This window comes from Pezoporus flaviventris, unplaced genomic scaffold, assembly GCF_033815535.1.
Source record: "Pezoporus flaviventris isolate CSIRO_AGI_PZ_B2104156 unplaced genomic scaffold, CSIRO_AGI_Pfla_v1 ptg000001l, whole genome shotgun sequence".
In the NCBI taxonomy this organism is placed as follows: Eukaryota; Metazoa; Chordata; class Aves; order Psittaciformes; family Psittacidae; genus Pezoporus; species Pezoporus flaviventris.
In genome coordinates, this window is record NW_026892549.1 from 62,510,526 (window position 1) to 62,634,575 (window position 124,050).

The 124,050-nt window shown below is 42.4% G+C and overlaps 5 protein-coding genes and 1 long non-coding RNA gene across 11 annotated transcripts; 2 read left to right on the forward strand and 4 right to left on the reverse strand.

Moving 5' to 3' along the window:
- Nucleotides 1-256: 256 nt before the first annotated feature.
- On the reverse strand, nt 257-9,725 carry RWDD3 (RWD domain containing 3). 2 transcript variants are annotated; one of them, XM_061461835.1, is made up of 4 exons: nt 9,600-9,725; nt 2,076-2,560; nt 1,244-1,359; nt 257-1,144 (listed from the first exon to the last, which is right to left on the reverse strand). In XM_061461835.1, the coding sequence occupies exons 1-4, from the start codon at nt 9,634-9,636 to the stop codon at nt 1,030-1,032; spliced, it is 753 nt and encodes a 250-aa protein (XP_061317819.1). In that variant the 5' UTR covers nt 9,637-9,725; the 3' UTR covers nt 257-1,029. The 2 variants fall into 2 exon arrangements, with proteins under 2 accessions (XP_061317819.1, XP_061317813.1); XM_061461829.1 differs by lacking the exon at nt 9,600-9,725 and adding an exon at nt 8,052-8,155.
- A 4,537-nt stretch (nt 9,726-14,262) lies between these two features.
- LOC133273578 (holocytochrome c-type synthase) lies at nt 14,263-20,560 on the reverse strand. The gene is made up of 6 exons (XM_061461914.1): nt 20,418-20,560; nt 19,281-19,423; nt 18,556-18,704; nt 17,384-17,503; nt 16,776-16,862; nt 14,263-16,533 (listed from the first exon to the last, which is right to left on the reverse strand). The coding sequence occupies exons 1-6, from the start codon at nt 20,530-20,532 to the stop codon at nt 16,335-16,337; spliced, it is 813 nt and encodes a 270-aa protein (XP_061317898.1). The 5' UTR covers nt 20,533-20,560; the 3' UTR covers nt 14,263-16,334.
- Nucleotides 20,561-29,173: 8,613 nt separating this feature from the next.
- On the reverse strand, nt 29,174-50,729 carry TLCD4 (TLC domain containing 4). Of its 4 annotated transcripts, none has more exons than XM_061461853.1 (7): nt 50,591-50,729; nt 45,200-45,365; nt 41,222-41,311; nt 37,173-37,231; nt 35,285-35,379; nt 33,156-33,229; nt 29,174-29,863 (listed from the first exon to the last, which is right to left on the reverse strand). In XM_061461853.1, the coding sequence occupies exons 2-7, from the start codon at nt 45,352-45,354 to the stop codon at nt 29,548-29,550; spliced, it is 789 nt and encodes a 262-aa protein (XP_061317837.1). In that variant the 5' UTR covers nt 45,355-45,365; nt 50,591-50,729; the 3' UTR covers nt 29,174-29,547. The 4 variants fall into 4 exon arrangements, with proteins under 4 accessions (XP_061317837.1, XP_061317844.1, XP_061317855.1 ...); XM_061461860.1 differs by lacking the exon at nt 50,591-50,729 and adding an exon at nt 50,376-50,488; XM_061461871.1 differs by lacking the exon at nt 50,591-50,729 and adding an exon at nt 49,564-50,067.
- A 131-nt stretch (nt 50,730-50,860) lies between these two features.
- On the forward strand, nt 50,861-87,742 carry ALG14 (ALG14 UDP-N-acetylglucosaminyltransferase subunit). 2 transcript variants are annotated; one of them, XM_061461904.1, is made up of 4 exons: nt 50,861-51,022; nt 70,054-70,205; nt 74,036-74,158; nt 87,362-87,742. In XM_061461904.1, the coding sequence occupies exons 1-4, from the start codon at nt 51,010-51,012 to the stop codon at nt 87,590-87,592; spliced, it is 519 nt and encodes a 172-aa protein (XP_061317888.1). In that variant the 5' UTR covers nt 50,861-51,009; the 3' UTR covers nt 87,593-87,742. The 2 variants fall into 2 exon arrangements, with proteins under 2 accessions (XP_061317888.1, XP_061317877.1); XM_061461893.1 differs by lacking the exon at nt 50,861-51,022 and adding an exon at nt 67,623-67,787.
- Nucleotides 72,060-82,909, reverse strand: LOC133273586 (uncharacterized). Its single transcript, XR_009744893.1, has 4 exons — nt 82,745-82,909; nt 82,007-82,081; nt 73,258-73,362; nt 72,060-73,011 (listed from the first exon to the last, which is right to left on the reverse strand). It is a non-coding gene; the product is annotated as an uncharacterized LOC133273586 (long non-coding RNA).
- Nucleotides 87,743-100,363: 12,621 nt separating the features above from the next.
- CNN3 (calponin 3) lies at nt 100,364-121,575 on the forward strand. Its single transcript, XM_061461841.1, has 7 exons — nt 100,364-100,523; nt 116,443-116,564; nt 116,991-117,057; nt 118,263-118,400; nt 118,966-119,082; nt 119,790-119,936; nt 120,460-121,575. Exons 1-7 carry the CDS (start codon nt 100,467-100,469, stop codon nt 120,805-120,807), a joined length of 996 nt encoding a protein of 331 aa, XP_061317825.1. The 5' UTR covers nt 100,364-100,466; the 3' UTR covers nt 120,808-121,575.
- Nucleotides 121,576-124,050: the final 2,475 nt, after the last annotated feature.

Sequence of the window (124,050 nt, forward strand, 5' to 3'; positions counted from 1 at the left end):
CTAGTTACTGACAAAGTGCCTACTACTGGACAATTTATCTAGCCTTGCTAGAGAATGGTATCAGGTAAAACAGAAACCAAAGGACATTAATTAGAAGTAAGTATCCAATTTTCCCATGGCAAACTTGATCTTGCATGACTTAATTTGTACAAAAGCTAAAGGTGAGGAAATTGTAAGAGGCTATAGAACTTACCAGCTTCTCAAATGACAGAAACTTGACAGAAGTCTTGAGAGGCACAAGACTGAAGTCTGTATATAGACTGCTCTGACATTTTAATTCCATCAAGTTATCTGCAGATGCACAGACAGTAAAACCAGATCAAGCGCAAAAAGGAATCTGTCAACTATCAAAGAAAATACTACAATTGCCTTTACCTTAGGTTTTTAATCAATTTCAATTCTCCACTTAGGTGTTTTTGTGCATTTTAGAACAAGAACTAACATTCAAAATGACACTTGAAGTGTTTTCAGGCCACAAGTGACATGAGTTTTTCCTTTACATCAACCGTCTAGCATTTATAATCAAATAAATGGAGAAGGGAAAGTTAGCCCATGAACTCCTAAGCGATATTAAGAATATGTTGTCCTCATATTAAAATCTGTGTTTGATTCTCTTTTTATAGAAATATCCTCATGTAAGTTTTCAAAGCAAAACTAATCATGCTTTCCAGCAGGCCATTATGAAAAACCACCACCGTGAGACAAAACTCAAAACACTGAAAAACAGGGCTTGCAAACTGATTCTAACTAAAAGACTATTATTTTAACATGATTTCTTCCCCATTCTCTCACACTTAACCATGCAGTTATCACAATTAATTTCACATTCCTTGGAATAAGTTATCAGTACATAAAGGTCAAGAAATTATCTGTTCTTAATGTATGAATTCTCCTTGCAAGAGGATGGCTACTTCCGGCATCTTTTGCAGAAAAGCTTTAATGTTGTTTGCCAAATTAGACATTTTATCTTCCATCAGCACCTGCAGTTTACTACTGGTTTGCTCAACGGTCCAGTGCTTTCTTTTAATTCTATTTCAAGAGAGGAGGCACAAACTCCAAGAAAAGAGTTGTAAGTCCTGAGTTCTCAAATTCCTTTCGCAGCTCATCCAGTGTTGAATATTCTTTGACTTCAAACGTCTGAAACCTGAAATTGTAAAACGGTAACTCATGAAGATGCCCAGATTTGTCAGAATGTAATTCTCAACTCGGTTACTTTTCTATCCACAACACTACTACATTATACCTTTTCTGCTGTGCCTGTAATTTTGTCTCACACAGTACACTAATCATTTTCTCTTTGCACTTCTTTCCGCTTGAGTCCACATCTACCTTAGAAGTTTTCTGAAGAATCAAGTACTCCTAAGTGAAAAAAAAAAAAAAGAGTAAAATATAAATGTCACCTTAGTAACTCTGAGGTTGAGTAAAATGCAAAAATCTACACAAAACATACAGGGTTTTTTTCAGCACATAGCAACCAAATTTTCAAAGTGCCCATCCCATAAAGTGCATGACAATTCCTAGTCATCAGCTTGAAGTTACATACAGTCTTCAGTGATGTAGAGAACATGAGTTTGAAAAGACTAAACATTCTCCTTTAATACCACCACAAAAAGCAGCCTAATGCAGTGGGAGTTCTTAAATACAGACAGAAGTTCAAAGCCCAGGTGTGCACCAGGAGCACCATGTGGTCTAGGGCAAGAAAAGAAACAGTAATGAGCTAGAAATATATCTGCTATTTGTTTCTAATCACAAATTTTTTGTTTTCTGAGGCATTTGGGAAATTCAGGAGACTGAACCTAGGCATATTACAATCAGGATACGCAGGGAATATAGAGGCCTAACTACAGTGGGAAGCAAAGCAATACAGGTCACAGGTCTACAGGTATCACTGGTTTCTTTCTCACAGAATACCTTTTTTTCCTTAAATACAGAATGAAGTTGCTGTGCCCTCCTATTCTCCTAATGATCAATTTGCTTCCAAATTGTTAATCTTAGAAAAACACACACAAAATATTCAGATGCATAGGTTTCGGTGGTAAATCAATAGAACTAGTCAACATTCATTGTTCCTGCACCTTAATGTTGCTCCTGTCACCCTGAAGAAGAATCAATATTATCTTGCCCATGAACATCAGTCTTCCAGTCAGCCTTAGATCCAAAGCCCATTTTTCCACAGTTCTGACGTATTTTGCCTTGGCTCTCATGTGATCTAAATGCAAAAGGAGCATCCAGATACCGTCCTCTGTACTCTTCTCTTTTGACAAAGTAGTTTTTTCATGGCAAACTGTTGCTGATTGCTTAATGACATATTTAAGATGCTGCTGTATCCAAAGAATCAGATCATGTACCATGGGTTCAGAAAGATGCTTCTTTGCTTGTTCAAGTAATTTCTCTTTCACATCCATACATTGGGCCCTTGTAAGCTGGGCTGAGCTAACAGAAATATCTGGTAGAGTCGATGGATAACTGACTGGTAAATGAAATAACAGCTTTAAGAGTACATCTGTATCCAGTAGTTCTTTCACACTGATTTGAATCTGAAATGTGATTCCATGCGTCTCTAGAAAGAATAAGAAAAATCAACATGAACAGACTGCTTTTAGTTGAAATACATATGTATTATTAATCCATGGCATTTTCTTTAACAGTTCAACTCAAGTGACTGCCAGTCTATATAAAATAAGGGGTGTGGGGGTTATTTTGCAGGGTGGGAGGTTGCTGCCAATGGCTCAAGCTAGACTTGCAGGAAATCCTGAAATGAAACACTTCCATATCATACTAGAAGGAAAGTTATTAACACATTCTGAAAAGCATTCACACCTTTTGGCTCTTTCAAAGTCTAGACAAACCAGTAATAAAGAACTGCTTCTCTCAGAAACACGTAAGTCAGCTTCTACAGCTCAACAGCAGCAGTGAGGACAACTGAAAATAGAGACTCTTCTGGATGGACTCAGCACTGCCCTAACTTTGCTCCTAGAAAAATCTGTAAAACTTCTAACACCAGTATGAGTGCAAAGCATATAGACTTGTACTGGGTATTTTTTAAGACAACTGCTCAGAAGCAGTTCCACACTAAAGAGAGACTTGGAATATAAAAAAATGAAGATTCTTTGTTGCCTAATATATAATAAAATGTGGATAAAATCCACTTAATTCTGTTCTGCCAACTTCTCTACATGTGCAACAGTTGAACTGACATAATAACATCTCTGTTGTACATCTGATCTGAGATGCTACATACATGCATATATATGCACATACTTACATACACATATGTGTATACACCCATGTATCTACTCAAAACCTGTTGTTGGTCTACTTTAGACTAGAATTATTTTCAGAGTGAAAGAGATACATACAGTATATAGCAGGAAGGGCAGAAGGCATCCTCCTGATAAATCATATATCAAAGATGCTGAATATGAAAGTTATGTATGGTAATTCCTGCCATAAAACCTTCTTGACTAAAACACGATTCATAGAAAAACAATACAAAACCTCATCAAGTGAAAAGTGGGCACAAAGATCTAACCTACTTTTGGTCCTCTGACATGAAGAAACAGGGTATCAGATAAAAGAGGATCTTCTTCAGATGTTCTCTGCTTCACCCCTTTCCTTTAAAGAAACAGCTAAAATGTCTGGTTGATTCATTCTATGAGGGCAGGAGAAGCCAGATCTGAAAGGCAGATTAGAGTAGAGCTGAGTTTCAGAGGAGCTCTTTTGAAGTGAGTTGCCTTCTTCTCCCTCTACCTTATCTTACCTTCCTTTACATGACAGTCATTTGAATTATGTTTTAGTATTGCTGATGCTGCTAACCAACCTCGGTGCTCTCGCTGATTTTCTATTTGAACCCCACTAAATAAGTGAAAGAAGCTAAAAGTGACTTGAACAGACAGAAGCACTTTAGAGAGCTTAACCAAGGGCCTGTTTCCAAACCGCCTTCCAGGGTCCTAGGAAGAACTTTTTCTAGGTCAGCGCAGTCACCAAATGAAATAAGCAAACCCTCAAAACCCAATAACCAAACTCTAATGTTACCATGAAGCAAACACCTGCAAACCATTGCTACCTAAACAGAGTCAAACCCAGTGAACTAAATTAAATTACACCCAACCATACCCATACCTACAGGCACTACACATCAAAGCCTCATTCGCTGCCATCAGGAGGTGGTTTCCAGCCTTCTAAGATGCTATGAAAGGTTCCAGATTATTTTTAAGGCATGTTTATTCCCCAAAAATGCACCTGCCTTAGAAGAGACTCCAGTTTCCACAGCATCTGGCAGCAAGCAGCCCTTGCTCCCCTGGGAGTAACTATGCACGAGGACCTTAAGCCTTCCTGTTCCAGTCTGTGTCTTCTGCTGCCCTGACAAACGTTTCTTAGTGGGCAGCAGCAATGCTCTGTAATAGTGCAGTTCCTCTGTCACTAGGGTAGGCTCGGTACACATAACCTCACACGCAAGAAGAAAAGCCTGCACTGCACCTTCTGGGACCCCCAGCACCCTCCTGACCACCATGGAGGGTCTCTAAACACACAGAGTGCCTGTTACCCACCCCCTTGAGCTGCCCCTTGCATAGGGCAGCCACACCACGTACACAGCCAAGCTGCCTTTGGCTGAACAATATGATTATATCCCTGCCTGTGAATCACTTCATTTTAAACCATGTTGCCAAGAATTGTAAAACTGCACAGCCTATAAATGAGCTGAAGAACACTACTGCCAGCTTAATTACAGTGACAGAAAAACACCTGATAATCTGATAATCCTCCTCGGGTTTTTTCACTAGTTTGTCGTACCAGATCACACCAACTCTGAAGTAACTAAGGGATAAACAGACAGGCCAGCCTTGCCCCTTTGGCAAGGGCCTCCTGTTGCAGCGATCTTATCTTTAAGCCTGCAACAATCTCACACCTTTCTCTCCCTGTGATGATGAACTAACCCGAAGGAAGCAGCGCGGCCTTGAATCCCAAGGCGTGTGTATCACCCTGAGCCATGCTCATTTACATCTGCTTCGGACTTACTTCTGACAAGGAGAATTGGTTTGAAACGTCTGTGGGGCTACAGCACCTAAAGCTTATGTCACCACAGTATCTAAAGTTTATGTCACCACCCCAGCGTCCATCCCATTTTCTGCACCAGCACTGCAGGCGCCTGGCAGAACAAAGAGCAGAGCACCCCGCATAATGAGGCTCTGGAGCAGTACCTCCTTTGTTTGCACAAGCTACCAGGTTTGAGTTGTCTTCCCAGCGAAAGGGTGATGATTTCTGAAGTAAAAGCTTGGGTATGACCATTCTGCTGGCATTTAATGTGCTAGTAAGACTGAACTCCATGAATTTTAACTCATTTTCCCCATGGCTGCATGCTTATTAGTATATTTAGCTCTAGCATCCTTGAGATTTTTTCTTATGTTCCATGTCAAGCAGACAGATATCCCCCTCCTCTCCTGCCCAAAGGCATTTTATGCAACACATGCAGTCTATTTTTACATTCAGAAAATGGCACCTTCTAACGTACACGCTTCGAATATATATTTTTATAGGAAGCTTGGTGAGCAAAGCAGAAGAGAACAGATTAACAAGTACATTATGGATTTCCATCTGTAACACTGATCTTTGTAAATAGATATGGAAGGTAAAGAAGATATGCTGTAATTAGTTTATTTAAATGCAGCAACACACTGTTTTTGATAAAAACACATTTTACATTCTGAATACTTTAATTATTCAATTTCAGAAAACCAAAGTTTTTAGCTTACCAAGAGACACACAAAAGCATTTTCCTACATTCCTCAAACCTGTAAGTCCCCAACAGCCTCCTTTTTGATGCTGTGGGTCTACACACAAATTACTCTTAATGTATTAGAGACAGCATAATGTAACAGTCTTACTGGAAGTTGCTTCTGTGTACTGTTTGTCAATGACAATTTGTATGGTTTGAAGACATAAAGCAAAGGTGAGTTAGCAGTATACAAACTAAAGGATCATGCAGCTCCAATGCAAACAAGAAGTAAATTCCCGAAGTAAGAAAACTACCCATAATCATTCTTGTAAATAATCTTTGCTATTCCAGCAGAAAACAATGGAAAACAACCAAATATACATGATCCTAACATATCATGAGCACAGCCTGGCTAAAGGCCTTGCAAGGTCACATACTATCAATATAAATACAACAGCCTGTTCCTGCTGTGCCCTTGTGGCACTTCCTTTTACGTTCCAGGAAGGTTTCTAAGCCTTTTACATCCCAGTAACTTAAGCACAAGCCCATTTTCCTGCATATGAAGCAGAGAGAAGGATGCACACATACTTCTGTAACAGCTTTAGAGGAACAGACGTGCATATGCAATGCTCAGATATGTTCACGTTTTAAAGTAAAACGTCTGTTAGGCCTGGATGTTGTATTTTCAAATGACGCCTGAAATAACAGCCCTGAACTTCTTGACTTTTAAGAAAATAAAACTCCCTTGAAACATTTCATCAGTTGGGTTTTAAAAATACAACTCTAAAATAACCCCAATCTCCAACTAAAATGGCAGAATTACAAGCCGACACTGGAGCAAGAGGTGTGTCATGGAAAGCTAGACACAAAGCAATCCTGCTTTTAGATTATGCCAGTTACTTGTGCTCCATGCAGACACTCATGCCTTCATCCCTCTCAGGCTGTCTGTGCACAAAGCCCTCTTTTCAAATCACCACTTTGTTCTGTGCAAATCTAGTTCAACTGTTTTTAAACACAAGTTTGAGGTTTATTCAGTTAATGTCCTAGTGATTTTTTTGTTCAAGTGAGTCAAAAGCAGCCACGTTATTTTATACCACAGTGACTTTTACAGCATCACAGAATGGTTGAGGTTGGCAGGGATCTCTGGAGATCATCTAGTCCAACCCCCCTGCTCAAGCAGGGCCACCCAGAGCAGGGCACACAGAAACATGTCCAGGTGGGTTTGGGATGGCTCCAGAGCGGCAGACTCCACAACCCCCTGGGCAGCCTGTGCCAGGGCCCTGACACCCTCATGTAAAGCAGCTCTTCCTCATGTTGAGGTGACACCTGTTGTGTGTTAGTTTATGGCTATATGGTATATAACCATAAGCTAAATGTTAATGCAGTATCACAGAGAATCACATCTATCACAGAAAATATATGGTCATAGCATGTTCTCTGCAATAGCACATGCACATTATCTGTGTGTATCTACAACAAATATAGATGAGAGTTCCCATCTACTTATGCTCTTTATCTGAACAGACCCACAACACTCACATATCCCACCTGATGCTTCCTTAAGGCTGACAGTAACTGCTGTTGGAACTATTGAGATTTACTGTCCCTCGATGGAGGACCATCTTTGCAGCACTGTTGAAAGTCATCTCCTTCACCCTATGTAACCAGCAGGCAGCAGCGGATGGGAGCAAACACTGCACACCTCAGGCTCCCAACCTCAGCAAACATGACGGATGAGCCTCAGTACCCTGTAAACCCATAGCCATACCACACCGCTGAAGCTGAAGAATCTGGTACATGGTAAGAGACAGATTACCACCTTACCCCCAGAAAGGTAGAGATCACCCAAAGCTTCTCACACACTGCAGCAGCTGCACCCCTACGATACACTACAGGATAAATACCCACTCTTGTTACATGCAGGAGATGCTTGTTCTCTGACCATGGCAGGGGGGTTGGAACCGGATGATTTTTAAGGTCCTTTCCAATTTAAACCATTCTATGATTCACCTCAATAGGCTCCAGCCCATTCCCACCGCTGCCCTTCACCTACTCCAAGTTCCAGCGTGCACCGCAAACAGCTGCGATTAAGAAGCTCGCTAATTACAAACGAGCAGGATCCAATGGGATTTGTCCCCTACAAAGAGTGAGGACGCAGGGACGGGAGGGAAGGGACCCATCCTTGGCGCTGCCATTAACAGCAGGCGCCTATGCCGGCGCTGCCCCGCTGGGCAGCTCCCCGTGAGCCGCTTCCCCTCGGGGCCGGTGTGGGGCAGCGGGCGGATCACCCCCGGCTGAGACCCGGCCAAGCAGGACGACCCGCGGCCGCCTTCACCTGAGACCGCCAGCACCTCGCAGGCGTCCGGCTCGCAGTAGATGGCGGCGAGAGCCGAGAGCTCCTCCAGCGCCAGCTCCGACATGGCGGCGGGGCGGAGCCTCCTGCCGGGCCGGGCCTCGGGGACGCTGCAGCTGGCAGCCGGGCCCTTCCAGACCTGCGGCGGCCTCGTCGCACTTTGCCGCTCGGCTCCGGCAGCCTCCGGGGCACCGAGCGGCAACGGGCAGCAGCAGAGGCGGCGGCGGGGAGAGGCTCTTTCCCTCAGCGCCGAACAGAAACATGGCGGCCGTGTAAGGCGGCGCCGCGCTCCCCGCTCCGGGTGTACGGCTCCTCATGGCTGCTCTAACACACCGAGGGGAATAACCCGCCCGTCCTCGGCGTGTGGAAGTCAACGCGCGTACATACAGCTTTACCAAAACATAGGTTTACGTTGGTTATAGTCAACTGTTGTGGCTCCATAGTTCTGTTGGCTGACAGGTGTCCTCAACTCAGGTACAATCACCTCCAAAGCAATAGTCGACATCTCCGTATTACAGATAGCTTTTAAAAGGTAGGGAGGGTGGTTTACCTTTATTAGACAGTACATCGTGCTAGTTTTAGTCCCCTAAATTCTGTTCAAATAACAAGAAACATCGAAGTGCTGAGCTGGGGAATGAAGGACGTAACAGAGGGGAAGAAGACGGGAGCTACCAGCAGTGCTGCCAGGTAGGAGTCCATGCTGCCGACTGTCAGAGGAGGCTCTGCTGGAAATTAGCTTTAAAAGTGCCTCATTCTATTATTAAGAACTTCCTTGGCCTTGGTCTTCCACCCCCACCCCACCCACTTTGCATATTCCATTTTACACGTTTAAATAAAAGAAGTCGATGTAAATGTCTTTTAAATTGACACTATCACAAGACATTGAGGTCCCCATGAATAAGTTACTGCACTCTGACATTTGGAAGTCATCAAAGGAGACAGTATAATGTCAGCCTGATATTTTTCATGCTAGGAAAATATCAGCTTCATGTCAAAGATCTAAATTCCATCTTAATGTAATAAATTTCCTTGTATTCGCAGACTGCTGAAAATGCTAAATATTTAAATTGGAAATGAACTTCTACAGTTACAGCCTGGCCTTCATATTCCACCATTATTAAATTGGAGTTCAAGATCTTATTCTCCCCCTCTTTCTTTTTCCTATGGCTTCTTCAAACATTGCAGTGTTTGATAGAATAACATCAGCCGTATTCAGTGCTCTAAAAGGATGCTTTCCTATCAACGTGGCAAATACAAGTTAAGAAGAACATCATGCTTTTTAGAGTCAGCCTGTATTAAAGCAGCTCCAGCGTCCCGTCATAAATCAATACACCACTGATACCACCATTTTCCACTTTGCCTGATAAGACAAACAGAAAGCAACCTTTCATCACAGATAAGATTCATCTTCCCAGTGTTATTTGCAAAAGTAGTATCCTTTGCTTTCCACTCACTATAGCTATGGCCCAAATCAATTAGGTGCTGTGCCGACAACCACTGATGATTTTATAGAAAACTATCTGTTTGTACCTGTTTTTCTGAGTGGTAAATAAGAGGAGGCAGACATTTTGGGGACAAAATGTAAATTTGGAACGTCTATCTACATTTTTTAACCATCATTTCCATGCCAGCCACTCTCCCATCTCAGCAACCATTACTCTAGAAGGCGTTAAAGAACTAGGAAGAGTCTAAAAACCACTGCAGTTGCCCATTTTGGGGTCACAAGACAAAGACTAATAAGGAACCCATAACCTCACCTCTGCAACACAAGTCACATCCTCCTTTTGGCACTATTGCAGGTCCTGTGTTTTCTGCTCCAACAACGCTGACAGCTCTAATGCAACCAGAAGGGTATTCTTGCCACCTAAACCTGTTTTAAACAGAGCTAAACAGCACTGATTTTTTTCAGATACCAAAGAAAGAAGCTATTATTTCTGCAATAACAGCTCTCGAGTGTTGCCGCAATAGCAGAAGTTTTCCCAAAAGTGGCTTGTACCTAAAATGGCAAAGAGAAAACCTCTAAAAATCACTCCAAATAAGCTAAAGGGCAAAAGTTTAAAGGCAACAGGAGGAGAAGCAACCCCTGTAATTGTGAGAGATTGCGGTAAAACAGAGATGATTCTCCTCAGTATTCTCAAGCACAGGTAGTAAAAAAGTTTGCAGCATCTTTTTCTTTTGCCCCAAAGCATGTTTTTTTTAAAGTTGGAATAAATACATTTAGCAAAGAAATGATGCTGCAAATTAAAAGCTGCCAATGTTTGTATGGCTTGTTCTGAGGTTAAATTCACCATTTGCATGAAGTTCTGCTCTTTGGTTCTTGAAAGCAAGCTAACGAATTCACAAAAAAAAAATCTCTATTGATAGAATATATACATAAAAATATATGTTTTTTACGTAAAAAACCCTTCTCTAATTTGAGGGAAAAAATACAAATTGGAGGAAAAATCTTTTCTATTGCTTTTCCTTTTAAGTATTTTAGAAGCAGGCTTTTCAAGGATTTGTGCTGTAGCAATGCTTTTTAAAGGCACTTGCATTTATCCTCCAAGCATAAAACTGCTCTAAGTCAGTTCCCCAAGACATTTAATCTTTTGGCAGATGGAAACTCATTTTGAAAGTCTGCTAATGATCAATTAAAGCATTAGCTGTCTCTATAGACAGGAGGTTTATGGGGTCACAGGCTTCAGAAGCTGGAGGCAAGAGCAGCAGCATGGTATAAAAACAGCTAAAACTTTCTACAGTTACCTCAAAACTGGCAAAACATCAGAAAACAAAAAACATCACTTGTTTTTTTTGGTCATCATATGTTGAAAACAAATGTGATGTTTTCTATTTCATAAGAGAGGCCATGGTTCAAACTAAGCATCAGCAAAGGCAACTGTTCTTTTAATTATTTTTCTTTTTTAATGAGGCCTAATAATCCCAATACTTCCAATGAATTTCCATTATCCTTTGAAAATTGGGTTCGCTCAGACTCCAGTCATAAAAACATGTACCCAAGCTGCAAATATGCAGCCGCGTCTTGTGAGTCGTTTGGGATGAGTGGTTCACTCGTAAGCACCTCCCATATGGAGACAGGCTGAGAACATTGGGGCTGTTCAGCCTGGGGAAGAGAGGAGACCTCAGAGCAGCTTCCAGTGTCGGAAGGGGGCTACAAGGATGCTGGAGAGGGACTCTCCATCAGGGACTGCAGTGACAAGGGGTGATGGGTTCACACTGAAATGGGAAGTTCAGGTTAGATCTAAGGCAGAAGTTCTTCCCTGTGAGGGTGCTGAGATGCTGGCACAGGGTGCCCAGAGAAGCTGTGGCTGCCCCATCCCTGGCAGTGTTCAAGGCCACGTTGGACACAGGGGCTTGGAGCAACCTGCTCTAGCATGAGGTGTCCCTGCCCATGGCCAGGGTTGGAACTGGATGATCTTAAGATCCTTTCCAACCCAAACCATTCTATGATTCCATGTAAATAATGCATCTTTTCACACACGCTCAAGGCCACACGTTTAGGTTTGGAGTCAAGGCTAGTACTCTGCCCACAAGCTTCTATAGAATTCAATGTACAAGTAGTAAGTCCAAATCGATGCATCTGTCACATTCATAAAAGAATTTAAGATTCTTTCTCTAAGAGTTTGGCAAGCCATTTGTTTTTCTTGAAGGAGATGCAGATAGAAGTCATTAACCATCTAATGCAAACGAAAAATGATCCTTCTTACAAAATGGACATAGCTGGTATGCCCATATGTACCTGTTATTACTAACACTGCCAAAAGAGTCAATACTTACTTGATTCACTGCATGTAGAGCTTTGCCTACAATTTACCTTGTACAAAGTAAGACAGAATAACAAACAGAACACACTTCTTTTTTCAGCAAGAGTAAAAATACATGAAGTTGCCTACTAAAACTTTGTAGAAAACTAACAATGCTATCGATTTTTAAAGAGGGCATAGGTAAAGATACTTGTGGGTAGGGAAAGGTATGATACTGAACACATAAGCACAGCTTACGAACAGTATATTCTACCCTCACAGTAAGTTCAGCTTCCACATCAAGTACATCTGCTTGTGGAACATCACTACATGGATTTGCCTCCAGGTGTAAGCAAAGAGAGACAAAGAATTAAAGTGTAATTTAACTTAGTAAATGTTGGGGACTCTTTAAAAAAGTAAAGGAATGGTGTTTCTGACAGGGGCATTTCTGCCCTCTAGGAAGAAACACAGCACTAGGAAGAGCAGTGCTCCTTAGTTTTCCAGTTCCTGCAAGTTTAGCTGCTGAGCGTCAGTAACCTTAGGATCTGCACCTCCATCTTTTGAACCTGGGCACATTAGGTATTATTCCCCACACTTTTGACACTAGAGTGAACAAACAAAATGGGAGTGCGTAAGATGACAGACTATTCATGGTGGTTTTCAGAGCACCCAGAGATCCTTTACCACTCTCACACCTTTTGGAAGCAGAACAATATTCATCATCATATTTTAGACTTTAACTAATTATTTACAGAACACATTAAAGTCCTTATAATGAATACATTATGTAAGCACCAGACTGCATTATTACCCCATTTCACACTAAACTAGCATCCCTCTTTCACACCAGAATCCAAAAACGTTAGTCTAGAACACTTTGCTTTGGCAGTAAAAAACAGTAATAATCAACAAGGGGCACAAATACCTTCTTCTCAGCAAGACAGTTTCTTCTGTAGCAAAGCAAGGCAGAAACTGTAGAGCTTAACTGAAAAGTTAGCCAAGATTGAAGCTAGCACTACTGGCATAGTATGAAAGGAAGGAGTAAAGCTGTTTCTAGGGGAGAGGGAGATTAGATAGATAGATAGGTAGATAGATAGATAGATAGATAGATAGATAGAGACAGAAGAGCCCCCCTTTTCAAACTGCCTGCTAGTGCAATGCAAGGGGAAAATATCATAGGATGACTAAACATAAGCAGGAACTCCAGGCATTCCAGCATGACAAACCTGTGAACTACTCTGTAGTTACAAGGCACTTGTGTTGGCCAGAGGCATACTGTGGAAGAGCAGAGTTGGGTCAATGTTACTGAGTAGGGAGGGTGTTGTGAGCACAGCCATGCTGTGTTGGGTGCCTCTCTAGACTGGCATCACCCTAACTGCAGGGTAGTCACTATCTGCGTGCAGCAATGCAACAGCAAGAGGTCAAACCCAGGTATTTGAATGCAGAGGTGCCTCCTGCTCCAGGGAGTAAAGATCAGTACTACTCTTGTCTATGTATGTATGACCCAAGACCTGATTATGGTTGGAGTGTTAATGCAGGAGTCCTTCTCCATCAATCAGCAACAGATTTGCAGTTCCTGAGCACCAAAATATCCTTGAAGGACACATCTTCAGCTGCAGGCCTGGAGAGCAATAACTTGTTTCAACTGCAAGAGTCAAACACAATAGGTCAAGTGGGGCTTTGGCACATTATAGCAGAGCTTAGGTGAACTGTGTAAATGCACAACTGATTTAGTGACAGTGACCATATTTTCCCTTTTGAACATGCACAAGGTTAACCTGGTTTGAGATCCTGGGTTCTAAATTTCTGTTTCAGCCTGACTGGGAACCTGCTGCTGCTGCAAAATTCCCTGAAAGGGCCTGATAAGGATATATCTTCACTTGTTTGAGCTTCATGAACTCCCCACACCTGTCCATACTTACAAAGAAAGGATATAAGTTACATTAACTTGAATGTAGCCTAGACAATAGTTTTACTGCTCAAACATCCCCCAAAGGGTAAAACCACATCAACTTATATCAGTTTTTCAAGTTGACATTAGAATTCTGATCACTCCAACACCCATCTTCTAAGAAACAGTGAACTGCCAACATCAGGCATAAAGTAACTCAAAACAAAAAGGGAAAACTCCATGTTTGCTTCCTTCAGTCTTACTGCTTGTAGATATTACATTAATTTCTACTTCAAGGACTGTTAAAAAACCTTGTAATTCCTTGCATTCCTCTCTTCAGAAGCTACCCAGAATCAGGATGAATATATTTGCTGTCATATGCTCTTCTGTTGAGTGCTGCTGCACATGAATTTAGTCCTTGGCTCTTCTGTATTGACCTAAATAGATGAGTAGTATATATAAGGATATGATTAGTTCTAACAGAATACAGTCTCGTATGACACATGCAAGAGCTCATCTCAATGATTCTTACAGATAAAAATACAGTCACCAAATACCAAAGTTAAGAAAAGTATATTTATTTGTCATCAAACAAAAAGGAGACTCCAAGTGGTACATTTCATTAAGAGCAGCACAGAAAAGAGCCGTTTTCAATCCAGGCATGTGGCATGAGACACCTTTCACCAGAGTTAGCAGCTATCACAATTTCAGCATCACACTTCCCAGATCATCCAAACTCATTCTCTGGAAGCTCCTGAAGCACTCCCTCCACTGGTGTGCTTTTTCCCTCTTTAGTTGTGAGAAATACACAGTTCTGTGTGTGCCAAGTTACTGATGCATAATCCTACAACAAAAACAACGCACCTCAAAAAGAACGAGCCTCAGTCTTCACTGTTACAAGAGAGAGAAGCAGCTCTTTCACTATCAGATACACTTCATCCAAGCTCACACACTTCTCAAATCTCATGCATGCATTGCTTACTCAGATGATTTTTATTTCCCCAAAACTATTTCTCATTTTTATATATACATATATATATGTATGTATGTATGAATCACTGAAAAACAATTAAGGAGTGGATAAGGGTAAAAGTGTGTTTTTCTCTTAAGATTTGGACTTCTGGGTAGTATTTATTCCTACCATGCAGGACAGCTGGTTCTGAAGTGGGAACCATTCATCTCAACCAGTACCCTTAAACTACAGAAGCTTTCCTGCACAATTTTTTCCTAAACGGCAAGTTACTTGACTGGAACATTGAGGAGCTTTCCCCTCAGTTAAAAATAGCCACTTTCCAAATATGAAAGTACAGCTGGTTCCCTGTTAAGGTTGGGAAGTTTCACGTAGCTTCTCCCATTTGAGAAGCTACAATGTGAAACTCTCTTCCATCTTCCATTCCCAAGTGTTTTGTGTGGAAGACTCATTCTCAGGAGCAATCTATGCTGAAAGGAAGGAATCATTTAAATTTAGCGGCATGTGGCACCTGAAATTTAGCAAGCCATGCAAATTTAAAGCTATTACAGTGGAAGTCTTATAAAAAGTTAAGTTTCCCTTATTAAGCATGAACATTAATCAAATCTTTAAGCCACACAGCATTAACACGGATCACTCTTAGGAAACCCTCAAATCAACCTTATTCCTTGGCTTTCTCAATACCCTTTTAGCCAAGTTATGCACACATCTGTAAAATCCCTCACTGCAACCACTATGCAGAAATATATAGGACTGTGTAGTCATACACCTTTGTGCAATTCTGTAGTATAGAAAAACCCCACACTATGGTTCAGTTGATGAAGGCAAGATGCAAAATAAAGATGCATCACACAACAGGTTATTTAAATAAGGCTTAATTCTGCCCTGAACTTATTACATGAGACACACATTAAAGACATGAAAATATTAAGAATACTCTTTTCTTACATCAGAAACCAAATCTTTTAAATACTCAGAATAAATAGCCATTAAATATTAATTTTATCTCCTTTTAGAATAACTGACACTTTCTGCTTCTAACAAATGTTCTCTTGTTCAAAGACAGATTGCAGATTAAGGCATGAGTATACCCTCCTTATCAATTTAGCATACCTTCAAAAATACTCCTACTATACTTCTTTTAACACAATAAACTGGACTAAAGTTTTCTGAGGAAGCACATATTTGAATAGGTAAAGTGCCCATGTGAAACAAATAAATGGTTTTATACAGGTAATAAAACATGCAGTTTGGAACAGTCCCTTTATTCATCATGTCAGTATCCAAGTACTGAACTATGTTAAATTGGTTTTGACATTTCCAGTTTTCACTATGTAATACTCAGAACTCCAGTCAGGCTCAGGTAGTTAATGGATGTGGTGCAGCACTGGAGTCAGGAAATGAAGGCAAGCTTTCTGAGCACCTGTGACAAAGTAAGAATACCTTCCCCAGCTCTTAAGAAAATTAAGATACAAGTTTTTGCTACTATCACTTTATTCTTTCAAAACAACGCATTTCCCCACCCTCCCTTCCCACCACCCAAAGAACAGTGGTGATGACAAAAACATCAACAGTTGCATTGAACTCCTATATCAAGTCCTAATATTCACTCATCCTTACTCTAGGAGAGTGGTTCACATTTTGATTACACACCACAGGAGTAGTTAGGAAGTCCACCGCCACCAAGCTACCTTCATTCTGTCCCATACAGCTGAGAGGGAGTCAAAGGCAGGGCGAACATCCAGGATAGTGAACTGGTAGTTCTTGTCTACTGCTCCACCATCATAGTAATCAATAACGTATCGCACTTCCTTTCCACATCGGTCAACAATCCAATCATGCCTGTCGAAGGGAAGTTCGTATCTGGAAAGACAGAGAATGGACCATGCAGATATATTAATGGATATTATGAAGCAGGGAGATGGAGTGGAAATCCTGTTTGAGAAGTTTTACTTATCCAGATACTGGCATAAGATCCCCACTAGTACTTCTGGTAATTAGAACTTGCAATTCCAGTTCTGAAACAGCTTAATTCTACACCATGTTTTCAGACACATCTCCCAGCACTCCCACCTCAACAGAAGACCTGCCTCCTGCCCACGTACCCCATCCATGAACGTATTCTGGCTCTTGGTGAATACTCCTTTGCTTTGCCTCCAAACCGCACCAGTGATGGTCCACATGGACATTCCCTGTGTAGACAGTTCATAAAGAAAGTGTTTAAACCACTACGGCAGTTTGGTTTAGTAACAGAAAAACCATATAGGAGAAAAAGCAACAGTAAAAAATTAATTACAAGTGATCTAAACCACCATCTTAACATTGGAAAAGCTCCCCAATTTCTGACAGCACTTACTGCTGGTATGATACAGAACCTTTAACATGCTCCACACCATCATTCTGATTTACCTACAGAGCACTTCTCAACAAATCTAATCCACAGATTCAGTAGATGAAAGAACAGAAAACCACAATCCAAACCAGTGTAACACAGATCATGGAATTCCAGAGAACAATTTCTACATACGGAATGCTTAACTAGTCTGTCTCTTCTAGGAAGAAGGCCTGTCCTGACCTAAAAAGTGACTGGTTTACAAACTTTTAATCAAAATTTACATCTCATACCTTTTTGATAACATAAAGTCTATTCTCCAAAACTTACAAGACCAAGAGCTAAACCAAAGGATTTGCTTTTCATCCCCTATGTACATACATAGCATGGAGAGCTTCCCATTTCAGAATCTCCTTCCAGGCTTGCTCATTATTTTGGTTGTGAATCTTAATAATGTTGGTCATGTCTTCACCTGTTATGTCATCATCTTTCCACCTCCATCTGAGAGAGAAGCATTTGAGAACAGCTTACAAACATTACAGTGTAACTACTCCACCTTCCTCCCTTTATCTAGAGGGCTTTTGAATCAAGAGGTTTAAGGTTTTATGCAAAGACACAAAGCAAGTAGGGGAACTTCTGGCTCATCTGCTTAAGCATCTTGAGAATCACTATCAAAGTTACCCCCATCAAGATCCACAGATTCTAGGGAGATAAATTAACATCTTAACGGGATCAGAAACTTATCAGAGTGTGCAAACATCAGCACATCCATGGTATTTGTAAAAATGAGTTGGAAAAATCCCACTTGCATTCCTAATGCACACAAATCCTGTATCAATACATTTTGCATACACTTAGAAATGCCTTTCATCTCTCCAACCCTGCACTATTAACTACAGGCGCATTTGCTTTTCAACAGGCGTAACACTAAAGACATTTAAGTGTTTACAGAATTGAAACTTGGGTGTTCCATACAGACTGCTATATTGTCTTAAGAACACCACCGATACGCAGAACAAATTACTACTGTTTTAACCATAACCATCTTTAAAGTTGATCTGTTTGAGAATGACAAACAATTACAAAAGAGTAAGAAAACAGCAGCACAGAAGGCTTTCCAAACCACAGGAGACATTTATCATTCAGATCTTGCCTACACTGAGGTTTGTTTACTGACTGAAAACCTCTACTTGTCAAACCATTTCCACACTTTTAGCATCTCTGCAAAGTCAGATTAGATGTTCTCACAATCTTTACTGTGGGTTCAAAGGATTAGCATGAAGCCAACTGAGTCTGAAAGCTGGCAATCACACAGATTCTCTACACCTGTGCACTGAGTTGTGGCAGTTGCCTGGAATGCTCCATCATCTTGCTGCTCACTGGAGGACCCGTGGCCTTTGAGACCAGCTCACCCTTTAAAATAAAGCTGTGTATAAAAACAGTCATTTAAGAGTTCACAAACTCTTCAATAATACTGATTAATAATAACTAATGATATTCCTTCATGAATTTCAGACTCTCACATTCCATCTGGTAACTCAGAGTGTATTTACCCTTTTCTTAGCATAGCATTCCAGAACATTTGCTCTGAAGGGTAGACCCATTTCTTGTCAGAATGTGCTCTAGGAATGGAAGATTCTTCTCTAACAGTTGACAATGGAAAGGGTTGACCTGGGGATGGCTGCTGATTAGGAGGAGGCATCTAGAAAACAAAGAGAATCAACAACAACCTTCAGTATGAACATGTTCTTATGTTACGGTGTTTGAAAAGAAAAAACAGAATTAAAAGCACAATTCATCAGCTGCTAAAAAGATTAAGTTCAGCCTTTATTTAAGTCTACCAGAATTACCTTTCTCTTCTGCAGGAGAACTCTTTGGATGAGTTCATCACCTGAAAACCTAAAGGAACCCTTCAAGTTCCAAAAGAGTAGTGCTTTCTATAAATCACAGAAAATCTTGGAGAGACCTGAACGAGAGCTTACCCATACTGCTAGCACACAGAACTCACTGATGCAGCACAACAACCATGCATATAACTAGCAGATAGAAAACAGACAGCAAAAGGTATTCACAAACTGGAAAAAGATGTTAATTTGAAGAAGAGGATGTTAAAGAAGGTCTAACGTGGTCTGATTGAAGTATTTGCATACAAAATGAGAAAAAAGCAGTGTTTAAAAAGTAACATTATTTACCTTGGACAGTATCACCATTAACATTTTGGGGAGGGTATTTCAGAACAAACAAGACAAAGAAAAGAGTTGAAGCAATCAGAAGTTACCATATTGCTAGGATCTATGTCATTGTTCATCTGAGATGCACCAGTCACTGGACATGCTACATATTCATATGCTCTTTCTTGATGTGCAGGAACATCTGCGTTCTCAGTTCTATGATCAGGAGTCTTCATGTGCATTGGACACCCTGAAATACAGGAAAAAACAGGATGTATTTTGCTACAAAGGAAACTAAGACATGACAAGGAAGTGGAAAACAGTTCATTGAACGCTCATGTTAATGCAAATCGGTATTTCACTTTTCTTATGAGCTTTGCAACAGTTTAAACTGTTCTTTCCTGTGTTTTAGGACCTATCACCATGGTAAGATCTAGGCTTCTTCTGCAGTCCTTGAATACTCGATCCCCACCCCATGGTGGCCCCTATACTGAACTGTTTGTAGCTAACATTTCCACGGCAGTGCTGAATGTGCCAGTGAAAGAGCTGATGTGCTCCTTCTCCATCCACCTCACTGCACCCTTCTGCTGCCCCTTCCCAGGTAGTGACAACTGCCTGCTGCCAGTTACCATCTCTGCACAACCCTGGCCCTTTCTGGGTGTGTGGCTAGATGGGAACAGACTGCAGGACCCCTGTGAAACGAGACAGTTGCTGTGAAACCCAGAGGTTATACAGCAAGCACCTCTGGAGATCACCCAGTCCAACCCCTGCCACAGGACACTGTGTGCAGGGCACACAGGAATGTGTCCATAGTGGGTTTGGGATGTCTCCAGAGAGGGAGACTCCACAACCCCCTGGGCAGCCTGTGCCAGGGCTCTGACATCCTCACGTAAAGCAGCTCTTCCTCATGTTGAGATGAAACTTGCCCTGTGTTAGTTTTTGGCCATTTGCTCCTCACCCTGTCGCTGGGCACCACTGGAAAGAGTCTGGCACCATCCTCCTGGCACCCGCCTTTGAGCTACTGATCTGCATTGATGAGATCCCCTCTCAGGCTGCTCTTCTCCAGGCTAACCAGTCCCAGCTCCTGCAATCCCTGCTCACAAGAGAGATGCTCCAGACCCCTGAGCATCCTTGTTGGCTCTGCTGGACCCTCTCCAGTAGCTCCTTGTCTCTCGTAAGGAGGAGCGCAGCACTGGGCACAGTGCTCCCCGCTAAGAGTTTACTTAAGTCTCAACAGTAATTACCAGTCATCTTTTCCTGATGCATCGGACATTCTGAAGGCAGCGATGCCGTGTGATGTTGCTTGGATGCACTTGGTGCCTGAGCCACCGCAGCCGGGGAGGATGCAGACAAACCCATGGCTTCTGCACACTGGGTCTTCTCAGACCGGTTCTCTCAAGGACAGAAAACACATCCACGTTACAAACTGCACCGGTGCGGCTCTGCATCACCAATTACACAGCGCTTTCAGTAACGAACACCCAGCGTTAATAAAGCCCCACACCGCCTACCAGGGCTGACAGCGAACGGCACCGGGCCCCTGCAGGGGACACCCACGGCTGCGGCCTCCCCTCACGGCCCTGCCCACACCTGAACCCCAACCCCGCCAGGCCCAAGGGGCTAGCACGCACCGCACCCGCCCGCGGGAAGCGCCTCAGGTAAGGCCGCGGCCGAGGCCGCCGCACCGATCCACCCGGCGGCCGCCGGCAAGGTCAGGCCCGCCCCCTGTCTCAGCGCGCCCTGCCCAGCGCCCTCCTTCAGCGCCCGCCTCCCCAGGAGGCCGCTCCGCTCCACCTCACCTCAGGTCACCCCGGTCCGGTCCGGTGCGGTCCGGTCCCCCCTGGCCGGCCCCGCTCGCTGCACGACACCCTCGCGACAGCCGGGCGCCCGCTCCGCGCCTGCGCCTGCGGGGAGGGGCTGAGCCGAGCCGAGCCGGGAGCGGGGCGGCCCCGCTGCGGTAAGGCCGGGGGCGCCGGAGGCCTGTAGGAGCGGTCGGTACCTCGCTGTGCGGTGCGGGCGGCGGAGGGAGCGCAGCGCGGGTCTGGTTCCGGCACCCTCAGGAGCAGAGCCGCCGGGTCAGAACTAATGTTCCGGAGCGAGGGTCACCTTCAGTCCTTACGGTGGCAGGGCAGGCATGCTGGGGTGTGACTGCGAAATCGTTATCCACATGCGAGTAATTCGTAACGGGGAGTTAATGCCTGTAAGCTTAAAATGTTCTTTAAACATCGGCTAGGCAAGAGGAGCGTCTCAGCTGCAGGATTCACTAATAGTGCCTCACCTCAGTGCCAGAAGGTGCAGTTTAACCATGTGAAATGCTGTGTAATGCTTGGCGAGGCAGAGGATGGAGCTCAATCTGCATCAGAGCGAGGAGTGCATGCTCCATCCATCCACCTCGACTAATGGGGTAAAGAGCCAGCTCTGCAGTAACAGTGCGTGCAGACCCTGCAGGGGTCAGCCCATGCCGCGGCCTCTGGAGCTGTCAAGTGCAGAAGGCACAACACAGACATTCGTTATAGGTATGTAACAATTAGAACTGATCCATCCTGTGTCACTGGAGGGATTACAAATGACATTACAGTAGGAAGGAGCTGAGGCTTCAGTGAGTACCTGAACTTGGGATGCAGAAAACCCATGTTTAAATCTGGGAGAGGCATCTCTTGCAGCCTCTGTATCCAGTCTGGTGTAAAGGAAAACCAGAGTGATTCTCTCCCATTTCCCCTGAGAAAGGCCATGAAGATTAATGGCGATGAACTCTAAACCCCACTGAGGCAGCTCTACCCAGCACTATTTCAAGTTACACAACCACCTCCATTAAAAAGCTGCTTTCGGACATTCCTCGAGTGCTTTGAAGCCCATATTCACATCCCACCTTTCACAATCAGATCTTTCTCATCAACAAGGACATTGCCATTCAGGGTGAACAGGAGATAAGAGCACAAGTATAAAGCTGTACGGGTGCTGTCTCCCTGCTTTCCACCACCACACTCCATCAGAAGTGACCACTGCTTGTTCCAACCATTGACTTGATTAATCCCTGGCTAGATCAGAGTTTTTGCCCTGTGTAGGCCAAGCCAAGTAACAAATACCTTTTCCTGAGCATAAAGCAGAGCAAAATAAGATGCTCAGACCAGCAGTCCACCACCTCCAAAGAAAGGAGATCTGCACAGTGAAGATTAAAAACAATGAAAAACTGCAGAGTCATCACAGCAATACAAGTACAGAAGCCACAAGTTTTCAGCAAGAACACCAAAAAAAAAAAAAGCTGAATTTGGGAGAAAATGAAGAGCACCTTTGCACCAAACATTACACAGAACTGGATATACAACATGCTTTCCGTATCCTACAATCGAGGGAGAGGCGTCTCTCACACCTGAAGCAAGAGCTGCCGGGTTAAGAACGGCTCAGTGAAAGGCATCCCTTGTTCCCAGCCATGCTCAGGGCTTCCTTCCCACTATTGAGTGTTGAAGGCTGCCCAGTGCCAATACAAAAGCCTCCCATGAGCATCCACTGTCCTTCCTCAACCAGTCAGAAATCTGCCCCCAGATACCATTTCCAGACATTCCCAGTCACTTCCAAATAGAGGGGGTGGTTAGTGAGTAGTTTTCTACGCTAAAAGTGTAAAATTAGTACCCTGTAAATGGAACTAAATGTCCCTAAAAGATGAGAGGAAAACAGTAAAAAGCACTGCAACGTTTTGTGTTTTCTTCTAGGGATTGAACTACTGCATAATACAAAAGAAAACTCCAAGAAACTTGAGCAATTCCTGTGCTTGGAAGCCAATTAAAGTTACAAACCAGCACCAGTTTCATCTGAGGATGCTCAGAGGAGTTTCACCACGCAATTCACACTTCCCAAGCGTACGTCCATGGCACATCCAGAATCTGGGAACGGCCATATTAAGGAACTGAATTACCCATCTTAGAATTCAGTAAGGGATTGTGTAGTGCATCACGTTATAATGTGCCGCAACAGTAGCTCTTTATCCCCAAAGCCTTCAGACAAGTGTCCAGTTTATGTCCTGAAACATGTGGCTTTGCAATACAGTGCAATGTAATTATACTATCCAATATAAGAGGTTTTCCTCAAAACACAACAAAACTTGTAGTTTAAGGTACATTGCTGGTCCATTTCAGCCTTTAAAAGACTTCAGGCCTCATGTTCCCTCTCCATCTTCTTTTAAATCAGAAAGAATGGAGCATGAGATTTCAGGTTACCATATAAACCAGTTGTTCCTGAACTCAACCCAAAGGAAGATGTTCTCTCACAATGCATTCATTACAGGTACATAAGCCATCAATGTATTAAGACAGACAAATTCACAGAATAAGATGTATTCCTTTCCTTTATTATGAAGTACCAATATCTTGCATACAACATGCAATTTATTGCTCATTGACATTATTGCATATATCAAAAGGGAAAAAAACCATAAGCCAGTATCATTTGAGGCAAGCTCCTAAAGTGTTCAAACAAAAGAGAGAAATGCTTTACAGTATCACTGAAATGCAAACAATTCCGGGGGGTTACTAAAAGGAAATTGAAACCCATAACACTTAACCATTTGCCTTACTATGACTGATGTATCACCAATCTGCACAAGTGTTATACTGCATTTTGAACTTCTTGTGCTGTGGTAAGGACTGCTACTACAATCAGGCCACATTCCTATCTGACAATAATAATGTGACCCTGATTTTGTGACGGTGTTAGTATTTACTGCAAACCAGATTGTCCAGACTTAACCAGAATTCATACAGTTTTCATCCTTGCTCTGCATACGAGTTAGATGTATCTCTCAAATTGCTTCTTAGAAGATTAAATAAATGCTTTTGACTTGCAGGCTCAATTACTCATGCCTAACTTGTAACTCATTCGCTCTTTGTACGTTGGGTTTGTATCATGTTAGCTGTGCTTACCTGTTAAATTATACTAAATATATAGCCAGTATTAAAGAAAACACTGTTTGGTATATGCATGCTCAAAACAAATCCAGGATATTTGGATGTGTGCATATTAAGTGTGCAAATTATACAGCCGAGCTCACAGTTAGCCCTTTTGCTCCTCTCCCCCCAACATATGCTGGATTTCTCTTGTGACAGTGAATAGGGTTACAAAAAACCAACCCCATCGATTCTGCACTGCGTTCAAAATGCTGTGTTCTGCATTACATTAGTGCTGATATTTAAATGGTGCTATCAAACCTAGCAAAGTCATTAAAACACCAACATTTTAAAACTTAGAAGACAAGTCACATGCAACATGTGCCACTTGGGTGCAGGTTCTCAAATACTTACATATTTATAGGCTCATACAAGCACATCCTGTCCACAAGACAAGTACAATGTTTGACATCCCACACACAGATCAAAAAGTAAGATACACTCTGGAATATCTTATTTGCTTTTCTATTTTCAGTTTCAATAAGAAGGAAGTCACAAATAGCACACTGAATCATGATGTGTTTGATACCAAGCCATGCTGAACTCTTCATAGTTCGCTCTCTTAGAGACATTTCCCTTACAACTAGATTAAAAATGGAAATACTTGGGTATCATCAGATGCCCGTTCACTGCAGGACATCACCAAATGAAACTGATCACAGAAGAGATTTTGCCAAAATACTTCTGACACCAAATGACACAACTGATTCTTCAGAGCTACCTTCCATTCTTTACTGAGCCATAAAGTGCTTGGTTACTACAAACAGAGCAAGAACATCAAAGGAGGTAGCTAGTAGAGATTTGTAATGGGTAACAAACCTTACGAAGTGTTATCAACTCAAAGCATGATTTGATGCTTAATCCCAGAGCAATAAACATCCCAAGCAGCACATCTTCCATCTTCTCTACCATAAAGAAAACTTTCAGGTTGCTTGCAAAAAATCCTAAGACCTTCACCTGTCCAAAAAAAATGAGATTTTATCCAAGTTTGGATTTTCAGAAATATTGATGGCTAATTCCATTTGCCTGCTGTCAGGATCTCAGCAATGAAGTAGTGTTCTTTTTCCAGCCGTCAGATATATTCCACAGACAAAGTAACTCCACCAGGAGCAAATCCTCCCTCATCAAGTTCCTTGTAGCCAGATATGATGTTGTACAATAGGCTATTAACAAACTGAAAGGACTGCTTGTGCTTTTCAAGGTCTTCTACACTTGCACTTTTCCATCTGACAACTCTAGCCCCTTTCTATTTGCTTTATCGATGGCTTTCACCAGCAGCCAACACAGCACCAGGTCCTAAGCTGGAGTAATGGTCAAGCAGCCCTTGATTTTCATCTGAATGGCTCAGCAGAAGCAACACAAAACATCATTTTAACAAACTTCTCTATTAAATGATCTTTTAGGGAACTCTTATGTACATAAAACAACACAAACCCACAAGAAAAGCCCTCTTCGTACAGCAACTCATGGTCTATTTTACACAGTCAGAAAACATTAAAGGACAACGGTTCATTTTCCACTGTGAGCAGAGAGATGGAAATACCCAAACCTTTCTGCTGTTGTGCCAACCACAGCAGTAGGAAGACACCTGGATCTCTGTATTTGTGCTCACAAAGTCTCCTCCATTTCTCCTCTGTAAACCTGCCTGAACCCATTTGCTCCCTGGTGTGAGCTTCTACTCTTCACTTAACATTAGTTCTGCAGCCTGAGTAATCTTCTCCCAGGATATGCAAAGTAAAGCTGGAAGCCATTATCTTCCAGGCAGTGGAATTCACTTCATTTGTAATAAACTTTAATACAAAATTTGGAACTGTTAAGAATTCCTATATAAAATCAGCTCCCCTCATTTTCCTGTGCATAGGATATCTTTCATTAGTCAGAGTCTATTTGTTAGGCAATTAAGCTGTTAAATTATTGAGCTCACTCAAGACAGCATTTATTTATAGAGGTAGAATAGGCTCCAGAGATGGAACTCTTCCACTGAAGAATGCACACAGATAACCCCTGTAGTGTAAGGCCCTTAACTTCATGGGCATCAACTAGAACACTCGCCAAGGAAATTAGTATTTGATGTACATTTCCTCTCTACAAGTATCCACGAATCAATTATGAAAGCAAAACTTGACCTACAACTCCACGGTAGTAATTCTGGAAGTGGCATTTACTCAGCTTTTGATGATAAAATAAAGCCATAAAAAAGGGGAACTTGCAGTCCTGCATGCAGCCTTACCAGTACAGACTCTCTCATGATCGTCGTGCTGATTTTACGTCACCTGGTACCCAAGAGTGTAAAAGAAAAGAAAACCAAGGTATCCAAGCATCTTTTACAGGAGGAACTCCTTCCTTTTGATATGTCCATCGCAAAGACACCTGGTGACACACCACAAGCTGCTTGTAGACAATGCAGCTATTAAAACAGAGAAGTTTTAAGCCATTAATAACATTACATTCTAAAGGTAGCATTTATTGTGATGCTACTTATCATGCATTTACTTTCTTGCATTAAAAAAAGCAAAGACGCACACTTGCAACATTAAGTTTCAGCAGTATTTCACCACAGCTTTTAAACTGATAAAGTGCAATTAAAAAATGGGTGCTGCACCTCTCTAATTTGCTGTATTATAAGCTTTGAACAGCAGGTAAAAAGTGCTCTGTACTCATGTATTCAGTACACAACTTTGTAGCCTGTTTACTACATTCCTTGCCAATACACAAGTGTTAAGAACTTCCTTCAATAGGAAGTTGTCTCCTGACACACAGTAGATGCATCAGGACAGAACTGCAATACATTTTAAAGGAAATTTAATCAAATGTAGGAGCTTTAGACCTAACAAGTTGCAAAATACTGCTTTCACTACACTAATTTTGTCCAGCAATCCAAAATACTACATGTTCTATAACATGTTATCCCTTGCCCTTCCATTCTGGATTGTTGCCCAAAGTGTATTATATTGGGGTTCGGGTTGGTTGGGTTTTTTCAATCTGGTTTTAACATAATCTTATTACAGCTTAATTTACATTAGTGTCTTATAAGGGAAAAGAAGTATCTAAAAGTGACGGAAATGGAGCATTTCAATGAATGTTCTCCACTGAAAACAAAGATACTGAAATATTAAAGATTATGCTAAGAAGGGATGAATTAATTTTTTTCATGAGTTACCACCTTAAGAGTTGCCCCAAATCACCTTACCCATGTTTTTCATCCTGCTTCCTGAATAATGGAAGCAGAAGGAACAAGCTAATACAAAACAATTCCCTCATCTAGTGACTTAAAAAGCATGAGAAAATGAAGTATTTCACGTACACCTTTAAATCCTAAAGGTGACAGGAGCACAGAGCCTTTATATGCAGCCCAGATTGTGCATCTCCTACACTGAAGTCACTAGTTTAAAAGATACCAGGTTCTGCAAATCAGTGTAGAATGGAGTCTTTCTTTCAGCACAGCAGGTCACAGAATCTCAGACTATGGATTTACTGGTACCCAAACCCGTTCAGCACTCACTCAGATCATCCGGCTGAACAGATTAATTGCTAACTTTTCCAAGGCATAAACAGCTCTATTGTATGCAGGTTGTGAAGTATTCATAAGCCCAGAATCCAAACAACCAAGGGTAGTAACAACCCTTGATATCTCCCTTAACACTGGAAATGGTTTTGGAAGAAAGCCTGCCCAGTTAAAGAGTGGAACTAGGCTTATAAAAGTGTGTATTATTTAGCCCAAACAGTACTCTCTAGCATCATTTAACTGGGGAACCACACTTACCACAGCTGCCTCGGTTAGAAGGCATTTCAGCCTACATAGTCCTCTTGGGGCCTTACAGCCATCCAGTTCCTGAAGGATGGAAACACTAAGAGCACAGGACTGGGGCAATCACACCTCTGACTACAGAGGGGAGAGTTCACATCACCCAGCTTTGTTACAGGGAACAGGACAAGAGGAAAACCAATGATCCTACACAGGGTAAATGCTTTACCTTTCTGTTTGAAAAGGAATTGCTGAAGCAGTCTGCTAAAGTAACTGGGTTGTGCACCGAGTGAAAATGCAGGCTTTCAGCACACCTTACCAGAAGGTGTAACAAGCAACATGTAAAAAACCCCAACAAACACAGTACCAAACCAAGCACCACAGCAAGTTAAAAACCAGGAGTTAAATCAGTCCCAATTCAGCTATGATATAAAAGCAAGCAAACCAAAACCGAACTACACAGCAGTGCAGCTCTCAAAACCCTTTAAAACTCAAACAAACCCCAGAATTTCCTCAAAGTGTATTAGAAAATAGATTCAAGACTAGTCCCAGATGGTAAGATTCCTCTTTCATAGCCTCCAAACCTTTCAGCTTGCAGAAGAAGGAACAGAGTACCTACTGACAGATCTGCTTTACACAAGTCTGGCACAGTTAACTCAAGAACGCGTTTAGTCAACACCTCAGGCTATGATTAACAAGGAAAATGTGACAAAAACCTCAGTACTTCAGATCAAATGGGTCATCGTGGATCAGAATCCAAGGACTGCTGCAAATTACACATCACATCAACAGAAGAATTTTACCTCTTTATAATTAAACTTTGCTTCCAAATAGCCAGTGGTTACAAATACTCTATGGAGAATTGCAACACTTCTCCAAGGTAGTAGCAGCAGCAAAGAAGAAATGTGTCAGAATGATGCCATTTCCACACCTCATTTACCATATTGACTGCCAAAACCAATTCCATGGGCAATTTAGAAGAGTTAGGATTGCATGTAATGTAACAGAGCAAAAGCGAACCCTTCCCATCAGAATCAGAGCATTAACACTTCTTCAGCTATTCTCTAGTCTTATAATACAGCATTTTAGATCACTGTATCTCATACATTGCCCCAAATGGGTTGCATTCATATAAGGCAGAACAAAAAGCAGTAAAAGACTTCACAGAACCAAAGCTACAGTTTTAGGTTTTTCTGCAAAACTTAAAAAGTTGTCAAGACTGAAATCTTGATTGTTATTCCCAGAAGAAAACATAGAAATGTGCCAGGAAAATTGCACCATATCAGGAGTTTTGGAAGTTTCTGTTTCCTAAAAAAAGAGAGAGAGATCTTGATATTCATTGGGTTTATAAAACACATTAATCTGAGAAACCTGAGTGAAACACTTCAAACACACTGGTGGACAACAAGCAAGTCACCAGTCTGCTCCTTTCTAACTTCAGCAGCCTGTAACTGCTTAGAACACACACATGGAACTCATTTGTGGGAGCTTTTGCTTTTATTCCTCACCGGACAGGATCCATAAAGCGTGGCCCTGGGTGTGCAGGCAGTGTGGTTAGGGAAAGAGTAAGGTCAGTACAGAGGTAATACCTTGTTTTCTTAAGAGGATCATTCCATGGCAGAAATGTGCACTGTTTCAGTGAACCCAGATTACTTTCACAGCAGGAATTGCATTTTATGTGTGTGACTTCTAGTCAGATTTGCCATTTCTGTGAGTTTTGACTTCCTCCCGTCCGATAAGACAGATGACTCTGTAGCATCCTTTTGCAATTTTGACCATCCACATCACGTTCATAATATCCAAGACAACACTTGAGATAATCCAGGCGCTCTGGGCTGCAAATCCTAATCTGTGGAAAGCCTCTGTTCCAAAGGAGGAAATGACATGGCTGTAATACACAGGCATGACGGCAATCCTCACCACGAAGAACACAACTGTCATCAGCAAGCCATTGATGATGTTGGCCTTGGAAGATTTGGGATATCCCAGTATTTCAAAGAACCACCTGCAAAAGCAGCATTCACAGAGATGAGGCAGACTTGAAGCCATCTCATTAAAGAAGGATTTTATTCACTTTTTTTAAGCAATAAGTTATTAAATGCTTCCACCCTTATAATTTCTAAATTCTTACACTGTCTTGGCTTAATTGTAAATTCTTCCGCTTGGCTGAAGCCCACTTAAGCGGTAAGTGATAACCGGTATACTGCAGAATAACATAAAATCCCAACTGGAACCGGAAACCAGTTGACAACCAGCATCCTTTCAGTGCCGTTGTGTAATACGCTTTATAATTTTAATTCAAAAGGATAAATTTCGTATGAGAAGTTTAGGATAAATGATACCGATTTATTACTTGATACTACATTTTGCACCAACGGGCAACTAGAAGTCTAATTTCCTCCCCCGAAAGCAATTCTAGCATTGTATTTGGATACAGTCATTTAGACAGTGCTCTAGTTTCCAGTTTCTCAGAGTTGGGATTGCTTCTGTTCCTCCCCACCAGTGTAAATGGCACTAAACCATGTCACAGCCGGGTATGTTATGAAAAGATAAAACTAAAAAGCCCCTCTCCTGCTACTACTACTGTAAATGGTCTTAAAAAAGTAATTACTGCATATAAATTCATTAGTAGACAGGCATGATTTATGTACTGCTTCACACACAGAACCCCTGCGTTGAACTCTATTAGGAAGAGAAACACTTACACCAAAATAAACACAAGGAAAATCTGCGCAGCAGTGGCAGGTTAAAGATCGAAACAGAAGAAAATTCCTTAAATCACTGTACTCGTGATGGGAGATGGGGAGGAAAAGTGGAATAATCTGTTTATTTCCAAGGAGATATGAGGGTAAAACTATTTAACACGATACCAGTTCTAAAATGGATTTTGAAAGTAATTTTCAATTTAATTATCTACAGATTAATGCTTAGCATTAATTAGAGATATACTAGGTAATATATGTTAGGTAATTAGAGATATACTAAAGAGAATTGCCAGACATCCAGCTCTAACAGAAGTAATCTGAAACAGTTAGAATCCAGGTACTCGAGGTGGCAGCCCAGCCTAGAAGCAGGATACCTCACCACAGAAACACTCACTGGGATGACAAGCAGAGAGAGCTGATATCTTTGGTCAGACTGACAATTAGAGCTTGTACTTTCATTGATATCTACAATGCAGATTCCAAAAGCAATATAAAACCAGGGTTTAAAATACACTGCAATGGGACAGTGTAGAAGACTGGACATCTGCTTAGCAACTTCCCTCTCCCAGCAAATTCAGCTAATACAAGTCAATAAATCACGTGTATCACTACAAGTTTACCCACAACAGCTAATACTTAATTACATAGATGCTGATACTAACATTACAAGATTTAAATGCTTGGCATGGAGACAACCTCCAATTAGAACTCCCCAACAACACAGACAGGAAATACACAGACAGTTCTGAGATTAGAGTATCTTTTTATACTTTAATAATAGCTCTTCTGGTAATCCTAAGAATGCAAACATGAAACATAATGGAAGCCATTATCATTATCCACTACTTTCTGCCTTGAGGGTCTGGTTCTCTTCAAATTTAATTAAAAAAACCCTGAAATATTCACACAAAACCCCACCCAAAATAACCCCAAAAAACATTCCTGCACTAAGGAGATTATGTCCCTTAGCACAAGAAACTATTATCACCCGCAGTGATTTCTGGTGTTCTGAGAAAGCAGTAAGAGCCCATATTCAAAGACACATGATCTCCTCCCAGGCATTAAAAAAGTATAATGCCTATTACTTTTAATAGCCAGACATATCACAGTGCTTCCTAACACAGCCTGAAAGATAGGCATTAGTACAGGTACCACTTCAACCCAGGATGTACTTCTGTCTCAGGGGAAGTCAGCTGGGACAACAGCCATTCACTCAGATATGAATGTCAATATAGAAACCTAGAATATAACACACCCTTTTTCATCTTCTTACTCTCCTCTTCCTTGTATTACTAAAAACAAGTTTAAAGAAGTTTACTTATTCCTCAATTCTTCTGTGCACACGGAGCACAGACTACATTAGACTCTAATCTCTGACTCCACTCTGCTTGGGCAAACGGAAGCAACTTCTAGAGACCTCCGTTATCCCACCTTTCCCTCCTGCAACTTCAATTGCCAAGCTTATGTTTGAAAGGGGTCTCAGCATAATCTTTTTTATTCTTAGAAATCCAAGGAATGATGCAGCCTCATCAAATATTTTGGGGCTTACAGTCATAATGCAGTGATGGGTAATACTCAAGATACCCTGTCTGCAGGAGGACTACAGTCCCTCTTTGCCTTACATTATCCTTTCTCTACCAGATGCCTGGAAAAGAAAACAGATGGCACACACGTACAGAAGTTATGGGAGAGGAGGACAGCACTGCCCTATACCAAAGCCCCTCTCCTGAGGTGAGGTTTTCCTGGGGCAAATCCCTGTACCAAGCTGGATCACAGCAGCTGTGGCACAGGAGAGAGGTCACCTTCCCCGGAGCACTGCAAAACTCCCCTGCTTCCTTTGCCTGTGGTACAGGGCATTATTGTGCTCCCTTTCTGATACCCACAGCAACAATTCTAGTAGCAACACTATGATCAGAAGCCATGGCAGGCTTCAACTCATTGAGCTCTGCAAAATGCCTTCTGCCACTTCCTTCTTTGAACACAAGTATGAAGATTAACCAGGTATATTTAGGTGCTTTATTATTTTTCTAGTTTAAGTCCTCAAATTAATATCCAGATCTATTTTTGAAAGCAAATAAAGAATATGCACTTATATTATTCTATGTATTCATATATTAATACTGATCTATACACGTGCAGCACTGCAAAATAAACTTCCAGTTATGCAGGACAATGCAATTCCATTCTAGGATTCTGATGGTGTTATCTTTTCCTAATCCACAATACTAAAAAAATCCCTATTGAAAATGATGGCTTTATTAGAATAATTAAATGAACATAAAAGGGATAATGAACAATATTATGTTTGTCAGGTTTTCTGTTCGGTAGCTTCATTTTAAAATGGCATTAGATATGAAGATTGGTCTACTCTAAAAAGGACCTCGGATGAATGCATTAGTTGCATTGCTGCAGCTATAGCAGCAAAAAAGTTTTCCACATAGTAATCCTTAGTTTATATATATGAATGTATATATTTACAAATACAATATATATAAATTCCCATTTGACAACAGAAAAGACTTCCCAAGTGACAGAAATCATGATACAAATTAAGTCGTAAAGTAATGATGCAAACATTCCCTGAGCACTTACCGCTGATTGACAAAAGGAGTGGAGAACTCTGCGAGCAGACGGAAGTTTCCAAAGTAAGCCAGCAGACCTTTGCTCTGGTTAGCAAAACAAAGCAGACATTGAAACATCAACAGCGGAGATGTGAAACCTTGATTACAGCCTTCAAGTACACACAGACTGACACAGCGTCTCAACTTCTTTATTAAAACAATAGCAAACAAGTTCACCAGCTCTAGGCTACTTCCTCCCAGCTTCAAAGTAAGGTTTACCTCCAAAGCTGCAATCGTCCCTTCAGGTAGCTCAAATCAGTACTGTTTAAATTAAGAAGCTTACAGTTAAGTGGCCATGGAAAGTAGCAACACAAGATTGGCACAAGTTAGGTTAGCATTATAATAATGCTATTACTAAGAGAATTATGAAGATTTGGGGCTTCTCAATGTTGAAACAAGTTCAAAAATAAACACTGTAAGCTAAAGAAAGGTGTCCCTGCATTGGTTTAGGAACATAATTCACCCAGTGAAGATGAATTCCCAGCTCTTATTTGGCAGCAGAAAGGGCACATAAAGCCTTTTCTTGCCTCTGACATACTGCAGGGGAAACCCTTTCCAGCAGTTGTGTCACAGCCCCAGCCATGCCCTGTGAGTTGGAAGATGATCACATCTCCTCCGTGGCAGCATCCATACGACTGCGTGGCACATTCACATTGATACATGTTGCAACTGAGCACTTTCCTCCAAGTGACAAAGTACAGCATATTCTCTGCCTTATCGTTTGGTTGTGTTCCATTACACAATGGCTAGGCCAGCAGCAGATGTAGAGATAAAAAGACTTTTAAAACATTTTCATAGGCTTCATGAACAATCTATGTAGTGCGTGTCAGGATTCCCCTTTTCCCCATCAAACACGTTTGTACCCACTACTTCAGTGATTTCACGTCAGTTCACACTACACCAAACAGAGGACCTCTGTTCTTCATCAAATTCTTTCCTATCTTTAAGAGCTGTATTTTAAATAAGATACTTAGGAGTAACTTTCTCTGAAGATAAGAGAATGAGAGTAATACACAGACATCCAAGGGCAGAGCTACAGCCAAATAATAAGAACTGATTTAAATGAAGCTCCCACAAAGTAGACTTTGTTTAGTCCAGAAACAACTAATGATTTTCCTGCATCAGGGATTAGCCTTGCTACTGGTATTTTCATTTCTCTAATCTTCAGTTCTAATTCACTTTCATCCATGATAACATTAGAAGATCCAATTATCTTCAGCCCGAAACAGAGCATGTACTTCTCAGTATACTTCATCCCCATTATGTGGGCAATCTGACAGTAATCTGGTACCTCAACACTTTCAGCACTGTAAGGCTGGGATTCACACAGTAGGCAGGCAAAGAAATGTGGTAAATGAAGTAAAATGCATTTTATAAGATTTCTTTTTTACTGCATAAGCTTTACAGAAGGAATTCAGGAGCATTATTCTAGAGGTCAATGGGACTTCTATGAAGTCACATGGGCAGCTTTGAGAACTTCCAGCAGCAGCAGGGAATAACGAAGTGAGGTTTTATCCTAGGACAGTATCCTTCTCTTCCCCTTTTCCCTTCAGTGTACGTATGTGACAGATATTTATAGATAGACACAGTTAATCATCCACTGTTTCCCCACCAAATTAACCGTAAAGAAAAAAGCCCATGCAGCTGATCGTAGCACATCCTGCACCAGGATTATGGATCACTGACCAATGGCCTTGCAATACAATCACAAGCAGAACATAACCCCTCGGAATCATTTCCTTCCAATTCTTCAACTAACTTCATACTTGGGGGTTTGTCTGAAAGCCTTTTCTACAACCATTTGAAAAGGCCCTCTGTCAAAAGTCCCTCTACAGCAAAAACCGAGTGGAGTTTTAAGCTCAGCTGTCAAATAAGTTACACATTTGCATTGAAGGACTGTAATAGTGAAATATTACACATGTACCACAAATGACTGATAAAACCATTTAGAAAGTAACAGTGACTGTAAACAGAAATACACCTTTCACAAAGCTAAAGCACCAACCAATGAAGAACTTCATAAACATTAAGCAGATGAGATCTCTAAACTGTCTTCAATGCCACCTGCTTGTTATGTGACTGGAAAAATACAGCACTCACCAGTACAAAATAGTAAGCGTACAGAGCTGCCAAGTGATGTATTACAAAATACTTGTCACCAATTGCCTTCCAGTAGTAAAGAATAAGCAACAAATCTACAAGAGAAAAGAAATAATGATAAAGAACAATTTATTATATTACCTTTTACCTCGCAATAGCTTTAGAGGTGTAAAGGCCAACAGAGGTTATCAGTAGAAACTCTCTATCTCAGAAGAGAAAAACTTTTATTCTGAGGCTCAACTTTAGTCAAAGCATTAAGCAACAGTTTTCTTCCAACAGTTGCTATAAATTACAACTTTCCACTTCAATAGAAGTGCAGAGGCTGAAATATCTTGGAAGAAAAAAGTGCATTCAGACTCTTGGAGCAAGACTTCACACTTCTGAACCCAAAGATTTGGAAGAAGTGAAAAAACAACCAAAACCAGAGGGGATGGGGGCTACAGCAGGCATAGCCATATACAAATACATGCAGGGATCTATTACAGGGCACTTGTGAATCAAAAAGGAGTTATATTAGCTAACAGTGAACCATTTACTAAAAATATTTTGCCAGGGACACTTGGAATGAGAAGCATGTTTGCTTTCTTTAATCAGAACTTTCCATTTATTGCAGCAGTGATGCAGTGGGCCCGAGTTAATGCTTTGACAGAAGCATTCTTTCTTCTCCCATGATGGTCTAAGATTTCAGAAGATTTTTGTACTGGAATAAGCAATTTCTGCCCCCCCCCCGCCCCGCTCCAAATGAGTACTTTAAACTGGAATATTAGTGACCAAGGTTTCCAATCAAAGACTTTACTCTTGTGCCTTTTGTATGTCCAATGAGAGTCTTGATCTCTTTTGTATTAGCTACCTTCAGGCAGGACTATATATATCACCTAACATGGCTGCTCCACTTCCTATTAATAATTAAACATTAACTACACAAGGAAGTGAGAGAGAATGAGTGGCCAGGCTCAGGTCTCTGTTCAAAGGCATTCATTAATTCATCATGAAATTCTAATGCATAATTATTCAGAAATAGATACCAATGAATTTAAACATGAAAGCTGAAGTTCTTATGGAAAAAAACAGAGACTTAAACTAACCCACAGATTAACAGAGGGTGCCAATCACCAGACTATCTCCAGTGGGGTGAGAAAACTAGTCTGGGAGATAGTGAAGTCCAGTCTCTGACCAGACTCTGTCCTGAGTACCTTTCCCTGAAAATAGCCCAAGCCACACCAAGTTCTTGCTATGATAAGTCAGCATTATCTCCACACACCATAAAAAAGCTCCCAAGCAATTTGCAGCAAAATTCCCACAGCAGTTTTAGTTGACAGTAAATAATTAAGGACACATATATGGGATAAAATGCCATTTCAAGAAAATAATGAAAATTGCCCCATTGTATATGACTAAATTTTGGCTTAAAGGGAGACTAAGAGGTGGGCAGGCAGGATCCTATGGCATCATTCGCCTCAGCTTGTACTGAAGGCTATTAAAATCCTTCTGCCAGCATTCTGAGCTCATAGGAAGAAACATATGACAATAGAGCCACAAGCTGTAGCCGCCCCAAGGGAGTGAAGGGCACTGCTTTAACACCTTCTCAACTGGCTGAAGGACAAATCTGAGCTGGAGTTGGTGGTTGTGTAGCAAACCATCATGAAGCCACACAGTGGCACTTCCTCCGTACTTGGGGAGATGATATTTCATCTTCCACATCCACTGGCAAGATCCTGTCATTCCACCACAACCCACAACTCCATTAGGAATTCTAAAAGGCACAGGAGAAACTGCATTGTATACACATGTCACATCCCTGGCACAGTGACTCAGTATAAATATATAGGCATAGTGACTCAATGTAAATATGCAGGGTCTGTGTGTTATATACACATTGCATAATTACCAGAAATGAGGTAGCCTGTGGTAATAGCAATATTCAGTTTCACAATTGAAGGGTCACCCCTGCAAACATACCAAAAATACATAGTTACACCCTTTGTAACAAGGCAATTTGCAAAGGATATACACATACCAAACACATAATGTCTATTAGGTCACCTTATTCTTAGCCCATCAGCAAGACGTTTCAAGATTTGGTTAAGAAAGGTCCTAGTTATGTACATGGATTCCTTTTTCACCCACCTATAAGTCATCTACTAACTACCTTCACCAGGAATACCCCCTGCCTTGGGGCAGAGAATGCCCCAAGAGCCTTGCTAGAGTCTAGAACTGGAACAGAGCACATACCCTTAGCTGGCTTCTCTGAAAAGAGGATAAAAGAGAACCCTGCATCTCCATTTTTGTTCTTCTGCCAGTGTTAAAACTTTGTTAAGGATGACAAAAATATCTTGCTCAGCTGGTACTTTTCGTATTCATAAGAGGATGGATACTTACAGGGATAAACAGAGTAGGAGGAGACATGAAAGGAATTATTTGCCAGTTCTCTGAAACCAAGGAACCTTTGAGAAGAAATGCTTTCCAGAGCAGTTTCACACCTTCTGTCCCTTCCCTTCTGATGCCAAACATTCAGCAGGCATTCAGTAGCATACAGACAACTTCAGGTCCTCAAGGATGTTCAACAAACCCAAACTTGTGAATACACCTCAAGAAAGGGAATCATCCACATTACAGCACTTATCCTTTCCTCCACCATCCTTTGTATGGCCACATTTTGAGTTTGGTAAGCAAATCTCTTCTCCTTAGCATAAAGATCATAACATGTTTTTAACTAAGTAAGCTTGTTTGTGTAAGTATGAATTGAGCTTCAAGTGACAGCTCTAGAGATTTACCCAACGTTGACTGCACAAGACAAGCTGTGAAAGAAAGTTCTGCTGGAAACCTTTTGAGATAAAAGGAACACAACTCTGCTTATAGCACCTCCAACACAAAGTCTCCCTCAGCTAGAAAGCAGTAAAACGCTATTACTTAGCCTTTATTTTTTAATCCTATTGGAATGAAGCAGTGGAAGAGATTTCCTGTATTACTACAATCTGTTCACTAAATTTTAAGGCCTTCTCAGCATCTAACACTAACTGCTTCCCTGAGGGAGAGGGAAGCTTACAGGAAAACAGGATTTGCAAAACCTCATTTCTGCTATTAGATGAGAAAAAAAAAACATGACTAGGAGAGCCTGGAGCTCACTCAAGCCCTTAAGAATGGAGCCATAGAAGCTCTCTTAACTACAACTTGAAACGGGGACATTTTTCCACGGCTTCAAAACCTGGTTTTGTGGACTATGTAGGTTGAAGGCCAAGTGCTTCTTTTGGTGTACGTCTTCTGAAAGTCACAGCTAGACACAGAGCATAAACAGATGTTTTCTCACACGCTGAGGCTCTTGAGAAAGTTACAGCCCTCCCATTAGAGCTCTATCATCACACCCAAACTTGTAAGTGCTCCCAACACACTTCGGTAAATCATCCCCAAGATTGAGCCTGCTCTGAAGAACCTTCATATTCTTCTCTGGAACAGATGCAAAGGATTGAATGTATGCTTGTTCCATGGTATTGGTAAATGTGACTTAACTGGATGAGACATTCACTTCCCTCCGTTCTTTCCTTGAGAATGGTCACCTTGCAACAAACCTTCTATGGACTTTCTAAACCAGCACTTCAGCAACATACAAGGCTGCACTGCCCGTCTGTCATATCCCTTCAAGAAGGGTTCATGTTAGAATTCCAGATTAAGGTTAATTAATGGGAAACTCAGAATTTAGCCTACAATCTTCTAGATTTCCTAACCTGTTTCCTTGAATGGGAAGTGCAATGGAGCTTACAAGCCCTGGTGTTTGCAGCCTAGTTTTGAAGCAAGCAAGAATCAGGAGTGGCAAACAGGGAGTTATCTGAATAAGTGAAAGGGAAGAGCTCTCTCTTTTGTCATTGCTAAGGAGGTATGTGTGGCAAATGAACTACACATGAACATGCACAGGCAGATAGAACAAACAGAAGCCCACATGACTATCTTCAAACTTCTTTGCAGATAGAGTCATATAAAACACTAATCAAAGAGTAATGACTATCAAGTGGACAGCTGTATGAAGAAACCTGTTCTGTGAAGCTCCAATTAGCTCTCACTTATTTACAAATTCTCCTTTTCCCTATCTGATCTCTAACAGAGATCACTCACTTTCTACTCTGTTATTCTCACCACCTCAAAAAGAATTTCTATGTCATCTTTGTTAGGTAGTCTGTATTACATAGAGAGAAAAAGCAAAGTGTTCTACAAAGTCCTAGAGCATCAAAAAAGATACACATACACTATGCTGATGCTTCCCTCCAACTTATCAGTGCTCCAGTCTCTATTATCCTTTGTTAGCATCTATCAGACCTAGATTCAGGCATTACCTGACAGTAACACCGCATGTCTCCGCTGAGCCCAAACGCTCAGCAGGAGTCCTGATCCCTTTCAGGACATACAGGTATCATAGGCATCATGCGTTTAAGCTTCACACGAAGCCAGAATTTAGGTTGACATACATAGAGGCTCAGAACTTGTGATTTGCCATTATAGACAGAGGTATCTTTAAATCCCACAGAAATGAGCTGACTGGATACTGTTCAGTCAATGACTACACAAGGATGGTGGCAACTGTGAGAGAGAAAGAGTGTCTGTATCAAAACCTTCCCAGTAGTCTAAAATCAGAGCATCTGAGTAATATTTTCAGGCTTCCTGAGCCAGAACAGTGCAAGAAAGCTGCATGAAGGATTCCTGGACATTTACTTAGAAACTGCTAAAACCAGATGCAAAAATGTCTTGTATTGTTAATAAGAGACTCCTACAGAAAGCCTTATGCATCCTTCATATCTGTAAATGACTAAGTCCTATAGCTTATGCTTGCACTTCAAAAGGACATTAGTTTTCCAGACTGAGCAGCCCTGCAAGAGGCCATCTGGCACTTCCCATATAACTTGGTGGTTTTCCTCTTCAGTCTTATTCAATTAAAATCAAGACTAAGAGTAATATAAAAAGTCAGCCTTAGAAGAAGATGCACATCTGCAAATTCTGACTTCACTGGTAGGAGAAAGCCTAATGCAAAGGTGTATTTCACTCACAGACTGCATGTAAGTATTTGTCAAGCCATGGGCAGTATTCTCTTTGGTCTTCCTTTACACTTAATCACTTGCACGAACATGAATTCAAATCATTGCAACTGTTTTAAGTACACTGATACTTCACACAGTTTAGAATTACTAGCTTAATAACTGAGACCACTGATTCCCACATCTGGAGTATGTTCTGTGCACTTTCAGTTGACAAGACCCTGACACCACTAAGATAATTTTGACCAGGCAACAGTGTACAGAAATACTGCCATGAAATGAACCCAAAGCTCTCATTTAAAACACACAGATTTGATACACTTCCACTGGATTTTAATATATAAAGTTTTCCTTACTCTACCAAATGTAAATAACACCACTGACAGCAATCACTGTAAACAGATCCAAACAGAAGAAACTATTTAGAAGCAATATTGAAATAAAGGGGATTGATTTCTGATTAATTTGATTTTTTCCTGGAAATACACCAGGATGATTTAGTAAATGCAAAGATTCAACTTATTTATCATCACTAAGAGGCTTTTATTTCGGCTTTCATGACTTCCTTTGCACTATTTAGAACAAGTTCTACTCAAAGAAAGCAGAATAAAAGCTTCCATCTAATAAACCTTACCACATGAGACACACGAGAGATGTCATAATAACATGCTGCTTTCCAACATGATTAACAGATCTCATAAGATATCCAGACTGTACTTTGTCTCACTAAAGACACCAGAATGCAGTGACAAAAAATCCAAAACAGGCAACCATTTTATCATCTATTACTACATACAGAAAAGGCCAATGTTACAATTACTGCATATTTTAATGGGATCTTAATTATTTCAGTAATGAACATACTCAGTTATGTTACTTCATTGTATAAACACAAGATATATGTAACACTCCTTACCAGAGACGGTCAGCATTAACGGCGTCATCGTATACCAAAATATAGAGGCAAAAGCCACCAACCACCAAGGCATGGAATGTGGACACTGTCCTAAAAAAGAGATTACAGTCACAAGAAGGTACTGCCACTCACAACTGTCTATACTGTGCTTAAGCTCTCAGCTGCATCCAGATACCTCTGTGAAAGTCAATCACCTCTTCTTTACGGTACATCCAACTGCAATACAATGAGAGGTGGGAAAAACAGTCAAAAAGAAGGAACCTATTAGATTGGAGCAAGGGGCCTCTTAAACAAAACACAAGGTCTTAAAGTAACATATCTTCATTTTCCCCTATACGAATGAATCCTTAAAGACATCCAGTTCTCTAACAAATACTTGCTGTGTTGGCCCATTTTGCTGGCAAATCTGTATGCAGTCCACACTGAGACTGGCCCACGAGTCCTGCAGCAAATTTCTCCTTTCAGGCACCAAATTAATAAGATGACCCACAACAAATCTGCCAAGTGAAGGTTTTGAAAAGAGGGGCATTCAATGAAAAACTTATCAAGGTAAGCATCGGAATTTCAAGTGCATTTTGAGTAGATTCTGGCTGTCAAAGAGAAAACTTGCATAACAAAAGGTTGTAGCTGAGTATCTGAGGTGTAACAGCTACAAGTTCATATGAACCAGCAGCTCACTTTGCTTTATTTACACTCCTCTTAAAGCTTTGCTTTATTTACACTCCTCTTGCCCTATATAAAGTCACAATAATCAGAGTTGCCTTGGGTACTACACACTTCCCCCTCCACATCCAAATGACACCAGTCTCAAGTATACAGGGTGCATGCACACTGTAGATAAACTCTGAATGTTAACAAGCACTTAAAAAGAACTACCTATTTACAGAGGCCCTGACAGGGTTTCTGCCAGCACACAGGACACGGTCATTCCTGCCCTTTGGAGTCCACATGTATTCTTGGAAAGCAGAACAACGCAATGGGCATGGGTCCAAAACATGTCACCTTGTTCCTCTAGCCATGGGTTTAACACTGCTAGAAACTGCATTTAATCCTGTGTAGCTGCTGTTTGCTCTCCCAGTTCTCAAGTGTGGCTAGGAAGGAAAAAAAATGTGCTAAAATAGCTCTACTGAATCATGGATAGCCTTTAAAGATGAGAACTCCAAGTTTGATGCTGTGTCATCAGAAACATCTTTGCACTGTATTCACAGCACAAAAAATAGGCACACAAATATAGAGATGCTGTTAGTTATTAGTTTTGTCTTTGTACATATTAAATACATGTATTTGGAAGTCATTCATATTTTAAACGTGCATAGATCCCTCTCAGGAGTCTCAACTCCACCATGCAAGATTTGAGAAAACCATCTTACTCCCTCTGGAAGACTTTGCAAAGACAGAGTAGGTTGCAAATAAGGGTGATGTTCTCCTTAATGTGCTTAACATGAAGTTTACTTAGTTGTGAATGCTGTGCGTTCATAAGAGAAGTCTCTATTTATGATTTGTTTAAAGAGTATCATCATGTTATTTTCAGCACTTTTTCAACAGTGTTCCAAAAAAATTAATGCAGATTTATGCAAGCTGAATAGTCAAATGTAACAAGCTGGAGGAGAACATTTACTAACCACTAGCCACAGGCTGCTTTTGGGTTAAATCTTTTTATCTATTTAATAAACAGAGAAAATTTAAGTTATCAGGATTAAGACATCTGCTCTTGCAACACAGAGTTAGCAGAGAGCTAGGAACTTTGCTTTGTCTTTAAAACAAAGCATGGCACATAGTATTAGCATTTGAGAAATGCCTGGTGGTTTTGAACATGAGGAGAAGATAATGGTGAAAGAAGTAAAATTTATCTTAGAATATATAGATCAGTTGCAATTTGTCTCAGGAGCGGCTCTTTGTCCAAACCTTAGTGTTTGGAATACAAGCTATACACAAGCACAGCACATGGAGGGGGAGAGGATAAAAAAAAAATCAAAAGGAAGAAAGAAGCAGATTGCCTCCAACTCTGGACTTCGAAGTTGCTATAGAAGAAGGGGCAGAAGGAGGGAAATAGTGCAACACTTCATTTTAATATGGAATCTAGGTCAGTCTGTCAAGCTCCACACAGTTCTTTGAGAATCTGACAAAGCTTGTATCCTTTAACTCCTCATTAAACTGCAAAGAAACAAATTGCACTGGTAAGTTGCATACTTATTCCTTTGTTACTGAAGCTACACATACTTACCAACTGCTTAATAGCAGTACAATCATGTATTAGTAGAATAAGTGACAGGAATTTATGCACAATAAAATAAAGAGTTCTATTACATTTGTGTCAAAGTACATTTTTTACTCAATTTGAGCATCTGCATACTTAATATTCCAGAAGCAGTTACATTATTGGTTCTTAATTCTTGGAAGGTCAGAATGAACAAATTGGCAGCATAGAAAACACGGTCCAGAGCTGCAGTTCCAATGTTTGATTACAAAACCCTCCAAACTGTAACAATGCATTTCAATGCTGTGGCTCATTTCAGGCAGCTGAGCTGATAAAAATGCATAACCATCCTCTGTGTCAGTTCTGTTGGCAGTTTCCTTCAGGCCTGCCAACAGAACCATTTGTGTGAGTGCTCCCTACACCAGTTCAATATAGGACAAAATAACAACCATCTGCTTTTAAATCATTTAAGCTAACCCAACTCACTTTACTGGGAGATAGTAACTTTCTCTACCTGCACAGCTGTCTGCAGAATGCATATACGGCCATCAACATCCGCTGAATTTGTAAGATACCCCTTGGGATGCCTCTTTGTTTTGGTGAAACACTGCAGTGTTGAGGCAGTTTGACAGAACATTGGTTAGCAGAGTTAAGGGTCAGTCTTACGTAGAAAGGCAAGCACAGTTAGCCTGTTGGTGACCCCGGGTCACCAACATTAGCCTTTCTTTCACTTTCCTCAGGTGTAACATCCACAAGCTGCTGATGAATGATACGTTGTGTGTCATGCCTTCTAACTCCAGAACTGGATGCAGCACTGGACCGCAACTCATTTATGTGCTAACATCTACATCCTGCTATCAACCCTAAGAAAAAACTTGGAAAGAAGTAAAAAAAGGTGCTGTATCAACTTGAACAGCTCACTACAAAATAGCCCAGAGATTACAGAGCAGATTATTTCCAGCAAACCTGCTATATGTAAGACAATTCACATGTTATTATGCAAAGCTGTTACAACAGCTATGAGGCATGGAATAAGTTCTCAGAAAGCCTATTATGTAATTCTATGGTCACTTGATGTGGCTTAGAGACAAAAGTTCAGCTCCAGCATGATAACAGTTTAGTTTAGCTTCCCTGTCTGCCTCCATTGTCAGTTGTAACATAAACCTAACCTGCACTGATATGAACTGGCATCCTACAGTGTTGTTCTGGCAGATAGGTAGTCATAGATCAAACTGAAATTAAGGTGGTGCCTTTAAGAACACTGCAGGTGGACATTTGCCAAATGGAAAGGCAAGACTATTTGAGTTGCTAATGCTGCCTAGCACAATGGAAACAACTTTAGAAGCATCCACCTGATGCTGCCTTTAAATAGCACTGAGGAGGAACAGCGCTGCAACAAATGCATTTTGAGTGCAGCAACAATCACATAGCACAGTTTTGAGCTTCAAACTGGAGAAAAACCTGCAAAACATTTTAGAGTTACAATAGGCTACTCAAGCATAAAGTTATACTCTATCAATTCATTTCATCCAATGAAGCTTGTATACTATACAGAATCACAGAATGGTTAGGGTTGGAACTAGATGATCATAAGGTTCTTTCCAACCACCACTACATACCCTTTCAAATATATTACAAATAAAACTCATTTTACTATATTTCCTTTATGGCTAAAAAAGGCAGGAAAGCACCCCGAATCACAGGGTTAAACACACATAGGGATTCAGATGTTGACAATTCCAGGCAGGTCATTAGCTGGATTTTGTTTTGAACACTCTTACCTTGAATTCCATTCGATCTTCCTTTTCTGGCTGAGATTGTTAAAACCAGGTGTTATTCGTGTTGACACCCAAGAACTTAAAACATGGAACAGGAACTGAAATACAGTAAAACTGGCAACAATAATGCCAATAATCAGGTTGCTGAAGGAAGCCATTTTTCTTCAGCCTGTGAAGAGAAGAAGGCGGCAATTTAGAATGACAGACTGGTTTGGGTTGGAAAGGACCTTAAGATCATCCAGTTCCAACCCCCCTACCACAGGCAGGGACACCTCACCCTAGGCCATGTTGCCCAAAGCCGTGTCCAACCTAGCCATTTAAGTCCATTCTGCACTGAACTATTTTAAGCAGCCACAGAAAGTGGTTTTGACAGCTAACTTCTCAACAGAAATACTGCTCACTAAAAGTTTCATCTTGCTCAACATTTCCCCTTAAGCCTTAGTAGTTTAAGGTATCCCCAAACTTACACATACTACACATTTTCATTGCTTATAGTTGTGTGCATTTTATCTACACAGAAAGGGCAGGAGAACCACTGACCAGTGCAACCACTAGCTCAAAAGCTTCCACTCCTGTCCCAAGATGCTCCAGAGTTAAAACTAATCTTGTTCTTAACCAGACTGACTGCTGCCAATAGGGTGTTAAAGGCAACAATGAATTTGGGTAACTGCTGTAGTAGAGAGATTCTCAGGTCAGCCTCAGGAAGCAACAGCCTTACTGCAGCTTTATGTTGGTACACTTTAGGGAGACAGCAGTTCTCAATTTGCACTCTGTTCACAGATCAGCACATAGGCTATTGCATTTGAACTTCTTTTTTCTTCATGTGAAAGTCTGAACTTCACACTATTTTAGAGCACACCAAGAAGTTTCCCATGATCAGAGGTAACACACTTCTCAGGTGGTGGGTGTTTAGACCTTCCATGAGGTCTAAAACAATAGCCAATCAACTCCAAAAGTAAATGTCAAGCCTCTAAATACTTCAGTCATTCCTCCCAAGTCACCAACATTTTGCAACACACAAGCCACAAATTTCTGCCATAAAATCATAAAATCCCAGGCTGGTTTGGGCTGGAAAGGACCTTAAGATCATCCAGTTCCACCCCCCTGCCATGGGCAGGGATGCCTCACCCTTGACCACATCACCCAAGACTCTGCCCAGCCTAGCCCTGACATATATATGTAGTTGGATGGTGTCGTGGAGTGTTTTATATTCCCAGACTGACAAAGATTACAAGCTCATAAAAAGTCAATTTGTATGAAGCTGAACAGAAAAGGGGGAAAAAGGCAAATGGCTTCATTTAAAATACTTAAATAATTATTTTAATAGCTCTTATGCTGTCACTTGTAGTAGTTATACCAAAGAAAATACCTAAAAATAACATGAAGACTTATGCTGGCATGATTTGATGGTACTACAACAACCTAATGGTCAGCAAAAACTGATACAATTACACAATGCACTTACAGTTCCCATGCATTAGAGACTGAGGGAACATGCCTTAGAGTTTTGAAGTTATATCTGCATTGCAGATAGAAAGAAACTTTAGGCTGGGGAGGGCAGAGCAGAAAGAGAAGCCCACCACTTGGAATAATAACTTTTCAAAGCATTAATTACAGTATTCTCACTTGTTGGTGTAAATGGTGAGTATATTGAAACGCAGGTTCCATTTAAACTTAGAACTTTAATGAAATGTGTACTACACACAGGCCAGGGAACAACGTAGTTTTGTCTTCAAAGATCTAGAAGCAGAAGGTTCATTGATCTCAAACTTTTCTTCCCCTCCTCCTCTTTCTTTTCTCCCCCCAAAACTGAAGAGTAAAACCAGAAAGTGAATTACCCGACTCTGACTGGTACCCACAGTAAAAGCTACAGCTACATAAGCAGAATGCAGGGCAAATAAGAGCAGATTTGCTGAGTGAAACCTGCATCCAGATCAGGGATTTCAAGTGTTTGCTTCAGACCAGCTTTAATCCTGTTCTAAGGACTCTGCAGTGGTTAGACTGTATTTAATGTGCTATTCCTGCTCAGTATAACCCAAAAGGCACCCAGCTGGCATGATCTGGGACAGCTATGCATCATAGACTGAAGGGCCGTAAGCAGGGTGGGATCACAAGATTCAGTTCCCAAGTGCATTTTACTTACTCCAAACACAAAGTTTAATGTATACATGCTGCAATGCATTGCAACAAACTTGCGCTCATTCCAGTTGTTTATCTGATGGCCTGTTCTAGTTCAGCAGCATACATCCTATAGCACACTCTTTAATGCTAGCCTATTAAAACTTCCAGTCTGTCATGGTTTAAGCCCAGCCAACTCTATCCCAGCCAAAACCAAGACAATTTCAAACACCATACTGAATGTATACTATACATTCACTGTTCTCTCAAGTACTTTTTACTTTTCTCTGCATACTTTTCCATTTGCCTCCACTGATCAAGAAGATACAAAATACAACTCAAATGTGATGCCCTTTTTGACACAGTCTAAAGTACTGGAGACAATGGGTGTTAAAGTTGATTTTCTACAACTTTTCTACCTGAAGGAATAAAACAATTAATTAAAACTCTTAATCTCCCAGTTTAAACCTACTGATAAAACACTGTGGGGTGTCCATTCCAGAATCTGCTCCTAGGGACAACACTTCATTGTTACATCATCTCATGTGTAGTAAGCAAGTCCTCTCTTGGACTGTGAAAGGAAAAAAAAACCCAGCTGGTTTCATTCCTAAAGGAGGAAACCAAAACAAATGTGGAAGACAGTTCTCTTCAGAAACACAGCAAAACATCAACCACACCTGCTTCATCCTTTTGACTAGAACACAGCAATTCTCATGATGCTACCCATTCTATTCACCTGCAGTGACTATACTGGTACCTCTGAGCTTCAAAGCCACTGACTTAATCTCTTGGACAAAAGAGCCCTATGTTTTGTTTTGTCTCCTTAGTACCTGAAGATTTTATTAGATAAGTAATGTGTCAGGGTGTGACAGGTTTTCATTTTAGTACAGCAGATTATGGAATTAAACAGAAAACCACCCAACCACCCTTGCAAGAAATGCATTAGAAAACCTCATCTTTTTACTCGGGAGCCTGTACAGGGAATTCATTTTAAGGAAAAGCACTTGTGTGGACATTGCTTGATCTGTCTTCCAGAAGTATCATACTCCTGTACCTCTCAGAAGTCTCAGCAGCAAGTACAGAACTGTGATGCCCACAGAGGAGAAAGGTATGATGGTAGCAGAGAAGAAACTAGTCACGTGGCCTCTGTTGCTGGTCTCACAGATACTCATAAGCACTTTTGCAAGACTGATTTCAGAAGGTGATTTCATACATGTTTATCAGGATGACGCTTAAATACATTACATACCAAGTCCAAGGATGTCATGCTTTACCTAGGCAAATTTAGAGTGCTGTGTTTTCATTCAATACAAGGATCAGGTGTAAACACACTACTTCAAGTGAGATGGAAGAACAGCTCAGCTGTAAATGCTTTCTCATTATCTCATTTTCAACTATATCATGTTTAACATGAAAATTAACTGTTGTTTACCAGATTTTATTTCAAAGAAAAATCATTCCTGTTGGTGAACAAAAGCTTATCACTTAAAAGAAACATAATAAATTTCTGATTACATGATTTCTTTGCGGCCAAAGTTAGCATGCCAAAAGCAGCTTCAACTACGCTGTTTTTCTACCCCTCCATCTTCTTACGGCTGTCCTGCAAAGTCTGATCAAGATACAGAACTTCATGGATTAGATATGAGCGGATACTCTATTGCCCAAACTGTATGATCATTGATTACCATTCAGTCTGCTGATACGGTTTTTGAGCTAGTGGAAGGCTGGGTGGGGAGGGAGGTGTAGCATAAGTACACTGTAATCCGGGAAGAAAGTACTATGCCCAGGTTGGTTCTTCACCATTAGTTTGTTAGCAGTGGCCTTTTCCTGGCTTACCCTAAATCACTGTCTCAACCATGCAGCTGAACTGTGATTACAAGTGATGGGAACTTCACTCCTGCAGCTTTTCAATGTAGCCTTTAGGTAAATAAGTATCAGTGAATACTTTAACAATTTTCAGCAAGGTATTGCTTACACGCGTCTAGTGCAGTACCACGTTATTCTATTGACCCCAGTAATTCTGAACAAGCTACTAACACAGCTTTCAATCAGAGTAAGCGCTGGAAATACATTCAGCTATCAACATGCTGTGGTCTTCCTACAATTCCATTTCTACTTGAAATTTAGAAGAAAAAGCCCAACAATATCAAGTCCCAACATTCATTCACCCCCAATATGAAACCATCATGAAATTCCAATAGAAACAAGTCAGAACTTACTGAAAGAGGACAAAGGAGCAGAAGAGTTACCTAGCATTGTACCATCAGTGGCATTTAGCAGTTATGTCCTCATTCCACTGCTTCCACATCAATTTTCACATCATAAAAACAAGAACTGCAGCTGCACAGCCACACAACATAGTAGGGAGGTGCAGAAGATGGCATGAGGCCTGCAGCCTTTTCTCCTTTCAAGGCTGGATTTCAAGATGAGTTGGATCAACGTCCAAACAAGATTACACTGTAAAGCTGCCAGTGATACCAAGGCATCCCATCCAGCCCTATGCTCTCCTGATAGGTTTAAAACTGAGAGCCAAATCCAAACCCTGTGAAACTCGCCACACTAATCTGCAGGGAAATGCGTGGGACCACTGACTGTTTGCACAGTTTATAATAAGCCTAGTAATAAAACATCTGCAGTGCCTGAGTTTTGCTGTGCTTCTATTGCTCCGAACAGATCAGACATACTGCATTCAATGTCTTAGCTCAGTAAGCAGCGTTAAGGAGAAACGCAGCAAAACCCAAGCTATTCACAGCTTAACCCGTTCCCGTTTCTAGCCAAGGCTCCCCACACCCCAAACTCCACTTCTCCTGCTCTTAAAACGCCAAAGCAACCAGCGGGTTAGGCACGCTTTTAACACGGACCGGGTAAACAGGCAGAGCTGTGCGCTGCGCTGGCATTTACCTACATCCATCTCCTCAACCCCGCAAGAAGTTTGCAGTCGGAACGCAACAGGGAGAAGGAGAAATCACCCCCTCAACCCCTGAGGGGGCAGCGAGCCGCGGGGGTACCCTCCCCAGGCCGGCTCCCGAGAAGCGCAGCGCTCCCCCGCAGCGGACATTACCGAGCTTCCCCCGTCAGCCCCGGCGGCTGCCAGGCGGCAGCAGACAGCGCTCGGACCCACCGCGGCCGCTGCGCTTCGTGCGGTCAGACCGGGCTGTGGCCAACGGACCGCGGGGGGCGGCGCCGCGCCGGGGGCGGCCCCTCGCTGAGGGAAGGAGACAGAGAAGGGGCTGCACCGCCCTGGGCCCTCAGCGGCCCCCTGGCCGCCAGCCTCACCTGGGAGCGGGGCTACCGGCTCCGCAGCGCCGCCTCCGCCATGCCTCCCCGCGGCGGCGGGCACGGTACAGCCCTTCCCCGGGCGCAGGATGCTCCGACTGCGGCGATCGGGTTACGGCGGGCGTCGCCTTAAAGGGGCCGAGCCGCCGCCGCCACCTGCCGCCGGGCTCCGCTCGCTGCCGCTGCCCCGCCCGCTCGCTCTCCACAGCAGTTCCCGCCGCCCCTCAGCGCGGCGGGTCCACCACGGCCGGGGCTAAGCGCTTGCGGCGCGGAACGGCACCATCCGGCAGCGTTCTCCTGTACAGGGGGCCCATTGTCTGCAGTGTGTGACGAGAAGTGCGCTGAGGCGGCCGGCCGTGCCCCGGGGAGCCGTTCGTGCGCTCCTCGGCAGCGCTGCGGAGCAGAGGGTAGCACCCGTCATGCGGAGAACAGGTAATGCGGATGTTCGCTGGTGCTAAATGAAGTGCTGTGAGTTTTGTCCGATTGTTTCTCATTTTATGGTTTTGAGCTGTTGGCAAAATTAAATGTGGTCATGGTAAACAGTTTTCTAACTAGAAAGCATGATCACAGAATCATATAACGGTTTGGGTTGGAAAGGACTTTAAGATCATCCAGTTCCAACCCCCTGCCATTGGCAAGGACACCTTCCACTAGAGCAGGTTCCTCCAAGCCCCTGTGTCCAACCTGGCCTTGAACACTGCCAGGGATGGGGCAGCCACAGCTTCTCTGGGCACCCTGTGCCAGCACCTCAGCACCCTCACAGGGAAGAGTTTCTGCCTTAGATCTAACCTGAACTTCCCCTGTTTCAGTGTGAACCCATCACCCCTTGTCCTATCACTATAGTCCCTAATGAAGAGTCCTTCTCCAGCATCCTTGTAGCCCCCCTTCAAGACACTGGAAGCTGCTCTGAGGTCTCCACGCAGCTTCTCTTCTCCAGGCTGAACAGCCCCAATGTTCTCAGCCTGTCTCCATACAGGAGGTGCTCCAGTCCCCTAATCATCCTCGTGGCCTCCTCTGGACTTGTTCCAACATTTCCATATCCTTCTGATGTTGAGGACACCAGAACTGCACACGGTGCTGCAAGTGGTGTCTAATGAGAGCAGAGCAGAGGGGCAGGATCACCTCTCCCAACCTGCAGCTCACGCTCCTGTTGATGCAGCCCAGCACATGGGGGGTTTCTGGGCTCAAGCGCACACTGAAGCAGCTCATGTTCAGTTTCTCATCCACCAAGACCCCCAAGTCCTCCTTAGGGCTGCTCTGGATCACCATTCCTCTTGGCATGCTTCTACTACCATACGTGTCCTAAACCACCTCAATTTTCCATTAAGGTGTCCTGATCTTTCTGATAATTTAGGAATTCTCTCTCAACGTAACGTTGAAGGTGTTCATGTATATCCCACACTGGATTAAGCTGCAGCCAACAGAGAGCTCACCTACCCCAGCTATGTACACCAATCCCTCTTGCAGGATGCCTCCCATGACAGGAACACCGTGGCTTAAGGCTGAACAGAAACTGATGTTGGCTTGTGTCGAAGTGCCCGCCTGTGAAATGCAGAAACTCCGGTGCTGATTACTGCAGCATTGAGCCATTCCTGCTGCAGGAAGAGGATCCTGTGGGAGGTGGCAGGGCACACCGCCAGCACCTGTAACTGAGTCTTGGCTTCATCTTGGCTCAGTCTATTACTGAACACAAATTGACTCCTGGGTAGGCATTCACGTGAACATTTGAGCTACTCAAGTTTGATTTCCTACAGGCTTGTGTCTTATGGCTGATCAGGTTGTAAACTGATCAGCAAAATTCCACAGGACATTCTCAGCTGAGTGAAGGAAGAGGTCCCATTCTTCTTCCAGTCTTCTTCCATTCCAGAAACAGATGGTCATATAAAGGGAAAAATATCAACACAATTTGCTACTGAAATTGGGATAAAAGCCTCATCTTTGTCCTATCAGTTTATTCCTCATATAAAAGAAGATTTCAACTTATTTTCTATGTCTACAGATTTAGTGAAACAAAACAGCCACTAAACCCCGAGAACTGCATGGGGGGATCACAGACCACTTTCAGGATGACACAAACTAAATATTCCATGAGAATTTTTTCTTTAGTAATTCACCTTCCAAAGAACAGTCCTCACTTTTTGCTTAATCCAATATCACTGACTTTGCAGTTTCTTTATGCATATTCCTTGCCCTCTTCAGTTGTAACAGCTATGACAGTGGTCTTCCATATGGACCAGCAGTGGACCTGTGGGGTGCCAGAGGACCTGCAGTGGCCATGAGGGCAGGAATGGTTGTTCTCAGTCCCACCGGTACAGGCAAGAACTCTTTCCACTCATGGTTAAGAACAAAAAGCTCTGAACAACAAGCTCTGGCAGATTTAGCTGCTGTGTTTTAAGATGTTGTTTCTTCCAACTGCCTGAGGTCACAATCACTCTAGTAGAGCACAACAGTGAAAGCAGGTAATTTTTAATATGCCAGCCTGTCACTTGGAGTCTCCACCATAAGAGTGTGGTAATACCTAGCAGCAGGGTAAAGCAGACACTTAAGAGTAGTAATGTCTTAAACTGAGCATATAACTTTGCTAGAGACCACCTATCAGAGCCGTAAGCCTCAAAATAACCCATCACCATTATGCACTTTCTGGTTAGGAAGCATCTAGAAGACAAAACAGACTTCCTTCAAACCTCCCTAACAGGCCTGTGTAGCACACAATCCTACCAAAGAATTCCTTCATCCCGGTGTGCTGCGTGGGTGAAACAAACCAGTCTGACCTGCCTCACTGCTCTCTCCTTGGCCCATGCCCAGCATGTTGTTGAGCACGCAGCAGATCTTGACCAGAGGCAATGCCATCTCTCAACAGCCCCCACCACACACAATGGGTTGAGCGCTGTTGACTGTAGAGCTGAGAATGGTGATGCACTGAGGACTCCTGCCTGGCAGCTGCTCTCCATGTGAGCATATGTCAGGATATTTCTCAAGATTTTGGGGAATTTGCTGCCTGTGGGGGTATGAAGGCCTTGCAGTAGAAGGGAAGCCTGTAGACATGGTTAGATATGGCTACCATAAGTCCAGGTTGCTTTAGACTGGTTATCTGTCCTCTTTTGCAATCAGAAATGCTCTCCAGAAAGATTTTGAGAATGGCTTGTATATCTGCTATACACAGATATCTAATAATCTTCTTAGATTGGCTGTTACTGCTTATATGCAACAACCTCACCTTGGATGTCCCATGTCCAGCAATCCCAATGAGATCCTGAGAGCAAACATTTAGAGCAAATACATGCCTGTATTGCATGTGCAAAGCAATTCCAATAAACAACTCCTACAAAGTGTTGCTTGAACTTTACCACACCATTACTTTGAGCATTTCCAGTAAGTCATAAAAGTGTAAGACTTACTGTGCTTACATGATGCAAGCTGTGCACGCATTTCTGCACCAGAAATACAGTAGCTAGAGGGGAGGATAAACAGTCACCAGAGCAGTTTATCACAGCCAGCTGGTTGCTGTACAGTGACCACAGTTTGGCTTTCATAACTAATACACCTTTTCCTCTCTCCCTTCTGATTTGCAGCCATCTTTTTTTCCAGCAGCTGCAAAACAAAGTTGCCACCACTAAATGATAACTGTCAAGAACTTCCTCAGCAACAAACACCATTTCTGAAGCCAAGCTTCATCAGGGCAGGGAAGTACAGGCTTGCTGAGGTGAGGTGTGGAACAGAGATTTAGGAACACAGGGCAAAACATAAAATTATATTCCATGTTGATAGATGGCACATATCATAGAATCACAGAACCACAGAATGTTTTGGGACCTTAAAGCTCATCCAGTTCCAGCCCCCGCCACGGGCAGGGACACCTTCCACTAGAGCAGGTTGCTCCAAGCCCCTGTGTCCAACCTGGCCTTGAACACTGCCAGGGATGGGCAGCCACAGCTTCTCTGGGCACCCTGTGCCAGGGAAGAACTTCTGCCTGAGAGCTCATCTCAGTCTCCCCTCTTGCAGTTTAAAGCCACCCCCGTTGTCCTATCACTACATGTCCTTGTCAAAAGCCCCTGTCCAGGTTTCTTGCTGGAAGCTGCTTTAAGGTCTACCTGGAGTCTTCTGGCTGAACAAGCCCGGCTTTCTCAGCCTGTCTCCATGGGAGAGGTGATCCAGCCCTCTCATTATGTGCTGAAAGACCATAGGGAAGGTAGAGAAGACATGGAAGTGTCACAGTAGCATTCACAGGTAAGAGCATAATTCTGTTGACTTCAGCTGAATCATCTTATTTACATTATGTAAAAGAAAAACTGGGCTCTGCTCTTCATATATGCTTTAATTACAATTAAACATCTTGGTTCTGTTGATGATTTTCAGCTTCCTGCTAATTAGGCCCAGGAATTCCATAAAGGAAGGACAAACTCTGCTGAAATGGATGGGGTCTGCTAAGACGGGTGTAAAAGAGAAGGTAGCTCAATATAAATTACTTGAAGTCCGTAGTAATCCACCCTCAGCCAAGCTGTACACTCCTGCTCCATACCCTTCTCCTTCTGTAATTACTTGCAGGGTGGCACTTTAGGTATGGTAGAAATTTGTTGTCAGATGACTGCTTGTAACTCCCCCTAAAATCTGTGAGAGGGATGTGACCATGAATAGAAAACTACACAGCACCCTTTCCTAAGTACAGCTGTAATTTCAGAACCATGCTTTCTCAGAGCTGAGCCTACTTCTGCCAAGAATGAAGCCTTTCTCATGACTGCTGTACTCAAAAGTGAGACACTAAAATACTTTTAGAGCATTTGAAAGTTATTTCAGCTGTGGTTTTGAGCTTACACAGGATGCAACTAACCTGTCTGTCTGAATTTACCAATGGCAGTAAGAGTAGAGTTTTAATGAATGGTGAAAGCCTGATGAGTTTATGAAAGAAATTACATAACGTGGTGGTGTAGCAGCAGTCGATTGAACTCAGTGACCTAAAAAATGCTTGGATTTATTTCTGTCTCAAGAAGTTCCAAGCTCTGCCTGTCAGCATCAGGAGATCTTCCCAGAAAAATCAATTATACATGTAAGCAAAAATATCACAGGAAGAAAGAACATATGAAAAAGCAAGCACAATTGTCCTTTCACAGCACTGAGAATCGAGAGTAACTCCACTGAAGCCAAGGAGTTACACTGGTGTGAGTGAGAAAAGAACCAGCTCCATTGACTGAAATTACTCAGGCCACACAAGGAGTCCAATCACAGTAACTGTGGGCAGCTAATATCATGCTTTTAATTCAGAAAGCCAAAGACTGAAGAGAGGAGACTGAAAAGAAAGGATCCAAATTTGGGCTTAGCCAAAAAAAGGAAGCTGAAAAATAGCAGGAAAATGGTGAATGGAAAAGGGGAAAAAAGAAACAATTTCTATAACATCCTCCCTCACCCAAAAATATCTATAGAAAAAACAGAGTGACTCTGCTTGCTTTTTTGTTTAACTGGGTACATGCAGGGTGTTCAACAGCTGCTGAGCTGTATGCTTCTCTGAATGAAAAGTGCTAGCTTCATTTGCCAAACAGCAGACCCATTTTGTGTGTTGATGCATATTGTGTAAAACCGGCTCAGATTGAGAGCTGCAGAATGTGAGCATTACCTTTCCAGCATAGGTCACTGTAACGTATTCTGTCCCATCTTTAGGTAGCAGTGTACTAAGCAATTCCTTCACTTTGCCCTGCTGTAGCTTACTTCCTCTAAACACACCCTCCTTTTTTTCATCTTAGGTCAGTGAGTTTAGTTTTCCTAGCTCCTGTCACCTCCCCATTTGAAATAGCATTTCTGCCAGCAGCACCTACTCTCACTGATGGAAAAAAGGCTTGCTTCTGGGAAGCTATCTAGTCACTAACCCTTCCTGTACCTCCGTCTCCCTTCTTCAGTTTCCTTCCAGTTTTGCTGTCTTCTCTAGTTATCTCTTATCACACGCTGTCTCTTTCATCTAGTTACACCTCACCTGCATCATCACCCTCTATTGGTTTTATAGGCCTGATTATAATTGTCCAGCAGCTATTGAGGACCTGTAAAACAGCACACTGTGAGTTTATTTTGCTGCATTACAAACTTCTATGCTGATGCACTATGTCAGTGTTATGACAAGACATCAAACCGCATTAAGACAGATGTGCTGAATATGATCCATGGAACTTGCAGGAACTCCATCTCTGTTTTTCTTTCCCAGGTCATTCTGTCTCCCGTTTTACCCCTTTCCCATTTATTGTCTATTTTCTTACCACCTCTTCATTTCCTGTCACTTTTCTTCCTCCCGTGACTTCCTTCATTGTCCACCTGACATTCCTCCATGCATTTTCTTTCCTGTCAAAGTGCTTGCACAAAGGACTATAACAGAGGCAGGACTGCAGCTTTGTTAAATGTGTCCTTGGCTCTTTAGTAAACAAAGCTCCACCTGGGTGTATCTTTGGGACCAGCAAATTGAGGGTCTAGAAAGCATTCCATTGCCAAAGGCTTAAACCAGAGAGCTCTGAGGTTAACATGACTTCTCAGTTCCCTAATCTCCAAGATGGAGCATACCAGAAACAGCAGGAAGAAGCTTGATGAAATAATACCAGATTCTTTTCTTCACATGCACATTTCCTTTTGCTTTGTCAGAGTCAAGGCTCTTAGCAACAAGATCAGTGTGGAGCAGGGCAGTGACTAGAATTTGATGATGTCAGAACAGCAGAAAATGGAAGAAGATGTACTTTGTAATGGCATACAATTGAAAAGCATGAAATTGGTGCCAAGCAGTGCTAACAACAAAGTATTTCCCAACAATTCAACAAGCAAAGGGTCAGAAAGCAATGGTTTTTTTTTTAAATGTTCATACTGTTAATTAAAATCACCATAATTCAAGTAGAGACCAAAACAGTGCTCCTTGATATTTGCTATTTTGTGCTATTTCATTTTATGTGATAGCATCTTATTTTAAGGAGCAGCACACCAGGTAAAAAGACAGTGCACATGCTTGGGGTAGTATAACTCATCTGTATGCTAAAGATAGCTTCTAAGCCTTGCTTAGATCTGTCTAAACCTTGGCACAGGCCATAGCAGCTGCACAGCATTTAACTTTGCCTCTTTCAGCATGCACCACAGGGTGGAAAGAATGGTTTATGAAAATGTTTTAATGACAGCCATACAGGCCTGAAAAGGTGAAGGAGTTTCTTGAAAATATAGTTTCCTCTGTCATTTTTTTCAGGTTTTGCAAGAATTTCTCTATCAGTTTTAGTGCTTTTTCCATCTTCTGTTGATCTGTGAAAGCCTTGATTAAACAAAGCAGGAAAATGACTTAGCGGCACAAGGAAACAGTGAAACCTGGTGCACACTCACATCATGTATCTCCAAATACTGTTGAAATCCATCAAGAAACCCTGACTAAGAAAACAAGGAACTGTTTTTCACATAGTTCTCAAATACAGTGCTCAATAATACTTGTCATAATTATATATTTCTTCAGAGAACAAGAGGATTTTAAAATTCATGTCCCTTAAAGCTTCTTTATTTCATATTTTGCAGTAAATAGTAATGTGGTGTAATACATTATTTTAAAAGGAATACTATTATGAAGTAAGTCTTAGGAACTTACAAAGTCCTAATTTTGTCATTTTAGTAGCCCCAGAATGTACTATTCATTTTCTTTTATTGCTAATAATGTCTTACAGCAAGGACCCTGCTCTTAGCAGTGATACTTGTTAATACTGTCATTTTTTGCACATTTTGAGTTGCCACTATTATAGAATCTTACGTAGAGTTTTAGTCTCCATTGACAACAGCATGTGTAGTGATTCCCCCTCTCTCTAAAGCCTTGATCTGCTTGTTATTTGATACAGACTTCGCCCCTCTGTGCAAGTCCAGCCAGATGAAGGAAACTGTGCTCTGTACTGTAACTTCCAAACCTGTGATTCAAGACAGCAGTCCTGCTAAGAAAGATACAAAAACAGAATAAACAGTACATTTAAATACATCAGTGCTAAACCACGGAAATAAAGTTTGCCTTTCAGACCAAGTGGGGGATTTATTTAGGTTTCCACTTCCAGTGACACTATTCAACACCATACACATTTTTGCTGATGAACAAAGCTTGCTCTGATTGACTTACGCAAGTGTCTACAAATATTAGAAAAATATTGAATATAAGACCCAAGGATAATTAAAAATAAGGAAAATACAAAAATAATCCTAATAGTATATGTGATATATACAACGTTTCACCATAAAAATGTATCATGCAAACATTAACAAAGGGTTTGAAAAGTCTCTTTGTGAATTGTACCAAACATATTGTCCAAGTGAATAAACTGCATTGTAACAGACACTAATTGCAATGTCTTGGTTGTGGTGTTTTGGTTTGCTTTTCTTCCCCCCAGTATTGCACATTTATACATGTTGTACACATTTGCTGTAATAATTCTAATGGGACTGCTTAAAGAGCCAGTGTTTCAACAGCTGTGCGTTTGATTTGCTGAATAATGGCTTTTACACATCTGGAGTTCCTCTGGTGAGGTCTTCTTTTTCTATATGGATATTATGCCCCAGTGGAAACAGGAATCTCACCACTGAAAGTGAGAACTTCCAGATTCAAGATATCTTGGGCAACAGTACCTGCACCTCTGCAGAGCAAGATGTTCTAGCCTAGTGCTGTGTTCTGCAGTGCGTAAGTCAGATGTGTTCTGTACTCCAGGCATATGCACAGAGTGTTAGACATCTCAGACTCACTGGATGTGCCAGACATACCACGCAGCTAGTCCATCATGTTCAGAATTAAGACAATTACATGCTTATTTATACAGGGCATCTGAACAAACTCGTGTGTGCAAGTTATCCCACAGATAAATATATGAAGCCAGGTGCTGGAGCAGGTAATGTTCTGCACCTCATATAATTTATCTTTCCTTAAAATCTACATATATATCCTTAAAACAGGGACAGTCTTTTCATCTGACTTTTGCACAGTGTCTTTCCCAAAGAATTCCTGCATGCTGCAGCAATAAGAAAGTGAATCTGGATGAGAATACAGCACTTCATCCCCCCCATCACCACTGTGGAAGGCTTCTCGTGATCCGATTCTTAACTACAAAAGTACACTGCAAAGGGAGAAGTCTGGGGCAGTAACTCTTCAGTTTCACTTTGAACAACCTTTTCTTTTTGCCTTTGTGTGAACAGTGCTCTTTAAAGGTGATTGCGCTTCACCTTACAAACAGTTTCTCAATTAATTTGTTAAAATACCATAATAATTGAGGCTTATACAAGCTCTTGGCTTGACTGTTATCTACGTAAGAGTTACTTGTGTTTAAAATTGTACCAGTCCTCAAACACAAAGCTACAATCAAAAAGACAACATAGTTTGTCTTTGAAGTATTCAAAAAAGACTATCAAAGCACTTGTAAGAGCCCTGTTTGGAAATTATTTGTAGTATTTATTTGTCTTTGATCAGCAGTAGGCAATCAGAAGCTGTAATATAATACAATACTGTATTTTCAGTAATGTTTATCATCAGCCAGCAAAATAATTAATACCATAAATTAACTCCAAGCAATCGTCTCATTATCACCATTTAATTCTCAACAAGGAATCCACCAACTCTCTTGACACCTTAACAATGCATTACATTCACAATAACTAATGCAAACAATGTCTCATTTCCCAACATTTGTTTAAGCTGTAATACAAGAACATGCCCATACTGTCAAGCATAGAGAGAACCCTGTTACACATCACCTGCAGTTGATGACAAAAAATGGGAGGGGTATCTGGTTTTAAACCTTATGTTCTTACATAATCAAAGACTGGTAAAATGTAGTGCAGAAGGCGAGTTACATTGGCTATAGCTGGACTCACATCGTACCTATTGCCAACTAAACAAAAGCACTACATTCAGATTTCAGAATTTTCCTATTTTTTCTTGCAAGAATGATACACAAACATACACAAATTAAAATACTGAGACAACTCAGCCAGCCTTACAAACTCTACAAAGAATTCCATTTATCTCCATTCAGAGCTAGTGGAGTTATTACATTCAATTGACTTTAACATTACTTTTACAGATCCCCAGACCTACAGCCGTTCCTGGCAGCATGCCCAAAACTCTTAGTCAACAAATGACATATTTTTAAATGGAACTTCATAAAGAGAAGACACGAGGAATGCAGGAGGAAAAGAAAATGAAAGACAGTGAAGAGCAAAACCAGAAGACAGGCTGAGAACACTGGGGCTGTTGAGCCTGGAGAAGAGAAGCGGCGTGGAGACCTCAGAGCAGCTTCCAGTGTCTGAAGGATGCTAGAGAGGGACCTGTAGCAACAGGACAAGGGGTGACAGGTTCAAACTGAAACAGGGGAAGTTCAGGTTAGATCTAAGGCAGAAGCTCTTCCCTGTGAGGGTGCTGAGGTGCTGGCACAGGGTGCCCAGAGAAGCTGTGGCTGCCCCATCCCTGGCAGCGTTCAAGGCCAGGTTGGACACAGGGGCTTGGAGCATCCTGCTCTAGTGGAAGGTATCTCTGCCCATGGCAGGGGGGTGAAATTGGATGATCTTAAGGTCCTTTCCAACCCGAATCATTCTGTGATTCTTTGGTTGTATTCTCTTTGAATATGACCAGTTCTTTCCAGTGCCAGCATGTAAATAATTCAATGCTAGACCTTTAGAAACTTCAAGAGCTCAGAAAACCATCCTCACTTTCAAGTCAGTAACCTATCTTTGTATTGGAAGGTATCAGTCCTGATGAATTTTGTACACTCGTGAGGAGAGGATGGAGAGAGTGTAGAAGGGTGAGAGGCCTTTCTCTCAAGCCTAAGAATGCTGAGGGATGAATACTGAAATCTGGAAGAAGAACTGTGACTGACAGCAGCAGCCCCCAAATACCTGTTTTTCAGTCTGAGAGAAGAGGTACACTCTGATACAAGCTGATGAATGAGACCAAGCTATCCCCCTGCCCAGGCAAGGGCTGGTTTTCTGACAGCAATTCTCCTCATCCTCCTCACAGACCCCTGGAAAGCTCAGGAAAACCCCACCTGAAAAGCAACTGTGAATATGCAGAGAACCTACATCCTAACCTGCAAGTTCCTTGCCAATTTTGTCTAAACATTATAAACAGACATAAAGACCTATTTCCAGGAAGATAATCTCAGAATCCAAATCTATTTCTTGAAGTACTTTTATTGAAAGGCCTTATTTTTACAGGGTGAGTGGCCAGAGGCACCCACGCACCTCAAGGTCACTCAGGACTTTGAAGATGTGACAGTGCTCTCTTTCTCCTGGCTTTTTTAAGAGATCAAAGAACATCACCTTACAGTATGTCACAGGGACTGCTCCCTGCGCATGCTAACCAGTAATTACAGCAAGTTACAATATGTAATTTTGGTGCCCTTGCTTCATAAAATCACACTCAGAATGCACCCAAACAATTACCAAACCTTGTGTCACTCAGAAGGCACCCAAACTACTGCCAAGTCTTATGTCATCAAAGCTACAGAAATGGGCTTCCTAGCCACACTGTCAGATGTGGCAGGTTAAAGAAGCATCTGCTTGCAGTGGGGCTCATGCCTGTTAGAGAAGAACATTTTCCTCACAAATTGCTGCTTTGATTCTAATTCATTAGACCCAGCCTCCTCCCTCCGTTCCCACTTCCAAAGACTGCATACAGAGAACCTGTCATTGCCAGAAAGAAGGAATTATTTCAATAGTGGGAGGGAAGGTTACCTTATTTATTGAGTTGGTGTAAACTCACAACTGCTTTGCTGTCTGGCGGCAGTTAGACACCACAGCTCAGCAGTGGAAATTCAAGTGTAAGCAATGGCAAATGTGAATGGGAGAAAGCATTCATTTTTAATAGAGAATAAATCTCATTATTTGGGGAATTTCATCCCACCCTTTTGGCTGTTTGGGACAAGCAGTGTTTAACTGCGTGCAAATGCTGCGTCTTTGTATCTAAACAAATGACAGCCATTTTATATATATATGAGATGTGCCATTGTACCAGCAAGCACAACCCTAACTATAATGCTGACATAAATATTGCAGGTGTCATTGATTACAAATACAAACCAGGACTATATCAGATTCCATTCCTATAATTGTAATGAGTCACAAGAAGGCAAAATTGCACTTAGCCCAATGTATTTGAAAGTAACTGCTGCAAAAAAGGGACACGTTTCATCACAGCCTGGCTCTGATAACATCCTAATTTCTGCCATCAAGTGAGAACAGCCAGCATCTTATATATTAGCTCATGTATCAGATGCCTGCTTCACCCTGTCCCCAGTTGATTCCCAATGGTCTAATCCACTGATTTAATTAAAAATCCCTTTCCTGCCCAACAGCAGGACTTTTTGCAGCTTGAATTTCTCATTTTAAAGAGGAATCATTAGAAACCCAGAAGTCTTCCGGTTTTCTCTAATCAAAGAGCACCATATCACTGCTCTTTACGTTTCTGAACACCTCAGAAGCATATAAAAATAAGTGTTTTCTGCAGAAAAAAAGTTTACTTCTATAACATACCTTGTTTTTCAAATCACTTCTGCTATGAATCTATTTGCTAAGAACAGTATTTAGATAGATTTAATGCATGGCTGAGGTTTAACATGACAAACGGCTCCACGTTACCATTTTTCCAGTAGCAAAGCCTCAGTAAGAGGTTCCTGCCCTTTTCCTCACTAAACTCCTTCTACCATTTTGGTAGTTTACCTTCAGTTGTGCTAATGCAACTGCTTGTAAAGCTGTACTCTAAGCCAAAACAAGGCAAAATGACCTCATTTAAGAAAACAACAGTACAATCATTCTTGTTCATCGATCTACTTTGAGAATTCATAATTAGAAGGAAAAGAAAAAGCCATTATTCACAATGCCAGTTAAGAAATCATTAATCTAAAATGTATTTCAGTTGCATGGAAAGACTCTCTTGTTTAACAGTTAAAGTTAGATTACTTATGAGTGGAATCTCAGAATGGGAATGGTCATCGGATAGCCAAAGCTGGCTATATTTCATTTCAGGGAAAAAATACTTTTGCTAATATTCCAATTGCAGCCTTTCCTGTCGGAGCCAACAGAACCTGAAACACAAAGAAAGCAAGCTTTCCTCAGCTCAATTTAGTACTCACCAGTGTAACTTTCAAAAGGAGACATGCACCAGATGTACTAGCAAGCTTCTGCAGAGAATATTCACATAAAAAGGATAGCAGCACGTTTTTCTTTGGAACACTGTCTGACAAGCAGTAAATGAAAAAAAATTACACCATTTTATAAAAGCCTATTTTTTTCCTATTCAAGAGTTTCAAGGTTTTCTTTTGGACAACAGTGAGCCATTACTTAGAATAAGCATGGTTTATTGCTCCTCCAAGTAAAGAAGTTCAAAGCTAACTTCCTGCATTAGCAGCAGTTACCAAAGACAGCCCTTATAATTACTGCCCTTGTATCACTTTCTGTCAAATGACTTTTTAGGGCAAGTGCTTCCTCCCAAACAGGTTACATGTTCACTTGCAGTATTACTTCTTTCTACAGCTACCTGAAAGGAGGATGGAGACAGGAGGGGGCTAGGCTCAGCTTCCAAGGAATAAAAGGGCAGGACAAAAGGAAACGGCCTCTAGCTGTGCCAGGACAGCTTTAGATGGAGCTGAGGAACAATTCCTTCCCCAGAGGGTACTCAGGCATTGGAACAGGCTGCCCAGGGCAGAGCTGGAGTCACTGTTCCTGGCAGCGGTCACACACCATGTAGACAAGGCCTCAGTGCCATGGGTTAGTGGTGGCCTTGGCAGCGCTGGGAACGGTTGGACTGGGTGAGATGAAAGGTCTTTCCCAGCCTGGTTGATTTGATGATTCCAGTTTCACAGACTGGAGAATGGTATCCAGCACTAGCCGCTGCCTTCCTCACAGAAGTCCTATACTTCACCTGCTTCACGTTAGTTAGCTAATGTGACCATGATCCGCTAAACTTTGGGAGAGTAACTTCTTTTTCATGCTAACTTTCACATGCATGTCTGATGCTGAGGCAAGGTATTCTCAAGGAATAGATAAGAATAGACAGATAGGAATCAATCACCAAGCTTGCAGCCCAGCTGAATGAGTAGAAAAGAACCTGCTTGCTTCAGGGCTCTTCCAGTTCTTGGACTGAAGCCTCCCTGGTCCAGAACAAGAGAGTGGATTTGCCATGAGGAGAAAACACAAATACATCTATGTCCTACTGAGAAAAGACATGATTAGCAATGTCATACTGTAAATGGGATCTTCATGGGTTCTACTTAATCTCCAGGAAGGGAAAAGAAATACCTGCAGAACTTTATGGTGACTAGGTTGCAGGCTGTTGCTTCACTCTTAAATGGTTACTTTAACCAGTGTCACCAAACTCCTCCCTCAAGCCTTGCAATCTGCTCTGGATACTACTTGAAAGCTATATTCCGTATTCAACCAAAATCCCCAACGAGTAAGAACACTTCCAGCACTTGTTCTATGAGTTTATGAGGCAAACTTGCTGGTTAGGTTTTTAGACTCCTTGAAAGTCAGGACTTTTGCTTTGTGCCCAAAGAACTGTCAAATCCTCAGATTTCTACTCCAAAAGCAGGTATGCATCACTCTTATTGTTCCTCTTGTTTTTAAATGACCAGCCTAGGGAAACAAAAAAAAAACACCTTTCCAACTTTACTGGCTTTAGGTCTGTTTCTCATTACTTCCACCAAATAGCCTTGCAGAAGAACTCTGTATAAGAAGGGAAGTATGTGCATGCAGAAGAATTAACATGAAAAGGAGGAAGTCAGTTGAAGGGGTATATGACTCTGTGCTGCTGACATTCCAGGGCTGTTTCTCTGAATAAAATGCCTAATACAAAGCAGTTCTTTCACACTCCTTACAGCAGGAAAAATAAGTGCAAAGTAAGATACAAAAAAGCCTTGGGGAAAAAATCCTTTAATAATACAATTGCTAGCTACACCCCCTGTGGCTACCTGGGATACATTCTACATCAGTGATGTTATTGTCACTGAAAAAGCTGCAAGAGGGGTAAGATCACCACAGAAAACATAGTATTTAAACTCCTACAGAACTTATTGTCTTGTTTTAACATAGTTTATTTTCTCAAAAAGGACTGTGGTACTTTCTTCCTCTTTCTTCTGTAGTTTAGAGACTTGCATCTCTATTGTCCCTAATTCTTAGTTTTATGTAGCTAATTAAGTGGAAAGCAAAATGAATTTATGCATGATCAACAAAACTATTAATTAAAACCTTGTTGCTTCCAAGTGTCAACGATGATTAAGCAGTGAGGTACTTTTTGTGAGGTTACTCATTTGGGTGGCAGACCTTACCATAGTAACGCTGGTTTTAATAGTCTCTGCTTAAAATAACCTCTAAATTATATGTTGCACTGGTGTGAAGAAAAACAAAACCTAACCCGTAGAACTGCGAGACATAAAGTAGAAAGATTCACTTCAAACCCCAAGATGGCAAAGGGTAGCTAAAAAGTGTATTGATAACTTGTAAATTATGCACTAACTATTGGAATCTACCACTGACAGAAGTTTCTGCTAAAAATGAGAAAGAAACATTCAGCTTCCAAGGCTGGTGGGGATACAGAAAGCCCAACTAGTTCAGAATGAAAATAAACAGCCAGAGAAACCATAGCAGACAGATGCAGTATTGCACTGCATCTGATCTATTGTGTTTGTGCACTTGAGGTACAAGTGCACAGCTCTCATGCTTCATATGCTTGACAAGTCACCCCATAAAGTAATAGCGTCAAACCACTCCAAAAAGGTATAGAGTTCACTGATCCTGGTTCAGAAGAGGAGGGCCTTGGTCTGTAGCAGACAATTTAAGGGCAATGATGAACAAACTCTACTGTTTCCTAGTCCTAAAATGCAGTATCTTACTCTTTCTAGCAAACAAGTATGGGATTAGTCTGATGGCTGAATCATCACCATGCCCCCAACAAAGAGCAGCTGCTGACAGAGATGGAAAAGAGTGCTGATCTATCATTCCATACTTCTTACTCAACTAAAAAGCTAAAACATTAGAAGTGAATGGAAACAAGAATAGCGAGACACAGTGAAATATTAGCAGTCTTCATTTTATGTGTTACTGTAAGCAATGTATAGTTGCATGTAAGCATACATACCAGGGTAAAGTTTATGCTGCTCATGCTTGCCAATTCCTGCAGGAATCTGTACGTGCCAGTTGTAGCCACATGACTGCTTCTTCAGCCTCTATTTCTGCACTTACAAATTAATTAAAGCATCAGATCTCTTTCAGCAGACTGCAACCCATGTAGAAAGGGCAGACCAGGGCCCAGAGGCGTGGCTCAGCATGCAACACTGTGGTACTTATTTACCCTTCAGGTCAAGCTCCAACACAGGAGTATTTATAGCATCACAGAATGCACTACATGGGAAAGACCTTTCAGCTGATCCAGTCCAACTCTTACCCTAACACTGCCAAGGCCACCACTAACCCATGGCACTGAGGCCTCCTCTCCACGGTGCAGGGACGGTGACTCCAGCACTGCCCTGGGCAGCCTGTTCCAATGCCTGAGCACCCTCTGGGGAAGGAATTGCTCCTCAGCTCCATCTAAACCTCCCCTGGTGCAGCTTGAGGCCGTTTCCTCTTGTCCCATCCCTTGTTCCTTGGCAGCAGAGCCCAGCCCCTCCTGGCTCCATCCTCCTCTCAGGCAGTTGTAGGGAGCGATCAGGTCCCCCCTGAGCCTTCTCTTCTCCAGACTGACCTCCCCAGGTCCCCCAGCCGTTCCCCATCACACTTGTGCTCCAGGCCCTGCACCAGCTCCGTTGCTCTTCTCTGGCCCCGCTCCAGCACCTCAATGTCTCTCTTGTCGTGAGGGGCCCAGAGCTGAACACAGGATTCGAGGTGTGGCCCCACCAGTGCCCAGTACAGGGGGACAATCACTGCCCTGGCCCTGCTGCTGCATTGGTGCTGATACAGGCCAGGATGCTGGTGTCCTTTCAGAGCTCCCGGGACGCGGCTGACGAGCAGCTGTAGCCGCGAAGGCCGGTTTCTGAGGAGGTCTGAGCCACGCCGGCTGCCGTACGAGGGAGGTGGTACTGGGCGGGGCGACTGCACGGCTGCCTCGGCGCCATGGAGCCCCCGCTGTCTGTCGCCTTCCTTCTCCTCCTCCCCTTACTGCTGGTCTCCTTGGTGCTCCTGGCGAGGAGGCGCCGCAGCCGGCGAACACCTCCCTTCAGCCTCCTGGTGGTGGCCGGCTCCGGTGAGTAGGAGATACCGGTAGCGGAAGCGGGTCCCGGGGCAGAGCGCCCGCAACTGGCTCCAGGAACTACAACTCCCGAGATGCAGCGGGAGCCAGGGAGGCGGTCAGCAGTGTGTCCTGGTGCATGCCGGGAGCTGTAGTCGCGGGTTCCGCTACCGGGCTGATGGGAGGTCCTTCACTCCCTCACGGCGGCTGTCCCAGGCGGTCGGGTGCCCTCAGAGCCGCCGCCTGCCTTTGGGGTTGTCAGAGTCATAGAATGTTATAGAAGAGCAGAATGGTTTGGGTTGGAAAGGTTAAAACTCATCTGCCACAGCAGGGACACCTTCCACTAGAGCAGGGTGTTCCAAGCCCCTGTGTCGAACCTGGCCTTGAACACTGCCAGGGATGGGGCAGCCACAGCTTCTCTGGGCACCCTGTGCCAGCGCCTCAGCACCCTCACAGGGAAGAGCTTCTGCCTTAGATCTAACCTGAACTTCCCCTGTTTCAGTGTGAACCCATCACCCCTTGTCCTATCGCTACAGAGCCTGATGAAGAGTCCCTCCCCAGCACCCTTGTAGCCCCCTTCAGACACTGGAAGCTGCTCTGAGGTCTCCATGCAGCCTTCTCCAGTTCTTTAGCTCCTGATTTGAGTAACTGTTAAGCTTCACCTTTATTTGGAGCATTTTCGCCTGTATTTATGTCTGCTGGTTGGGTCTCTGAGCCTTCCCTTCAGAAGGCCCATGCGTATCACCCAAGTCACTGACAAATGTACTGACTAAACCAGATGTGAGACAGAGCTGTGCAGCTGCTTGGTCTTCTGACAGAAAGTGATTGATGGCAACTCAGGGGGAGGCTTTCCAAGTATCAGTACATCCCCTACATACCTGTCATTCTGCAATGATTTTACCCAAGCCACATTCCTCTGGTTTACTTGGGAGAGTCTGCCAATGTTTTCCAAGTGTGTCACCCCACACTAAGAAGTCACATACGTCTACTCCTTGTTACCTCCCAAAAGCCACAGGGCAATTAATTTGCCCCCCCCCAAAATAAGACTACCATGAAAATTTGCCATTGCTGTTCTGTGAATGCTCAGATGATTGCATTAAAACTTGTGAAACTTCAATAAACCATCACTCACAAGAGAATCCTAGCAGATACTGCATGAATTTCTGTGGGAAGGTGGCAAACTCTCATGTCTAATGCAGCAGCATAGCTCTAGCTGCTTGTAAGCTGTCAGCCAAGAGTGCTTGGCTTATATAGCAAAGATCTCGTAGGAGGTTAATGACACTGGGCAGCAGGAGGCAGTAGGAATGCATTTAGTTTACTATTTTGTTCTGCAACTTCCAGCAGAGTGAAAACCAACACATCCAGTAGAGCTTATGCACATACTTTGGGGTGCAGTTTGATGGTAAGCTGATCCAGCCCAACAGGCAAAAGATGGGATGGCTCCACTTTACCTACACAGACATTTTTCCCTTTGCCACTGTTACAGGCACTCCTGGAGCTCCAGTTCAGGAAACAAAACTGACCAAAACCAACTCAAAAAACCACCCTGCTCCAAAAACCTACAAACACAATAAATACACCCTCCCCTTCTCCCCAGGTCAATGACACTTTATCTACCCAAACAAAGTGACCTTGCAGTGCGAAGGTTGTCGGCACCCATTCAAGGTTAAAGCATTTGGCTGGAGCTGGGCTGTTTCTTCTGCCAGCTCTTATACTGGCTTAGCTGCAGAGTGAATTTGCTGCTTCCTTAATTTCAGTGTTATGAGTTGGGGTAGTGCAGCCCCTGCTCTTGCAGGTCATAGGACTGAGCACTGGGTAGGGTCAGTGGGAGTTATGCTTCCATGGCACAGCTCTGAGCTGGATCCTGCCCACCTTCATTTCTGACCATTGCACCATAGTATGGCTTTTGAGTATGGACTACTACAGTATAACTGCCCAGGTGTTTTTGCAGGACGGGACATTGAACACAAATGCCATACTTCTGTGAATCCTGCTTCAATCCCATTTAACTAAAAAACTTCCATCAATACAGTCTTGGGGTAAAGGTTGGATATGATGATCTTAAAGGTCTTTCCAACCTGGCTGATTCTGTGATTCAGTGGGAGCTGAACTGCCTTCATGTTAAACACTCTCAAACATCCTGTAATTGAATCCTCTACTCTCAGAGGAGTGTCACTGATAATAGTAGCACTAATGAGTTTTAAATGGAAAAGTGTCTCACTCGGCTGAAGAAAGTTACAACATTTCTCATATACTAACTGCAGTTTACTTTGTTTTACAGGCGGGCACACAACAGAAATCCTGAGGCTACTGAGCTGTTTGTCGGAGTCATACTCTCCCAGACATTATGTTTTTGCAGACTCAGACACGATGAGTGAATCTAAAATACGTTCCTTTGAACAAAAAAGGGCTGAAACGTTCTCCACTTCCCAGGTAACTTGTTAAAGATGCTTTTGTACAGTAAAATGATCTTAACATGTAATTCTAATTCAAGATAATTCCAAGATTATTCTTTAAAATGATATTTTTAATACCAACAAGTGCTTTGGATTTTCTAGGTATTGAGAATCACTTGCACTAAAGTTCAGCTAAAGGTGCCATTCTGTACATATTGCTTTGTATCATTCTAAAAGTGAACTAAACAAACATGATTAATACTGTACTAAAGAGATACTGAAAATGGAAGTAAATACACCTAAAAATAGCAAATGCCATTCTTGCTACCAGTTTTCACTTTCTCTTAGATGGTCTTTACCTTCTGTTAACATGTTAATCCCATTTAAAGCAACGGGGAAACATAACTGTAGTGAAAGTGGCTGTACAAGAAAAGCGTGCTGGAAATAACTACCTTATAATCTTGTAAACCAGCTAGCTAAGTGCTGTTTGGAGCTATAAAAATACTGGGGCAGGAATACGGTGGGTTTTTTTTAACTTTGTTTAAGTTTAGTTTGGCATTTCCCTCAGTGACATAATGTACTTTTTAAAGAAATTGTATCTACAGATGTTTTCTCCAAGTAAACCTCCATTGAAATTGTATTACTTTTGTGTGTTTTAAAATCAAGCTTTAGTTACATATGCTTTAGAAGTATACAATACCTCTTCATGTCAGATAGTTTTCTGGTTGATGACCTGAGCAAACGCTGAACTCCTAAAAAGGATGAAAACATCATGAAAATATCCTCTTTATCTCTTTTATCAGATGTGTTCTTGCTTTGAGCTAGTTTGCTGTATGATTAACAGACAGCAGTATAACTGTGGTGACTTGGAATGTGATCTGATGTCCAGTGAAACTAATAGAAAGTTAATATTTTTGCTTAGAAATGGGAATAAGTACAATGGAAATGAACTACAGAAATCTTAGTTCTTTCGAACAAGTAGTACAACACACAGTAAATTATTTATGTGGTACTGAATTCATATGGTGCATGTTGTCTTCAGCAGTGCTTGTGGGACAAAACGTAGTACCAATGATTTGCAGAAAAAAAACTTTTAATGTAAGCCTTAGGTGAGCAATAAGGCTCACATAGGAAGAACGTTTTTAACTTTGTTTACCCCACTTCCTACCTTGGAAGATGAAGTACAAGCAGCTGAATCCAGTGGTATGACTTTGTTTCAAATGGAACATGGCAGTTCCTTCTCTCATCGTGCAACAAGGATGAAAGTTTAGTAAAGTGACCACAGGTATTTCCTGTTCAGAGGAATCTGGTTTTGGTGATCAGCCATTCACACTCATGTGAAAAATGTCCAACCCTACTTATTAAATATATTAAAAATACATATTTTGACTATTAAAAGATTATGCAGTTTTCCACTAGTTCACTTAGTTGTGCTAAGCAATTTCCTTCATACCCCTTCCAACTGCTAACAGATCACGTAGTTATATTTTCCTTCAGCATTAAAAGCCAGAGGAACATTTTTGGCTGCATCTGATTCTGCTGTCTGGATAACAGATGCTCGTTTTCCTTTGACCATTTTTTTTTTTTCCACTGAGCAAAAGTATCTAGAGTGGAAATGGAAGGCAAATTTTGGGAAGTAAAGGCCACATGGCTATAGCATACATTTGCTAACTTTCAGAATGTGCTTTTGAGGTTTAGCACTGGGAATGCTGGAGACCATCAAGCATTTCAAAATCGTGTGTTAGTAGCTTCCTGCAGCTTTGAATAAACAAAAGGGAAAAGTCTGAGAGCTTCAACCCGTTCCCTTCCTCATCTTGTCAAGGAATTAAATCCTTACAGAACTAAGGACTGGAAAAAAAACATAGTAATGACCTAAGAGAAAATCAAATACTTCTCTTTGATCTGTGGTCTGTTGTAAAACCTACAGTATTTAGGGAGAAGGAAGGGAAGCCAGAATGAGCATCTTGCTTGCAAGAAACAAAATGTTGCACCTCTACCCACTAAGTCTCTTGGGAAAAAACATAAAATCCAGAATGGCTCCTATGAAAAGGCTCTGCTCCTGCTGTCACTTGCCTCTTTGTTCTTTGCTGCCCTCTTAGCCTGTAACCACAAGTATTCTACATGGATGCTCCCAGAGCTGTTAGTCAGGAAACCTGCTATGCTCAGCACAGAGAACCTGCTTCAGCTCCTGCTGGCTTACTCTAACAGCAGAAAGACAACTTACTTGCTGACTGACAACATGGAATTCTTCACTGGATCATATACCCCCATTTCTTATATCTGAGATGGGCAACAGGAGTAACTAACCTTTACATATGCTTGTTTGACCATGTGTTTTCAGTTTTATATCGTGCTATGAAATCTTGTTCCTCAGCATGAAAACAAACTACATAAGCTACAAATAAACCCAGTTTATTTGCAAGCATTTCAGTATATTCAGTTGAGCATGTTATGTTATGATAATTCACGGCAGAGGCAGTTTTCCACCAACTTTTCCTTGCATGCTTGCAAAACAACAGTATTTAACTATGATGAAGAAAATCACATCAGGTTTTCTTGGCAAATACTGTTTAACACCATTCTTATAGTGAAAGGAGCATCTGAATAGTGCCACCAAAGCTTGATCTGCTTAAAAGTACCTTATCATACGCCTATTTCTTGCAGGACTGAATACTATGCAAGGGTCTGAACTCCACTTACGGCATTGCTTTTATCACTTGAACTCTTCCAAAGCTTTAAAAAGCAGAGGCAGTGATAACCAGAATACTGTGGAATGGGGAGCAGGGGGCATGTTTGGTTTTCCATATTCTGTTGTCAGACTAATGCAATCAGAGTTTCAGCACCTGCAAAGAAAACATAAACCAACCAGTTCATAACATCTGGTAATGCCTTCCAGTATCACAGCAATTAAAGAACCTGATCACAATGAAACAGGATAATTTCAAATTAACGTAATATTCTGCATGAAGTGAGATGGTGACCATTGTCCACATAGAAACACTATGACAACATCAACGAACAAGTGCACTGCAGCCATTATATTTGTCTTTCATTTAAACAGTCACACATTCCATTGGTATCAGGACTACCTTCTGATATAGCAGTAGTTTTTAGGTGCAGTTCCTCTGCATCCACATTAAAGCCATATGCAAAGAGTGCAGGAGGCCCAACTACTGTGAACTGCCTACAGCATTCTGAGACAAAAAAAAAAAACACATGTGTTTTACACACAATGAATAATCTCTACTTTTTCCTAGGGAAAGAACAAAGAAAGCTATTTCTTAAACTTATTTTTTATTTCATGATAAGATATCCTTCCCTGTTTCTTTATGCAAATATTTGAATATGGATCTTACCTGTCTTTTCACTGCTCATTGAGTCCTCATTTAATGGCTAGTGATATTTGCTGTTACATTTTTAATAGTATGCACTGGACGTTAGCTAAAAAAAAAGTTGTTACGTTTTCTGCTGTGTAAATCCACAAGGAATTTAAATAGACAAAAGAGAGTCAAGTCACCGTGTTCGGATCAGACCTAGATTTGTGTCTCAGTGACCACGAGGTGGGGCACTACGTTAACATACTGTGGGAGAAGCTGCTCTAGCTGTGTTTGTCAAGTTAGGAATGTTTTAAAGGAATGCGAGAAGAGATTGAAAACCAGATAGATAGATCTAGTATTTCATTTTACTTTCTGCCACGATTGCTAAGCACGACACTGAATAAGGCATCGGAGAAAAGGTTTCATAGCCAAACATTTCCAAACTGGATTTAAAACAAAAAGTTGTCACAGAGAGATGTAATAACTCTAGAGAAGGAGCAACAACAGCCTTAGAAAAATAACAGCTCAGTTTATCATGCTTCTCTTTCAGTTCACCCTCGATCGCATTCCCAGAAGCCGTGAGGTTAGGCAGTCTTGGACCTCCTCTGTGGTAACAACGCTATATTCCATGCTTTACTCCCTTCCTTTAACGTACAGACGGAAACCAGATTTGGTAGGTAAAGTAAATTTTAACTTAATGGGAACTTGGTATTCTGCATCATAGAAGCATTTGGAATATCAAGACTGTATCTCATATGTATACTTAGATTTACAGTTCACAGGAAAAGTATGTTTTGAATGTAAAATTAAAGCTGAGAGAGCTATAGCAGCAATATATCAAGAGAGAACACATTGCACTGCCAGTGAATTAGAGTAGCAAATACCAGTTTCCCCTCTCAAAGACTGCAGGCAACGTCAGAGACTGTCACTCCCTTGTTAATACTGGAAGAGCTAACACAAACCAGGTTGCAGGTTCTTGATAATATCTCTTCAGGATTGCAACAGCACAAACTGTGCCTGAAAGCCTGGTAATCCTGTTGGCTGTCTTGCTCCTGAAATGGTAATGAAATCCAGGCAGAAATCTATACAGATTCGGTTCTTGTGCTTACATGGACTTCTCAACCTGTATGCATAGTTACACCCACAGAGGATATTTGTAAGCAGACTTGTTTTAGCTTTCTGTGAACTGTATGGCTAATCCTAAAGAGGCTCTTTGTATTTGTGATACTTTGACTGTTGAGAGAAACTGCTGTGTATAATTTGATGTCACTGGCTTCAGTAGTACTGCTTCAGTTCCTATCAGATCAAAAGCTATTTGCTTGCTGGAGTCTTCAGAGCAGTTTAGCATGCAGAACAACAGAAGCAGCTTTCTGCAGTTCTTGTTTTTCAAGCCTATTCTGAAGACTGGAGATAAAGTTGGGAGGGAGGGAGGAGGTGGCATACCATGCATTTCACAGTGATTTTAACTGGGGGTAAGGGGAGGGAATAATAGAGGGGTGTTTACATGAAGCAGACATCATTAGAGCAAATGCAAGTATCATATTTAGAAATCACTTTTTCACATCACTGGGTTTCGGTTACTGTCAATATTTTTTAACTTAATATTGCAAAAAATCTGGCAAAATCTCAATCTCACTGTGTAGCTTAATCTATTACCAAAAGTGGCAACAGGACTCAGGGATTAAAATGACACATATCATCAGTGAAAAGATTCGGTGTGGTATCTGAAGCAACTGGTAATATTGAATTGGCTTTAGAAGAAAAGGTCTGTGGTGAATTGCAGCTCCCCCTACTCTTGGCAACATGCAATGCTTCATAGTTAAAAACACACAAACAGAAAGGGTGGGACAAATGCTGGTGTTTACAGGACTCATCTATGATTTCTGGCACAGAAGTCAACAGCCAAGTTTAGAATAAGCAGAGTATTACATCACGCTGAGAACTTCCTATTTTTAAACAGTAAAGCTTATGGGTACTGTACATTTACAGTCTTAGCAACTGTTGTTTAACTGGAGGAGGGACTTGTAAGTCATTTATATGTGTGAGTGATTCCCAAAGCTTTACACTTGCTTTTAGGCTTGTCAAAAATGTGTGCAGGTTTGAAGCCTTCTCCAGACACCCAAAAGCTAGAGAAAAAGCAAAAATGTTGCAGTTTTCAAGGAGTGCAGGACAAGAGAAGTACTGCAAAGAAAGCCCTAAACCATTACGTGCACAAAGGCAAGATGTGGAACAGATAGGCTTAGGCTGGCATAACTAGCATATCTGTGGAGCCAGAAGAGCTGTAAAGGGGAAACAGCAAACCTAGCTGCACAGGAGTTACTGTATATGTGCTTATTTACATGAGCACTGTGCCCCCTTTGTATCTCCCGCTGATCTTCTGGCAAAGTTTCTTAAGTTTAGTTTGCATGAGAAATCAGTTCCGTCTAAACCTTCTTCAAGATAGTGAGTTCAGAAAGAGCTGAGCAACTTCCAGGAGACCTCTGCTGTCTTGCAGGACTTGAACCATACTTGAAATGGGCCCACAGGGAGTTTAAAGAAATGTAAAAGCGTAGTTGTTCAGTTTGAGATCATTTTCAAGAGGCCCATTTCCGAGTTACAGACATCTGCTTTCTGCAAGTTAAGTCCCTTTAGAGATATTAAACCAAATAACAAGATGTCAGAAGTCATGATCAGCTTGTTTTCGTATAGCTAAGGACTATAGAAATATAGGCGTTTACAGTGGTTTGCAGGCATGTGTATGCTGGGCAGCCTTAGATAGGCTTCCTATGCAAAGGCCTAAAATTCCAGGAAAGAAAGACTTGTGCCAGCACACTTTGCCTACACCTTCCTTTCCCCAGAAAAGCTTTTAAACCCATCAATTGCAGACAGATTTAATAGGTAGTCATAGCCTCAAAGACTGCAAATTCCTACCATGAAAACAGTTGGTCAGAGAAGACTTTTACTGCTTTCACTGAAAGGCTGAGAAGAAACATAAAACCAGAATAAGATGTTAGAAGACCTACTTTCTAAGGAAAGACACAAATTACACCAATTTAGTTACAGAAAATAGGACGAGACACAGAGATTTCTCACAAAGACAGTTACTGAATGTTGCACAGACTGTTTGATGTCCAAGGAATAAACTAATGTTACAGCCTTCCTATAATATGGATTAAGTCAGTAAGTAGAGGAAACCAATCTCCAGTTCTTCTGCTGCTTACAGAACTGTTATCATTGTCTCTAGGCTGACTTGCAAACCCTGAAACCAGATCTTCAGGTGACTTAGTCCTTAGGTTGTATTTAACAAAACGTGATTATTCCAGTCATTCTTGCACACCTGAAATTCAAACTGAAAACAAAGAACATGTGGGTACCATGCAGCAGAAAGCCGTACAGAGATTGCATCCAGTCCTTGTTTTTAGCAGTAGATGGGCTACAGTGGGCTATAAATGGATAGCTACAATAGAATCATAGAATAGTTAGGGTTGGAAAGGACCTTAAGTTCATCAAGTTCCAACCCCCCTGCCACGGGCAGAGACACCTCACACTAAAATGCATCACCCAAGGCTCTGTCCGACCTGGCCTTGAACACCAGGGATGGAGCATTTACAACTTCCCTGGGCAACCCATTCCAGTGCCTCACCACCCTTATAGTAAAGAACTTCCTCCTTATATCCAATCTAAACTTCCCCTGTTTCAGTGTGAACCCATCAGCCCTTGTCCTGTCACTACAATCCCTGATGAAGAGTCCCTCCCCAGCATCCCTATAGGCCCCCTTCAGATACCGGAAGGCTGCTATGAGGTCTCCACACAGCCTTCTCTTCTCCAAGCTGAACAGCCCCAACTTCCTCAGCCTGTCTTCATACGGGAGGTGCTCCAGTTCCCTGATCATCCTCGTGTCCTCCTCTGGACTTGTTCCAACAGTTCCATGTCCTTTTTATGTTGAGGACACCAGAACTGCACACAATACTCCACGTGAGGTCTCACAAGAGCAGAGTAGAGGGGCAGGATCACCTCCTTTGACCTGCTGGTCATGCTCCTTCTGATGCAGCCCAGGATACGGTTGGCTTTCTGGGCTGTGAGCGCACACTGAAGCTGGCTCATGTTCATTTTCTCATCGACCAACACCCCCAAGTCCTTCTCCTTGGGCTGCTCTGGATCTCTTCTCTGCTCAACCTGCAGCTGTGCCTGGGATTGCTCCGACCCAGGTGTAGGACCTTGTACTTGTCATGGTTAAACTTCATAAGGTTGGCATCAGCCCACCTTACCAGCATGTCCATAATTTGATCCGTGATTTGCTCTCCTTTAATATAAGGAAATTTCACCTAGAACTGTGCCAAAATGCTGTAGAAGGCTCCCCTCATTAGTGGACTGCACATCCTGGACCCCTAGGACCAGACTTAGTTTGCTTTTTTGGGAAAAGTTCTCAGCAGTTCCTACTGCCTTAGTGCTCTGCAGAGCTTGAAATAAGCAGACCTTTTCAGATCACTGCTATTTGGGAAAACCTGGGTTAAATCAGGCAAAGAAGGCAGTCCTTCCAGAACAGGGCCTCCTTCCCGTGGGAAGGCCATAGTAAGTAGTTTACATTTGCACAGCAAGTACAACAAGCTCTGCTGTCTCCTTCCCCACCAGCTGTCAGCTGAGTGAGTCTCTCCTTAAACTTCTTTCTAGAAGCCTGAAACCTGCTCAGCTGATTATGCTTCCAGCAGCCTACCAGTTCTTCTATGCCTGCCCATCCCATCACACACACTTGGTCCCCTGACTGGTTAAATTCACTGCAACAAGCTTCTAGAGTTGGTGCAGAAGTGTTCACATAGTAAGCTATATGAAAGAGGATCATTATTTCCTTTAGCTAAGTTTTTCCATTCTTTATGCCCTGCCCACAGATGTCTTTATTTCATAGCACTTTAACAAATGACTAGGACAAATAGTAAGTTATTGTCCCTTATATCACAGTTCTTACTAGAACTTTGTGGAAAGCTACAAAAGCTGGGTGGTGGCATTTTTTCCTCTATTCACTCCATAACAAGTGAACCTTTTATAATGCAGTATTAAGACTATCTGGTGCATTCTTTTGTATGCTGAATCTTTCCCCACTATTTATAATTCTTTTGGACCAGATTGACAATATGTCTGATCTACTCTTGTTCTTCTAGGATCAAAACAGTCAAAAGAAGCAAGAGTAAGAACATTGGCTTAAAACCTTCAGTGATTCAAATCATGTAGTCTAAAAAGGAAACAAAAGTCATTGAAATTTAACTTCTCAGTGTTAATGAAAATATGAGGCTTACTCACCCCTCTCTACTACCTTGTATGCTGTGTACAGCTACCCTGCAGCCACAATGTGAAATTACCTTTTGCTGAACACATATGATAAACATCTAAAGCTATCCACATTGGTTAGTTTAAAGCTAGGTTACTGCTCTGCTCTTTCTGTGACTGCCAGTTAGACATGCCTGTAGACACTGCATTTCAGAGGGAGGACAGAAGTAGCAGTAAAGAAGAACTGAGAGCTTAGATTTAAGCAGAGGTTAAACTAAAGACTATTCAGACTTAATTCATCAGCTCTCAGATTCGTTGTGAACCTAATGAATACCTTGGTCACATTTCCATTTTTAAAGCATGGTTTGAAGTAAACAGTCTTGCTATATCTGACCACTGAACCAGGCCACTGCTGTCAGTCAGCTACAGATGGCTAATACCTCTAGATTTTGCATTGTGAAGACATTTCAGGTATTTGATGTGGATTCTCACTATATCAACTGCAGTGATTAAGCAGTAGACTCAAAGATGTTTACATACATATAAAATACCAATTTTAGCTAACCTAAAATACTGCAGTCAAGCTCTAGTTAAGTGAATGCTTAACTAATGAAAGACACATTGAGATTTGCAGTTAAAGGCTCATTTTAGGCCATGAGTAGTAATATGTATGATTATATTTAACAGTCTTTTGACTTGATTTTTCCTTTCAAATAGAGGCAGGCTACTATACTAAGCAGTACTTTTTAGTATCAGGAGATAAGCCATTACTTTTAAATAGGCTCTAAAAGTTTCTATGGCACTTCTCATGGTGCTCTGACCAAGACACTTTAGTCAGGTTCAGACTCAGCCAAGGTGACACTTAGAACAACTGCTTGCTGAAAGTACTATTTAGTACCTAGTGACTGTAGCTACAGATGTACTTGTATCTACAATTTCATTCAATAGCAAAAGCATTTCACTGAATTTGTTTATGACCACCCTTTTCATCCACACAAATTTCCTTTAATTCCTAATAATTTATCAGCAGCAATAAACCAGAAACCCACTCCATGGTAATGCAGGTAGGGAGTTAGTTTATTCTCTAGCCTGCATCTGCCTTGGTAATCTTGTCCTTTTTTAACCAAGCTTCTATCCACCACCCACAGTTAATCACAAGACTCACTGGTGCCACTATTTCTTGACACAAACTTCTGGCAGAGCTCATGATGTTTGCTTGGTCCCACTGACAGTGTGGGTGTTAATTTAATGTTTTAATAACCAACACTTAACATTCCTAAAGACTTGACCATTAGCATCACTTTCATACCTATCATTATTTTCAATACATTGGTTCTGTGTTTCTCAGTTTACATTTGGCAACTAGGGTGGGGAGTGTGCTGATGGAAACTACCACTCCAAAAACCTTTTAATCCCAATGACAGACCTGCCACCTTTCATCTGAGATGCAGGGCAGTTAAGTAGGGTGCCTAAGGTTAGCTTCATCAAAAACAAATATATAAATAAGTCAAGCCTACATGTTTATGTGTCCAAATCTAGATTCTCTCTCTTCACTAAATTGTTGCCTAACTTCTGAGGCTCTTAATGAACCCGGTTATCTTCCTTTTCATCAGTAAAGCCCCCAGGCATACTCAGAACCAGACCTGAGCTGTTTAAGTGTCAAACAGCCGGATGCACAGCCTGAGCAATGCTGAAGTACAGAAACTAGGAGTTTCCCCTCACTGCTTGGTATATGGATGCTGATCCAAATCGCATCAGCTGGGCCTCTTCTCTTGTCTCTTGCCCCTGAGGACATTTGGATGGTAAGACTGGGTCAGACCACTAAATACCTAGAAGGCAGATGAGACAATGCCTAGTGCTGTTGCAATTAAATCCTGTTGTTAAGTCTACTTCCGGGCAGCTTTGTGGAAGCTCTCCTTTCCTCCCATAGGAAGATCCATGAGGTAGGATTTTTGTCTTCCTCTCCTTCAGGAGAACGCTTATAAGAGTTGCAGGAACAAGAGAGTTGGTGATGCTTCCCAGCATATTTAATTCTATGATGAAAATAATACTCCAAAGTAAAGCAATGCACATTAGAAACCCAACCGCGCAGTGTGCTGATTTAAGTCCCTGCACTTCCACTTCTCTCTTTCCTGTTCTGGCATTCACTGATCTTATTTATCCTAGTTAAGAAATCTGCCTGTAGGACCACACATGTCTGTGCTTGTTTTGAAGAGCACCTTACTTGCTGTGTGTACTGTATGATGGCAACAACGGGAACTGTGCCAACAAGATACACAGAAGAGTACTAGAAAGGTTTTCATGGCAATGCTACAAGCTACAGATGATAGTTGCTGACCAGCCTGAACACAAACTGTTGCTATAGAACACTATCTTCTTGCATTCCTGATGAGTCAAGTAATTTAGACAGTAGAGGATAAAAGTGTGCCCAGATATAAAATCAATTCTACCTTAATTACCCATTTACATCAGACTACACATCTAGGTATTTTTTGTCCCAGCCTGTATTCTGCAGGGAAGTTCAAACAGCAAAGAGGGTGTGAAGTTCTACGTGGTTTTATATACAGCTTGTGGAGGGAAGTGAACTGGGTAAGATTTTCACTCTTCAAAAAGAAGAAGGTGCAGTAGGTAATTTAATGACCTTTATATTGTTCGAACAGAACCTGAAATTCTTCTTTCTCCTCACCAGTTGCAGTAATAAGGAACTGTTGGAAAAGGTTCCTGCCTTTTTTGGTTTTAAGCCTTGAAAAAAAAAAAAAAAATAAAAAAATCAAACCCATTAACAATTCTAAGCTAGCATTCCTTGAGGTTCAAAACTTGAATTCTCAGACATGCTAAAGAGCTAGACTAGCAAAAGCTTTAACAAGAACACTCCCTCCCACATGCTCAAGTATTGGAGCTAAGGAGAAATCCCTCTCCCAAATCCTCAGAATTCTCTTGTTTTTCTGAGTAGCAAATAAATTTATATTCCCTGGAAGAGACCTTACTTCTGTCCTAACTGCAGTACCTCCCTGGGGGATGAAAAATGTATCTCTTGAAACCTTTTAGAATTACTCATTTATGGCAAAAATAACCATTTCTCTCTATTTGCCATGCAGGCTTTAGCTGTCATCGAAGTTAGCAGCAGAAATTGTTCCTTCATGGATACGCCCTGCTATGTCTGAGCATATTTAAAACCCCAAATCTATTCAAAAGAAAAGAACATGCACATTTTCTCTTACTCACAGAACATGATACTGAAACAAACAGCATGCAAATATAAAAGCAGTACTCTCCATACCTGGAGATCTTCACTGAGAAGGAGATGCAGGAATTTTGATGCACACTCTGTGATAAGTAAATTGTTTTCCCAGTGCTAAAGTAGAAAACATTGATGTTAGAGAAAGTTAAGTGCTATGCCCCAAATCCCATGGTGAGTCCACAGCAGAAATGGGAGTACAACCCCAGTTTCTTACCTCTCCAGACTTGCATCTTGGTCATGAGCTCATGAGGTAAATCTACTTACAACTAAAATTGGTATTTGTTCACTGGTGCTTTTGTTAGTTTGATTTCACAGTTACAGCATCTCCAGTATTAAGAAAGCGGGTCCCACAGCTGCAGGGCTGCAATGCCTGGGAGCTGTTCAGGCTACATTGAGCACTCAGTGGAACCAGGTCCTTGGGAATCACAGGTAGGAAATGGGAACAGCTGAGTCCAAGAAGCCAGATTACAGCTGCCTTTGTAGGTAGCATTCAGTGCTTCTGTAGGGGAAGGGAATGTATGTTCAGCTGGATACTTCACCTCGGTGTGTTGTAAGATAATACTGAAATCCAAGCAAAGCGTGATGAGCTCATGACATGCTGTGATTTACATAGCAGAATACAAATTAATTCCTTGCAGATTCTCTCTTTTCATGCCACAGAAACAGTCAAGATCCCCCCAGCAAAACAAGAAACACATCAACAAACCCATTTGGTATTGCACTCTGAAATCATCAAAGACAAGAAACTCCTGCAATGTCAAAACCCCCAGCTCCTACCTGATGAATACAGGAGTCCAGGTTTTTGTTTCTAAATGAGGCCTTTCAATTGGAGTTCAGATTGGTTTCCCATTTCCTCTCTTCCATACAGCCTTCTTTTTTTATCCCTTTGCCTTCCTTAAAATATCAGGAAGAGCTATTCAAATCTCTTTGACTTTTCTGACAAATCTCAGAGGTGTCTTCTTGGCTTTTGTATCTCTACAGGCTGAACAGTTCCTTTTTGTTCCCAAATATTAAATAGCCATTGAAATGAAGTATTTATCATCAACAAAAGCCAAGTTTGAGCAGGCCATCAAAAATACAAAATTATTAATAAATTACAGGCACACTTTTGTTCCTGAGAAGCAGAAAATACCTAATTGGGCTTTTTCGCAACACTGGTCAAAAGTAGCTCTGTTTTCTTGCCTAGATATACAAAGATGATGCAGTTAACCCAGCTTGTTGGTACCATTCTGCTTGCCTTTGCCTCTTTTAGTGGTTCTCCATCACTACCATCTAGTCCCTTATTCTTACCTCCACTTATTTAGCATTGTGAGGAAGGAAGCATTACCAGCACTAAGGAAGCTTGAGGAGTGTCCTCTGAACATACTCCAAGAGACAGCTCCATAGGCAGCAAGCAATGCAGTCTTCAGTTCTCAAGCATGCATCACCCTACAGCAACACTAATCAACATCCCCAGCCCTAGAAAGCTGAGTAGCTTTTCTCCAGGTGGCAAAGGCCAATCCCTGTGGAATTTATTAAGGAGAAGAGCAGGTGCCGACAGTTTATTATGCAAAACAAATCTCCCATGAGTTTTCCACTTTCTCCTAAGTTTTGAGGAACTGATGCTGTCCTCCAGTTGTTGTAATCTGGGAACATAAGCAGGACTCAAGTATCTGTTCATTAAAGATACACAGCAAATGTATGTTTACATATTGCTGAGGAAAACTGCATGTTTTCTGCTTTACTCATTTTTGTTTCAACTGGTGGCCTGGCATTTAATCCCAGTGAAGCTGTGAGCTATGCTTTCAGTGTTTGAGCTGGTAAATGTCATTCTACTACAGAGCTGCATTCACCAACTCTAAAGCAGCTTTTATCAGCAGCTGTGCCATGTGCCAGTGTTCCCAGTACGCCAGACTGCTGGCTTAGCTTGTTTTCTTTCAACAGTGGTAGAAAATATCTGAAACAGAAAAGCAACAATTACTCCATTTTAATAGGAAAGTGATTAATATGTAATTAGAGAGTCACCGAGTATAAATGTTGTATTCTGATCCTTTACTTTTAAGCCTCCATTAATATACAGATTGTTTCATTTTATTGTACTGTTCAAAAGCGGTTACACTGACTTGGTAGAGGATTTTAATATGCAGGATTTAGTTCCTAGACCTAGCAGTGGAGGCGAATGCAAATGGTGCAGAGATCTGCAACACTACCTTCTGGAATGATTCCTTACAGCTTGCTGGCAACAAAGTCAGGTTGCCCGTTGACCAAGAAAATCCTTGGGCAGCTCAGAAGGTCACAGAGGCTCCTTCTTTCCCTTTCTGCTGCCTCACTGCAGAAGTCTGAACCAAATAAACTAGAGATCTGTGGAGACATATCTCATGCAACGCAAATATTCTACAGGCAGCCTTGTAGCTAAAGTAAATAGATACTGGGAAACGCTTACCCTCAATAGCTGGTTGACCTTGTAGAGGCCCTGGTCCTTTCTTGCCCAATAGGTGCTTGCTTTTTCTGCACAGTATACTGATGATTCCCTAGAGATACTTGTGTTCTGCTGCAGGGGAAGAAACAAAAGCTTTGGTCTTTTCAAGGCGGAAAACACCAGTCCTCCAAAAGGTACTTTTGAGCAGTGTTTTGAGATTCACTAGTAGGACAGCTCATCTCCTTTTATGTGTTTAAGGGTGAATGTAGATGATTCAGTTCCTTTCCATCATTGACAAGTTTGTATACTGGAAGGAACTGAACAGCAGCATTTCTAGCTTATAGATTCCACAAAGGTTCCTCATCTTACGTTGTACACACTTCTTGTCTCAGGATTTTCCCCTGTATCCCTTGATGACTGTATGATACTGTATTCCAAGCAGCAGGAATGCTGGTCTCCCTTCCTGCTGACAATGTGAGAGGGAGTAAGTAGGACTGGTCGGACCAGATTTTTGGAGGGGAATTGCCACTCCAGCACGTGAGCAAACTGCACCATTTTCTAGGTACGACATGTCTCTGGACACACACAGAAGGTTAACTGAAGGTTAATTTTTAATGATCACAACCCCAAATTCAGATAGGGTTCTATTTGTCTGGTGGCTTCAGCAAGTTTGTACCAGTCTTTTTCAGGGGACAGTTCCTAAACCCAAACTTTTTAAAATAGGAACACCTATAGTCAGAGTATTTAATGGGCATTTTGGATATAGAGGTCCTATAGAGTCCCGTGCAGTTTGTCTTGTTTCAACTGGTATGTGTGGAAGGGGAAAGAGCAGAGGATGTGAGTTACGATCAGATCATGTTTTTTTAGAGTGCCTAGTCCATAATTTTCCTGGTTCTTTTTCTTGCGTACAGTTACTTTTCCATGAATCCAAGGGATCTGAGAAACAACTTACAAGTTATAAACAGTCAGTAGAAGGTATAAATTGAGTGCATCATATCAGAACCTTGATTTAGTAAAGGTGTTTTATTATAATTTCAATTTTGATTATTGCTTTTCTGTTCTGCACGTCAGCAAAGTAGTAACAGCAACTCCGTGTGGCCTTTAGAGCTACATAGAGTCACAACTAGACCCAATTACTATTCTTTATTTACATAAACTTTACTTAGTTTGGAATTCCTGCTAGCATTTACCTCTGTGTGTGCATTTAGACACAGGAATACCAAATACCAGACAGGCTGGAGCCCCTAGCCAAGCTTAATAAAGAGAGGGGGAAGTAGGATGAAGTGTACGGCACAGTGGCTTGATAAAGACCATGAATGTAATACTTCAGCTTCTGGGCTCAGGAGGATGTAGGATGTCTGCCTGACCTAATTCATATCTGTGACTGGTATGTTTTTGTGTCAGACTATGGAGAGTAAGGGACTGATGTCAAACTCTCTCCTTGCTTTAAACCAGTGGGTTGAGCTTTCAGACTAGATGGAAGCTGAAAGAGTGCAGAGCTGTCTGAGTCCAGACAGTGGAAGAGTGGCTGGGAACAGGGATGGAGAGGAAAACAAATACCAGAGATCACAAAGAAAACCAGGGGAGAGAGGATGGGTGGGATACATCTCAGACTACAGAGGAACACTGAAATTAAAGATACTTAGGAAAGGACAGGGGAGAGGACTAATGCAACAGAAAAAGGGCTTGGGGAGCAATGAAGATGAAACAGTATTTGTACTCCAGGTAGCTCCAGGAAAGGGAAAGAAGAGTTTCTGTTTAGCAGCAATGCACATTTCTGTCTGTTCACTTCAAGCTGAATATTTAATCTGAAATCAGGAGTCAGATTGAATATTTAACTCACCAATAAAAAACAGTAGTAAATCACTTTTTTGGACTGTTTTGGTGCTTCTTATGCACTTGCCTAAAGAGATGCTGCAGCAGGGACCCTGATGGGGTTTGCCTGCAAACACAGAACATTCCAACTTGATTCCTATGCCTATGTTTACACTAGAGTAACAAATGCAATTACAGAGATACCTAAACGTGCCTTCATTTTGGTATCAGTAGTCAAGTACCAGTAGCACAATCAACATCAGTGCACATTAATCAAATTTGGCAAGCAATAGGGTCATGATTTTCTAAAAGAAGGCTTTCTTTCTACATAACCCCCAGCTGTGCAGCAAAGCACTGATTACATGGTAGCAGTTAAATTTAGTACGAAATTCCTTGCCTGAAAACAGTTTGGATACCCAAGAAGAGTGCCTTAACATACCCTGCTTCAAACCTTCTGCTTTTAAGCAATCTGCGTGTCCGTTTCCCAGTGTCTAGAACTGGAAGACCACTTTCTGTTACTGTTAACATTTTTAAGTGAATTTGAGCTCATCTGCTACAAGGATGTGACATGTATTTGCCGAAACACCTTCCCTCTGTATGCTTGTTCCTATGTTGTCGTGGTTTAAACCCAGCGTTTATTAAAAGCAAAACAAATGCAGTCATGCACATCAGTAGATTCTGATGAAGGTCCTAAGTCATCAGCACATTTTTGCTGAACTCCTGTGTGTTTTACTGACTTAAGCCAAAGTTCAAGAGGTTTATAACCAGATCCCAGCTTTAGTAATACTAATTAAACTTCTTTGGCCCTAAGCGGTGCACAAATCTCATTAGTGATACAACACAAAGCTCTGAGTGAGATTAGAAGCTGTTTAAACTGTATACGCCTGAGTCTTCTGCTTCTTTCATAGACATGAACTGATTAACTGCGTCCTCTCAGAGCTCTTCTCCTCCTCAACGTGTAAAGAAAGATGATCTTTTTCAGCAGCTACTTTGAAATAATGTCTTTTGTTTGCCCCATTCCCCCCATTTTTCTTCATATTCACATGCCCCTTTTGTGCTTTCAGATATCCTTGGAAATATTTTGATTTGTAAGTGGAATGTGACATGAAAGCACACACTTCATTCTTCACCCTATGAAAAAACTCACGTTTTACTTGTGTAACATGTTTCATCTCTTTTAGGTATTGTGCAATGGACCAGGAACATGTGTTCCTGTCTGTATATCTGCTCTTCTCCTTGGGCTTCTAGGAATAAAGAGAGCAATCATTGTGTATGTGGAGAGCATCTGCCGCGTGGAAACTTTATCCCTCTCTGGGAAGATTCTGTACTACTTTTCAGATTATTTCATTGTTCAGTGGCCTGATCTAAAGGAAAAGTATCCCAAGTCAATATATCTTGGTCGAATAGTGTAACCATGGAAGACAAGCTTTCCCTAACACAAACTCTGCAAGCTCCTCACTGAAGTAATGAATTCCTGTAGTAATTTATTCTCAAGGATTCCTGTTAAGAAATGAGTCTGGTGCTGGAGAAGGAGACAACAATAAAGATTTAAGTACATTTAAGTACGTTTTTGTGTAGTTGTTTTCCTTGCCATCGTGTAGGTCTGTTCACCAATACCCCATAATGCCCTTAAGTCTGTGCCATGTCTGTTTTCATCTAGTTTTCCTGCTATGTGAATGGCAATTTTTGTCTACAAATAAATATGGGAATTCGCATGAATGTAACATTTCCTGTAAGGAAACGTCGTGTAGTCTTCTAAATTGTAAGAAACAAAGTCTTGTTCAGGCACAACAGCCTTTATTTCCTGTATGCTAGCAGTGAAGTCCCTAGTGAATCCTTAGAGTATAAAGGAAACAGTTATATTAAGTTGGCTTCATGACAGTTTGTACTCCACAGTCTTCCAAAACCCCCAAAGCATTAAACCAGTGTCATTTTTCCTCTGGGCTTGTCAAAGCCCTTATAATCTGTAGTGCATCTTTTGGAAGCCATTGCTCACTTCTTAAGGTAGATAAAAAAGTGACAAGTGTCATGCTACAGGCACAGTACTTTAAAGGTGATTTAAGAAGTACTTTCTTCAAACCAAACATGCAAAAATCCTTAGCAGGTTTACATCATAGGGAGCAAATCATCACTTGAGAAAACTGAACTGGTTCAGGCTCTAACATACTACTGTCAGTAACAGGGGAAGGAAGAGCGTTTTCCTCTTTTCCTGATACAGTGAATTTGACTTTATATCCTGTTTTCTCATTTTAAGCACCTTCCCTTCAGCAGTAAAATATGCACTTCAGATTTCGTCATGAAAAATGGTATTCTGTACATTGGAACCACTTCTAAAAGGTGCAAACTTTGTTGGAGCAAAGTGTGCGAAAGTCTACTTCAGCATTTCACATTCATCTGGCAAAATGTAACGCTCCACACTGTTCCACCTATAAAGCAATATAAACACATCTGTCATCTGTACACACACACAGGGCTCTGTGTCTGGCTACATATACAAAGCAAATGTATGTGTATGTATATGTGTCAGACACATCTACAAAGCCAAAAGCTCGAAGAGGAGTAGAATCGCTCTACAGCCTGACTGTGGTGAAGCTGATGGCAGCTCCTCACTGTCGCAGGACCAGACTCACGCTCTGAAGCCTTTCCTCAGCCGGATGTCGGAACGTTGCAGCAGCTATTCTGGTAGGGAATTTAGCTGAACAGGAATGGTGGTTCCTGCTGTCAGGAGAGGAATAGTCTGCTTTATGCAGGAAGTCATCAGAAATCATCAGAAAACACGAGGGAGAAAATTACTGTCGTGACATTGCAAGGCCCTGTGGGGAAGCCAGCCATCATAACCTGCCCAACAGGCTTAATAATCTTCAGCAGAAGTGGAGTGCCTTGATGTGGTCACGTGTGAGTTCAGGGAGTTTCTGTGGCTTTTAACCTAGATTATGCCTGAGATTAAAGAGCAGTTAAAAGGTTAAGACCGTGTGAGGAAGGCTCTCTGTGCATGTTCATGCTCGGGTCCTTGAAAATGACCTGGCTGAAGTAAATCTGATGTGAGGGCTATCTCAAGTGAGGACTTACTTATCAGAACTTTCTGCACAGTTGCAGATAGTTTGGTATATTTGAGATACACTGGACTTTATTATGGCTAATAGTAGTTTATTTTAGATAAGTGCTCTCTGCACTGAATCTTGCTTTGAATCTTGTTTTGCAAGGGAACTAGAGTAGAGGGGAATGAGGGCAGAGGCAGCCTCTTCCTCTGCTCCGGGGAAGGGACAGCAGCAAAGGATCAATGCCCCAAGGCTTGGAGAAGCGTATGAAGAGAAAGGCAATGAATGGATCCATTCATGCACCACATCTCGTGCCTGAATAGCCCGCTGGCCTGGCAGCCAGGCAGGCTCCTGGACTGCTCATAAACACAGCCAAGGCTCAAACGGTGCCTAGTTCACACGCTGCTGCTGTTCAGAGCAAAGAAGAACGTAGCCCGTCCTGCTCTCATTTTATACTTTGATGGAAACATTGCTGGCTGCTCGGTTCCTCCCTTAAAGCCCTGCCTAGGGCAGGATTTTGGGGTTTGGTGCGCTTTCAAACTGTGGGTTCATAAACTTTGTGTCTGCCTTTAAACAGGGAAGAGTCCCAGGGACTTTCTTCCACCCATCACCTGCATGGCAATGACTCCAGAAAAGCACTTGCCTGTTCAGACTTGTAACCTCCCTTGGAAATGCTCTGAAGGTAACAGTAGATTTCTTCACAAGAGGCTGCTCTGAAAAGCTGATCTGCTCCAGGCCATCTGATGTGGAGGAATCTAATTTTCAAGGACTTGGGAAGACTTTTCCCCCTCTACTTCACTGCCAGCCTTTTGGGGAAGCAAATCCAAGAGAATCTCTGCCTGTGTTCCCCCAACAGCATATTCTTTACTCTGTTTGGTCACAAGTTAAAATAGCACATACAAAGTAATTTTTCAGCTGGATAATCAGTGAGAGAGTGGGACTATACCCATTTCCTTGTATTTGTTGCTGTTTTCCCTACTGGTTACTGGCTCAAGTGCCAACTTGAGTTACGGACACTTACTTTCCAGCAGTTTATGATTACTCTTTGCAAGGGAAAACTTGGGTTAGAAATGACCCAGAAGTGTGTGAAGTTGAAGCAGCATCAACAGGAGAGCTCAGGAACAGCCTAACTCTGACCAAAGCCTTCAACAAAACGTTGCATCCCAACCACAGGGAACAGAACACCAAAAGAAAGAGTTCCTGGCTTGAATTCTCTTAAAGGAAGCCTTGTTATTAACAAGATTGACTTTTCCTTTAAAAGATTATCTCAGATAACTGCTGGTTCTCTCCAAAAGCATGGTGGAGCTGAAGTAAAGCAGCATTTTGTTATTGAGTAGCTCTTATCTTTTGTTTTTAGTAGGTGGGTACAACCAAACTGTCATTGTTCTAGGGGAAAACTGCATTCTTCCTGCTCCCAGCATGGAACAGAAAACCTGGCGCTCCCAGGGTCTATCCAGAGACTCTGGGATTGCTGGCTGGATTCCTTAGATTTAGATTCTTGGGTTCTGCTGCGTCTTGTTTTTTTCCTTAAATATTGACATTGAGGCAAACACATTTGGGCTATGTACATGAGGGATGTTTGGAGTGAAATATATTGCCTCTTTTTTCCCTATTTCCAAAAGAGGAAAACGTTGTATGTTACAGATTGAAAGAAAAAAAAGGGAAGAAACATATTCTTAAAGGAAACAAATACGACTTCATGGAAATACCATCATCAACACTGACAAAGATTCAGAAGGGAACAGAAGGCATCCAGAAATTCCTTCCCCACGTCCTAGCCTGGAAGCCAAATTCTAAGTGAGTTTTAGTTATCAGGTTATTTTCTCCAGTTACGCATTAGTTGACAGAACGTGAGTATTCAGAGTTACTTCTCTTTTGACCTGGTTGTTGTCTAGTGGAGAATATTGCATGTACAGTAAAAACCAGGTTTATGTGAGCAAAGGAGGAAGGAAAGATAAAAGGGAGTGCCAGTTGGACTGTCATAAAGCAATGATATGAGAAGGTTGCCTCTTTATAAGAACAGCTGAGAAGATTATTCTCAAGTTATGCCAGAAGAAAGCTAAACAGAGTGATGTGAAAGCTAAATACACTGGCCTACTCTCAGCCACTGATTATAATGTCTTACACCACCACATGACCATTCCAGTACAGTGATGCTGTTCTGTAACAACGACCATTTTAGAGATAGAAATGCAAATCATGCTGTAAAGCAAAAGGTTCCTCCTACATGTATGTAAGGGGCCACAGAGCAGAAACCAACCTGGTAAGACCATCTTTTCCATCCTTTTTTCACTCCCAAATGAGCTTATCATGTGCTTTAGCCAATGTGCTATCACAAACCGCATCCAAGCAGCTGCCTGCTTTCCTGGGGCAGGAGAGACAGTAGGATACATGGAAGAGTGTCTCAGAGACAGTTAAGCAGCAGTATTTACACAAAACATTTGCTTGGTTCACACATGGCACAATCCAGTTGAACACGTTTTTGCCTCACACTTCAATCCTTGGCAAAGAGCACTAAAGGCTTGCTGCCACCATTTCTCTCTAAGGACACTGAGACATGCCTCCTACATCTTCATGATGGAAATGAAAGCTTTTAACAGACCTTTGCTCGATGTCTTCACGGTTGCTCAAACACATTGCACACACTGTACTTGATTTCCCCTTCAAATCATGTTTGTGCTGGCTTGCCCTGTACTGATCAGACCTGAAACAAAGTCAGCAAGGTAGGCTATGGAGTTACAGTACTGCAGCAGATACAAGCTGCTGTTCTTACACTGCTTTTATTTCCTCTTTAAAAGAACATCTGCCCTCACAACTGGAAACACTGGGAATACACACAAGCATACAAGCACTGTAGCCGTGGCCATCCCACTTTGCTCCTGCTAGTTTGCAGGGGTGAGCTGTGCTTAGTGAAAGCCTGACATAGACCGTGGCTAGGTTGTGCACTCAGCAGCAATGAGCAGTTTCACATTTAACTGTGCCAATGGTAAGCTTTAACCATGCGTGTATCTATAAAAAGATGTATCTGTTGATTCATAACATCAGTTTTACACATACCTTGTGTTATCTCTGCTCATAGCTGAGGAACAAAGCTAAACAAGATGTTTGACATGTTTGTTATTCTCTAACCAGAGAGAGATGGGGACGGTAATAATATTTAACAGCCCAAAATGGGGGGAGGAGCTTTGCGAGGATCATTTCATGTTTCAAACAACTTATAGCACTTTATCAATTCAGACATTATGCATATTAAACAAGTTATTGTAAACGGATGCTTCATGATTAGTAGCACAGACACTAGTCCAGTGTTAGAATCCATGATTCTAATACGATTCATAGTAGAATCTATGATTCTATTCCCAGATCTTTGCTGCTGTTTCATTCAGAATGTTTCATTTGGGGGTTGCATGGCTTATTTGGGATTGGGGGGGGGGGGGGGGGGGGGCATTTTGGGGGAGATTTTGTGGGTTGTTTTGTTTTCATACAGGAATCAAGTATTCCTGACTATGCAATTGGAGGAACTTTTGGAAGGTACTGGATTTACACTCAGAGATTTGGTATAAACTTCAGAAAGAGAGGAAGAGAATACTCACAAAGAGATGAAGCTGTCCTTGCACTATGCAGCAGCTATGTTTTGAAGGAGTCCATAACACGAAGTTACAGTATGTCTGTCTTTTTCTGTCAACATTTAAGAAGTATTTTAAACCATGCAGTGAAGGGTTGTGCATAATCCTGACCCTTCTGTGCACTAGTGCAGTGTGTTCTTAACATCAAAACCCCCTCTACTTGGTTTAAGACAGCGTGGCTATTTGTAATGTTATATCAACTGCCAGATCTGCTCAGTTAGCATTACTGTAAAGTCTACTTTCAGCTGCCAGTAGTTTGGCAATTAGTGTTTCCTGCTTTATTGTTATACAGCGCAACTGAACTCCACTGCTTTTCATTTATGATCCAGCTTGGGATGGCAGCTGACACCGAAATGAATGTCCTAACCTCCAACACAGTGGCTTAAAGGATATCTCCCCAACATGCACTGCCAAGATGAAGTCCAGAAATCACTATTCAGCAGCAGTAAACAGGGCCTGGTTTTTGCAGGCAACCCTTTGTGAAAGGAAGCAAGCTGGAATCACAGTTAATGGGATTTTTATATGCACGCTGCAGTAATGCTGCAGTATTTGTAAAGAGGCACTTCAGTGGTATCGTTAACAGATCTACATTAATGTTTGTAAGGATTCCTTTAAGAAGTGATCTGGCTGCCAAAGGGTACACAAGTCAGGTTTGCAGTGTAGTTAGATACAAATAGGTAACTATAGGATTATTGGTGTAAGGATCTCCTCTCTCACTTGCAGACAGAAGTTGGCCACTGACAAGCAAAGGTAGTTATCCCAGAGCACAGCCACTATTCTGAGTGTGTTCTTGATTTAATCCCAGACTAGAGGTAATGCCTGAAAATCTTCATCTTATCTCTTCCTTAAATAACATGAATGGGGTTGGAATAGGAAGGCTGAGGAAGTACAGAGAGAGGTGCTTCCATGTAGAGTACTGCTTTGAAAAGACTGAACAGATAATTCTGAAGGGAAGGAAATTATTACTGCTTCTTGCCCCCCTTTTTCATGTTTATTGAAGATTCAGAATATAAACCACGAAGCAATTTACTGGTCTGTAATGCTGAACTGTGATAGAATGAATATTCCTAGGATACCATGCCCATTTGCCAAGCTTTTCCTCTGAAGTTTATTATACAGGGCATATAGAAAATAAAGTTGGCTCTGTTTAGTTACAGTTTCTAACCTCCATAACTAGAATCTTCCTTTGTGTTAACAATACCAGTACTTTCTACTTGCATGCAGCTCTTGCTTGGCCCCACTGTGGACCTGTGTCAACAGAGAAGACACATGGGAGAACTGCAGGTACAGGATAGTACCATCCCCAGTACAACATGTACTACTGGGTAAGCACAGCCAGCACACACAAGTACATCATATTAGTATCACTGAGTTTTAAACAATGGGTATTGCTTGCATTAAACCTTAAATAACTACTTTACACAGTAAATCATGCAGTTTGGGAGGGAAGGGAAAAAAGGAAAGGAGACTTCTCCACAGCACAAAAACTCCCCAACAAAACCCAACCCAAAACCACCCCAAGAAAAAAACCCCATACTCAACATCTTTTGGAATGCCTGAAGTTTTGTGGGATGCAATATGAGCATAAAATGGACAAGATTAATGATCTGGGATAAAGTGGCTCAAAACCTCAGGATTCTGCATTCTGGTACAGTCTCATTTATCTGAGCATCAGCTATTGTAATTCCCTTCTCTCCCCCCCCCCGAGTCTGAATCACATCCTGTGACATCTACTGAAGTACATTAGCAGTGACACAGACGATTTGAAGCCTCTCTTACTCAGACAGACTGGGGATCCTAACTGTTGTAATAGCAGAGTCTCCATAGTGCGGTAGCCAGCCTCTGGCTAAATGCCACTGTATCTCAGCTAGTCACTCATCATGTGCAACACTCAGCAGCCTTCTCTCCTCTGCACCATTTCAGTCCCAAATAACCCGACAAAGCACTCTGAACATCACTTGCTGTGTGTTATTTTGCTCTTGAAATTACCTGAACTTCTAACTAAACCTTTACCATGGAAGTTCAAAGAAGAATGAGCCAAAGTTAACAAAAATGCAAACCCCATCGCCTTATTCATACGTGTCAGTATGTTTTATTTTGCATTTGGTATTCAAATAAATACTTTTGAATAAGGCAACATGAAGTTGCATAAAAAAGTTACCACATACTAATTTAAATCCATTGTGTTCTGAAGTTATTACTGGGGAACACGATGGAGGATGAAGAGAAAATTGCTTAAGCACAGCACTCCTTGAAAGACATGAATTTGTCCAGACACTGTTAAGAGCTGCACTCAAAGTGAAGCAAGGAAAACATGCTCAACTGGCACACAAATCAAGATCTGGGATTTGGGGAGGGAGATAAAGTGTTAAAATCCATCTCAGATCATGCTGAGCAGGCATCAACCAAATGGTAACTGTAATAGCTTCTGTCCACATCCTGGAGAGCCAGAAATTGCCTCTTCAAAATATATGTATGTGGAAAATTATATTTTATATGTATATATATGGAAAGTTAAAGTGCTGGCTAAAAACCAGGAATTATGGAAGCATAAAGTATCACAAAGTTCTTGATTTCTCCCTTCCTCTAATTCCCTGGTAGGGTGATCCCCCTGAATCACAGCAGAGAACTGACTCATGAAGCTTAATAGAAAAATGAGGAAGGTTTCAGGCTTCAAGGGCCTTTTGCATTAGATGGGCCATCAGAAGCACAAGAAAAATGACACCATTTGTAAGGGCTCTGGTGTTCTCTTTTACAGGAGCACAAAGTGCCATGTTACTTGCATACGAAGCTTTGCCTTAAGTGGAGCTCTGAAGGCGGAGTTGCGTTTTTTCCTTCACAAGCATAGAAGAAGGAAGGCCCACGTCTTATCTCCCTCAGGAGGAGCAGTCTGAGCAACACACACTGACCCTACAGGCATTTCCTTCCTGTATTGTGCTATCTTGTAGGTAAACATCACTGTGGAATAAAAGTGATGGCTGCTAATATTGAGCTTGGTGACAAATGGAATCAAGCACTTCAGCACGAGCACGCTGGTGACTCAGACTGCAAATGCCTTGGGTCTGATAGAGAAGTGAAGCCTGCCAAAGAGGAGGCAGAAACGACTGTGACCTACCTGCTACAAGCACTTGCTCTTAGGAAGCACGAGGAAAAAAAACTGTGAAGTATGTCAGGCATTTTGATTGCACAGCAAGCAATCTGAAGTCCTTTGTTGCCTTCTGCTTGTGGACTGGTTTTAGCAAGTTAAAAACCAACACCAGCAGCAAGCCTTGCCCTGAGTCAGGGGGGCCAGGAGGGACACAGGACAACGCAGGACCCTCGACACTGATCAGCTTGCACCCAAGTTATGCTTTTAGACTTTTCCACTGGCAGTCATCTATTCTCTAGCTATATCCCACTGCTAAGAATTGCAACAATCACATCTTAAGGGAAGGTCATGAATCTCAAATAAGAATACAAAAGCACCAAAGTCTGACTTTTATCAACAGCTACCACCACCAGCTAACAGAACAACCTTGATTGCAGTGAGAGGATGGAGAAGAAGACACCAGTGTTGGAACTGATGAAGAAACAAGCACTGAGGTATTTTAGCAATCTGAATATATTGTTTTGCATAAAGCCTAATCTCTCTTGATCCAAACATGTAGATAAGCCACTTCAGCAAGTTATTTTATCATGAATGTCAGTAACATTTCTGTTCATCAAAATGAGACACAAAGGGGAGGCTTTCTCCAGAATAAATCATGTTGCCAGTCTTCAAACTGCCAACACTGATGCTTAAGCTGCTCAAATCAGGGACTTCCACCACCACATCCCCTTTCAGAGGAGGTCTGGGGCTCTGTTTCTTTCTTTCTCTGCTGCAGCATTTTAGGTTTGGTCAGTCCTGTGCAATTCTGTGAGCATTTTGGCATCGTGTGCATCTCTGAAGACATCTCCATAAAAGGGAACTGACTCAAGCATTATAGGGAAAACACAGAGCACAGATATCAGATGATAATTCCACCGAGGCTGCCTTTGGCCCCAGGATTCAGTCTGTGGTATCTGTAAGAAGCCCATGCACTTGGTTTTCCAGATGTTGATTTTTAAGCCCAGCCTTTAAGATAGAATTAAGGACTGCCAAGGAAATGTTGCTTTCTGTAGTCTGGTGCAGAGGAGAGAGGAGTGGGCTACAAACACCTCAAAGCACCCATAATTGCTCTACAAGGCAAAAGCATCTTTCATGGGATGATTCTCTGCTAAAGCAGCTGAACCAACACAGCACACGTACAGCATGGCATGCTTAATTAAAATACTAAGGGCAGTGCTGCATACCCCAAAACCTTCCAATTTCATGAGCACTATGAGCACAGCAGTGTTTAAGCAGATCGTGGAGGTAACGTATCAACAGATGTTACACGAGCTTGCCTAGGACACTGAGTATTTAAAAGGAATCCTAACAAGTGAAAGACCAAGGACAATTCTGGGTACTGCTAAGGCTCTTCTCTGGAGTTCTTACTTTGCAGTTTCTACAGGGCTGCTGCACGCTGCTCTAACATTTGGTCTGAACAGGCAGCAACCAGTGGGAAGAGGCAAGTCTTACTGGAGACACAAGTTGTATTCATCCTATAGCTGTTCTAATAACTTTAGACACATAAATTAATTAGGCTGAAGCATTACCAAGTGTCACCAGCACCCTGGGACAGGCCATGTTACACCCCCAGCACTAAAAAACACACTGATGAGAGGCAGAATGGCCTGCGAAAGACTCCCGAGGTTCAGGAGGATTGCAGAAGGGCTTAGTTCCTTGCCTCTCACGGAAGCGAGCAGCACAGCCTCCTCCTTGCCTCACCAGGTCAGTGCTCACTAGTCCTTCCCCTCCTTGATCCTTAGAAGAGGACATAATCAGAAAGCTCAGAGTGTCCTTCCCCTTCTCAAAGCACCAGGTTATTGGAAAGCGCTTTCTTCAGCAGCTTCCCCATCAGGTACCTGCAGGCCAGTGAGCTCCATCGATGGCAGCGCAGGACCTGCTCCTCACTAGTACCAAGCTGGCACAACTCCTCACTTCACTTCCCTCCTGCAGTCCAGTTCTGTTGAGCACTGTGGCTCCCACCCAGAAAGCTATTCATCAAGGCAAAATCACCCACAAAAACACACCCATGGGTGTTTTTCTTCACCCTATGGCTGGTACCACCACCCTCCCCAGTTCAGAACCCCGTTCCCCTCCCTCAGACCAGCCACCCCACTCAGCAAAGCCTTCCTCCCTCCCTTATGTATCACACTTTGGAGCTCTACCTGGCAGATTACCTTCCTCTATGGAGTTTAGCTCTCCCAAAGAAATTTGCTCTATTCCTCAGGGAAATCATTCTGCTCCTCCTCAGCTGAGCCAGCTGATTAAACCAAGGCCCTTTATCAGGATCAGATGGGTAGGGAGGAGATGATGATCCATCTCAGACATGGCTAGTCCCAATTCCATTTGTAGGACTCACCATGTCTTCAATCATCAATGCCCAGGATGGCTCCGACACAGAGCAGAACACAGAAATCTCAATGCCTGTTTGATAGTTTCCATCAAACCACATTAATTCTACAGATTACAGTGGAATTACACAAGGGATAATTTAGGCTCGGGGAGTTTAATGGGACTACACATATGCTTACAATAACTCATGTGCAAGAACGTGTGTGAGATTATGGTCTGTGTTTCCAAGAAAACAGACGTTGTCTTTTCCGAGCTCTTTTCCCCTTCGTTTCCAGCTGAAGTCATCAGCACATGTTTATGATATTACATGTGGTTGCTGAAGCAGTTATTACAATGGCACAAAGAGGATTATCATTTCAGGTGGGGAATAATTCTCCTACAAATCCTCTTTCCATACAAACAGCTTTAGTAATAACCAATGCAGAAAAATAGGGCAAAGAGAAGGGATTTACACACAATGAGCCAGATTGCCCGGTGTGCTCCAGCTGCTTTGTACTGCACTGATTGGGTCACATTTGCTTTGTGTTGCAGAACAGAATGTGTTTTTAACTGCAGTCCAATATTCCTCATCCAGCCTTTCCCTACAGGGTGTCAGCATGTTACCGATCACAGAATAAATGCCAACAATCAGCCCCAAAGACTGGGAGCTTCTTTACTGCATGTTCAGTATCAGCATAGAACCAGCAAACGGTGTTTGTGTTCCCTAGAAATAACCCCTCCATGACTTATCTGAGGATAATTCAAACCCGATTGTCCAGCAAGAAAATGCAATGCCCTGCTTTTGTCTGCTGCTAATCAGGGCCATTTCACTGCAAAAGTGGATGAAGCGTGATTTGTGGAGCTCAGAAAAGCACACCAATGGTGAACAGCTCCAACTTCCCCAGCCACTGTGTATGATCAAGAGCGTTAAGAAGTAAGGTCCTGATCCAACTTTCCTTAAGTCAGTGGAAACATTTCCAAAGGCTTCGGAGGATGTTGGATCTAGCCTGAAATCATCCATTCTCCGAGGTCAGGAAAGAGGAGTTTATCCAACGTGGATGCCTGAAAACTAACGAGCTTTCATGATGTGTACATGAACCGCCATTTCCCTCACCCCATCCTTCAGCTTCCTGCTGCTCTTGCACAGTTTCCTTTTCCCAACGGGCCATCCAGGCAGTTCTGTTTCCTTTAATTAGGAACAGCCCCGGCTGGTTTCGTTAGCGGCTGTGCAGTGGTTGCCGTGGTGCTGTGCATCAGCTCGGCTCCACACAACCACCTCCTGTGATCCCTGGGGCTACTACAGCCACCACAGGACTTGGGAGAGAGCTGGGGTGGTTCCAGCTGGAGTCAGGAGCAGCCACTCCATCCATCCAATGTCTGCTATCAGATGGGAGCACGGGCCCCTTGTTCCTGGGGGTACCACAGGCTGCTCCTTACCTCCGAGCAGGGGATCAGGTTCTGGTTATTAACTTCAAACCCGTCAAGATTTAACTGCATGTGAAAGGTTGCTCTGTGTGCCCAGGGCGATGCTAACACGCACGGACACACAGTGCCGTGGTTTCGGCCAGCACTCCTCAATGAGCCGAGTGTTGGATCTGTTCTGGCTTCCCGTGCGGCCGCCACCCATGGCCCAGTGCTCGCAGCCAGGCACGGGCTGAACCCGCTGTGATCCCGCCGCTGCCTCCAACCTGAACCTCCCCTGTGTCAGTGTGAGCCCATCACCCCTTGTCCCACCGCTCCAGCCGTCACGAAGAGCCGTCTGCAGCACGCTGCCCAGCAGCAACACTCCATACAGGCCGCACGCTGCCCAGAGACCGCGTTTCCTCCCCTTTCGCGCCATCTCCCACCCAGTTCCCTACGGATCTAAGCTCTTAACGGCACCTCCCGCCCCGCTCAGCCCAGCACACAGCGCAGCGGCGCCTCCGGCCCTGCCCCGCCGCCGGTCGCCCCTCAGGCCCCGCCGCAGCGGATTCCTCACCGCTGACGCGCCCCCGAAGCGCTTCGGGCCGGGCCGGGCCGGGCCGGGGCGGAGCGAGGCGAGGCGGGGCGGGGCGGGGCGCGCGGCCCGATTGGCGCGCGGGGCCGGGCCGCGAGGGAGGGACGAGAACTTTCGGCGGCCGCGGGCGGACTGTGCCTCAGCCCCCGGAGCCGGCAGCGCCCCGCGAGCAGCGGCGACACCGCGGCCATGACCCACTTCAACAAGGGGCCTTCCTACGGGCTCTCTGCCGAGGTCAAGAACAAGGTACGGGCCGGCCGCCCCGCGCGGGTGCACCGGGGCTTTGTCTGCACGCACCGGAGGCTTCTCTGCCTCCGGCTCCGGGCCGGGTCTCTGCCTGTCCGCGGAAGGGGCGGGGGGGCACGGGGAGCGCGATCTGGCACCGCGGTGGCGGGGACGAGAGAGGTGTCAGCGCCGCCGCCACTCGCGCCTCGTCCCGCACCTGCCCGCTGGGGCAGCCTCGCTCCGCGACGTCCCAATGGGCCCCGGGGGGGTCCGAGCGCTCCCCTCCCGCTGGGGCCGGGCCGGGCCGAGCCGAGCGTGAGCGGGGAGGAGAGGATGAGCGGAGCGGAGCGGCGCGTCCCGGCCCCCCGCGCGGCGCATTCCAGCCGCATGACATCATGGGCACGGCGGCGCGCACAGGCCACGCATTGTCTGCCCGCCCCGCCCGCCCCGCGCGGGCACACAAAGGCGGCTGCGGGGCCCCTGCTTGGCCCGGCCCTTGGCGCTCGGCGGGGGTTTGTCACGGTCACCGCGCCGCGGGTTAGAGCGGAGCGGACCGAACCGGGCAGGAACCGAGCCCGTGCTGCCGGAGCGGTGCGCGCCTCATAGCGGCACAGACTGGTTCGGGTCGGTAGGGACCTTAAAGCTCATCCAGTTCCAACCCCTGCCACAGGCAGGGACACCTCACACTAGAGCAGGTTGCTCCAAGCCCCTGTGTCCAACCTGGCCTTGAACACTGCCAGGGATGGGGCAGCCACAGCTTCTCTGGGCACCCTGTGCCAGCGCCTCAGCACCCTCACAGGGAAGAGCTTCTGCCTAAAAGCTCATCTCAGTCTCACTTTGGCAGGTTAAAGCCATTCCCCTTGGCCTGTCGCTGCAGTCCCTGATGAAGAGTCCCTCTCCAGCGTTCTTGTAGCCCCCTTCAGACACTGGAAGCTGCTCTGAGGTCTCCACACAGCTTCTCTTCTCCAGGCTGAACAAGCCCCAATGCTCTCAGCCCGTCTCCATACGGGAGCTGCTCCAGTCCCTTATCTTTGGTGCATTGTTCTGCTGAGCTGCACTGATTTTCCTCACGCTGTGTGGAACAGACCCTGCTAGTGCTAGTGTCCTGCCTGTTAACCCTGCAGTGAACAAATACCCAGTAAGAAGAGAAACCTTTGCAGTAAAAATGGCACTCATAGACAGGTAGGAATAAGTTTCTCTATGCCTTTATTCTCAGGTTTAAACTCTAAATGTAGCATTTAATAACTGCTTATTTCACACCTGTCTGGCTTCAGGCTTCAGCAAATCCCCAAATCCCGTTTTACTTGTGGCTGAGTAGGAGGGGAGGAAGGAGGAGAGTAGTTCACTTCAAACAGTGTCATGTATGCAGAAAGCCTGAAGTTGGTGTCCTGGAAACTTCCCAGAATAGATTCCTCTTTCCCCGTTATTGGCTCCCTGTGGGGTTCTGCTCCAGAATTTGGTGACATTATGGAACAAATGTCTTCCAGAACGATTCCTTCCAGCATCTAAACTTGATGATCTATCTGCGCCGTCACAGTCTAAGAGACAGACAGTAAAACAGATGATGTGTGTTGTTGCATGTGAATTGGGAAGAACATACAGACTCTTCTACCTGAAAAACCATCGACAGAATCCTGTAGGCTTAACAGTGATCCCGCCTACGGGGACAAGATGGGAAAAGTCCTTATTGTTCTCACCTTCCTTAGGGCCTCCTGAGAGGACCTGTTTCCGGCCCTTGCATTAGTAGAGGGTTTCAGACCGGTGTGTTACACGTCTTTATACAAAGGGCCTTCTACTTGATGATGCTGAGTGTCTGCTGTTCACTGACCTTCCCTGCTTGCTTCAAAGCAAATGTTGCAGAGGGGTGGATGTAGTGTGGCAGAACAGGTTTACTTGTGCAGCTTTATACAGTCCTTGGAAGTGTCAGTGCAGCGGAGCCGTAACAGCACAATTCAAAGGCACCAGAGACGAACTCATCTACTTTAGGAAAAGGCTCAGAACCAAACCAGGCAAAGAAACAAAAGCAACCAACAATGAAACAAGCTTTGAACTTTGAGAATGCTGCTCCTGCTGTAAGAGCTCAAACTTCAAAGCAATTATTTTATAAATGGTACACTGCATACCTCCTGTCTCATGTCTTGCAGCTAGCTCTTGTGTAGTTACGTTTCTGTTTCTCTGTATAGCTGAGGGTCAGAGAATATTGTCTGTAGAGATCATGGTTTCCTCTCTCTAGCTCCTTCCATCTTGTAAATACTTGAAGACCATCATCTGGTTTCCAGCTCGTTTTTGGTACTGATTTTAGTCACACTTTCTAAAGCCCTTTGTGCAAACTATTCTGTTAGACTTGGGTTTGGTTTGAACGTGGTGTTGGTGCGATGTTTGTAAGTAGTGGTGGCACTTCCCTGCTGGAATGCTGGGCAGTGTTAGATCCCTTGTACCTAACATGCAGCGCTAATCCCCAGGTGGTGTTTCTGCTGCAGCAGACAGACGTGTTAATGGCTGTGCTGCCCGACAGCCTAGCTGTGCTGGAGAGAAAAGCCCCTTTGGTTTGGTTGTTTCCTCATTTGGCATTGTATTGCTGTTCCAAGAGACCTTTTGTTTGCTGTGGTATTGGAGCAGATGAATGTAACATGTCATGGTGCTTTAGCAGAACTTGGTTTAATTGATGCTCAAGATTACATTGCTAAGATCAAAATCTTGGTTTAGTTCTTTTGAGGCTCCTCCTCCTTCGTTTGCTTCCTACCTCAGTTCACACCGATAAGATCTGGGCTGGATTTCTTGTCCTTGTCCTGCAAAGGAGGGATGACATCCGTGTGCCGGTTCCCAGCTGTAAGGGAACTCGCCTGCATGAGAAACGTGTAGGTAGTCAGAGTGGTGTAATCCCTTTGAAGCCGATTCCCTGTTTACTCAAGATCACAGATGATACTTGATCCAAAACAAATATTCTGTGTGGAGCCCTTGAAGCTGGTGGAAATGGGTAGCTGCTTCTGCAAGCAGTAAATCCTTTTCTCCCTAAAGAATGGGAGAGTTTCTGCAGCGCATGAGGTCTGTGTGGTTTGAGATGGCGATTCAGGTAGCTAAAGCTGCGTGCTGGTGTTCTCTTTGTCCCTGAGGTACAACTGAGGTCGGTGAGAAATGAGCAGAAGCTTTTGCTTTCATTGTCTTGCTGCATGAGGTGTGGAGCAAAGCAAAATGCCGGCAGGAGAGGGAGAGGTTCCAGTTCATTCAGCTGCTTCCTGGTGACTCCACCCTTCCCGTAGAAATGGTGCTTGTGTGGGACAGGCGTTTATCTTCTGCCTCTCACATTTGATGCGTTGCCAGTTCCGTCTCCATGTGAAAGGAAGGATGGGCAGAAGGACTTCGCACAGCATTTGGCTATGTCCTGGCTTAAGTCTCTGACCTTCCTGCTGAGCTGTGTCTCTGTCAGGAGGCTGGCACTGGTCACTGCCATTTCCCTAACGTTTTAAAGGCCTGAGGTGAATGAGGTCTGTCCTGAAGCTGCTGCCCTGAAAGGCCAAGTCCTGGCAATAAGGAAAAGGAAGGGAACCAGGTTTTAAACTGGAGGCTGTTGATAGATGAAGCCTGTAAACAAAACCCCTCCTGTTTTGCAACATTTCCTGCTCCCCTTCTCAAGGGCAAATACCCAGAATGAGAAAGAACTGAAACCTATGGTGGATAATGCTGGCCAGGTGTGATCATTGTGTTCCTCCTGGCACTGCCGAGGAGCCAGTTCTGGCTCTGGGTCCCACTCACCACAGGCCAAACAAACAGATCTAATGGCTTCATCCAGAAATTCCTGGTGTGAATATTTTAGCTGGGAACCAGATTTGAATCATTCACTGTCAGGTTTGTAAATGAGTGATTTAATAGCGAGGTTTGGCTGCTTGTAGTTGGCAGTTGGGCCCTCTCCTTCCTCTTCCTCACGCCTCCTTTCAGAACAGTAGTAATACCCCTTTTCCTTCTTAAAATGTAACTGTTCCCAATACAGATTCGTTTAACGCTTCCATACTTCCCATAGATTGTTTTCCTTTACCAAACCTTTAGGTTTGCTTACTAGGTTTTATGAACCTGAGGTAAGACTGTTTGCTTCTGATCAAGTGAATTGCTGTTAATGTTGTTTGAATGATGTGATGAAAGTGGAGCCTGTATTGGAGGAAGGCAATGAAAACTTAGGCTTTGAGAGAACCAGTGGATATCTTCTGTGACAATAACTGACAGCATGAATCTCTGCATTCCCATTGTGTTGTTCATAGATGTCAATCAAAGATATTCCTTCCTTAAAAGCTATGCAGCCAAGTTCTGCCTTAAATCCAAGAGTTAAGTTTAAAATAAACTTAGCCTGTGTGACACCTTTTGCATGATACAGATGTTCAGTGTGTTGCAAGGAGAATAAATGAACAACCTAACACAGGGGTGTTGTCAGAAGTATTGTAATAGAAACACATACACTGAAACTTCACAGAGGGAATGGCAGAAGGATTTTACACACCAAGCATTCAACTTCAGTTTGCTTCAGTTCAAGAGCTGTGATCAACTAGCACACACCATGAAGTTAATATTTACTAGCCAAGTGTCAGTTTCAGTGTTTTATCTGAAATACACAGGGATGAGTTAAGTACTGAGTGAAAACTTCTGCTGTAGGTTTAGTCAGGAAATCTAGCAACTGGATGCACAGAATGCATTCAGCATTAAAGTTCTTAATGGTAAAGTTTTGATAACTGAGTTATGTCCAAAGCCCATAAATGACAGCTGAATAATTCCACAGCTGCACTTGCAGTCAGTGAATGTTTGGCACGATAACAACATGCACCATTTGAACCACGTTAGTGATAAGAACAGTGAAAACTTGAGGGGTTTTGTCAGTCTTATGATATGTTTTATTTCACGTGTATCAGCAACCAAGTGACTGGAATTCTCCAGCTCACTTACAGCATCCCTGTGGTGACGGACAATGCTAAACTTCAGTAACTTTGGTCCTGCCACACTCTTCTCTCCACTTCCAAGCCAGGCAGTGCTCCTCAGAACATGTTGCCACCTGAATTCATTTCCAACTCTGCAGCTACTTCAGTGTTAATACTAAGGCAGTAATAAGTAGCCCTACTGACATAGGTACAAACTGATGGTGATGAAATCTGCAGCATTGAGTTGATGGTCCACACAGATGATAAATCTCTTTTTATGATAAGCAGGAGCAAGTAATGTGACATGGAAACATTTCCCTTGCCAGCAACTTGGTTATTAACACCCCTGCCATCTGCTTAAAGCCTCCTCCTGTCTGTCAGCCAAGCACTGCCCATTCTGCACACTTGCATATTGCCCATGGACAAAGATTTGCCTTCGGGAGCCCACTGGGTAGACATACCCTCTATCAGTGTCACTGGTTGGTAGCCCCAAGTAGGTGAGATGAAGTAAACCTGTGATAGTGGCTGCCCTCCTGGCATCTGGCACTTGTAGCTGTGAAGCACTTCCACAGGAGATAATGTCTTCTTTGCACTGGTTTAAATCCCCAGCAATGGTTGACATGCCATTGCCAAGTTAACAGTTGTCTTTGGAGTCTTCACATGTCCTAGAACTGTCCCTTGCAGTAGTGCACAGCTGCTCTCAGACTGTGAGCCACATATCGCAGCCCCGTGCGATATGCATAAGGGGCGTCATTCCCAGTTCTGTCTCTTGGCTCATGTTGTTCCTCTAGGAGGAAGGTGATGAATGTCATGGCACGGCAGGGATCAGCTGTCACTGCCTCATAACATCAAAGCAGAGGTGGAGCACCAGACAAGTCTGCTCCTGTGCATGCACGAGGACAGCACAGATAGAGACTGCCGGTGCTGCTGCCACCAAAAGTGAATTGAGAGCCAGGATGTTTGCTGTAGGCTTGTGTGTGATGTTTAACCTTAGGGAGCACACTGTGTCTGCACTCCCAGATTTCACAAAATCCCGGACTTGTTTGGGTTGGAAGGACCTTAAAGCTCATCCAGTTCCAACCCCTGCCACAGGCAGGGAGACCTCACACTAGAGCAGGTTGCCCCAAACCCCTGTGTCCAGCCTGGCTTTGAACACTGCCAGGGATGGGGCAGCCACAGCTTCTCTGGGCACCCTGGGCCAGCACCTCAGCACCCTCACAGGGAATAACTTCTGCCTTATCTAACCTGAACTTCCCCTGTTTCAGTTTGAACCCATCACCCCTTGTCCTATCACTACAGTCCCTGATGAGGAGTCCCTCTCCAGCACACACTGGAAGCACTTGCAGTGAATCTGCGTTCCTGTATCACAGTTGGTGGATTGTTTTGGTGGATTAATAAACATGTAGTAAAACTTTAACTGGTGATAGAAAACTCGCTGAGGTTCACATTTAAGGCTGGGGGATAAGTATCAAGTCTTGCATCCTTCACGTGCAAGGTCACAGTATACCTGCTATGGCCAGAACACCTCTGAAGAAAGCAAACGGAGTCTGTCAGAGTCATGACTATTAAATGACATTAGTAGTCTCAGAAAAGAGTAGGTTTAATTTGCATTACGGTAATGCTTGTTTGAAATGTACAAATGAAGGTGCTTTTTGTATGGTTTCAGAGTTAGACAGTTTAAAATGTAGAGAAAAATACCTATTATATCCTGATTGCTGAGTCAGTATCCTCAAGAGAGAGCTGGATGCGTACAGGCAGAATTGGGGGATAATGGCAAGTCACTGATAGTTTTTTTTTTTTCTCCTCACATCAGCTTTTTCTGCAAGAACACATATTTGGAGGCTTTTTCTTGCTGAACAAAATTTGCTTTGGAGAATAAAAGATAAAAACTTCTTTGTACTCCAGGTTGTAGCTTCTGTAACGACGTAACACCATATGCAGTGTGCATCTGACACATCCTTTTAAGGCAAACTTTGTAGATTCCCATCCCCTATGGAACTGTACAGGAAAGGCCTTCAGTGAAAATGGGCTGGAGGCCAGGACACGTAGGGCAATTTGAAACAGATTTTTTCTAAGTGAGATCATGTGAAAATCCTTCTTTTCCCTTTAAGAGGGACTCTTTGGCTTAAAAATGTTTAGAATCAGATGCTTACAGAGAGCAGCTATTAACTGCTAGAGCTGTGTTCAGCAGCAAATGCTTTCTCTTGGGTAAATACTTTTGGTTGTGCAGTCATGCCTCAGAGTAACCAGTGTTGTTTCTATTTAGTGGGATTGAATTAGAGTGTGTTCTCACAAACAGTTTTGTCTTGCTTCAGGTGGGTGGTTGGATGCTTGGTTTTGTTGTGTTGTGTCTTTAAAACAAAAATAAACCCCTCAACAACCCCTTTTTCTGCTTCCCCTCTCCCCCCCCTCCTTTAACCCAGTGCATAAGGAGTAGCTACTTAACCTCATTTAGTAGATACTAGGAGGGGAGACATAATTAAACTTCCTGTTGCTTATATAAAGCCATCTTTTACCTGAAGCAGATACGATTCTGGACATATAAATTACAGAGGATGAAGGTATTGGTCACACTGGAGGAGCTGGCAGTAAGAGAAGACCACTGCAGTGAGGCATGAAGTGCTGCTGTCACAGCTATGCTCCAGTGCCCTGCTGGGACTCTGGCCAAGCTGCCTTACCCAGTCCCAAGCGTGCTTTAAGCCTTGGGAGTCTGAACTTGCTCCAGTCACTGATCCTGGACACTGGACTTTAACCCTTCAGTACCTTTGCTGCTTCCTCTCCAAGTCTTGACCTGGGCTTCTGGGGTCTAAACAGGATTTTTCTTGGGGACTTCAGGCAGACATCCTTTTGGGTTGCAGAGTAATCCTTAAGGGGTGTGATGAACTGAAGTTGTATGTGGCTTGTGCAGGATTTGAATGCCAAGTCATTTCCTGAATTTGGACAAAAACTATTTCTGCAGCTCCTTGCTGTTCTGAAATGCTTTCATGAAGGTGGGATATGATCTGCTACAAGCCCTAGCTGGCTGAATTATAGATGGATTCTAAACAAGTCTTTCTATCCTGCTTTGCACAGGTAGGAAGAGTAAAACTCTAAAATACTACCATAAAACCTTATTTTGCTTTCCTGCTGACAAAGCTCTCCTATTACATTGCTTTCCTGTCAGTATTTCCACTGATACTGCCTCTTATTTATAGACAGAGGGCATCATCTTAGCGTATTTATTAGGTTTACTTAGGCTTTGCTTGAATAAGAGTAACTTCATGGAACAGTATTTTTCTGTTGTCCATAATCAATTGTCTAAATGCTAGAAGCCCTCCCAGCAAAAGATAAAGCATAACAGGCACATGCATTTGAGAAGGGATTGGTTATCTTCAGATGTCCATGGTGCAAGCCAGCTCTTACCTTGCTGCTGACTTTGGTCTCCCAAGAACATTTCCCATGTTGAGCATGGACAAAGCACAAGTTAGAGCTCAGGTCAGTACACACCAAGTGGAAGAACACTGGAACAGGAGCTGCAACGCAGCTCCTGATGAGATTCCCACCACCTGACCAACCTGAGCTGTCTCTGATTTGGTTAACTGCGTAACAGTGTGTGAGATCAGTTGAAGTCACCTGAAAGTCAATTCAGTGTTAAGTCAACAAAGCATATGTAGTTCAGACACATATCTAGTGTTCTAAGACTAATGTTCTTCGCTTATTTTTCTTGACATCATTGTACTAATCATGTTCCAAAGAAGTAAAAAGCACAAGTAAGTTTCTAAGAAGATAAAGACTGTTGCCTTTTTGCCATGGTCTGTCTTGATAGCATCCGTTATCGTCGATGGAATGATGGTATGAGAATGTTTGTGATACGGAAAGGTACATTGTCTTTGAAAGAATCTAACAGGTTGTAATAAAGAACAAAAACTGTGAGATGAACCATCAGAGGTAAAGAACTGGTCTTTGAATGGATGGAAAAGAATTGGAACAAAACATATTAACAAAGTTAAAGTGCAGTCCTGGCACCTGAGCATTTTGTTCTACAGAATAATAATGGAACCTTAAATAACCAAGGATTGGGACCTCTCTCATGTGTCACTTGCCACACAGCATTGCCCACACGTACTGCTGCTCGTGTATTTCAAACCTGCACTGAATTCAGGTATGCACAGTAGTGAGACTAAAACTTACCTTGTGGTAGCCTGAGCATGTATCTGCATCCCTGACTCACCCCCGAGGTAAAAGAACAGCAAACTGTGGTTCCTGCTCATGCTTTATTGCTGAAAAACACTGGGTTAGAAGTTCTTACAGCATGTTTAATCAGAGCCTCTTCCTTAGAGTTAGGCTGGCTTTTCTACTTGAACTGTAGTCTTTCCTTTTGTACTGATCATAAACTTCAGCATAGCAGGTTTAGGGCTTGATTTTACATAAGCTGCATTTTCATTAAAAAGATGGATAGTAAAAATTAAGTAAATGTTTTCTAGTGTGTTTATAGTATTTGGTTTTTTTCTTTAATATCACCGTAATTATAGATCATATTCTTTTTATAACTCTCTATGTGATTAAAGCACAACCTGCCTGGGTGGCCGTATCCAAAATATTTTGGGATGTTTCCTGGAATATAATCAACATTGTGCCTCACCTGCTGAACTTGAACTGGTCAGAAATACCCCTGGGAAGGGAGGGTGTAGAGTGGAGAGCAGGGCACAGCAGAAGCTGGTTGTTACAGTTCATTCTCTGTGCTGAATTCATGTTGCCCATTCTTTTGATAAAGTTGGAAGACTCATCAACACCACTGGGCCTTGGGGGAGGACCAGAGGGTCACGATGCAGTTTCCTTGTAACATGACGTATTTTAAGAGCTTTTCTACTGGGGAGAAAAATAAGTAAATGAGAAGTAATCTGTAATTTCCTGGCTTGCTGTAGTAGCAGTAAATTAGAAAAACACAGCAAGGTACAGTGCTCATTGATGTTACTGTTTGTTTGCAGTCTCCATCTAGCCTTTGATAACTACCAGAGTTACATTAGAAGTCATCTCAGGAGATGCTTCTTGGATTACTCTTAGGAAAACCAGATTGTTTTCAGATTTGCTGTTCATGCAACAGATTGGGTTGGATCAACAGTGTCTTAGCTGAGGAGAAACTTCACATTCCAGTGCTTTTTCAAATGCAAACATAAACGCTTTCAAATAATAGGGAGTGAATATTACCGAAACCGTGTTCTGCAAAGAAACTTAAACTGTTCAGCAATATGCAGACTAAAGATACGGTGCGAAGGGACTCAGTATCAAGAAGTACAGTTTATGGTGGCAGTACCAGAAGGTGCTACAGTTGAAGGTGAAAGCTGATGACTAAGGAGAACTGGAGTTCGAAGCCAGAAAACTGTGACTGTGACAAGAAATGATAAGAACAAGTAACATGAGGAAAACGGTGAGAACAGATTTGAAGGGGCAAGAGTGTTGCAGTAGTTGAGCTGCAGAGAGAGAGGGAACCAGCACTCAGTCAAAGCGCAGGTGTGCAAGTTGTTTGTTCACTCCGAGGGAGAGATGGTAGTGTTTGCTTCTGGACTAGTTTGGAAGCTGTCACACAATCGGATCTGACGGCCAGGGAGTAGAACACTTAGTTCTTCCAGCTTGCTGATCTGGCAGCAAACAGCATGCATGACTACAGGTATCTCACTTGTACAATGACTTGGAAACTTTTAGGCATAGCTGTTCTTACTTCACAGAGTTTAAACTGGTACCCATGGGAAGGGTGCCAGGGATTTTTGACTGATGCATATCCATCCTTCCTTTAAAGGTTGTAGCCTAAGTTTTGATTTACAGAGAAAACACTGAGATGTGGGCAAGTTATCAATTCTGCTTCACATAACAGAAAATAGTCTTGAATATTGAGCAAAATGGATACAGCTGGAAAATCTGTGCTCAGTATCACAGTAGGATGTAGTGAGACCTTTCAGTATTAGTGTTAACACAGGGTGTTCTCTACCTTTATAGAATGGTTAGGGTTGGAAAGGACTGTAGGATCATTTAGCTCCATCTAGTTTCTATACAACAGCCCATAATGACACGAAACAATATGTGTTCAGATACCACATGTATCTGGACATACTTAATGGTGGCTTTCAGTTTTTGAAGTACTTTGCCCATTTGGTTTTCATGTGGGTTTTTATATTCCCATTACCTTTGGGTTTCTCATGCACAAATAATGCCTCCTCTGACATCTGCTTGCTGAACATACATGAAGTGAAGAGGGAATTTCAATTTGTCCTTCTGATGAAGGGTCACTGGATTGGATTTTGTGTTCTAGAACAGCAGGTGAGGAATGGAATGGGGAACTCAGGTGCCAAGAGCTGGAATTCTGGATAATTTGGGACTGGCTGTATAGTCTGCTGTCATTCCCACTTCTGAGGAATAAGCGCTTCCACAAGCTCCTGCCTTGAAAGCAGAAGATCCTTCATCTTCACTCACGCCGCTATAAAGCCTTAAAAAAAGGAAGGAGAAAGGTCTCATTGCAAACTAGTGCCAAGCAAGCAGTAAAGAAATATTAGTGTTAGTATCTTTGGCCTCTGCAAGACCAATCACTCCTGAGGGTGGTACTTACTTCATTGCAAAGAACGTTTCGTAGTTACCACTGAAACCATAAAAATTCAGTTTCACTCAGATAATTCTGGATTCATAAAAACTGAAAAGATGACAAAGGAACAAATTCCAGCTTAAAACAGAAACTCTGCAACTTCAGGCCTAAAGAGCTGGAGTTTCCAGCTCTTAAGCTTTCTCGGTCTTTTTTGACTGCAGAGTTAGGTATTTTGTGTCACTGTAAGCGAGGACGTGGTCCACACCAAATCTCTCCCTGTGGAGAACAGGTTTTGTTGACAAATGCTGTTTCTGTGATAGAGTTGTTTGGTCCCGTTGACAAGCACATGCTTTTATTGTTGAACCTTTTGACTTGTTGGTCCCAGTGACTTGTAGAGAGCTGTGCAGCGTGCTTAAGTGCTTCCTTGAGATACTGTTACAGGATTTTTCCAGAGTAGCAGCAATACAGACAGCTGAACTCTTAAACTGGAGATTTGGCATATGCATAGCCCTTGGTGGATAGTGTGTTCTGTGTAATTTGGAAAAGATTAGTATGAAAGGACAATTGAAAGTCCATATGATATCACTTATGGTGTGAAATGCTGGTTAACATCATCACTCAAACTTAACATTCTACAGGCACACTGAGTAACTTCAAGGGACACAGATAATTGAAGTTGGCCAACAAAACTTCATTTCTGTCCAGGAATCTATATACTTGATAAAAACAATGGTGACTGCTGTTCTTGTACTACAAATGGAGGGAGGGTTTTTACACTGTTAAGAGGTCCCAAACAGCAAAGTTCTGCCTGAACAGAATAAGTTGGGAGAACCGGGTGTGAGGTTGCCAGAGGAATCAAGTTTAATCACAAGGACTCTAGCCTGAGGCATACATTGTCATAAATGGATGCGTATCAGCTTCTAATAGCAAGTAACACCTACTTGTTTCCTCCCACAACCTGAGATCACCAATACTTTTGACCACTTGTATAAACTATAGTTTCCTTTCAAATGTGTTTTTAACACTTAAATCTACATCTCTGAAGCAAGAAGAGTAGCATTTACAACTTTGTGTATCTCTCAAGATCTGTCAGAACAAAGTAAAGGAATTAACAGTTGACTTCCTGCTGTCTTGTTTTAAACTTCTGTAACATCTTTATATCCATGGCTACCATTGAATCTTTTCTGCAGTGTCCCAAAACAGCTTTTGTCATGGCAGGGATGATGTATACTTTGAATGAAGCTGCTCAGCTACTGCTTTCATCTCTAGTAGACGGTGTTTTCTTTTGCAGTGGAGTTGGAAGATTTAAGTGTCTTCTATGAAGGTTCAGTGCTTAAAAAGGGATCAGATCTAATACTACTAATCAGATCAATAGTACTAATCAGCATATTGATTAGGAGTAGTGGAAAAAGCCTAAGTCGTTTTCATTTATGACAAAACTTCCAGCCCTCTCTCATAGCTAGTGCCCCTTTCCTTTGAATTAATCAAAGGAAAACTGGAGCAACTCTGATAGACGTGGAAAACCTGGAGTATTCACTAGCAGTTTTACAGAACTTCTGCTTGTGCCATAGGGAGTAAAAGAGCCAAGAATCCAGAGTAAGCAGAATGCCTGGCTTCTGGTAGTACGTGACCTGTCCCTCTCCCTGTTTAACCCCTTCTTGTCACATGTTTAAATCCAAACCCTGAAGTTTCCATGTCTGTAGCTTTTCAAAGTGTAGCTCTCAAAGAAACTACCACAACTCCTCACTATTTGTAACCTAACTTCCCACCAGTTCAAAAGCCAGGACAAAATGTGTACCATATTTAAGTCAGTACAGAAATGAAGGAAGTTCTGAAAACCAGCACATTGAATAGCAATGCTTTTAGTGACAGTAAGACAAGTTTCCGCACATCTATAAGCATTTTCTGTTTCCTGTCTCTATATAAGCACTGTAGTGATACTCTGAGACAATTAAAACCTTCTTAAAAAGCTCAAGATTTGAACACATGGTGAAGTGTTCCAACATCAAGTAAATATGTTTCAGAAGGGATAAAATTCCATCTGATTACTTGTACGTTCCCCAAGCAATGGGGGCAGCAAGTTAGTATGCAGCTCAGTTGTAATCTCACCTATGGAATGCACTTAGTAGCAAATGAGGGAAATCTTTGACATTTTTTTCCTTTATATGCTTGCCAAGAAAGATTAAACCAGGCACACTTGCACAAGCCTTTAGGGTTCTCACTCCTACTAGCTTCCACAGTTACTCTTCTTTTAATATGGGGAGGGAGGTGATTGATCTTTAAATGTGTCTTTTGGTGGCGTGATCACAGATCTGATTTCCTTTTCTTTTAATCAAAAAACCTGATTACCAGTACTTAAAAATAAATGAAGCTGTAAAAAAGTTGCAGAAAAACAATTCCAGCTGCAGGATGGCTCAGCTGTGACTGAGCCTGCTCTTTAAGCTGCACCAAACCAGAAACTGCCTGAATTTCCAGAAAGCATAACATACATTACATTTGTAACTAAGAATTGTGGAAGAGATCGGTTTAACCCTGTCACTGTACCCACATGCATGTTAGAATAGCAATTTTAATGTAATATGAACTGCCAACATACAAATGACCAGCCCAAATTGTCTTCTGTCTTCTAACTGGAATGTAAGAGCATACCAGGTTCTGGCCTTTCTACAAATCCTCTTCTTTTGAACTAGAGTACAGAAAAACATTATTTACTGTATGTCCTGTCTGTACACCCAACTTAAGATGTTGTGGGTAAGCTCTGTAAGGTCTCTCTCTGTAGGTTCTCTAATGCATAAGAAGAGTGTGATGCTATGGTTCAGTCTAAAAGGGATGCTTTGGCACCTTTCTCTTTCGCAAAATAACAACTGACTCAGTTATGGCCAAGACTGCTGCTCTGCTGTAACCCTGAACTAGCTCATCAAGTTCTGCAGATATTCCTGGGGAGACAGACTAAGGCTGGGATCACATAAGGAAATACAGATAGCCATGAAAAGTAGTTTGTAAGCTAATCACCAGGTTAGCAAGGAGAAAGATAACCAACTTCCTCATACACCAGTTTTAAGTTGTTAACCTTTCTGGTAGCCCCTCAGTGAAGGGACTGCCCACCCTTTACTGGCATCACCATCACTATAAATAAAGAATATGGTACTTGTCATCTTGTGCAGAACATTGCACAACATTTTTACCTTTATTAAGATCTGAGTAAGGGAATGGGTTAGCCCATTATCCTGATCTGTAAGTAAGGCACTACAGCACCACTATTACAAATAGTCTAAGGAAAATAAGTATTACTTAGGCAAGTTTTTGAAGTAAAGCCAGGGTTACTGGAATTTTCCGTTCCCTTTAGCAGAAAAATAGAGAACAGAATACTGTAATTTTCTGTTTGGTCAGTTTGGAGTTGGGGATTACTAACACGAGCCAAGATGTAGCAATTGTCTCTACCCAAGTCCTTCAGAATGGTTGGAATTCTAATCTCCTGCAGTATAAATAGCTGCTAATAATCTGCCCTTTCTGGGTTTAAGTCTACGACTATATGTAAAAACTCTGAAATGTACATGTTTTTATCTGAATGTGAACAGCTTTACATGAGTTTCTGGTAGGAATTTGTAAGCAGCTGATGGGACCCGAGCTGGTTTTCCATTAGTTACATGTTCTGTGCTTGCCTATCAGGTTTTGCCTGTCTTACGAAGGTGGAAAAGCATTGCCAACCTCCGCACTAGAGGAGGCTCTTTATGCCATAAAATCTTGGGTTCAGATCACTTGTTTTGTTTGCAGACAAAGTAGCAGTGCTTTCAGGGATAGAATTCTTACTTGCCAATAGTGAAAAGCATTGCAAAAATAACAGGTTTAGGCTGAAGGAAGCTTGAGCTCCTTTGCAGTGTCTGCAGAGGAGAGAAACAAGGGCAGAGAGTAGAGCACAGACCACCTTAGCTGCTAGCATTCAACTTCACTGGTTTTAAGCGTTCCATTCACATGGATTGATTTCTAGTGATTGACACATTGAGTAGTGCAGTCTGAACATCTGGAAAAGGAGTTTTTAAATTATCTTGCTAACAGTTCTGGGCCTCTGTTTAATGCCTTAACTTCAAAGACCATTGCAGGTTTTCTCTCTTTTCAATTAAAAGACATGAGATCACAGTTTATTCCATCAGAGTCTTCCAGCAAGGCCAAAGAAAAGAGAAATAGCAGGCATACCAAAGCTGGAGTTTCAAAAAGCCACACACAAACCTCCCAGAATCCTCAGCAAGATAACTCTGAATGTTGTAGCAACAAGGGGAAAACTTACTCGGTCATCTCCATTAAGTATAATCTAGCTGAAAATACCCATCCCATGATAATCTTCAGATGAAGAACTTCAAATCTATCACCTGAAAGTTCCCGTGTAGAAATCTAAATCTGAGCAGCAGTACTGCTGGCATGGCAGTTCAGAGTTCTTGTGGTTGCAGTTTTCCCTTGTGAAGTAACTTTATGGCTGCTTGTGTTACAGATTGCCCTGAAGTATGACCCTCAGATAGAAGAAGATCTGCGGAACTGGATAGAAGAGGTGACTGGGCTGAGCATTGGTGCAAACTTTCAACTGGGATTAAAAGATGGCATCATCTTATGCGAGTAAGCATCAAAGTAACCATATCTTTAGCAGTTTTCTACTTTCGAGAAACTAAGAAGGGACTTTCTGAAGACTCCCCTTCAAACACATCAACAACAATAGTCAAAGATAGCTGACGGTAGGGTGGGAGACAGCTGTGGATAAATGAAAACTTAAATCTCCTTTATATTTCAGCAAAGATTTCTTAAATATTCCTAAATTTAACAGTGAAGCTCTTTCTGTAATAACCAAATGGCATACAAAAATTCTCACTGTCTGTGAGAGCTGAGATCTGAGCTAGACACTCGGTATAAACCAAGAAATTAACCATTTTGATGAAACTAATGCAACTAATAAAGCATGAGTGAAAATACTACATGATGCCTGCAACAGATGGTATAAGGATGATATTTATTGTTTAAGCATTTCCCTTTTTTTCACCTCCCCAGGCTTATAAATAAGCTGCAGCCAGGATCAGTGAAGAAAATTAATCAATCAAAACTAAATTGGCACCAGGTAAACCAAAAAAAACCCCCAAAACTACACCTCTAACACCTCCAACCCCCAAACAGTTCTTCAGTTCTTTTGCTCTGTATTAACAAATCTGCTGTGAATATGGTACACCTTCAATCTTAATAGCACTGAGTTTTGTATGATACATACGCAACAGCTGAGGACACTGCATACGTTAACAGCATTTAACAGAAAACAAATACAGCTGAGATAGCTCCTAAATGGCAGTTGAGTGCATATTTAATAGTAGTGTAGCTACTGTTAGGTGTGTAGTAGCCGTTAGGTGAAATTCCAGATGGAAGAAGAACGTAGAGCTGTATAGCAAGGACTTTTTCCAAGTTTAAAACAAACACACACCCCCAAAAAAAAAACCAAAAAAAAACCCCACCAAACGCAAACCAACTGTTAAATACTGAATTAAACCACAACTGGGAGGGGAAGTCTCGGAAGAAATGGTTGTGTAACAGAAAACAATATGGTGCAGACTACACTATTTCAGTGTATCCAGATTTGATTTCTTCTGAGTGCTCTACCCAGCACATCCCCCTAGCTGAGGGATTATCAAAGGCAACATGCATTTAGAACAAGCACTGGAAGGTTGCTGGTTAGAGCTGACTGCCTTTACGGCTGCTGGGATTAGCTTGATACTGCTGTGTCAGCCTCTTGGTTTTATTGGCATTGAATCCTATTAGATATGGTGGAGGATTTCTATATTTTTAACAAGTTTTAATACCTCTTAAGACCTCAGAAGGAAAGGTGGGATTCAGTCCTTACTCCTTGTACTCCATATGTTCCTCCAGTTTCTGTGGTGCACAGTGCTAAAAGTGCTTAGTTGAATGTGTTCCAGGAGGTGAGTGAGATAATACCTTCAAACCAAGTGAAACATTCTTACTATCCACATAGTTGTGTTTTTGTTTTACTCAGAATTATCAATTGCTGAAGTCAGACAGCATGTCAGATTTTCCGGTTTGAAGCAGAGTTTCCATTAGGATTTCTCTTGGAAGGGACACAGTTGAGGCTGTTTTTGTCTAACCAAGTATGTGATACTCATTAGAGTAGGCTAGATAAAGGCTCAGATTGATTTCTGAAGTCAGTGTTAAAACAAGACTTCCCACTAGTCAATCTTAAACTAACACCAGAAAGCTTTAGAATTCCTTAGTTTCTGAATTGAACACTGAGTAGAAAACTGGCTTTATGTTTCTGTTTAGCTGGAGAACATTGGGAATTTTATCAAAGCCATCCAAGTCTACGGCATGAAGCCACATGATATTTTTGAAGCAAATGATCTTTTTGAAAATGGAAATATGACTCAAGTACAGACTACTTTGGTGGCACTAGCAGGTTTGGTAAGTATTTGTACCCATGGAATTGCCACACATTCACATGCCAGTCCAGATGCACCCTTACCAGACATGTAAATAGGAAAAGCAGCATGCAGCCTGTCACGAGGGGCTAGATCATAGAATGGGTTGGGAGAGACTCATTCAGCTTCAACCCCCTGCCATGGATGGGGACACCTTCCACTAGAGCAGGTTGCTCCAAGCCCCTGTGTCCAACCTGGCCTTGAACACTGCCAGGGATGGAGCAGCCACACCTTCTCTGAGCCACCTACGCAGATGACTTGACTGCACATGGTCTTGCTCTGGAGCTGTGTGTGCATACACAGAAATGGGAAGGCTCACAGGAGAACACTAATCCCTGCAGAATATCCTTCTGACAAGATGCTTGGGTAGCTTTGGAGTGCCACTGTCAGATGGCACCGGGACTGCTGTCTCACCCCTGACAACAGAGTCTCATTTGAGATAAGTCTGCTTGTGGCATCAGTTGAGAGCCCAGGGTCAGGGCAGTAAGATCCTGACAGAAAATACACTCCAAACACTGAATACTCTTATTTTCCCTCTCCTTAAACAGGCAAAAACTAAAGGTTTTCATACTACAATTGATATTGGTGTCAAATATGCAGAGAAACAAGCACGAAGTTTTGATGCAGGAAAACTAAAGGCTGGGCAGAGTGTAATTGGCCTGCAGGTAAGTTTGAAATTCAAGCTTGCAAGTTAATATGTTACAGTTGAGAACAGCTTTCTTGCTTTGATTAACTGACCTATTGTTCATGCCAGACCAGCTGCAGAATCACAACATATTCTTATCATGGAAGGAAGTATGAGCTTCTAGCTTTTGTAAGCCATTAATTGGCTTTAGAAGCTCAGGTGACTTCCTGGAAGGTTTTCTATTTTAGATCTGCAGTAAGAGTGATAAGGAGGAAGGGGACAGCTAATGTTAGCAGTTTCTTCTCTGTCCTCTAAAGTGGTATTAAAGGATTCTTTGGCTAGCTAAAGCTCCTTATATGGTAGAAACTTTTCCTCTCCCCTTTCCTTAGTAGTTATAAAACCCAAAATAACTAGCATAAAATCTTAAAATGCTTGTGGTAGAGAAGTTGTGGTAGTGCAGTTGAATCATCACTGGCCAAGGGCAAGGGTAACGGTTGCATTTTGATGCATATGTCCATCCTAATTGCAGTGCAGTTGGGCAAATGCCAGTGACTGAATTGCCTTTGGTATGCTTTTGAAGCTCAGTATGGGGACAGGGTAATTTATTACAAGTAGTGGTCAAGCTACACGAGGAAAGCATACGCTGTAATTGCTTCTTCCTCAGCCATCAGTTACCAACCAGCTTTGTTTCCTTTGACTGGGCTTGCTGTACAAATAAAAATCCACCTCTTCCTTCCCCCACTAAAGATGGGCACGAACAAGTGTGCCAGCCAGGCAGGCATGACTGCTTATGGAACTAGAAGACACCTCTATGATCCAAAAATGCAAACTGATAAGCCCTTTGACCAGACAACAATTAGCCTACAGATGGGCACTAACAAAGGAGCCAGTCAGGTAAGCAGGACCGTGTGCAACACTTGTAGAGCAGATACAGCACTCGACCTGGGAGGCCTCGGTGGGATGGGAGGGTTTGTGTTGTGTGCAGTAGCAGAGTCTAACTGGCAGCAGCGAGAGGGGACACTTCAGCTGTGCTTTTATGCAGTAACTGAAGAACTTGAATTTCTTATCAGTAACAAGTGTGTTCTGTGCTAAGTGTCTTGAAGTGTAAAACCGACCCTCATGCTTCTAGGATTCCCACCTGGCTGCTATACCAGAAGAAAACAGTAATTTCATTTCAAGTACTAACTAGACACAGGCAAAAAAAGACACTGCTTCCTGGGTGCTACCCCAATCCAAACACTTAGTATGCTCTTTCCAAAATGGAAAACAAACTGAGGTTTTCTGCAAAGACTTTACTCTGTGCCCTACGTATGAGTGAACACTCGTGCTTCCAGTAAGGCGTATTAGTTGTAATCATAAATGTAGTAATTGCAGCTCTTGACCTTCTGACTGAACCTCTCTGACCGTGTTTTATTAGGCTGGTATGCTGGCGCCAGGTACCAGGAGAGACATCTACGATCAGAAGCACATATTGCAACCTGTGGATAATGCAACCATTTCATTACAAATGGGTACCAACAAAGTGGCTTCACAGAAGGGAATGAGTGTGTATGGGCTTGGACGGCAAGTGTATGACCCCAAGTACTGTGCTGCACCAACAGAGCCCGTCATTCATAACGGCAGCCAAGGAACAGGAACGAACGGGTCAGAAATCAGCGATAGCGATTATCAGGCAGAATACCCAGATGACTATCACGGAGAGTACCAGGATGACTATCAAAGAGATTACCATGGTCAGTACAGCGACCAGGGCATTGATTATTAGCTTGGCATCAGAAGTTCAGTATTAGTCCTTTATTTTATTCAGTAAGAACGAAACTAGCCTTGTGGAATTGTTACCTGTCTTTTCCTACACACTATACTTTAATGTACCTGAAGAAATACTGCCTTACATACATTCCTGTTTCCTTTCTCTGCCCTTTCCCTGTCTAGTTGCCTTTAGTGCTGTAACAGTTATAGGCTACAGCATAAACAGTAACTGCATATGAAGTAAAAGGAATACTGTGAAAGGGGGAGTGCTCTTGTACAGCCAGGTTGTCTAATAAGGAGCTATGCATTTTTACAATCTCTACTCAAACAGGTATTTACCTACCACAATAAGCCTTCATTTGACATATTTACAGCTTTTCTATTTTCCAGATGAGAGAAAAGAATTCCATGCTTAGAGTTAAATGTGGTCTTTGCCAATTAAATCTAAGACATCACATTAGTGATTTTAATATCATTACTATGTTTCTTAGGTATTGTTTGCTAATGGTAAGTCCTGCATTAGACATAAGCGTGCATTTGTGATTGTGTATTCATTCCATTATCAACACTGACCAAACTTAGAAATAGTTGTCTTACTAAAAAGGGAGCTTGTACAAAGTCTTGAGCCAACAAAAGTCCCATGATTGATGGTGCACTTACCTTTTATTGTGCCATAATATATCCATGTAGAAATGCTTTTTCTTCCTTGAACTGTATTTATTGCCACACTTCTCAAACTGATTCCAGTGTATTTTTATAAATAAATATTTTTTTCTTAAAGGTATGTAGAAGATCCTGTCTCATTTGTTAATGCTGCTGCTCTTAAAGATTAGATGCCACAACATTATTCCCAAATCAGCATCACCTTTGCCTATGTGAAGGGTAATGCAGAACTGCTGTCTGTCACAGGTTGGGTTCTTTCTTTTCCACAGGATTTAATGCAACAGCCTCGTAAAAATCCCCTGGGAGCGAGTGACAGTGACTCCGCAGGAAAGGAATGTAGCGCCTTTACAGCTGGGTTCACTTCCCCTGTACCGACCCAGAGATCCTTCACTGTTCACTAAACCCTTGCCTTTTTCTCAAGGCAGATGAGGAACTGCACATAGTTAATGCTGCCTCTGCTTCAGCCTATAGTCTTCACACTATGACCTGGAGAACTCAAAACATTCTTGCTTTAGAGTATGGAAAGAGATGTCCCAGTCTTTGTGCCTGCTGCTCTGCAGTCACAGTTCCTTAGTTACCAGTAGCAGAGCTTTGTTCTTATATGGAAAATGATTTCTTCCTCATTGCGTAGTGCAGACGGGCTGTACTAACCTGAGCTGGGTTTAACAGGAGTGGGGGCCACTGTTGCTGATCCTAACTTCTGTAAGAAAGTTGAAGGTGTTTTAAAAGTAGGTACAGGTTAAATTTACATTCACATATAAAATGTTTCGTACTTTCAAGTTCTGGACTCGTGAAGGATTCTTCCCTCAAGACTAGAAGTTGTTTCTGCTTTGTTCCATCAGTTTCTGTTATCTGTGGGTGTGATGTGGTGACCTGACTTTCAACTGACCTCTTTGTTTAGTAAGACTTAAGCTTATTTGTTTCACAGAATTTAAATGGGAAAGGACATCTAGAGGTCACTGGTCCAAGCCCTGCATTTGAGGCAAGAGAACTAGTGCCAGGATGCCTGTTCACACCTGCTCTTCCTGAACTATACCATTTCCACCCTTCCAAAAAGGGTGAAGTAGAGTCTCTCCTGAAGGCTTGAATCATGCCCTCCTCTCTTTCTGAATCCAAAACTTAGCTTTAAACCATGTGCACCCATGTTATGTATGTACTTGTGTACAAAATCTGATTATAAGGTATACTCAGAACATACTGTCACAGCTGTAATTTCTGGACTACGGGTTGTACAGCATTGCTTAAATGAAACACACTCAAATACAGCTTAATTGGAGTTTTCCAGTACCTTTCTTCTTTAAAAAGCAACATACTTGTATCCCTGTTGCCAGAGTTCCTGAGTCAAGGGCCAAAACACACAGTGTGAGGATCAAATATAAACAGGAAAAAAAAAAAAACAACAATGTGGAATAAGAACTGATTTAAATTCCAAGCAAACCTAGTATGCTCTGTAAACTGGTAGACAGGATTTATACATTGTAGAGACACTACTACTTGGAACCAGTCTTACTGGGACTTACGGCAGAGCAATATTGCTCTGCTGGGAGTACCATATGTTCACGCTTCCTTGCAGTTAGAGAGCTGTTGCTTGTTCAGCATGATTGTCAGTTTTCACAGCACCCACAAGCCAAGTGCCAGAAGTACCCAAGGGTAGAGCTTTAAGTAATGAGTTAGTGAGTCACAGCCAGTAGATGATCGGCTTTACCTGCCAGACAGAAAGTAATTAACCTATTTCCTTCTATTTCCTTCCCTTTTCATCATCTATCCCATATTCCTCATCTTTAAGTAAGTGGCTCATTAAAGTAGACCAAAGTAAAGTGAAGAATAAAAAGTAAGTATCTGTTAGCATTCCCTAGTGTGTAACTAATCTTTCAGCAGCAGATCAGATACAGTATTTAGCTGAAACAGTTTTGCCATTCAGGCCATCAGTGAGCTCTTCCATATATCACTTCCAAGCTGTGACTAATCAAGAGTTTATCAATCTGTTCACCTTGGCAGCTTGAATCATTTATCTGCAGTGATGTCTCACTGCCTGTATTGATGTGTACTTGACTGAACTCCCTGCCTGGAGTCATCTTCCCACCTCAGAAAGTCAAAGGAGCTTTTGAATGAAGAGTGAAATCAGGTGCCACTGGATAAAACCTAAAACTACCCCCCACTCAGCATGATGTGGAGCCCACAGAAGTGTATTAGAACCACAGTCCAGGTACAAAGTTTAAACAAAGCTCAAAGTTGTAACTTTCCACATCCCACTTCTGACTAGAGCCCTGACAGTCTCTTCACTACATGCCTCCATGCTGTATTTCACATCCATGTTGTAACTGTCAGTTCTGTAAATGATTATTTGCTACAGCTTCTCATCTCTTTCCAGCCGCTGCTCATCTGCTACTTCTTTGTCAAGCTTTAAATCCAGATACAAATGTTTTTGGCTTCGTCATTTCAGTTGCAAAGGGAAGAGCTGTTGATCTACAAAAAACAAGGACTATTCCTCACCTGCTTTATGGAGAGGAGCCAGTGGGTAGTTTATGATACTAACTTGTAAAAAACACTCCCAAAAGAGTATAATTCAAAGAAAGACACCTACCTCACAGCCATT

Coding starts and splice junctions, on each gene's coding strand:
- RWDD3 (XM_061461829.1), bottom strand. CDS start 8,136: ATGTCGGAGCTGGCGCTGGAGGAGCTCTCGGCTCTCGCCGCCATCTAC. Junction 2,561..8,051: donor CGAGGTGCTGGCGGTCTCAG/GTGAAGGCGGCC, acceptor TATTCTTTCTAG/AGACGCATGGAATCACATTT. Junction 1,145..1,243: donor TTACAGGCACAGCAGAAAAG/GTATAATGTAGT, acceptor TTACAATTTCAG/GTTTCAGACGTTTGAAGTCA.
- TLCD4 (XM_061461853.1), bottom strand. CDS start 45,354: ATGGCTTCCTTCAGCAACCTGATTATTGGCATTATTGTTGCCAGTTTT. Junction 41,312..45,199: donor AAGATCGAATGGAATTCAAG/GTAAGAGTGTTC, acceptor TCTCTTTTTTAG/GACAGTGTCCACATTCCATG. Junction 29,864..33,155: donor ACTCCTTTTGTCAATCAGCG/GTAAGTGCTCAG, acceptor CTGCTTTTGCAG/GTGGTTCTTTGAAATACTGG.
- LOC133273578 (XM_061461914.1), bottom strand. CDS start 20,532: ATGGGTTTGTCTGCATCCTCCCCGGCTGCGGTGGCTCAGGCACCAAGT. Junction 18,705..19,280: donor ACATAGATCCTAGCAATATG/GTAACTTCTGAT, acceptor TTTGTTTTCTAG/ATGCCTCCTCCTAATCAGCA. Junction 17,504..18,555: donor AATGCTATGCTAAGAAAAGG/GTAAATACACTC, acceptor CTTCTCTCTCAG/ATGGAGGTGGAAAGATGATG.
- CNN3 (XM_061461841.1), top strand. CDS start 100,467: ATGACCCACTTCAACAAGGGGCCTTCCTACGGGCTCTCTGCCGAGGTC. Junction 100,524..116,442: donor CTGCCGAGGTCAAGAACAAG/GTACGGGCCGGC, acceptor CTTGTGTTACAG/ATTGCCCTGAAGTATGACCC. Junction 117,058..118,262: donor CAAAACTAAATTGGCACCAG/GTAAACCAAAAA, acceptor GTTTCTGTTTAG/CTGGAGAACATTGGGAATTT.
- ALG14 (XM_061461893.1), top strand. CDS start 67,658: ATGGAGCCCCCGCTGTCTGTCGCCTTCCTTCTCCTCCTCCCCTTACTG. Junction 67,788..70,053: donor CCTGGTGGTGGCCGGCTCCG/GTGAGTAGGAGA, acceptor TTTGTTTTACAG/GCGGGCACACAACAGAAATC. Junction 70,206..74,035: donor AAACGTTCTCCACTTCCCAG/GTAACTTGTTAA, acceptor CTTCTCTTTCAG/TTCACCCTCGATCGCATTCC.